At 41.3% G+C, this 144,179-nt stretch overlaps 4 protein-coding genes and 1 long non-coding RNA gene across 8 annotated transcripts; 3 read left to right on the top strand and 2 right to left on the bottom strand.

Annotated features, from left to right (window-relative positions):
• The first annotated feature begins 22,603 nt into the window (after positions 1-22,603).
• On the top strand, positions 22,604-96,455 carry cdk18 (cyclin dependent kinase 18). Of its 4 annotated transcripts, XM_085272939.1 has the most exons (17): positions 22,604-22,718; positions 22,805-22,956; positions 51,212-51,347; positions 67,284-67,420; positions 73,685-73,816; positions 73,911-73,967; positions 77,079-77,193; positions 78,143-78,237; positions 78,331-78,393; positions 80,229-80,352; positions 80,740-80,860; positions 81,544-81,641; positions 85,591-85,696; positions 86,133-86,175; positions 86,262-86,352; positions 89,545-89,622; positions 91,087-96,455. In XM_085272939.1, the coding sequence occupies exons 3-17, from the start codon at positions 51,230-51,232 to the stop codon at positions 91,119-91,121; spliced, it is 1,413 nt and encodes a 470-aa protein (XP_085129065.1). In that variant the 5' UTR covers positions 22,604-22,718; positions 22,805-22,956; positions 51,212-51,229; the 3' UTR covers positions 91,122-96,455. The 4 variants fall into 4 exon arrangements, with proteins under 4 accessions (XP_085129065.1, XP_085129066.1, XP_085129064.1 ...); XM_085272940.1 differs by having other exon boundaries at positions 22,609-22,952; XM_085272938.1 differs by having other exon boundaries at positions 22,609-22,956.
• Positions 49,582-51,577, bottom strand: LOC146573657 (uncharacterized). The gene is made up of 4 exons (XR_014892409.1): positions 51,487-51,577; positions 50,095-50,269; positions 49,874-50,019; positions 49,582-49,790 (listed from the first exon to the last, which is right to left on the bottom strand). It is a non-coding gene; the product is annotated as an uncharacterized LOC146573657 (long non-coding RNA).
• On the top strand, positions 56,113-66,044 carry LOC146573656 (uncharacterized). Its single transcript, XM_085275432.1, has 3 exons — positions 56,113-56,380; positions 56,546-58,493; positions 66,032-66,044. Exons 1-3 carry the CDS (start codon positions 56,113-56,115, stop codon positions 66,042-66,044), a joined length of 2,229 nt encoding a protein of 742 aa, XP_085131558.1.
• Positions 96,456-98,896: 2,441 nt separating the features above from the next.
• Positions 98,897-114,830, top strand: slc60a1a (solute carrier family 60 member 1a). The gene is made up of 10 exons (XM_085272935.1): positions 98,897-99,242; positions 103,223-103,421; positions 104,647-104,901; positions 108,166-108,289; positions 108,372-108,487; positions 109,058-109,231; positions 110,107-110,254; positions 111,665-111,735; positions 112,060-112,180; positions 112,512-114,830. The coding sequence occupies exons 1-10, from the start codon at positions 99,013-99,015 to the stop codon at positions 112,562-112,564; spliced, it is 1,491 nt and encodes a 496-aa protein (XP_085129061.1). The 5' UTR covers positions 98,897-99,012; the 3' UTR covers positions 112,565-114,830.
• A 21-nt stretch (positions 114,831-114,851) lies between these two features.
• On the bottom strand, positions 114,852-141,319 carry elk4 (ETS transcription factor ELK4). The gene is made up of 6 exons (XM_085272936.1): positions 141,121-141,319; positions 127,145-127,359; positions 122,214-122,987; positions 120,013-120,255; positions 118,384-118,503; positions 114,852-118,303 (listed from the first exon to the last, which is right to left on the bottom strand). Exons 2-6 carry the CDS (start codon positions 127,349-127,351, stop codon positions 118,205-118,207), a joined length of 1,443 nt encoding a protein of 480 aa, XP_085129062.1. The 5' UTR covers positions 127,352-127,359; positions 141,121-141,319; the 3' UTR covers positions 114,852-118,204.
• Positions 141,320-144,179: the final 2,860 nt, after the last annotated feature.

The raw sequence follows: 144,179 nt of genomic DNA, 5'->3' as shown, positions 1-144,179 counted from the left end.
AATAATGTATTTTGTAACTGCAGTACACATAATACACATTTTAAACAATTTTGTCCAGGTTCCTTGCCACCGGGGACTCCTTCAGGACCATCGCGTTCAGTTTTCGAGTCGGTGTGTCCACGGTGAGCCAGATCATCCCCCAGGTAGCGACGGCCATCTGGGACTGTCTAGTGGACGATTTCATGGCTGTGCCTTCAACTGAAGACTGGCGGTCCATCGCAGAGGGATTCCAGGAGCGCTGGAACTTCCCTCTCTGTTGTGGAGCTCTGGATGGGAAGCACGTCCAGACGAAGGCACCCCCCAACTCAGGATCCATGTTCCACAACTACAAGGGAACTTTCTCCATTGTTCTCCTTGCGGTTGTGGATGCAGAGCATCGCTTCCGTGTCATTGATGTTGGGGGGTACGGGAGGACCAGCGACGGTGGTATTCTGGCCAACTCCACCTTTGGTCAGGCTCTTCGGGCTGGGACTCTCCATCTGCCTCCTGACCAGCCTCTACCTGGTGGAGAACACCGTGGAGCCCAGCCCCATGTCTTTGTGGCTGATGAAGCGTTCCCGCTGCGGCGTGAGCTCATGAGACCTTTCCCTGGACGCCTCCTCCCTTTAGAGAAGAGGATCTTTAACTATCGCCTTTCCAGGGCCAGGATGATAGTGGAGAGTGCCTTCGGTATCCTCTCCTCACAGTGGAGGTTGTATCGGCGTGCCATGGAGCTCCGTCCTGAAATTGCGGAGAAGTGTGTGAAGGCAACGTGTGTTCTCCACAATTTTCTGCGCTGTGTGGACGAGAGAGGGGCACCTGCTGTGAGGGGTGTGGCACCTGCTGTGGTGGAGCCGTTGCAAGGCCTGGGTCGTGTAGCAGCAAACAACTCCTCCAGAGAGGCTGTCCTGGTGAGGGAGAAGTTCATGGCCCACTTCTCAGCAGAGGGAGCTGTGTCTTGGCAACCAAAGGAGTAGCCTGTTTGAAGTCTGAGTGACTTCCCCACAACGGCTCTTTTAAGAGCCACCCACAAACCTCTAAAGAGTGTTCCTGTCTTTTTAAAATTTTCTTAATAAATGGATCTCTACTCCAAAATAACCTAACCTCTCTTTATTCTCTTAAGTAACTTGTCTTCACTATGTTCCTATAACCATTGTGATGCAAAAGTTTGAGCAACCTTATTAATAGTCATTATTTTCCTGTATGAATCGGTTACAGTAAAAAATGTCAATTACATATATCATATAGGAGACACACACATTGATATACACTACATATTTATGTTATTTCTCTTTTTATGTGTTGCCAATATATGCACCTGCTTTATTTAGTGTAAAGTTATTGCACACTTTCTGTAAATCCAGTGAACTGCATTTCACTTCTCAAATATCACTGTGTGTGTCTCCTATATGATGTATTTAACTGACAATTTAAATTGTGACAAATAACGATTTGTACAGGACAATGATGGCTATTAACAAGGTTGCCCAAACTTTTGCATCCCACTGTATCAGTATATTTTGTCATTAGTATAATATGAAATAAATTCTACTTGTGTCAAGTCGGGTGCCAATATTTGCTGTGTAGTAGAACAGAGACATTTGTCATTATAAATGTTTATTTGATAAAATATATAAATTCAGTAATAAAAAGATTCAACATAAATATATGAAATTTAACTATTTACAGAGAGAAAGGAATAAAAAGGACCCAGCTTGGAGTGGAAGAGCCTCAGGGGAGAAGGAGGAGGAAAATAAGAGCATTGTTTCTGCCCTGCAGAGCTGCTGCCTCATCAGAAAACTACTGATCATTAGGGTCCAATGTTTCCAAATTTAGCACAGCTGTGCTGTTGTCAAAAACTAATTTATGAATTTGGAATTTCACGAATTCTCGTGTCTGAGGCGGCATGCTCTCCAGAGCAGGAACAAGGCCGAGGAGGAAATACTCTGTTGCAGACGGGCGTGGCTTCTTTAGGGACTCCAGGATAGCTAGCTCCACCGCCGATGGACCATCCTGGGACCCTTCCCTCGACCGCCTTCGAGCTCTCCTCCTCTGTGGGCCTGTAAAAAACAGAACAAAACACCACAAAGAAATGAGAAGGCTGCTACTAGATTGTCATTTTCAAAATTGAAAAAAACCAGGATATGAACAGATTGGTTGTAGATATTTAGTAAAGGTGATCACAAGGGAATACCTGTGGGTGCAGCAGCAGGAGCTGAGGGACCAGGGACTGGGGAGTCAGGAGAAGCAACAGGGGAGGACTCTGCTGCATGATAACTTGACTCTATCAAGACAAAAATAAATGTTAACAGGTTGAAGACAATAGTCATAGAGAATATTATATTATTATATACTTATTATTATATACAGTGGTCTCCCATTTATTGCAGCACATGAACAGTAGTCACAGTTCTCACAAGTTGATTCTCAAAGTGCAAACCTTTGTCGATTTTAAAACGTAAAAGTATTATGCCGCGCTTTTTCTCCGTCTGCGGCGCCACTTTTGTGCGCCTTTTTTGCTCCCGGTGCAGGTGTCTATTTCCGAATGAGGGTCATAGTTATGAGTGTTTTTGTGCTGTTTTTTTCTATTTGAAGTGATGGTTATCAAAACCAAACATGATAAGTTTGGCAAGCGCAGGAGACACGACACGGAGGAGATTTGTCATTTGGGCTGCAGAATGCAATGCGCATTGTTGAAAGCTGTACGGTGCAATAAAAAAAATCAGCGAAAAGGCGAGGCAGTGACGGATGAACAGCGGGACTACTTTATACTGTTTATTAATAAACAAAATATATTCCTGTATGACAACACGCATAAATTAACTGCCTACATTAATTAATTGTAAACATACCTTCTGACTGACACTCCCCTGCTGCCTCTTCGGGCTGTCCCTGGTCCTCGGGGGAGAAGTTCTCCACGGTCCGCACCATATTACCGCTGGTCTCCCGCGGGGTGAGGAAGGGGTCCAGAAACCCCATGACCGCGAAGAACTTCCATCTCCTCCCCGATCCTGCTGCAGACCCACTCCTCTTCTCCTTCTCTGACCTCTTCTCCTTATTATAGGTGTCCCTGAGGCTCTTCCACTTTCTCCTGCAGATGTCCTCTGAATAAATGCATTATCTGGTTAGCAGAAAGGTATTTGTACAACAGTGGGAAAATCGCGGGACAGTAGGCGCGCTTGCTAGCTTTTGCACGGCTTCATCGGGTCAGTCTGAAAATTAAAAAGAAGAAGGAATGAACTTACCAGGTTGCCCGATCTCCTCACTTATGTGTCTCCAAGCTAGGTCCTTTTTATTCCTGTCTCGGTAGAAATAGGAGCTGGCATCGTATAGCTCGGGGTGGTTAGCCACGGCGCTGATCAGCTTTTCCTCCATACTGAATGAAGAATGAAGGGCTTTGGCTGGATCTGCCCCTTTGACCTAGGTCAGAGCCACGTCACCAGGCTCCTGATTGGTTGTCGCGGCGCGATTTGACGCTGGAGTTCAGATTTTTCCAACTCGAGCGGTAGACGCGAAACGCGCGTATGCACAAAATGCAACACAAAAACTCACGCGCGTGGTTTTATTCGCGCGTCAAACGCGCCAGATGCGTTTTGGCGTTTTCGCGACGCAAATCTGCTTCCGAATTTTCGCGGGACCCGCAATCGCGCGTCATCGCGCCTTTCCATTGACTTTACATGTAAACCTGACGCTCTATTCGCGTCCATCGCGTTCGGTGTGAACACACCGTTAGTCTGCCTGCCCATAGATCCCGCTTATCAGTTCTTGCACACTCTTTACGATCAGCTGATTTCAGTTTGTGTGTCTGAGGAGAAAAATAGTGGAGCAGTCTCCAGCGTGGATATGGACATTAATTTTATTGTTATTACACAAAAGGATGAGAGCGTGATGCTAAACTGGAGACTGCTCCAGGACAGAAATAGCTCCATCATACTGTTAACCAACTTCAGCTCTTAGCAAGCACCTGCACAACATGCTAATGCGGATTGTAATCCATAGGCAGCAGCAACAGAACATAATGAAGATCAGTGGAGTCCATGTTTCTTCTGCTGATGATTCAGTCCTGTAAACCATGGGCAGCTGAGGAAAAACTGGCAGTAAATGATAACAATAACTAGGGCTGAACAATTAGTCATTTATTGTGATTAAAATCAAACTTTAGTTATATTCTTTGACCAAATATGTTTACTTTGATATATTTCAGCACGGTGGCACGGTGGTTAGCACTGTTGCCTCACAGCAAGAAGGTCTGGAGTTCAATTCCACCATCAGGCCGGGGTCTTTCTGTGTGGAGTTTGCATGTTCTCCCCGTGTTTGCGTGGGTTCTCTCCGGGTACTCCGGCTTCCTCCCACCGTCCAAAGACATGCAGCTTGTGGGGATAGGTTAATTAGATAATCCAAATTGCCACTAGGTGTGAATGTGAGTGTGAATGGTTGTCTGTCCCTATGTGTTAGCCCTGCGACAGACTGGCGACCTGTCCAGGGTGTACCCCGCCTTTCGCCCTATGACAGCTGGGATAGGCTCCAGCGACCCTGAAAAGGATAAGCGGAAACGAATGGATGGATGGATATTTCAACTCTAATCTAAAATACAATATATGTTAGAAAAATCTGAAACAATTTCAATAAATCATTCAGCCCTCAAAGGCATCAGGTATCACACATTACTCTCCATAAAAATGGATCAGTTTGGTCATCTGTCTGCAAAGCAACTTGCCCGTTTTTGCCATTTCAGTTTCTCTTCCTGCAGAGTCACTAAATCTGACTTTGCAGTACCACGTGGGGGCCATTTTCACAAGTGCAAATCCTGTGATGTAGCTGATCACTGCCTCCATGTATTCAGAGAGGTTGCATACATCTGGGAGGTCAGGAATCGAGTGATCTTCAGTGTCATTTACTTCCACAAAGTGCACTTCCATTCTGCAACAACATTTACAGCTGCAGATGTTGAATCGAGAATGTATGTGTTGTCTCGAAGTAAACAATTGTCTGTGCCTGTTTTAATTTGGTGCCTAACAAGTAAACGTTTGTAGGCTCCCCTGAACTGTCTGGCATTAGGATTGTCATTGTGCCCACCTCTTGCTCTTATGGCAGTGAAGAAGAGCTCCAAGTGGTCCTGACTCAGTTTGTAGGTCAGAAGATACCTGCATGGGTCCTCTCAACAAGTTTATTATAGATGTTAAGTGCACTTATGCTATTAGCAATGAAGCCATATATGGCAGTCTTCTTTTTTGTTGTTTGAAGTGGCACCATCTTGTCATAGTGCTTGACCTTCAACCCACAAAGCAAGGTTTCTGTATCCTCCAAGATTGTCTCAGCCCTGTGTTTAGTTGTTGGCTTAATTAGAGCTTTGTAACCTTTTCCAAGAGGATTACAGCTGTTGAGCACATCAAAAGCTGCATCTACAGTGTGCACCAACTCCACAGTTGCAGCACAACTCCTCCAACTTCACAGAAATCCATTGTATCCGCTGCACTTCTGCTGAAGAGCTGTGCTGCTAGGTGGACTTTCAGTTTTTGTTTTTTCAACTGTAAATGAGCCATGTCTTGGAGTTTATTAAGGGCTTCAAAGTACTTCCACTTAATCTTCCTCCCATCTTCTGTCTCAAATTCCATCGAAGATGCAAAGGCATTACGAAGAAGCTTTAGCATATGGCATGCATCCAGGATCACATGCACTTTTTGTGTGGGATTCCCTGGATGAAAGAAGTAGGGCTTCATGTTGTCGATATTTAATTCTGTGCCAAGTTCCCTTATCATGCCGAGGTTACTTGTAGGAGCATCACACGTAAGGTAGACAACTTTAACAATGACCTCATGAAGCCTGCTAAGGCTTTCCCGAATAACATTGGCCTTCTCTGATCCATCCATACCATCGATGAGGACGTATACAACGAGTCATGGGAATTTTCCATGACTCGTTGACAGCCACAACCATAAGGACCAAGGCCTGGGTGGCGAGTGTGTTGTCAATTTCACCAGTGCCTATATCTACATAGCCATGGAACTAGTCCTCTGCAAACTCAATCATCTTTTGGATGTACATTTCATCCATCATTAGAGCACACACTGTTTCCTTTCCCTGTTCTCTGTTTGCCTCCACATGATTTGTTAGTGCTCTAAAAGTTGCTACAGTAATCCAGGATCAGCTGAGACACTACTGTACCAAGTGTGAATGGTGTGACTGTGTGGCAACGCTTTATTAAAATTCTCCCGTACATACTCATATGCCTTTGGGCAGTAAAAAGGAAGTGTGGTGGCAAACTGTTTCAGCTCCTCAGAATATTTAGCTGACTTTTTCCCCTCTTGTATTTTATGCAAGATGTGTTTTAGAACTTCACTGATTGACTCAAGCAAAGATGCACACTGATTTGAGATCAAGAGCTTTTTCTTGAGTTCTTTGGTGACATTCTTTAAGGTACAAACTTTTGTCTTTAAACTCCTAGACTTTTGGCATTTCAGTCTCAGGTTTTTCCTGTACTTTATTTGCATCTCTTCTGAAGCCTGATTTTTACGCTTTAAAGACTTTGGAGACTCAATGTTGTAGCAGTGGTCTTCTTGAATACCGCTCGGTTTTGCTAATGTAGTTGTTAATAATGCGTAACTATGGTCCTGATGGTTAATATCCACTGTTACGGCAGTGTCATTTTCAATCAAGGTGCTGTAATTGGCAGCAGATGTCATGTTGTGGTTGAATTTTGCATGTATTTGACCAACATTACTGTTCCCTGACACCTTGCTTGATAAACCTGGGGAGCCACTTACCTCTGTGCCAGTACCTACCAAAATCTTACGTCTTGCTCCTCTCACAGTTGACTTCAGCTGAATACATGGAAAACTGAAAATAGTTGGAACTGCTGTGCTACTTAGGCAACAGATTTCCTAAAGCAGCACAAAATAAGAATGAGGAACTTTATATTTAATGTTATTTTTTATAATATTACATATTGTATAGTTATAGATTTTATTAACCTTTGAGTCCGCGATGATGATATTTTCTTCAAAATGAGCACTGCAAAGACGACATGATGGTGTGTGGTGCTGTAGCCTGTAGATTTATATTGTTAAATGGTAATTATGTGACAGTGCGTTTCATTTTACAGAGTAACATGAAAGTAACGTAACGAGTAGTATAACGACTGTCTTTCTCCTGGGAGTAATTAAGTAACAATACTGCACTACTTTTAAGAAAAACGTTCTCAATAATATGCGTAATAATGTTTTTACTTAACTTTTTTGAGTAATGACCCCAACACTGATCACAACTTTGATGCTGATCACACCTCCAATATGCACAAAACATTTGATCACCCAGCATGAAATTAATTTGCATGAATGTAATGTCTTTGACATGCTGCTTAGAGATGATGGTGACTCTCAAGTTGGAGCCAGTGAGAATTGATAAGGAATCGAATTGATAAGTGATATATGAAGTCAGAATTGCTAAATTCTTATCTATTTCAATTCCTGGTGGGGAGACATGCCTTTATCACAGTGCCCCACTAGTCCGGTACCATAACCAGCCAGACCCATTAATAGCAGTTTTCCATTTAATGATCTGTGAACTTTGCTTGATAAAACTTGTAGTTAAGGCTAGCCTGAGTGACCCTAGCAATCCCTTATGTTATTTTGCAAGAGATCAAGGGTGCTGGGGGGGGGATTCCCATGATACTTTTCCTTCTTTACTCACCTCTTTTCCCTCTGTTTTATATGCTATTCTGCATTTAATCATTAGTTGTTATTACTCTTGCTCTCCTCCACGGCATCTTATGTCTTGCCTCTCTGCCCTCAATACTAACCTGTCGGCTGATGGCCGTCCCTCCCTGAGCCTTGTTCTGCTGGAGGTTTCTTCCTGTTAAAAGGGAGTTTTTCCTTCTCCCTGTCAACAAGTGTTTGCTCATAACGGTTGTCTGATTGTTGGGATTTTCTCTGTATTATTGTAGGATCTTTATCTTTAGATATAAAACTCAGTAAGGAATTGAATTGGTGAATTGCTAAGATTTTTCTTTAGTTGTCAAGAAAAGGAACGTATGAAATATCTCCATAGTTCCCTTGAAATCCATAACGCAACATAAGAGAGTGACAAGCATTGCTTGTCTTTTCAAAACACAAATCTATTAAAACGTTTCAAAGAGCATTCTGTTCGTGCACATTTTCCTGTGTTAGAGGCCTGACTTCAGTTCAGGAGATGTGGCTTGAGCTAAGGAGGAATAGGATGATATTTTATTGAGATGTGGGTCAGCACGGCAGCTTCCGCAAACCAGCACTTCTATGTTGTTTAATGGATAAATTGTCAGTTTATGAGACTGCATCGGTTTGTTGAGAGATGCAGTTACACACTAGTCAATATATGTATTTGTGAGTACAACATTATTTTTTTTATTAAATAACCTAAAAAAATAATCGATTGTACGTTTTAACTAAGTTCAGTACAACCGATAATTAAGGAGTATTGTTTGTTTCATATATTATGAATACACATGTGCTGGCTATCACCACAAAGGAAAAACTTCTGTAATAAACTCAATGTGCTCACAAACCCTAATTACATAAGTTACACTGAGGAAGAAAACTTCTGTCCTGCCTGACTGCCCTAGTCCTTTTTGCCTCGCTCGCTCTCTCCCTGGTTAACTAGTGTACCAGGACCCATCAGCTTGTCTTTTTGCCTGTCCGTCTGTCAAGCTTTCCACTTGGTTTCCCACCAAGATGTGTTTTTTCCACCTCATGGAGCAGACATAAAAAAGAAAATATTTTCTATTTCCCTTATTTTTTTCCCCCAATATAGCAGTTTGTTTTTGTTTTTTTTACCCGAGTGAGTAAAATACAAAAGTACATGATATTCAGTTGGAAAAAAAATATCTTTGCTCTACAGCATGAATGCTCTACAGTTGAATTCTTGCTTCTGTTAATCCATCTGTTATTCTCTTTTTGTTCATTGTCAGTCTGTTCTGAATTCACAGGAGCAGACAGTGCTGCAGTCAAACAGCTCCACTTGTTCTTTGTCATCTGCTCGTTATTAGTTTAATGGAAGTGTTAAATCAAAACAATGTACAACAATAAATCCAAATCACAGTGGGCTTCTTATAACTATGTATTCATTGCTGTTTGTTCATTCTCCCTTTGTAGCCAACTGTCTGAGGTCCAACCCTCAGCATTCATTTTCCTTTCATCTGTGTCTGAAAAGGCTGGACTGCATAATTCATTATGAAAACCGACCTCATTATATACATGCCTCTAATTTACAATCATTTAAAATAAAAAACACATTTATGACTTTTAAAATTCCTAGTAAGTGGGTTTCAACCATCTATAAATGTTCCTGCTTAATTCTTCAGTGGAATACAAAATGCATAGATGCATTACACTTTGATTCTAATAAGAGCAAGAAAAACAAGTTGTTCATTTTTGGGGGGGTTTCTATTACATTGAAGGCTTAAAAAACAACATTTACAAACTGTAGAATTGCCAATTTACAGATCTAGAATGTATAAGGGAACAATTCAATTGTTTTGGAATGAGTTTTAAATGTTGGAACATTTTCCAGTCGTTTAAGTTAAAGTTTTGGTCTGTACTAACTACTGACAGAAATACTTGGGCCATTTATTCACAAAGCTTGATATTAATGCTATTCTAAAAAATCTCAATCCTAAAAAAAACAATTAACGAAAGTTATAGAAGTGGGATATTTTCTAAGATCGTCCCAGTAACAATAAAAGTTGCTCACGAAACGTGTACTGTCTACAAATCATGTGACAGCAATGTGCACCCTTGTAGTGGAAAGACTCTCTGTTCCATATTATGATGACTTAAAATATTAAATACTCTATGCAGTTTTTATTCTGCTAACCTTGAGTTTAGATCAACTACACACTTTTGTTAATTCTATTTAGTTGTGATCATTTCTGCACTTTTCTTACCTTAGTGAGTGATTTCATCCTGTGATATGGTATTTATCTTACTGACCTATTTTAGCTATTTTATTGTAGGTGGTGGGGGGTTTGGTGTCTGTGTCATGGGCCTGGGTCTGTGACCCGGTGTTTTTGAATTACTAATAGTCTTTGACTTCATTGTTATTTATAGTTTCTAGTCTCTTGGGTTCTGTCTCTGTGCCTCGTGTCACGTCATCTTTTCATGTCTTCCCCAGTTCCAGTGTCAAGTCCACGTCTCAGTCTGTGTCTCATGTTTCCTGTTTTATTTTGCTAGTTCCTTGTCTGGTGTGTAGCGTGTTCAGTTTTGCTTCCCTCCCAGCCTTGTGTGTGATTACTCCCACCTGTGCTCTCCTCCTGTGTCTCATTCCCTCGCACACTGGATGGGAAGCTGTGTGATAGCAGGCTGAACAAAACACATGTTCTTTTGTGGGGTAATCAGGTTGTTAGTTTTTAACTGTTGCAAATCGGTAACGCCTGCCTTGAGAGGGTTAAACAGGATGTGATGGTTTAAATGGCGTTCAGGACCTTTGCTCCTGGTATTATGTGCAATTGTTGCCTCCGGCATTAAGTGTATTCTTCTCTAACTCAGGTGAGGTGAATGATGCGCCTCCTTTTGGTGACAGCAAATTTATAAAGGTTTGCCATGAAACTCCCGTGCTTATGTTCATTTGTTGTCTCAAAAACCCATCCCACAGATGCTACGAATTTGATTTTACTGTGAATAGAAGGTTTTTCTGGAAGGACATTATTGCCTCCTCACCTTCTACCTGAGCCAAATGAATTGGCATTGATATAGATAAGAGCCTGCTGCTGAAAATACCCCTGCTATAATTATCGGAGGTGCTGCAACTGTTTAGAGAGAATAGAGATCTCAGCAGGTTTAAGAGACAGGAGGAGGTGTATTTATCCTTCTGCTGAGAAGAGAGGTACACTGCAGCGTCTCATCGCTCATTGCACTGTTCAGCCTGAAAGGGAAACTCCCCCATCTGTTTCCCTGCAGGGAAAATGTTATTTGGCTGACTGAGACAGCTTCCACGATTATAGCCACTGATGGTGGGTAACGTGTGTCTGTCCATGTGCGTACTGTCTCTTCAGTTATTTGGAGATGATTGTGTAATGGGTTGCAGTTGAAAATAGGAAAACTGTACATGAAGTGCTACACTAACAGAAAAAGGAACAAGGAAAACAGGTTCTTTACTTTGAATTATTGAAAGTTTACCTTACAGCTGAGTTCCTGGGATTAACATATGGATCTATATGATTCACATAATATAGATTTATATGTAGAAAACCTATATGTTTGGAGCAGCCTGAGTATGGCCTGGGTATGTGGCTCATTTTTACGTATGAGGTATTTGATCCCCACACAAAAGCTTGGTCATTGTCAGCAATGAGTCAAACTTATTTCTGGTAGGGTATTGGACTTCACCAAGGCTTCCTTTTGTCAGCTATTGTGTCTTCAATGATGTGCATGCTGTACTGATGCTGATGAGAAAGCTGAGCGTAAATATGAAACTGAAATTTGAGGACTTCTTTAATCCCACTGAGATGTCGTCTGTAGAGGAAGCAAAGTCTGGAGCAAGGCGACTAAAAATAAACGTATCCATGACCGCTTTGGATGGGGGGGTTTTCGTAGTGGGAAAAAGGTATCGTGAGAATATGTTACTTAATCACATCATCAAAATGTTTTTTGCTGGGTTGACTGACAGTACCCTGTGAGTTTAAATTTTTATGATTATTGAAGCATGTTTGTGTGCTTAACATGATGAATTTTGTTCGTTGGCTCACTGGAAACTCTTGTCAATGCTGTTTTTGTTTTCTGTTTCCAGGTGCCTTCACAGTTACCACGGCCAACTTCTGTAGCATGACCTTCCATCCTCAAGCTTCCATAGAAGCCAGTAGACTCAGCAGAAATTACACTGTCCAGAAGCACCTTCTACACACACTTAAGTAGTTTTATCATTACATAATATTAGATGGGTCATTATGGAAAGCTGACATAAATCGATTTTCACACAAATAGGTTGTTTTGTGAAATTTTAATTCCCTTTTGCAAAGGGGTCAAACAACAATACAGAGCACAACAGCACTCTGTGTGGCTTTTCAGAAAGAATAATAAGAAAAACCAAATCATTTATAGAAACAAGTTATCTCCCTGCTATGGTCACAGCATACAATACGGACATTCCATGCAAAACAAATGGCATTCATAGTCGACTGTATCTTGTATTCAAAGATTATATAAATGATGCTTTGGAACCTCCTGTTCAGCCAGGTCATCTTAACACACACAACGAGTGAATCTTTACATTTTCTATCATTTTTTCATCGTCACACATCATGTTTACAAAATGGCGCAATCAATAAACTTCGAAACATCTAACCACTAACCACTGGGCTCATAAAAACATCAGCAGAGGAGAAAGAGTTAAAATGAGAAACACGAATAATGCTGGAATAATAAGACAGAATTCCTTAATCTGTGGCTCAGTTGCTACTCTTCCACATTTAAAGGAGGCAGGTAAGCTGGTTTGGGCATATGACCAGGATGTCTCCTCGAGATTACATCTCTCAGTTAGCCTCGGCTGGCATGGAGACGGTGGCTGGGAAAAGAGAGGTCTCGGCTTCATTCCTTAGAAAATGGATGGATTTTTTTAATCCTAAATGTGACATTTTTTTTTAATGACGTTTTAATTAAGAATTTAATGAAGGTTTCTTATTCTAATTCCACTTTCCATTTATTTGGGTATTTATTAATGCATTAATAGTTCATTTAGAAATATTTACTTATAATTTGGCTTTTTATAGTAAATTTAAATGATTAAATATAGAATTACGTCATCAATGTCTCTCAAATGATTCAGTAAAGGACTAGATGTTACAATCCCTGATAATGCATTGCTTCAAATGGAGAAAGTCTTGAGGGGTTATTAGGAAAGGCAGTCCAGAGACTTTACCAGCGGGACACATCTATGTGTGCCTCAACTTCACAGGGTGTTTCGGTCTTGTATCCCAGGCTAATCTGCCCTATTTTCCCTTCCTTGGTTAGGGTTTAGGAATTAGAGATCTGATCTAGATTATCATATTAAAATTTTGGGACACATCGTCAGTAGTGGACCTTGGATTCATCGGGTGTTTCAGCCATTATTACTAGACACTCTCATCCAAGGAGGCCTTCCATGGTTGATCAGGCCCCGGAGTGTGTCACTGGTTTATGTTAAATTGTTATTTCTACTGCTTTCTTCTGTTTAGTTTTCTACAATAGTAATACTTACCTCTTTAATATTTATGGAGCCTCACTTCTTCAAAGGGACAGAAAAGGTGATAGAGAGCAGTAAGACAAAAGAGACAAGATAGGAGAGAGGACACACCTCCCCACTGCCTCCCAGAAAAGGGAAGAAGAGCAGAACATTTTACTTTTCTTTATTTCTCTTTCATTTAGTTTCACTACCATGAAGTTGACTGCACAGTCCCCAGGAGGCCCTGAGACAGCTGTATCAGTCAACCAGCAAAATTTCTAGTGTTTTCTACCCTTTTGACACCCTCCACTAAGGCAGGCCCACCACAGGTTAATCAATCCTGGGCGTGTGTCTCACGGTTAGCTGACTGCCTTAGCTGCCCAAGTGTTGTCAGTCCTCTTTAGCCACAGCCAGTGACTGGTCCTCTCAGCAGTGTTAGCTAGTTCTCTTATAGCTTGATGTTGCGCCTGTCTTCTGATCCCAATCTCTCTAAGCAGTTTTCAGAATCAGAATACTTTATTGATCCCTGGGGGAAATTATTTTTTGTTACAGTGCTCCATTTTAAACCAACATTAAGACAAGACAGACAATACGCTAACTAAGAATAGTACAATAATAGTACAACAGTTTTGCTGTTGTACTGGCAACAAAGCCCCTGTACCCCACTTCCACCGGGCGCACCTTGATCTTTCAGCCTCTGTCCTCTGCCTCAGCTGCCAAGTTGGCATACCGCAGCTTCTTACGCTCAACTGCTTCCTCAATTGCATCCTCCCACAGCACCGTCAGCTCAAAGACGTAAACAAGTTTTCGGGAGTTGGACCAAAGGACTATATATTATAACTATATTATTATATTTTTATAACTATATAACTCAACCATAACTCAGATTGCTTTATTTTGATGTGCTTGACTCTCCTGATCCTCCACAGTAAGCATTTTCGTTTTGCATTTAAAGAATTTCCCAGAGGACATATTTTGTCCAAATGCTTCATTTTGCAATACATGCTAATTAGTTGGGTCTGTTGCAAAGAGAAAACAGATTGTGCTAGCACATTTTGTTGTGATTTTGTAAGCAGATTTTCCAAACATCCGCATTTCCACAGCTATACAAGAGTGTGGTCTCTATCATCAATATTTCCCTTTGAAAATTTAGTTTGTCTTCAGAAAAACCGTATAGATGAATGTTTGTTATCTCTATGTCTGTAACTGTGCATTCAGCCAGGCTTGAATGAAAGGATAGAAACAGAAAGCGAGATCTCTGTGTTTGCTCATCAAATATGAAACAGCCTCCTTGGTGGCAGCAGCTCCCCAGGATAGATTTTAATTTCTGTAATGCTGTGTGCTCGTACACCATCTCCCTGTGTGTGTTAATGAGTGAGTAGGAAAGAAAGAGAAACTTGCCTGCTGCCGAAGGACGAGGGCAAGCGTGTGTTTCCATCTGTTTTTACACGTGTATTTGTCTTTATGGCAGTTCAGATGAATTAAAACCAACATTATGTAATTTTTAATTTCGTGGGAATAATATAATGAATGTTTTCTACCTTATTCTTCATCATTATTCTGCAAAATGAAACACTCGCCTGCATTGATTCGTTTTTTGTCACTGCAGAGGACAAACGTGAGTGTCATGATTACATCAGACTTCAGCGTCATTATCAGCTTCACTTTTTTTTCTTTTTTTTCCTCTTAATATAAGTTAATAAACCTTGATGTTTTGAGAAGGGCTGCATGCTGCGTCGTGTTAATCATTTGATTCAAAAGTGGATTTTTCAGATTTCCCTTGTGGGTGTGTGTGCGATAATGCAGAATGACCGATTATAAACAATGTCCACCAAATGGACTGGACTATATATAGATATACTAGATATATACTCCCAACTGGTGCATCTGTGTCCAGTAAAGGTCCCTAGGCTAGACTTCAATGCCAATCAAGCCTACCTCAGACATGAGCAAGAGACAGAAAAATGAAGCGATACCAGCTCAGACATCACCCGGATTAACAAGGTCCACGTCAGGTATTGAGGAACCAGGACACACTGAAAAGTGGGCAACTGGAACAAGAAGGCATAAGTGGGCAAGAGATGAAAATTGAGTGCTGTTGGAATGCTACTACGCAAGTAACCTCAGTGGAAGGTGTTATATGAATAGAATGAGAGACTTATGAAATCTCCGATACCCAGCATCCAGATTGATGGCGAAACAATGGTTGCTCAGTGTTCCAAAATTGGGAAGAAGGAACTGCTATCACGGCTAGAGACTGACGAGGTACAACACAAATGCTATGGCAAGGGGGAGCCAGGACAACGGGTCAGGGGATTATGTGAGGACAGCCTGGAAGGCTTCTGGAGAAACCTGTAGCAGAGGAGGGACTGGTTCCATTCAACTACCAGCCGATATCCTGCCTCAGTACCACAGGCATCAGAAGAATCAGAAAGGGTTTTATTGCCAAATGTTGAGCAGGTTTACAACATTAGGAAATTGCTGCGGTACTTAGTGCAAACATACTGTCAGACAATGCTTAAATAAACATAAAAATAAAAAATTAAGTGCTAAGTAGATAGATATATGCATGAGTGCAGGTGGTAATCAGTGCAAACATGGAATGATGCAGTGAACACAGTGTAGGGTCATGTGTTAGTGGTGGGAACAGTCACATGGTTATTGTTCATGTGTCCAACAGCAGAGGGGAAGAAACTGTTCTTATGGCGAGAGGTTCTGGTGCGAATGGACCGGAGCCTCCTGCCTGAGGGGAGCAGGTCAAACAGACTGTGTCCAGGGTGAGAAGGGTCAGCTGAGATCCGAGCTGCACGCCCCAGTGTCCTGGAGGTGTACAGGTCCTGCAGAGATGGGAGTCTGCAGCCAATCACCTTCTCAGCAGAGCGCACAACACGCTGCAGTCTCTGTTTGTCCCTGATAGTGGCTCCAGCGTACCACACGGTGATGGAGGAGGTGAGGATGGACTCAATGATTGCAGTGTAGAATTGCATCATCGTCCGTTTCGGCAGGTTGAATTTCTTCAGCTGCCTCAGGAAGTACATCCTCTGGCTAAGATGAATAACCACATGGCTCAATGCATGAGCGGGGCACAGAAAGGAAATGGCAAGAAAACCAGAGGAGCGAAACACCAGCTACTGGTAGACAGAGCAGTCGCCTGAGACTGCAAGACCAGGCCGACCAACCTGTGCACTGCCTGGATTGATTACAAGAAGGCCTATGAGTCAGTGCCCCACAACTGGATCCTAGAATGCCTATAATTGTACAAGATCAACTGGACCTTAAGAGTCTTCATCAGGAATTCAATGGGGATGTGGCATACAACACTAGAGGCCAACTTAAAGGCCGCAGCACAAGTCAATATCAAGTGCAGGATCTACCAAGCAGATGCTCTGTCCCCAATGATGATCTGCATAGGCCTCAACCTCCTCAGTCAGCTCATTGACAAGACAAGACGGATACAAACTAAGAGCAGAGCAATCGTCAGCCACCTCCTCTACATGGATGACATCAAGCTGTTTGCCAAGAGTGAACAAGACATTGATTCACTGATCCACACTACCAGAATATACAGCAATGACATTGGAATGTCATTCGGATTAGAGAAGTGTAGTCAGATACTAAAGTGAGGCCTACTAGTTTAATTTCATTTAATCGGTTTTATTTGAAAAGGGATGATCTACAATATAAACAGAAATCTTGCCATTTGATGAATTATACCAGAGTTAGCTTAAAGCTAATTGGCATGTGCAGTCCCTTGGCAGGTTACATGCAAAGATCACAAAAATGTCACTGTGAGACAAATGAGGACACACACACAGCATTGCACATTGCTATGTGCTTTATTGTGTATACGATTAGGCACTTTCTTTCTGAGCAGCTTTCCAGCTGCTACACCGCTCTCCCCTCCAGTGCCGGCAACATCCTTTAAAGGGGAGACACATTCGATGATGGAGGTCAGGTGTGTGAGTCAGCCTCCCCTGACACCACACCCTGAACACACTGCTCCACACCTCCCCTGCAGCTGAGCCACAAGCCACACCCCGCCGAAGTTATTCACACAACAAAAAATGAACTAGTGCAAACATCCGTCAAATAGATCAAAACCATAAAATTATTGGACAAATAAGAAATGAAGTCTGTGTCCTCATCATAGATTTTTTTCTGTTTCTCATTTTTTCTGTCCAAATTGTAAAACAATAAGAAATAAACAAAAAAAAAATCTACATTATATGAATTTAAAGTGCACAATACATAAATATGTGACTGGGCATCAGTGTATTATTGCAATAAAGACAGATTAAACAAAGAGAACAAACAGTGAAAACTCAGTGCAAGGCAGCAGCAAAGAACTCTAAAGGGATTTATTTTAATTCTGTAACAGGGTAATTAATCTGCTGCGGAGAGTTCAGTAGTTCATTGTTTTTTTCTTTTCCACCCTCAGGATTCATTCCAGAAAAACGCAGCTGAACTTTCACCTCTAACATCTTTTTCACCATGTGCTACAAAGTTCTTTTAAAAGACTCTCCAGCTGGTCCCGCAACATCTGACAAGCCTCCTTTTGGAAAGTCTGACCTTACTCAATATAGTTTGTACATGTGCAAGGCTCTGAGGCTGTCAGCATGTGAATACCCATCACTGACGCAGACAGTCCTCATCATGCTTGACCTCAGCTGCACTTCTTTACCAATGGGAGCCGCTCAAAATATACTAGCATAATGTGGCAATACTTTACCTCAAATTACTCTAATCCAAGATACTGGAGATATACATTTAAAATCAACAGGTAATTACATCAATGGTGATAATAATTCCCTTTTTACAACCTACTAATTGTGTTTAAAGATGTAACAAGACGTGTTTAAACTGGTTTACTGCCAAGATTGCAGCTTTGCAATAAACCAGTAAACTGTAGAGTCTGGACTATGGAGAGTCGCAAAATATGACCTTACAGTCACTCAGAGACTTTTTCTTCATCAGCTTGCTGTCTTGCAGAGAATATGAGAGATTTTGAGCTAGGTATGTCATTTCCACCTTTATTTGTCAAGTTTTGCATCAAGGTAAATAGGGACCAACAGAAGCAATCTTTGCATTAACATTAGAATTCAAGTCTGTTAAATGTACATCAAAGCAGTGGTAGATGTACACTTAAACACAAAAAGTACTCAAACTAACAAACTCTAAAAATGAAATCTAAAAAAGCATTAACAGCACAATATTTCCATGAAGTGTTAAAAAAGGAGTTGGTGAACAATCAAAGGGGATTAGGTAACTCAATTGCTGGAATCTGAAGGGTACAGTGGTCCCTCGCTATAACGCGGTTCACCTTTCGCGGCCTCGCTGTTTCGCAGATTTTTTTGGGTGCAATTTTGCATGCCTTTTATTTCGTACAGCGCATTGTGTTCTGTGTCCTGATTGGCTGTAGACCATTGTCAATCAATCTTGTGCTATGTCTCCTGTGCAGTACAGAATGCATTCAGATTGTCAAATTTACGTAAATCTTCAATCGCTAGCTGTGTGACTCTGAAGTGCTGTACTGTATGTTTGTAAGTTTTCTCCCCAACAAACAAAACAATGTCAACGAAACCGCGGGTGCCTTTGGTTTCATTCTATGATACTGGACTTATTTTTCTACGAAGGTTTGAAATTTGAGAGCATTTAAACAAGAGAGAAAAGTGTGAAAATGTTCGTGCCTGTCTGAGAAAAGTGCATAAATTGTATAGTGAGGGGTTTTACAGCCTTAAGACATCTATAATAATTGTAAAAAAATATCGTGGGTTATTTTTGGAACGTAACTGACGCGATAAACAAGGGACCACTGTACAAGATAAGAGGTGACTAATGCAAAAGTTCTACATAAACTTGAATGGACTGACTTCTTTGTGAAATATTAGTTTCATTACCTGTGTAGTTATCCAATTGAGTCCTTAAATATTCACTGTGGCAAAAATGATCTTAATCATCCTAAAATGTCACTGTCTGAAACTGTGTATAAAAGATGGATGTGAGCACCATGACGCCACCCAGTGGTTAGCGAGGGTTCATGATGAGCAAGTGGTTACTTGGATACATACTCATGAGCCAACAACGTCTCAGCAGTGATGTAGATCTGTTTTATCCTCCTTTTCGGAATGTGTTTTTCCTTACTTTTTTGTTAAGCCACTTAAATCTGACCTGTGAAACATTCAGGAGGAAGAACCTGAGAGATGAATCTACTGTTCAATGAAGCGTCATCAAAAATGGCCTAATTAAAATGTAGCAGTTTTTTCCCATCTTTTAAACACAGTCTATGATCAGACAGCATGGAAAGAAACAACTCTTCTGTACGTAAACTCATTGTTGCGTAAAACCCTCAATAACTACTCCTGCACAACAGGTTATATTTTAATGTTACTGCTCTCATTAATCACCACGGTGTTAAACACACAACACAGTGACCAGCCACAGCTGCTCTTTACATAACACTATCTATCTGAAATGTCTACAAATGGAATGTGATAGCAGTCGAGTCACCACTGCCAGAATGACTTCAATGTTGCCTAGAGGGGAAGGGGCGTTACTAAATTTGTACATTCACAACAGAGAATGAGAGATCAGAAGAAAAAAGAGGAGAAGAATCGTAGGGTTAGGGTTAGATCCCCACTGGGGAAAGGGTTGTCTTCTGAATCACTGTGATAGTGTCAAACTGAATTAAAATCAGTGTAGCCACAGTTGGATTATGAATGAATATTTGTTTGATTTAGCCTGAGTAATATAACTTCTGTATAGAAAGGATGGGCGTGGTTGTGTGGCTTTTAATTGTATTATTTCTAATGGCCAGCAGGGAGCGACTCCTCTGTTTGCAAAATGTTCTGCTTCCTTTATCTTTGACTGCAGTAAACACTTTCTCGATGAGTTTCTGGGGTCATTTAATAGTTTCTTCTATTCGCAGTCTTTGATTAAGTTTTATAACATGGACCAGACCAGACCAGACCATGTGTCATGGTCTTCAAGTCCTCCTAAGCTGCCTCACTCTTTTCTATCTTTTCTCTTCTCTTTATTGCACGATCTCTCGTTCTCCCTGTCTATCTGAATGTTGGTGTCAGTGTGTGTGCTAGCCACACGCTGTGTTTCAGGGGTGGGTCCTACTCTGGTTTCCCACCCTCAGAATCTGCGCACCTGGAACTAACAAATTCACCTGTTGGTTATTACCTGAGTCTTCTACTTAATAGGAAGGAAGACCTTCAGCTGATGCCTGATCATTTTTTGGGACCAAGTTAGTGATGGTGCCTCCTTACCTGCCTGTTGCTTTAATTTTGCTCTGTGACTTTGTCTAACCTTCTGTTCTCCTCTGTGCAGAAAACCTGGAAGTGGAAACTGAGTGAGTTACCAAGAGAGAGATTCCTGAGAGAGGTTTATTCTGTGCATGTGTTTGTGGGAGCCCAGGCTAAGCTAACCTTGAATCTTTAATTACTGTAAATAAACATGCTGAACTCTTCTCCCGAGTCCAACCTGCACCTCTAGTCAAGAAAACATAGTATGATAATGTCTCAGTAGCTCTTCCATGGTAGCTGGAGCCTGGCTATGTAGAGCTTTGTGAATTGATGATAGAATTTTAAAGTGGATGCTGAATTTCACTGGAAGCCAGTAAAGTGAAGAAAGAATGTGAGTGTTGTGCGCCTGCCTTCTAGCTCTTGTTAGCAGCCTACCTGCTGCATTCTCAACCAAGTGAAGTCAGGCTAAGGAAGACAGAGATGCACGTAACGCAATAGTTACAATAATCACAGCAGGAGAGAATCCAAGTGCACACTGAAAGTTCCAAATTATTGAATGACAGTAAATGTTTAATTTTTGCAATACTTCTGCAAGACTGGATAAACTTAGATTCAAACTTCAGATCGATTCAATTCAATTTTATTTGTACAGCGCCAAATCACAACAACAGTCATCTCAAGGCATTTTATATTGTAAGGTAGACCCTACAATAATACATAAAAACCCAACAATCATATGACCCCCTATGAGCAAGCACTTTGGCGACAGTGGGAAGGAAAAACAGGAAAAACAGGAAAAAACCTCCAGCAGAACCAGGCTCGGGGAGGGGCGCGACCGGTTGGGGAGAGAGAAGAAAGACAGGATAAAAGACATCATGGTCAAAGATGATACCGTGGTTTTGCTTTAAAGGGGGCCGATATAATGACCGGCCTCCTTAGAGAAGCTGTCAGGGTCAAACACAAGAACCCGAGTTATCCCAGGGTTGAGATGGAGGAAATATGGGGACATCCAATTCTTAATAGAAATGGAGAGGCTTTTGAGGTTGTTTTGAGGCTGCTGGGCTTAACAGAAAAATTTAAAATAATTATGATGAAACCCATTTGAGAACATCACTGTGCCAGTGATGCGAAAACAGTTCTATAATCCATTAATAAGAAAAAGGTTGCTGAAAAACTGCAATGGAAAATTCACCTTTGTCTAAGTGCATAAAAATATTAGTAATTTTCAGTAAAGTGGACTCAATGAGCGATGGCAGTTTGAAATAAACGGCAGTTTGGAAGTAGGCCTGTAATTCTAAAAGGACAGAACTCTAGGAAGAAGTTGTTTTAAGCAGAGGAAGACATGAGCTCTTTGACCCCTAAACTGGGCGAGTGGCTCCAGCAGATCCCAGGAACAACATCTGAGATCTCTGTCCAGAAGAGCGCAGTCTCAGGCCTCTGGTAGAGGACCTGAGATTGAGGCAAAGACTGTTGCTAGGTGAAATTAGAACTCTTTGGGCCCTAGCTAATTGCTTAATTTGCCCATAGTTTGCATGGAAGATGCTGACTTGTTTGCCACGCTCGCTAATTAACCACTAAGCAGCATTTAAAAAATGAAGACATGAGGCAAACAAAAAAGTAAAATCTGTGCCCTGCACACATAACTTTTTATGCTCATCAGCCATTCTGTGAGATCTTGTGTGTTATTACCAATTATTATAGAAATGTTCGATTACAGGTGAGCATTTAGAGGAACATCCTGAAACTTTCCTCCAAGGGAACAAGTAGACCCAAAGCAAAACTTCCCCACAGCATGACAGATTGACAAACTCCCCTCACTGTGGCGGTCAGTGTTTCATTTTGTTCCTTAAAGAGTTGGAGTCACGCACACAGACACTTTATGTGCAGTACATAGAAACAAGGATACTGTGCATGTTCAGATTTACACACAAATATGCACTGTTATATGCATTCTTTCACACACAGAAACACACACACATGCTTTCATAGATGTCGCCACGCTAGTGTGTGCGCCCTGTCAACACCACAGGCTGGCTCTGGGGGAGGAGGGGGAGGGCTGAGAGGCAGAGGCTCGTGTTTTCCCGAGTGGTAATTGGCAGTCGCCATACCAACGAGGGAGGGCCAAAGTCAGAGATTGGTGGGGGAGGAGTTGCAGGCTGATTAAAAAGCCCTCCTCAGCAGCAGTTTCTCCTCTCCTGAGCTGTCTCCACTGTATTTCTGTGTCTTTATTTAGTCCTTCCTGTTATCTGGCCAGTGAAGCGACGCTTTGCGTGGAGGACGGAAGGGAGGGTGGAAGGGTGAGCTGTCAGAAGGACTGGTGGACAGGTTGGTCAGTTTCTTTACCCTGCCAAGTCATCTGTCCATCACTGTGGCAGAGCTGCCTACATCCTGTGGATTTATCTCTGTTTAAGACTGTGAGTGACACCTGGGAAGGCGAGAAGAAACCTGAGAGACAGGAGGCAGGAGGCTGCTCAAATCCCCTCCTCACCTCGCCTCTCACTCCCTCCATCTATCCATCCATCCATCCTCTGTGTGTGTGTAGATGACCTCTGCTCTTCTGTAAGTAAGTAGCTCTGCTGCAGCAACATCCACTCACAATGTTTATTAAAGGCGAACAGACTTCATAGCACCGATCAGGGGTTCAGGGAAAGCATACTTACATTTCTTTTCTTTTTTCTTTAGAAATCCTCCTTATCTCACTGAATATCTCATTCAGTAGCTGTAATTTGCCACATAAGTTGCCAGTTTCGGTTTGACGCTTTGTCTGGTGCAAATACAAGGTCAGACTTAGAGACTGTTTACACATAATAAAAGCTGCTATTACATAACATGCTCTAAGTACAACAGGTACTGATATGAGGAAGCATTTTTCTTAAAGTTGTACGTCTGCACAATAACTGTAGCTGCTACAAAAATAACATCTGAAATCCCTGCCTACTCCCACCTCTCCCCTCAAGGTCTCTTCTCTGTGATCAGCTTCATGCATTAGTACTCACATGTAACCTGACACAGTGATAGCTGTGATGTAATAAGGACCCCTCACCCCAATTTACAGAGATCCATCTACAAACACTGTACACACTGCACTGTTTGCCCATAAGGGCCTGCAGGTGTAATTGTGCGTCTGATGTGTGTGTATGTGTGTGCAGACCAGCTTCTCTTTTCCACTTCATTGTCACACGTTGTTGAATCATGCAGAGTTAAGTCTGCAGCGTTGCTGCTATGGCATCACGAAAATAACTGACTGTAACATTTTAGTGAGAAGTTTTACATCTGCTTAAGTGTTGCATACTGAGCACGCTAAGAATGTGAAGTCATTATTAAATAGTTTAAAGTCTTCGCAGGCATCAAATAGCTTCGACTTTAATTCAGTTTCATTTTTCTGCAACTGCATTTAGTGACATACAGTTGGCAAATGTTTAGTTTGGCAATAACTGATCTCCCCTTATTCTGGACAGCAACTATAAGCTGGCCTGGCATGTTTGACAGGCTTTGATTATATCAAAATAGCAAAGTAGTGTCTGCAGGACTTAAAGTTACTCCAACGTTACCATTAGCTTGCTGCCTACTGTGGTACCTTAGTGCTGTGTGGATATTAGCTGCCATTATGGGTAACCTTAAAAAGCCACTCAGGACCAAAATATACTGAACACAGAGCTGCAAGCAAGTGTGAAAACACAACCAAAAGTGAATCTTTGAACTTGTTGCTAAGCCATCCAGGTCATTATAATCCTAAGTGGTTGAGTTAAAGGCAACGGGACTCCTTTTTAGGTGCATGAAGATATTTCATCTCTTTGAGACATTTTGGTTACACAACTTGCCTCATTCCCCCATTTACACAAACACTTTTTCCTCTTGCCAAAATATATTTGGCATGCAGACTGGAGCAACCAGGGATGGAACCACCAACCTTCTGATTAGCAGATGACCTTAGCTTTTGAGCAAGAGGTAGCCAGGGGTGCTTAATAAAGTGAGTGGTGAACATAAATATGTAGCCATAGACAATGTTCCCTCCAAGCTGCGTGCGTGCGCAATTGCGCACTGCTGGCACGGTCTCTGCGCACAGAAAATCTGTGTTGCGCACAAAAAAAAAATCCGCACAAAAAAAAAAAAAATCCAACCTGAATTGAAATGAAAATTAAAACTTTAACAATTCTGTTTTGCAGTGTTAGTCAGTAAGTGACTGGCTGCTCCAGTATGGGATCAGAACGATGCCACCTTATCCCATAGTCCTGCCAATAATGCGATTCACATTCGTATATACGCAGCTAATCAACGTCGTTGACAGGCTATGACAGCGTCCTTATGTGCCGACACCGGTGTTTTAGCTAGCAAAGCGGCGTGGCTGATGTGGAGTGAAGCCACGTTAATGACAACGTGTACAACCATTGGAGATGTGAGCAGGACAGACGGAACAATTGACAGAAAAAGTGTGGACTTTATACCAGTTTTTAAATTGTGTTGATTGGCCACGTAAAACCAGAGTTATGATAAAAATATCTGCAATGTTTGTTTTTCTTCCTGAATATTGTCGTTGTTTATATTTACTGCGGGAAGAAACGGTAAAAACTGCGTTTTATAAGGAAAACGCTCGAAAGCACTCCGCCTGTGAGCAAAAACCAAACCAAAAAACTCCACCCTTTCCTATTGGTGGAAAAATGTACTATGTGGACCAATCAAAAAATGATATGGCAACATGGCATTTAGTTGTTTAGGAAGGGGGGAAGTTTTAGGAGTGACGGCGGTGTTTTGAGATGTGAGAGATTTGCGATGTTTAGCACAAATCTTGTGTAGTTAGTGTGTAGTTAGTGTGTAGTGTAGTCAATAGTTTTGTTGTGTGTGTCAGAACAATGAGGCGACTGCTGAGTGTTACAGGTGTTACAGCAGTGATACATCTGCTGTTGTCAGGCCTGCAGGTATCAGGCTGTTGTTCTCCTTCATCTCATAGTGGACAGAAATTATTTTTTGGCACAAATAATCTGTGTAGCATCAAATTTGATGCAGAACAGCTGATTGTTCTGTAAATAGTTTGAAATGTTTATTTAAAAACGCCTTGGCTGCATTTAAAAAATAGCTGCAAGAAACTTTGTTGTTTGCATAACTCAGTTACTTTTTTAAAGAAGTAACTAAATAATTAATTGCCCAACATTGGTCATTATATTCTGTATTTTGTAGACAGAGTTACAGGACTCTCTCCCAGACCACAGACTCAGACTCATAATACAAGTCAGAGCAAATAATAATAATAATAATAATAAAGTTGTGTTTTCAAAATTGGAGTTCAAGTTATTTTTACTTCCAATAGTGTTAACATACTATACACGTCATGAACAAGATTTTTTAACATTTTCATTGTAAGTGGGCTAAAGCAGTTAATTAAAAGTAGTCTAACAGAAATGTAAATGCTGTAATTTGATGATTTTAATAAACATGTAACTTGGATGGATTCGATGCTGGCGTGACCACAGTGCACACGTCTGCTGTTGCTCACAGTGGTCCACGGGATTGTTCAGCGAGTTTGTGTGTTCGCTCAGACACATGAAAAATTAGAGGGAACATTGGCCATAGACACATTGTAGCTTTTTGCAGGGTTCTTTAGTGTAAAATAGATTATCAGATTACAATTTGAATGTTAACTGGCTATCTGGCTAGCTAGTAGTTCTAAAACTCCCATTAGCAGTTTCCAGCTTACCTGGCAAACATGCTTATTTTTGTATTTGTTAACTGCATATGTGTCAAGCAAAAATGAATTGCAAGAGTAGCAGCAGTGGCTCAGAGGGGTCTGAACGGGATGTGAAGGCTCACCTGTCTGCATGCAAGACAGCAGCTTGGATGTGAATAAAGTGACGTTGCATAAACAGTCACTTTCTTTCTAGTTTTCACGTGTTTAACACTGAATTTGTCCCATCGCTCCAGGATTAATCCAACAGACCAAACACAAGATTTGCTCCTGCTTTTTTGTATTCTGTTAGTCTTTGTCAGCCTCATGACAGCTTCCCGTTTCAGATGACATTATCACATGCGTCACGTGGTTGTGGGTTTTTTTAAAGTAACACTTTGCCACACAGAGAGGTTTGTATAATTTGGAAATCATCATCATGTGTGCAGCTGAGGCACAATAGTAATATTTACATAAGCAGCTTATTATTGAGTTCCTAATTACAGAGCTCTAGGCCCACTCAGCCATGATAATGTGAAGATAGACCTTATCGTATTCAACAATAGCCATGGCACCAGCTCTGAGATGAACAAACACACGCAAACATTTGGTCAAACACACCAAATGGAAGATGGCTTGCCTGTCACACAGCACCAGGCCTCTCTCGCAACTAATGTGATGAAACATTAAAAGATTAAATGCTCCAGCAAGCCAGAATCTTTTGTGCAAATATTTCCACCGTGTCCGTCACCTGAGACTCCATTTGTCTTTACTGTGTCTGCATTATTACAAAGGCTGTATTTCATTCGTGTAACCTGTTTAAACAGGACGTGGCACTTCACCACTTTGTTTCTTTGTTTTCCATGAGACGTACAAAAAGTTATGTTTACTCGCTGTTCTCATAAATCATTTGTCAGTCTTTAATAGTACATTTGTAATCATAAACTAGCAGAACTGCCTGACATCCTTACCACAAATGTGCATCATATTGCAAGTGGCTTCGCATGAATGCTGGGCTGCTGGTGGGACCTTTAAATACAATCTTCTATAAATCATGTTCACATTTTATAAAGTGTTATAATGTTCCAATATGTGGACAAACTGAAAGCTGTCAGTAAATTGCATGTAGCAGTCAACTGAATTCTGTTTTCTTATTATGCATAATCCAAGCTATGGTGGCCTCAGCTGGCTGACTAAAGCATACTTGTCCTACAGCAATCAAAAACATTAAATTAAATTAACTCATAGCTTTCATGAGAAATTAGGTGAAAAATGGATATGTCTTCATATTTTGCACTGTCACTGTGCAGAGCCATATGTTACTGGTTAAAAGGGCTGAACTAGTGCTGCACGATTATTGCCAAAATGATTATCTTAATTATTTTTTATTAATATTAAGATGATAAACATTTGTCAAGATTATGCAATGGGTTCAGTGACAAAAACGTTTTTATTCCACATAACACTGGTTTCACATCCATGTTTGGGTGTCATTCATGGTAATGTATACATTGTTGCATCACATAAAACTGATGACACTGATTCACCTAAATTCAGTTTTATCTTTTAGAAGAAAAGTGTAAAAATATAATTAGAAGAACTGCATCAAAAACAGGGAATTGTTTTCACTTTTAGATTCTGTTCCATTCCTGTTGGTCGCATTGGAAAGCTGGCCCTCTCTGAGCCTGGTCCTTCCAGAGGTTACTTCCTGTTAAAAAGGAGCTTTTCCTTCCCACAGTCGCCAAATGCAGAGTGTCATCTGATGGTTGGAGCGTTCTCTATATTATTGTTGGCCCTTTGCCTTTCAGTAAAAGCTGCCTCGACGCAAATGTTGTTGTGAAATGGCACCACATTGAATTATTTTAAACATCTATGTAGGCAAACAAGGTATGTCTTCACCTGACCTACGTGCATCTATTAGAAGCTCAATGTAAAGTCTTTCACTCTGTTGACTGTGCCCGCATTATGGATGTGACTAAAACCCATATCAAAGCACTCAACAGCTGTATGACTGCTGTACGTTGACCATTTTCCTGAAGCGTGTTCCTCACTGTGTTTAATGGACAGATGTCTTTGGCCAAAACAAATCTGACTGCTTGGTGATTTCATTGTGTCTTAGTGAGCTGGATGGATTGTAAAACCAGCTGCACAGGCTCATCTTTATATAAGCCTGAGCTGATGTTGTAACATTCACATTAGTTACCTTACATTGTTTTTCTTTGCTTTCATGCAGTAATTATACTGCAGCCTGTGGTGGCTTTCCAGGCAGCTGAATAAATCAGTTGTGTTGCTCTAGACCGCTCTGCATATGATTTGTTCTTGATCACTTGTGCTCAGTCCAAATTATTTCCAAACAACAGATGATGATCCTCTTCGAGGGACAAACTCTTCACCGTCTGCCGTTTGATTTTTGTTTAACATAGTGTTACTCTTCCAGACTAGTACAGGAAACTTCAAGGTGCACAATACACGATGATTGGTTTTGTTTTGTTCTATTGGTGAAGCAGCCATTTTCAATACTGCTTAGGTGGTAGAGTGCACGGTCAAGTCAATCAGGTCGGTGAATCAAACCCTGGCTTTTATAGTCCATGTGTCAAAGTAACCTTAGGCAAGATACTGGACCCCCAAGTTGCCCCTGATGCATCTATCAGTGTGTGTGTGTGTGTGTGTGTGTGTGTGTGTGTGTGAGAGAGAGAGAGTGTGGATGTTAGATAAAAGCACTGCATGACTGCATTTGTGAGCATTATAACACACAGTTAATATATGAAATGGTCAAATTTCACAAGCATTCGCAGACAGTCAGATTCTGTCATGTGCACAGGCAGTAACCACGTACTGCAGCATGTGCAGCTCTGGCTGCTGCTGCTGCTGCCAAGGTCACACTAATTTTTTCTTTTTAAAGCCCTAAAGGACGTAAAGTGTTGCTGGGCATTCTTACCTCACTCACACCCATCACGCTTCAAATGGTTGTCACAGGTGTGTGGGCAGCGCTTTCGCAGCCTAGCAGTCCAGCTCATTTAAATGATCCATCCTATCTCAGGCAGCCAGTGCTTTTTAAAGAATAATTGTTGTTTTCAGGAATTTTGGACAAAAGCAATTGTTGTGACAGGCTCCTTCTCGAGGGGGGGGGGGTTCGGTGATGGCATGGGAAAACGGACATCCAGGATCTGCTTCCTTCTCTGTTCAGGAGGATAAACACTTTAAACTGTGAGCTCAGTTTTGTATTTGAACACTCTGGATAATTGCAGGGCTTTTTCTCAGAAGTTGCTACAGTGCTGCAGCTGCGTTGGCTTATTAGGTGCCCGCTCACACACAGACATGTAGAAGACACCTCTGTGGTGTAAAGTAAGCTGTGAGTCACCAAGCTGCTCCTGTCAGAAACCTGACCAGAAGCTAAAACCTGAGGGAAGAGTCTCAAAAACACCAGAATAATCACACACACCAGGTGATGTGAGGCGGTCTGACAGGTGTGAATGTCTGAAACACGATTCCTGTTTCTGCCTTTAAAATGTGTTAATTTCACAACCAAAGTTTGTTTTTCTGCTTATACAAACTGAAAGAAACAGAAGATCCATAAAGCTAAAAATCACATCCAGCAGCTCTAATCTGAAAGTTAATATCTCTCATGCTTTCAGTCACAACAAATGTCCATTAGGCTGAGCTGAGCTTGTTTGAGCATGATAGCCTTTCAGTGACGCTGCTCCTTTATTCTTTATAGTCTGGGATTAGTTTTTCTTCTTTGTTCTTATACCCTTTGTTTTTCTGTTTGGCAGCTAAATTATTTGGAGAGACATTTTATTTATGCTGCACTTTGCATCACATGATACCACATTTCAGTCTGAATCCTGAGTCAATGTGAAATCTCCATATCTTTAAGTTAACAGCAAACCTGAGCTAGCAGGATGGTTTATGTTGGATCTATGTCTTTATTGTTGTTCGTGGTGGAGTGCAGACACTCGTTCCCTGTTCTTTGTAAGGCAGAGGTGGGACCAAGTCATTGTTTTGCAAGTCTCAAGTAAGTCTCAAGTCTTTATCCTCAAGTCTCAAGTCAAGTCTCAAGTAATGTCAGGCAAGTCAGAGTCGAGTCTCAAGTCACTGGTGTAAAAGTCCGAGTCAAGTCACAAGTCTGAAACTTTGAATTTCAAGTCCTTTCGAGTCTTTAAAAAAAACAAACGAAAAAATAATGTTGCAGTTATGCTAAATGTAAATATTAGACCATGTAATTTTAAAATCTGTGTTTTTCTCAACACATGACAAAATAGTGAACTTAGAAAATATACACAAATTGTGAAATTGCACCTCTTTAAAATGCAGCTCAATTAAACCTAGCTCCAAGAATAATTTTCACGGACAGTTCTGAGATAAGCTGCATGTTATTCTTGGATGCGGTTGTAGGACCAGCTTTAAAATCGCATGACAAAAATATCATACACATTAAAAAAAACTGTATCACCAACGTAGCCTGGACAACATTTGCTAGTTAGATGAAGTCAGCTATCTCATCTTAGCATATTTATATGCATATTTATAATTATACGGTTCTTGGAGTGAGTGCATACACTCATGAAGTTTAGTAACTTCCGGTCACTGCAACAAGCCCAGGTACAGTTTACCGATGGATGGGTACAGGACCTTGAAATGCACCGTGTAGAACGAAAGACCATCGTACGTATCATAAGTTTACCAGTCTCACAAATCGTCGTCAGTAGTGGAAATAATTTCTGGTAGCATCACAGAAATGTAGCAGTGACAACAATATTGTATGCTGTAATCGTACTGGGCAATTAGTGATACAAAAAACCTGTTTTATCCTGTGAATAAAAGTATATGTTTTTGTCAATGTACCATAATAACAGAAGCGAAACGCAATATTGTGTCAGGACAATTCACTATTTATGCACAATAAACAAAGGAGCATAGCGCGACAATTTCTGTTCAGCGCCAGACTTGCTTGTAACCTATATCACCAATTATGTTAAGAAAATGACGCATTAACTACAACAGCAGACTGACCTTTGTGTAAATGCTTGGAGCAGACTAACCTGTGAGCTGGAGTGTTCTGGGACGTTATATTTGATCTTTGAATGGCTGCAATCCAGGCCATCCGTCGCGTCTTTATTACTTCGGAAACATGGCTCGAACAATTTCTCTTCAACGACGTAATCCGATAACAACCGATCTCTTTACCCGTCAGCTTCCCGTGGCTGTCATGCGACCGGCTATTGCAGTTAATAATACAACAGCTTCTTGACATTTTTGTGTTTCTTTTTATCGCTGTGTGACTGGTTTTAATTGAAAGCCTGCGTGCGCTAGTACCGCTTGCCACGAGTTCCCAGAATCCTTTGCGGTTCTACCCGTGAATGACGTCACATTTTCAATCTCTATATAATATGCATGTTAAATTTTATATTTGGGGTAAAATATCAAGTCTTTTCAAGTAAACCGGTTCAAGTCCAATTCAAGTCCCAAGTCATTGGTGTAAAAGTCCAAGTCAAGTCACAAGTCTTAGAACATTTTTTCAAGTCAAGTCTAAAGTCATAAAATTAATGACTCGAGTCTGACTCGAGTCCAAGTCATGTGACTCGAGTCCACACCTCTGTTGTAAGGATATTAACTTAACATGTTGCGTGCCCTGTTAGCCGCTATACAGGTGTAGACAGTCTAAATAGATGCAGCAAAAAGGAAATCCCTTCATTCATTTTAGGTTGCTGATGCTAAATTTTTACCCTCATTTGTAGAGGAATGAATGAATGCATAAGTACCTTAACAATGCGGCAGACTCACACTCACTACAAACAGTTGCTGAGAAACGCAGCCACACTGCTAAGTAGCTCCCCCGAAGATCCTGGTGAGCTGCAGGTGTGTGAGATCATCCTCGTCAGGTGTGGCCAGCCTCCCAATGGGACACACCCGGGACACAGGGTTGACAGGCCTGGCGGTTACTGTAAACCGGTCCTCCGGAACACGCACACACCCACACACAAACACCTATACACACAAACCCGGAAACGAGGGACACAAGCACCACGGACCAGCAAATATACACAATTCCACAAGCTACTCAAGAACCCTGGGTCCACAGACCCAGGGTCCTTGACAGTACCACCAAGTTTGTCTTTTTAATCGAACTGTGTGACAAATGTTGTCACCTGTGGTAAGGCCTCAGTTTTGGTGACTGGTATTTTTTTTAGTCCGTTACATAATCATAATCAGGAGTTTTCTGTGGGGTGGCTGTAGCTACTAATCAGAAAGGACCACAAACACAGTTGGACAGTCCAAGTGATACTTGAATTAAGCCTTGAAGCAAGTGGCTACAGCTCCTTGTTTCCACATAAGTCAGAGTAGTCATGCCCCTCACTGTAAGTCTCACCAATATTTCTTACTCAGTTGTATATAGCATTTGTATTTCTATTTTATTCTATTGTATATATTATTCTATTCTATTTTATTCTATTGTATATAGTATTTTATTTTATTGCATTCCAGTGTTTTCTAATTTCTGCTACATAACTTTGCACTTTTGCTGTAACAAGACATATTTCCCACCTGTGGGACTAATAAAGGTACGGAGCCCAGCAGGGGAAATGGGAGAAAAAAAAATTAAGACGGACTTTTGCGAGATCTCGCAAAACTATCTCGGGATCTCGCAAAACTTTTGCGAGATCTCGCAAAACAAACTCGGGATCTCGCAAAACAAACTCGGGATCTCGCAAAACTTTTGCGAGATCTCGCAAAGGTTTTAGCCGACCTCCCGTTAGCTCGGAGCTAACGGGAGGTCGAGACCTACTACAGCCGGGAGGAACACCACTTTCCCGGCACATCGTGCCTCAACCTCCCGGTCGGCTTTGAGCCAGCATCCGAAGAATGCGGCTAAAAGTTTTGCGACATCTCGCAAAACTTTTGCGAGATCCCGAGTTAGTTTTGCGAGATCTCGCAAAAGTCCGTCTTAATTTTTTTTTTCTCCCATGTCCCCTGCGGGGCTCCGTATAAAGGTCATCTTATCTTATCTTATTATATTTATTATTAACTATTATAAAGTTTTACAAACTTTCCCCACTATAGAGTTATTATGAAAGGGGAAACTAGCCAAAGAGGCCAAAGCAATTCATGTGCTCGGTTGTTAAGGTTTTCCAAGCACATTCATCTGTTAGGAAGTCAGATGCAGGTTCTGGGAATGTCCATCAGCTGACTGCCTAGAGAAGAATTAATTTTAAAATAAATACTAAAGCTCTTACAAACACATTTGCTGTTTTATTAAAACTTCTGACTGATTAAAAAATAAGCAAAACTCTAAATGAATTAGAGGATATGATAAACAAGGAAACAGAACAACCTCTATGACATTTAACACGTGCAGCACAAACCATGTCGGCCTGGGTTACAATAGGCCAGTCTGACCTGTTTGACCTCAGTACTTTTGCTATTCACTCATGAATACAGTGGGGCTACTGTTGACACGGGGACATGGGGTGACATGTAACAGAAAACAGCAGAGTACAAAGAGATTTATTGTTTCTGTCACACGTCTTGTCAGTTTTATCTCATTTATTAGCATTTATCTTCATCATCGAAGATGTGAACTGAGAATTTAAGAGCGATGGGAGATGAACAAAGTGATGGAAATGTGTAGCAGAGAACAGAAGGCTGCGACTGTAGTCTAGTCAGCCTTGATTGAAAAAACAAGAATAGATGGGATGGAAGCAAACAAAATGCCATCTTTATTAAGGCTTCAGCCTGGAGACAAAGAGGCGGCGAGAATGTGACATCATATTTCTAATTACAAGTATTGTGTAATATGTCACACAAATGTTAAGCACAACAATGCTTGATTTTTCATCATTGATAAAAGGGGGACACCGACTCATAAACAAGCCTGTGTCAAGTCATTCAGGCTCGACTTTGCTTAACACAACACTGCACAGAGACGTCTGGCAGAATTGATTATCACTGTGGGACATGGAGGCAGGGGGAATGTCTGGGTTGCTACCTCTTAAGCTAATCCCACTTGTTCCTGACACAACTTAAGTCAAGTCCCTATCAAGTGTGCTTTAACTCTAAACTCTTCTTAAAACTGTGCTGAAGCCTGTGAAAAGTAAAGAGTAAGCATTCACGGTGCTGCTTTGTCCACAGTAACTTCAGATTTAGTTAAATATGTTAAAGGACATGTTAGACTGCTGAGAGCTCTTCTTTAAGTTTGGTTTGAAGTTTCTGAGATGTACGATTGTTATTTGTATTGTTATGTCAGCCAGCTACAGGAAGCTCACACTGTCATGGACTAAACACAGAAAGCTCAGGCCTCAAGGTCTAATTTTTAAAAAGGCACAAAAGTTACAGCTTGCTTTTAAAGCTCAAATTATAAATGTTTTTAAAGCATCAGATAACAAATGACTACATGTAATCGCACTTCTGGTGGTGACAACATTAACCGTGTTACAATCCCTCAGCTTTGCTCTACTCCAAAGAGCTTTTAGCAGCTTTAGCAAATTGCTTTGGTTCCTCTTGGTTATTCTATCTTCTATATTCTGGATGGGTCAAGTTCAAGACTTGACCTGTTTTAACATTTAAATGACCAGTATTTAGCATTTAGTCTTCTTGTGGTGAGAAGTTGAAGACTGAAATCAGTGCGTACCCTTCTATCACACCTTAACTTTAGTCCACACCGGACAGAAGAGACTAGCAGCAACATGGAGACCAGCGATCATGAATTGCCAAAGAAATTCGGCAACTTGCAGCAAAAACGGGTGAAATAACTGCTATAGACTCTTTCCACTAGTGCCTGCTTGGGTCAGCTCAGCATGACTCGACTTGGTTTTTAGGCTTTTTGATTAGGTGGTAGTACCTGCCCTTTAGTTCCTACTTCGCAGGGTTTCAAGCAATTGGCTGGTCAGTGGCGTCACAGGATGAATCATGAGTCTTCTTCTAAAATCAAAACCGCCATTTCTCAGAGCAGCAGGTATATCATCACCTCGACGTCCCCCATTGTGTTGTTTGTGTTGCATATAAATGACATCAAAGGACTTTCAGGCACGTTGCTATAGCAACCCTACGCACATTAGGTGCTACTTGATTGTAATGGAACCAAGTTGAGTTGATTGATGGGTGGGTGGGGGGTACCTAGTGGATCATAGCACGGTTTTTGTGCTCTCAAAGAACTCAGTGGGACTGTGCACAGGAAGAATTCATTCATAGGGTGATGGCGTTGGTTCCAGGGTGGATGAAATTTACTCTGTATTAGAGAATTACCAGGTTTCAACTCCAACTAGCTTTTGATGACTGTTCTGGGCTACAGTAGAAAGAAGACAGCTCACGTACATCTAAATAAAGTGCTCATTTGATTAATTTTAATAATATTCATATAAGGAGTTCATTGCCATTGTGATCGTTCTATATTCAGGGTTTATTTATGTAATGTCTTAGATTATATAACACTTTGCTCATACAGAGACGTGTATTTGATTATATATGTGTATTGTTGCAGTATGGCTGGATAATGGCAGCTAAAACTTGATTGGCTGCATTACAGACTGTACAGCAGCTATTTCATAGTGATTGTCTTTCACCACTCTGTGAGCAGCACTGTCACTCCCATTCATCTTCTTTTAGGGAAAATGCGCGTGCATTTGTGCACGTGTGATGGTGGGTGTTGTGCAAGCAAAGGGGTTTTTTTCAGTCTATATGAAGCAGTGGAGCACACAGTAATTTAACCCCAGGCTCAAGGTCAGTTAAGAGCGCATGAGCCATCAAACGAATACACAGAAGACACTGACAGACATGTTCACGTGCTGAACTCTACTCCCTCTGTTTCTCACACACGTTGAACATAAAGCAGAGAAAAGCATGTATGACGATGATTTTCACACATGAACAACATGCGAGAACATGGCATGAACTACATAGAAAATAAAAAAGTGGTGTGTGATAACAAGACCAACCTTGTGCACATATGCAGTACAACAAACTGTTTACCTTTCCGCCACATGTGCTGTTGGTGTGCAGCTGGAGACGTTCTTGCAGGAGGAGTCATGATACTCAAAGAATCCTGAACAGAAATCTGTGGGAGACTTCAAAAAATGGTGGTTACCTCTGCCCCTCGAGAGCTAATTAGCAGCTGAAATATATTAGCTGTTCCACTGACATCGGTGCATGGCAGAGATTTAGATTTGTGGTAGACTCTCTTATTCGTTACCAAAGTAAAGATTTACATAAGGGTACTTTTTATTTTTTTTGTCTTAGTATCTATGATGTAATGTGAGCCTTTGATCACACAGTGAGTTATTAATACAGCTTTAATATTGTGAAACTTTGAGAATTAAAGTGATTTATTTCTAAAGGAAAAAGTCTTTCAAACCTTTTTTGTAGATCCTAGTGTGGATCAGATCACAGCTTGTGCTGTCAGAAACAAGAAACGGCCATGCCAGGTTTCACTGGACAAACACAGCAGTCAGATGATGCAGCAGTCTGAGTGATAGCAGGCTTATGGCCTGCTCTGACGCTACGCCAGAGCTGCTTTTTACCAGCCTCTCAGGGTCATTCATTCACTCACTTTCAACAAACTGAATGGAGAGATAAAAATATATGTTTGCCCAAGGCTCTATATCTGAATGAGTGCACATGTGAACTGTGGTTTGAGTCACAGTGGTATATAGTCATGCCTGTCCTGTTAAATGTGTCATATTTTCTGAGGTCTGTGCTTACTGACCATGAAGCCCATCTAAACAACCCATCAGCTGGCCCCATTCTAAACAAGCGCACACAAGGGGAGTTGTGTACGCCACGGTTCACTGGGCCATGGGTATATGGCTTTTTGCTGAATCAAACACAACATCCACTGAACTACTCCAGTAGATCTGATTCTAACCCAAAAGTGCAATATTTTGTTAGCACTCAGCAGCTGAGCCAAGTTACTTGATGCATTTATAAGTACGTAACTAACAGGGCTACTGTCAGCTTTTGCGATGATCTAAACCACAATAGTGAAAAGCAGATTGTTATTTCCACCCACAGTACTTTATATTTAGCTAAGCCTGCACTGGACCTCCCCGTCCTTTCATGTGCATACGTGGAAAGCCAGAGGCAGGGAGAGCAGCAGCAAGACCCCCCAGCACAGAAAAGGACAGGCATCAGTGACAAGTGTCTTCTATCTGTTTGGTTGTGGTGATAGTGTAACTAACCCTCTGCAGTCCAATTCACCATAAGTGCCAACCCCTAATCATATATTTTGGCAAAACAAAGGGGGGTGGCATACATCAATATTTTTCAAATTTTGTTTCCCCCAATTATTTAGTTTATCAGTTAGAAGAGTAACCATTTTGGCGGTACTGGTGACATTACTTTAACTTGTTTTGGAATGTTGCAACTCTTCCAGTCTCCTCTAACTGTAATGACTTAATCAGAGGTCGGCTGGGACATATTCCCAGGTCACTCTGTGCATGTAAGTCATCACACTGCTTATTTTGCAATCACAATATAAAATTCTCTGTATCCATGGCCAAATCATCATAATAATTTACTCTAATGTTATCCTAATACCTAGAGATATTTTGAAGAATAAACAATATTCCATCCTGTTAATAAAATAACATTAATGTACTAATGCCCAATTCATTTTTAATTGCCAAATAAATACTGGTGTAGAGAGTAGAGCCATATGTGTCCAAGCGCTTTCTGATTGGCTGTTATTCGCATAATATGTTTGTTAACAACATGATATCAAAATGTAATTTTCAAAGTTTTCAAAGCTGTGGTTTGCCTGGATGTAGAAGGTCAGGCAAAATAATTAAACTAGATTTTTTTTAAACAGACACTGAGTCATAGTAAGCTCAAACTGCCCAATGATTTTAATCTGAAGCTTAATAAGCAAAAGGATAAAAAAAACAAACAAACCCAAACATAAACACACATTGACTAAAAACTGATCATTAGTGATTGTTTACATTGACTTGGTTCCAGACTCACAGGTTTCACAGCTGCATCTCTTCTTTATTCTCTTCCTCTCTACTTTGCTTTCTTTCCTTTTTCCTGATTGATGTGTCTAACATTGAATCCCTGTGTCCATTTACGTGTGTAATTAGCCATTAGAGAGCATGCAGTCTGTGGCTGAGACTCTGGCACCTGGCACATAAACTGTTTGCTGATCAAGTGGAATCGCAGTAAGGTGGCTCATGGTGTTGTGGGATTCCTAATGCTAACAGAAATGTATTTTAATATAACTCAAATCCATAAAAACATCTAAAAAGAGAAAAACACATTATTTATGCATGAAAAGAAATTCTGAATTTTCAGAGCTGAAAACTAATTGATAATAACACTAAGACAACACACATGAATATGTATAGCAGGGTCCACCAGGAAATATCCAGTGTCCCCTGGAATAGTGACCAGTCTGCCTCTGACAGTTACAATCATTTAGTATTTTAATTTCTTTTACATATGTATCATTCTGTTAACCAGCTAAATCTAAATTATTCACAGTAAAAACAGCATGTTTTAAAGAAAAGCTGGTGGTGCAGCAGGTGCAGTGGCTCTATAAGCTCTATGGGTTAGGGCTTTGTCTACGTTCACACATAAGCAGACTATAATCAGCTAGACTTCCTTATGGAAGAACATGATGTTCATACAGGTTTCCATCCATTCCCTTCTGCTTATCCTTTTATACCTTCATTTTTTTTCTTGATTCTGTTCTCTTACCTATCATCCAATGTTTTAGTCAAGATCCTGTTTTTAATGTTGTGCTATAGAATATCATCTTAAGTTCATCGTATGTATTTACAGTGACAATGTTTATTTTTTAAACTACCAGATCTCTGGTAGTTTATTCAGGGTGAAGATTTGGATTTTGTTGTGCTGAACGAGCACAACTCGGGTGTGCCAGATGTTTCATTAAAAAATACAATAAAAAATAGAATCTAGTAGCCTAACCTTAACTGTTGTTAGTGTTTAGAGGTTAAAAATAAAGTCACTGGCATGTTTCTGTCTGCAGTGGAACCGAGGGTGCAATGCTGATTTACAACATTTCTGATAGAACAAATTAAGGTTACGTGAGTGACGTGTGTGAAAGAAGCCCTCATCCAGATGCATGAGAAGTGGGAGGGTTGATGGAGGAAGACAAAGAGAGATCAAAGAGGAGAGTGGGTGCTGTAGCAACGTGAAGTGTCCAGGCAGGATCACAGTGAGGGGAAAACTGAGATATGCTGGCACCTTGCTTTGAGCAGATGCACTTATGAGATCAAGCGTGTGTGTGTGTGTGTGTGTCTGTGTCTGTGTGTCTGTGTCTGTGTGTGTTAGTGTGTGGTCAGACAGTATCACACAACTACAACCACAAAGACCAGCTTCCTCCCTTTGATGGAGTAACTCTGAGTGTGATGCCAGATTCTGCTGATTGGATGCAACCATCCAGGACCTAAATCTGCACTCTTCTCCAAACAGAGGAGTCTGTTGTCTGGAAGATAAATACAACACACCGCTGGTCTCACAGAAAAACACACAAACACTGTCCACTGCAATCAGGAACTTTCTCCGTCACGACCTATGCAATTACGTTGTTCAAGAGGGCAAATGAGGGAGCAAAGAGAATAGAAGCTTTCAATCAGATGTTTTTCAAAGTCCTGTGTGGAAAATGAAACTTTTGATTTTCTTTTGGAGAGCAAAGGGGCAAGATCAACTGATATTATCTTTGTGTGGACACTGCAAACAGAAAACATGTGGCTGATTGGCACTCTGTGTGAATAGAGTTGGAGGGGAACTACAGATGAACAGATCTGTGGTTAAAATCTGAGGTTTCAGAAACTATTTCCACTTTGCTCTCTGTCTAAACTTTGGAAATTAAGTCATTTCACATATGCATAATACTGTACATGGGGTTTCAATTGTGCTGGCCTAAAGTTGCCATTAGATCTTAATGAAATTTAGACAAATTAATTTGGAGAAATCACTGAAGAGCAATAAAGTTTACAAATGTCATTTTAATACTCTGGGCAGTGTTGAATCTGCAGGGTTCTGGATTCACACTTCTTGGTCATCTGGGGCCTTTCTGTGTGGGGTTTGCATGTTTTCCCTGTATTTTTGTGGTTTTTGTGAGTGTCAGTGTGTGGTTGTCTGTCTCTCTGACCTGCACACGCTATGTGTACATTAGCTCGGAGTGCCCAGCATATTAAGTGCTGTGTCAAACCAAGTAGTGTTAAGTGGATTTTAAAGTCCTCCAACCCTAATGCATACTTACTAACCTCACTCCGTGAAGGAGCAGCACCTGGTTTGTTTCTGCTATGGAGGAAACAATCACTTCCAAAACTTAGTTTTTATTATTTCAGTGGAAAAGGAATGTTTTTAATGGAAACTTTGTACATGACTTTCTACATCTGTACATTTAACCCTCAATATTGAATTTTTCCCTCTATAGCATGAAGTGAATGAAGTAATGCCAAAACACATGTCAGAGAATTAGTTTGAAGGGTTAGAAGCTTCTGAAACTAAGCTTGATTAGTGTGTTGCTGAAATGCAACTCTAACCCCAGTTCTAAGTAGTTCACTGGCTGATCTGGTGGATTTGAACCCTTTGGGTCTAAGTCATAATCCTGCCCCTGTGATGGACTGGCAAACTATCCAGGCTGTACCTTGCCCTATGGCCCAGGTGTCAAACTCGAGTCCTCGAGGGCCGGTGTCCTGAAACTTTTCCGTGTGTCCCTGCTGCAACACACCTGAATACGGTCATTAGCGAGACTCTATAGAACCGGACTGAATGCTGAGGTGACAATTCAGCCACTTCATTCATGTAACAGCAGCTCATGAGTGAATGAACATGGTGCAATGAGGTGCAATTTAGAACTACATTTTCACTTAAATTTACTTAGATTTACTTGAGTAGGGTTAGAGTCCCCACCTCAGCATGCAGTCAAGTTCTATAGTCTTGCTAATGACCTACTAATTTTATTCAGGTGTGTTGCAGCAGGGACACCGTCCCTCGAGGACTGGAGTTTGACAGCTGTGCTGTACGGCATCTGGTTGTCTCGACACACTGAAATAATCTGCAAAGACTGGTATATAAAAACAATATTTACTTAGGGTTTAAGGCCCAGTGTCGGGGGCAGAGTTAGGGGTTAGGAGGTTTATCTAAAAATAAAAACTGGAAACTATTTTCTTCAATGATGCTGATAAAGATTTAAAAAAAAACCACCTCCTCAATCTCCTTAGAAAGAATAGCTCAGCCAGTAGGCCAGTGCTGATGTAACACGAGGAAGTGTTTGTATTGCTGTTTTTTTTTTTGCTTTGTTTTAGATCAATTTCCTTGACTTCAGTTTTAGACCACAGACTGAGCTACAATGTTCCTTTGTGTATCTCAGCTCCTGGTAAAGTGCATCGGCGGTACTCCTTGTCTGTGCAGCAGGCTTCCATACCCTGCTGATACACTGGGGAATTCAGCCTTCACACAGGCAGCCCCACAAATCCTCATGGAGAAAAACATTTGCCACAACTGCAAACAAAGCAACACTTCAGTCAGCCTGCTGGTATTGATTTCTGTCTTCTCAGTAAGCCTCTTTCCGCCTCCATTCTCAACTCGTTAATCTGCTTTCTATCTGATGGCTTTTACTATTCCAGCTTCCCAAATTTAGAACTATTGTGCATTCCAACAATTCACAATAAATGCCTCAGTCGTCAGGGTTCATTGTTTATTCTAGTCTCTGGGCTTATGGGATTATTATTGGCATATTATGGACATTGCTTTAAATAACTGCAGCAAAGATATTTACTGGTAGTGAGAACAACTGCAATTTTGCTGATACATTTAACTTAATCTAATGCATATATAAAATGTGAAATGTCAGCTGCTCATTTGACTTGATACTATCAGGTCTTTAAAAAAAGGTGATCTTTAGTTCTTGTAGCTCTGCTATGACAGTGCTGTTGTGATTTATGCCTCCGAGAGTGAGATTCCCTCCACAACGAGGCTTCACGTGAGCTGAATTTGATTTCTAAAGGCTTCCCCTTTTAGAAAATGAGAAATCCTCTCTTTCTCTGCACTGATCTGGGGATTATTTGCTTCCACCATCTTCTTGTGAGCGGCTTCCTCTCCTCTCATTCACTGTTCAATTTATGGCTGCCACCTACACGTCTTTGGTTCTGAGAATGCATTCATTATCTTCCCCCAACCCCCCGGTCTGTATTCATTTTTCACACCTTTAAATGATTTTTTTAGCAGATTAAAGCACCAAACTAGTTATGCACTGTCATCTGTAGAGCTGAAAAATAACTAAATACATACACATATACACAGTATGTGGTAACTGTTCCCTGGTTGTTGAAATGACAATCAGCTGAACACAAGCTTACTGGCAGGGCTGAGGATACTGTCTCATAACTATTGCTGTCTGGCCAAAGCCATCAAAGGAATCTTAAATAATCAAACCAAAACAGTTAAAGCAAACTTTAATAAATCAGTTTTTGATTTTCTCCAGTCTCCTTTTGTATGAAGATCCAGATTCCTGTTACTAAAATGAGAATCAGACCTCAGCCATTGCACTTATAAATCTGCTTATATTTCCTGTTTAAAAGAAGAAAAAACTATTGGCTTCTATATTGCAGTGTCAGACTTTTAAATCACCAAATATCCGTCACATTCTTAATAGCCCTGTGTGCTTTGGGTTATCATGAGTACGCTACAAAACTTTTATGTATGTATCAAAATTTGTTTGACAGTTACATTGATACTTTCAGCATGAATTAAACTTCTTCCACTTAACTTTAAGTTTTAAGAGATTATGGATATCTGCCACATACACAAAATCTAATATTAGATTAATGCTATTAATGTTGAAATTAGTCTCATATCAAACTTTTCCATTTAATAATATTTAATCAGCTACAAAAACCAAGATTATGAACGAGTGTGTGCACACCTGTTTCTAATGATGTTTCTCTGAGTCATCACAAGGCTAACATTATTCATGCTAATCTCATTACTCTGCAGTCCCACTGTTATCAAAAGTATCAGTTCCAATATTGACTAAGCAGCCTGTGTTGTCTTACCTTGAAGCTGGATTTTAAAGGTTATTCACCACCTTCAGTGTTTCCCCTGGATTGACCAGTTTGGAAGGGGGAGGTGGTTTGTAGTGGCGACATCACCGAGTCCAGCAATGACACGCTTCCCTCAGAGACCATTTAGAACTCAGAAGGTGCACAGACTTTGTCATACTGACTGCTCCGGTGCCTGCCTGCTTTAGAATTCCTTGGAATGTTGTGGAAAATTCTGGAAATGACCATTGTCGTACTACTGTCTTTACCTTTACTGGGAAAGGATCGAGAAAATAACTGAAATTAAAATTAAAAATGTTGTTTTTAGCTCTGTGTGCATATTTGTGAATAATTCATCTAAATTCACTTACAGGAAATTTGTGTATGAATCATTTCTGTGAGTGAAAATTTCAAAATTTTAACTCCACATACAAGTCTAGATTTTTCTCCTCAAGGTTTTGGGGCCAGCTTTGTGTTAACATGTTGGAAATGCTAAGAGTGATTTGATGTCCGTTTGCAGCAGTGAGCTGTTGTGTAGGATCGGGCACAGTCTGTACTTTACCATCATGTTCTTGTCCTTTTCAGAAAAGACCTCCTTTCTGAAAGCTGCAGAAGTTTTAACTGAAAGTGCTCTCACGTTAGAGGGATCTGAATGCAGTTTGTACACTGCCTCCTGATTGTCAGCTATTGAAAGACACTGTATGGGCATGCTTTAATTTAAACCTAAAATGTTACCCACCTTAACCAGAGACTAACTAAAAATATTCAATCTTACCAAAGAGTGAAATCTGCTCAACAATGTCATTAATAGCAAAATGCTAAACATAAGATATCATGACTCAAAATATCAGATTTTCTAGTTTTTTGGAAGAATAAAACAAGATAACATAAAATAAATCTTCCCAGACAGAGTGCTGCTGGAGTGTGTCATGACTTTTAGATTGCTGCTATTTTCTGTGTGCGTCTTTGTTGTTTTTGCTTTGAGTCTTTCTTTCTCTGCCACCTTGTCTTTCCTGTTCCTTTGTTCTGTCTCTTCCTGTGTCTCCAGCCTTGGTGTTTTCACTGTATATGGCAAATAGACTGGTCTTTACATAGCACTTTTCTAGCTGTTATGACCACGAGCCACATTTATAAAACATTATTTTCAAATACTTTTTCTGTTTTGCCCACACTGGAAATTAAAAGCTCAGTATCTTGAACCATCCAACCTCCAGTTTGCAGATGAACAGTTCTCCCTCCACAAACACATCCCCGTGCTTTTTCTAGTCTTTTTGCTTTTCCTGGAATTGCATATGTTTGTGGTCCTGCGTCAGACCTTTGTTCATTATACCTCCCTCCTGATCTATATCTAATGTCAGGGTAAAGGGAGATGAGTAGTTTGATTAGGTTTCTCAATCATGCTTTTATCTATTAAAAAACTTTAGTGATTGTTAAGGAGGGAAAATTCTGGGTAACAGATTCATATCAGGAGTTTGACATTTTCTGCAGTTACAAAAGACCTTTGTGAAATAGGCTCACTAATCATGAATACCTAAAATGTTCGCTTCCTGGAAAATTAAACAATTTCCCACTGATTACATGTGAATTGTGCTGCTTGGCACCAAAATAACTCCTGATATTCATCCTGCATTTTTGGTGCAGATGTTTAGTGAGGTAAAGGTGCAGCTGCTGTATTTCCCAGAGAGAGAGAAAAATATTTGATCATTTTATGATGGAGAAAGATGTCATGAATGCAGGAATTATTTTTGAATGTAAGGACTGCTCCATGACATTTGATAAACTGGACATTTAAAGCCTACATGTGATGTCCTTTGTTAGAGTTTAACAGAGCCAGATGATTTGGTGCTGATATGTTTTTTCTTTCTTTTTTCTTTTTAAAATATCTTCCAAAACAAATTGTAAAAAAAAAACAAGAAGTATACTAACTTGAGAATGAAAATATTAAGCAGTTTCATGTTAATCAAATCAAGCTGAATTTAAGCTGTTGTCGATCTGCAGAACTCATTGAGCTTTATACTGGGTTTATATTGTCTAGAGGTTGAAAATCAATCATCGCAGATGCAACAACATCTGTGTATATCTTGTTAAATTCTTTTGGCTAAATCCATAAAGAGCAGTGAATCTCAGATAAGAGATCACAACTTCTCATCCCAGTCTATACACATAAATCTTAGCCTATTTTTAAGGGACTCAACTGGACTTCACTTTTTCTGTTAAGGTGAGGAGGTAAAGACAACCATCTACAATGTAAGAAACGGCAAATTTCAACCTCCAGGAGTACACGGACACTGTACTCTCGTACATCAGGAACTGTGTTGACAATGTCACCGTCAACAAAAGGGTCAGGGTGTTTCCAAATCAAAAACCCTGGATGAATAGCGAAGTGCAATCCCTCCTAAAAAGCCGCAACACTGCCTTCAAGTCAGGGGACAGGGCTGCGTATAGGGCGGCCAGGGCAGACCTGAGTAGAGGCATCAGGAAAGCTAAGGCTGCCTATAGGAGGAGGATTGAAGATCACTTTGCTGATAACGACCCCAGAAAAATGTGGCAGGGGATCAATCACATTACCAACTACAGAAGCAATAACCAGGCAACATCTAGGACTGATGCCTCACTGGCTGAGGATCTAAACCGTTTCTTCCCCCGCTTTGAGACGACCAAGCCCTCAGCTGCCACACCACTTCCACCCGCCCCCAGCACTGGCACACTAACACTTAGGGAGCACCAAGTGAGGTGTGTTCTAAGGTCAGTGAATCCCAGGAAGGCGGCAGGTCCTGATGGAATACATGGAAAGGTTCTCAGAGCATGTGCTGACGAACTGACCGGAGTCTTCACTAAAATCTTCAACCTTTCCTTGTCATCAAACACCGTCCCGCCCTGCCTCAAAACCTCCACCATCATCCCCATCGCCAAGAAGACAGCTGTGGCCAGCCCAAACGACTACAGGCCTGTTGCACTTACGCCTGTAGTGATGAAGTGCTTTGAGAGACTGGTCTGTCAGCACATCAGGGCCGGTCTGCCTCCCACTCTGGACCCCCACCAATTTCCCTACAGGAAAAATCGTTCCACCGAGGACGCTATCACCATAGCGCTCCACACTGCGCTGAGTCACCTGGAGCACCGAGGAAGCTATGTGAGAATGCTCTTTCTGGACTTCAGCTCAGCATTCAATCATATCATCCCGGAGATCCTGGTCCAGAAACTGTCTCACCTGGGACTCTCCACCCCCATCTGCCTCTGGATCAAGGACTTCCTGACAAATAGACCACAGTCTGTCAGACTCGGCCCCCACCGGTCCAGCACCATCACACTCAGCACCGGGTCTCCACAAGGATGTGTTTTGAGTCCCCTCCTGTTTACGCTCTACACATCCGACTGCTCCCCTACCCATCTCTCAAACACCATCATAAAGTTCGCGGATGACACCACAGTGGTTGGACTCATCTCAAGGGGGGATGAGTCGGACTACAGAGATGAGGTCAACAGACTGACTGAGTGGTGTTCAGTTAACAACCTCCAACTGAACACCACGAAAACTAAAGAACTTATCTTGGACTTCAGGCAGGGCAGAGCAGACCCGGCCCCACTTTACATTCACGGGAGCTGTGTGGAGAGGGTACACTCCATGAGGTTTCTGGGCGTGCAGATATCTGATGACCTCTCCTGGACTGCAAATACTACAGCGGTGGTTAAAAAGGCCCAGCAGCGTCTCCACTTTCTGAGAGTGCTCAGGAGGAACAACCTGGAGGAAAGGCTGCTGGTGACATTTTACAGAGCCACCATAGAGAGCATCCTAACGTACGGCATAACAACATGGTATGCAGGGTGCTCAGCTGCAGACAGGAAAGTACTGCAGAGGGTCATCAACACAGCCCAGAAGATCACTGGCTGCTCTCTGCCCAGCCTGGAGGTCACTGCAAACTCTCGGTACCTCAGCAGAGCTGGCAATATCATCAAGGACCACTCTCACCCCAGCAACCAACTGTTTGAACTATTACCGTCAGGCCGACGGTACAGGTCACATAAAACCAGGACAAACAGATTCAGGGATAGCTTCTTTCCCAGAGCTATCACCGTAGTAAATAAGCACAAAAACAATTGAACCTATTCCATACCGTCACTGTCATTATATTATGCTGCTATTCATACTGTCATTATATTAATGCTGCTATCCTGTATATATTGTACATACTATTGTTTGAGTACTTACGATTGTTTTTTTTGTACTTTTTATATTTTACATTTATATTTATTATTGAAACTTGCACCAAGGGAGTGGCACTCCAATTTCGTTGTACTCTGTACAATGACAATAAAGGCTATTCTATTCTAAATACAGCTGGATGTTTTAATTCCCTGTTTCCTGCTTTTCTTCTACTAAATAGATGTTCAAATTGAGCACATTCAGAAGAATTTGAATTTAACTTGAAATAAAGTTTGTACTCCCCTGTACAAAGTGATTTATTTTGTTATATATTAATATATGTTGTACAGTTTCCTCCAACAATGTGCTTTTTACAACCTGCACTTTTTCAATGCAAGTTAATCTTCTACTTCAACTTTTTCCAGAGTTTGTCAAAATGTTTGTACGTTGCCACTGCAAAAGTCACCAGATGCAGATGAAGTGGCGATGACTCCATCGCAAAACCTTCAAATGAAGGATTTTGAGTGCAGTAGGCTTTCCTTTTACTTTTGTTCTGCACCTTTTCCCTGGATGTGTTGTTGGGCCCGGGTATAACGGTTATGTCTATACACTAACACTACTCTGTAAATAAAAGTGATTACAGGATTGTATTGTAGAGCAATACAATACTGTGCACTGAGAAATGATGCTAAAAACATGTACAGCAGGCTATATTGTGCCAGGGATGGATCCTGACCACATCATTGTGCTAACCATCTGAGGCAAAACTAAGTTTTTGGGAATATTTTTCTTTTCTTTTAGATAGTGTGATCGTTTAATATGTTCCTTAATTACCAGAGACTTGGAGAGCAATTGAATAAAAGCAAAAAGGGACATATTCTGATTCACTAAGGGGGACAGAGCTGTCAAAGATGATGACATAAACCTCGGGGGTTAAGACTCAGGAGTGAGAACAGGTTGCACTGTACATTAAAATCCGTATATTCAAATATTTGGTAGTGGGCTGGAAGATTGCACCTGCTACTGGCAGAGTTCTTAAAAATAGAGAATACTGTTATGGGCTCAAAATGTGGTCATAAATATTTTGTACTTGTAAATCGGTTTTGTACTTGTAAAAAAGATTTGTATGTGTAAAAAAGATTTGTGTGTGTGTAAAAAAGATTTGTGTGTGGACTTAGCCAAAAACCCCTGCAAGTTACAACTAAGAATTTTGACCCTATTTTTCTTCCTTTCATCTGATTGGTCGATGTCATGTCAATCACAAATGTAACAATCCAATCAGAGAACAGATGGGTTTGGCTGTCGGAGGGGCGCTTTTTTGAACTGCAGGTCCTTGAAGGGTAATCTCTATATAAATATCCGATAGCAGCTAGGTCCCCTAACTTTCAGTAGCTGTTGAAAGGAAAAAGTTGTGGTATGTCAGTGGTTAGAAATACCATTATTACTTTAGGATTAGTGTAACACAAAGTCAGGGCTGACCCAGGACCATTGCTGTGAGTCACAGTGCGCAGCATAAAAGTCCTTTCACATCGGACTCAGGATGTGCTGCTAATGCTAATTGCTAACTAAAAGCAAAGGATCCAGAATTTGTTGCTGGCTGCTGGGCTCTGTGGGTTTTTGCAGCAGCTCTACCTGTACTAGATGCACCTGCTCCTTGTCGTTTTTATCTCTGACTTTATGTGAACTACAAGAGTTTGTGGGTTCTCTTGCTAGTTCTTCAAATGTTCAATAAAAACATGTATGCTAGTTCATAACGAAGAAAGCTTTGTAATGAAGACTGTCATTTCCAAAACACTGCCCCCCCCGCGTCCGCAGCGCTGTTGAAAAGGCTGTGGAAGTCCCTGTATTAAACACGTAGTCCTGTGACACAAAAATCACCAAACTCGGACGACCACAGACTGTTTTCCTTCGTGGTGATGAAGGAAAACGCTGGGTTGGCATGTAAAAGGGCATTTATTCCCTTCAAAGACCTGCAGTTCAAAAAAAGCGCCCCTCCGACAGCCAAACCCATCTGTTCTCTGGTTGGATTGTTACATTTGTGATTGACATGACATTGACCAATCAGATGAAAGGAAGAAAAATAGGGTCAAAATTCGTAGTTGTAACTTGCAGGGTTTTTTTGGCTAAGTCCACACACAAATCTTTTTTACACACACACACACAAATCTTTTTTACACACACACAAATCTTTTTTACACACACACAAATCTTTTTTACACACACACAAATCTTTTTTACGCACGCACAAATCTTTTTTACACATACAAATCTTTTTTACAAGTACAAAACCGATTTACAAGTACAAAATATTTATGACCACATTTTGAGCCCATATACTGTCTCCTAACCCTCTTAAGACTTCTGCATCACCAACAACCTCAAACCTGGCTCCAAACCCTAACCTTGACCCTTTTCTGTCATGGGCCGTGGTGCGCAGGCACGAAAAGATCCAGGCGCAGACTCCGCGCTAACAGAAAAAACACTTTATTGTAACAACGAAAGGCGACCCGGGGAAACTAGGGAGCAAAACAAGAAACTAAAAACCCGGGGAAACAATGACACGAGGAAGCCGGGATCGGGACGGTGGGAGGCTGCAATAGAAAGGGGAGATGATTACTAGGGAGCCGGGAAGTGGGGAAAACACATCTGGACTGAGTTAGAGTAGGGGGCTTACGATAGAACGGGACCGTGGGAGCTCGGGAGGGAAGTGTGGCAGTCCGTGGGGGCAGGAAGTCCGTGGGAATGGCGAATGGGCCAGGTGAGCACCGCGAGATCCAGTTGAGCCGGAGGACAGGCAGGTAGCAGACGCCAAGTAGAAACCTGGACAAAAGTAGGCAGGTTAAACACAGTTCCAATCCAGAAGAGAATGCACGCTTTTCGTGGAAGTCTGGTTACCACTGTGGGGGTGACTAACGGACTGGCGTGGAGCATCCGTCAGCGCCGGGTTAAGCAGATCTCCGTGTAGTCACCGTGATGGAGAGCAGGTGTGCTGGTGATGGCCCAGCCCGGGGGTGTGGCTACCCGAGCATCACGCATTCCACAGACACAGGACCACGGACCATGACATTTTCTAGGAAAATGTAAATAGTTTTTGAAATGTTTCAGTTATATATTCACACACGGTTAACGTAATCACAGATGACAACTTCCTTTACATTATCCCTTACATTATATATGCCTTACAGGGATATATAATGGACAAGCACAGTATTTTACTTGGTGCATTCATACATTTTTTCACATTTTCTTGACTGGGCTAGGCGGCCGTCTGACCTGCACTGTGTACAGACGCACGTTCTCTTAGTACCTACGAAGATTTCTCTGAGATAGCAATACTCTTATGAGCGAAGGCTCAGTACTGGTTGTATTTGAACCCACCACACACATCTCTTAGCTTTTTGCAGTAATGAGCAAAAACACATATACACATATGCTATATGTGGAAATCTTAGATAGTAAAGAAATGGTGGCTACCCTACGATACCAGTCTGTGCAACACACAGACCACAGGAAAGGAGGAGGATCAAAAAAACAAGACCAACAAAGTAAAAACTAACTGCTAGGGCAGGATTTGGCTGTGTAACCTACTGAGAGAGGGAGTATATTGATCAGCTGCTTTCCCGCTGCTTTCTGCCTCATTATCAGACAACACACATGACTTTATTTGGTCAAGCTGCACATGAAGATCAGAGCTGTACAACATGCCCTGCAGCCTGTGCCATGTAGACGGTGTACCAAGGAGGATTAACACTTAGTTACTTGTATTGATGCTGTCCTCTTTACATCGATCATTCTCTTTGCCTGGATGGAGGTATGTGTTTACTGCCAATTTTTAGTTAGCAAGGTCATGCAAAAGCCCCCTAACACAAAAAGAACAAAGGAAAAAATCTCACCCAGTGCACTCATTCTAAATAGTTTGCATTCAAAATGACTGACTACCGAGTGTAGTGTGCATGGCTTTATTACACCTTGAAAGTTTTTGTGAAATCTCTCTCTGCTTGTCTTCTCCTAGAGTCAACTACTCAGCATCATGAACAAGATGAAGAACTTTAAGAGACGTTTCTCTTTGTCGGTTCCTCGGACTGAGACGATTGAAGAAAATGAGTTCACTGAGCAGATCAACCAGCTCAACATACGGCACACTCAGGGTAAGAACACCTTTCCCCCTCAAATCACCAGCATTGTCTGAGATTACTACAATTATCTGTTCAATTTTGAAATTTCACAGATTATGAAAACCATTGCGGTTGCAAACATTTTAACAGCAAATAACTCTTCAAAACTCACTACGATGGTCGATTTGTCGTAACATCCACTGCTAAGCCACATAGTGTCATATGATGTGGAATTGAGCACCCAAAGGACGAGTTGTGGGACAGAGTTCATAAAGAAAAAGACAAACATTTATTCAGGTGTACCAGAGAAGTCCAAATGGGAACTGATAAGCAAAGTCCGTAAGTCCAAACCAAGAGAGGAAGGACTGATAATCAACAGAGAACTGAGGGGAGACCGAGGGTATAAATATACAGTAGGCAATCAGGGAGAGTGACGAAACACAGATGCAAATAACCAATAATTAAGAAAAAGACAAGGGAAGTAAACTTAAATATACAAACATCATTTAGTTGCTTCACTAAACAACTTTCTATGCATTGTTTTGATTTAACAGCCAATTCAAAGATGTCCACTCTCGTCAACAACCTTTGGCACCAAAACAACAAACAAAAATCCACACGTCAACAACTAGGTGCTGAATGCAGTGGAGCATTTAGCATCTGCAGCTAGAGAGAAGACCAGAGCAGAGTTGGTGGAATTGATCACTTTACTGTTAGAACAGGTAGCTGGTGGAACATTTAGGAGCTTGAAAAGCTAGATATTTCTGCCGTTCTAGATTTAAAGAAAAAATAGTGCATATCTGACTTAAGGTTGTAAGGTGAGCACGAGCTTTAAATGGAAGATGTTGTTCTTTAACTGTTGAATGTTTGATTTCTCAGAGTATTCAGAGGCCGAACGAGCTTTTAAAAACAATAAAGCACTGGGTAATTAAAAGCATTCAAATCCATTCACATTCCCAACCCATGAGCTCTTCTACCTCTTTGCATCTTTGGTCTCCATGTGAGCATGAATGGCTTGTGTCTAATAATAGAGCACAAACTGCAACACCGCTCTGGGTTTTAATACAAAAGCCTTCCTTCCTTCCGTGTCTGTAGCAGACCCTCACAGATTAACTGGGGGTTTTCCGGCTATGACTGGTACCACCACCAAGTTGGAGCCAGAGGATCAGCAGGCTTCAAAGGGGAATAAGGGTTATAGTGGGATAAATTGGGGTAGATAATACCAGGAAGCTGAATACACTCACAAGTAGATCCTTGAGTGCCTGTGCTTGATTATGTAAACCACGTCTGATACTGAGAGATGGAATAACAGTGCAGAGTCTATAAAATGCATCTGATTTAAACTTTCATCACAATTTCCAACCATTTGTTCCCGGGTTCAATTCAATTTTATTTGCACAGCACCTACTGCTACGGTGCTATTTTGACGATTCAGTATTATTATGACGTGTTATTATAAGATACCTTAGGCGTCCGTGTGTACTACCACATAAGTAATCAAAATGAGGCATCTAAAGTGCTTGCTTCCTATGAAAATATTACATTTGAATGAGGATGTTATTCAGCTGTCTAACGGAGTAGCAGCTGGCTATGTAGTCTTACCCCCCCAGAGTCCATCAGTCTGCATTACTGTCTGCTACTGAAGGTCAGGAGAGAGGTAAGCAGACAAACCCAGCTACCTCCTGATATTTACAGTCCACTCGTAGCTCTTACTGATCATTTCTCTTTTTTGTTTTGCTCTGTTCCATCTGAAGCATGTAGGATTTTATCATGTCCCATAGTGTAGCAGACTTGAATAAAAAACATCTCGGATATAAGCATCACATGGAAAAATCATGTGATGCCTTAACATTTTATTGTTGCTGTATGCCATCTTCATAATTTGTGTGGTGATGGAAAAAGTTTGGTCGGCATCAGCAAACATGGTTTTTGGGGTTTTTTAAATTCAACCCAGAATTGTTTCTCGTGCAGCAAAATAAGTAGACTACCATACTACGTCAAAGGTTTGGACACACCTTCACATTTTTCTTCTGTTTCTTCTTTATTTTCATTACTATTTACATTGTAGATTCTCACTGAAGTGAAACTATGAATGAAAAGATACAGAATTATGTAGTAAACAAAGTGTGAAATAACTCAAAACATGTTTTAGATTTTAGATTCTTTAAAACAGCCACCCTTAGCTTTGATTCCTGCTTTGGACACTCTCGGGATTCTCTCGATGAACTTCATGAGGTCGTCACCTGAAATGGTTTCCAACAGTCTTGAAGGAGTTCCCAGAGATGCTGAGCACTTGTTGGTCCTTTAGCCTTCACTCTGTGGTCCATCTCATCCCAAACCATCTTGATTGGAGGTCAGCCTCCATATGTCAGGTGACTGTGGAGGACAGGCCATCTGGTGCAGCACTCCATCGCTCTCCTTCTTAGTCTTCCATTCAGTGTGCCTTCAGTTTTGAATAAATCCCCAACAGTGTCAGCAGCAAAGCACTCCACACCATCACACCTCCTCCACCATGCTTCTGGGATCCATGCATGTGGAGACCATCCGTTCACCTATTCTGCGTCGCACAAAGACACAGTGGGTGGAAACAAAGATCTCAACTTTGGACTCATTCAATTCAATTCAATTCAATTTTATTTATATAGCGCCAAATCACAACATAAGTCGCCTCAAGGCGCTTCATAGATACAGAGAAAAACCCAACAATCATATGACCCCCTATGAGCAAGCACTTTGACAAGAGTGGGAAGGAAAAACTCCCTTTTAACAGGAAGAAACCTCCGGCAGAACCAGGCTCAGGGAGGGGCAGCCATCTGCTGCGACCGGTTGGGGTGAGAGAAGGAAGACAGGATAAAAGACATGCTGTGGAAGAGAGACAGAGGTTAATAACAGATATGATTCAATGCAGAGAGGTCTGTTAATACATAGTGAGTGAGAAAGGTGACTGGAAAGGAAAAACTCAATGCATCATGGGAATCCCCCGGCAGCCTATGTCTATTGCAGCATAACTAAGGGAGGATTCAGGGTCACCTGATCCAGCCCTAACTATATGCTTTAGCAAAAAGGAAAGTTTTAAGCCTAATCTTGAAAGTAGAGATAGTGTCTGTCTCCAGAATCCAAACTGGAAGCTGGTTCCACAGAAGAGGGGCCTGAAAACTGAAGGCTCTGCCTCCCATTCTACTTTTAAATACTCTAGGAACAACAAGTAGGCCTGCAGAGCGAGAGCGAAGTGCTCTAATAGGGTGATATGGTACTACAAGCTCATTAAGATAAGATGGGACCTGATTATTTAAGACCTTGTATGTGAGGAGCAGGATTTTGAATTCAATTCTGGATTTAACAGGAAGCCAATGAAGGGAAGCCAAAACAGGAGAAATCTGCTCTCTCTTTCTAGTCCCTGTCAGGACTCTTGCTGCAGCATTTTGGATTAGCTGAAGGCTTTTCAGTGAGTTTTTTGGACATCCTGATAATAATGAATTACAGTAGTCCAGCCTGGAAGTAATAAATGCATGAACTAGTTTTTCAGCGTCACTCTGAGACAGGATATTTCTAACTTTAGAGATGTTGCGCAAATGGAAGAACGCAGTCTTACATATTTGTTTAATATGTGCATTGAAGGACATGTCCTGGTCAAAAATGACTCCAAGGTTCCTCACAGTGTTACTGGAGGCCAAGGTAGTGCCATCCAGAGTAAGAATCTGCTTAGATACCATATTTCTAAGCTTTCCAGGGCCGAGTACAATAACCTCAGTTTTATCTGAATTAAGAAGCAGAAAGTTAGCGGCCATCCAGGTCTTTATGTCTTTAAGACATTCCTGCAGTTTAACTAATTGGTGTGTGTTATCTGGCTTCATGGACAGATAGAGCTGGGTGTCATCTGCATAGCAGTGAAAATGTATGCTATGTCTTCTAATGATGCTGCCTAAGGGAAGCATGTATATTGTAAACAGAATTGGTCCTAGCACTGAACCCTGTGGAACTCCATAATTAACCTCAGTGTGTGAAGAAGACTCTCCATTTACATGAACAAATTGGAGTCTATTAGATAGATATGATACAAACCACTGCAGTGCAGTACCTGTAACACCTACAGCATGTTCTAATCGCTCTAATAGGATATTATGGTCGACAGTATCGAATGCTGCACTAAGGTCTAGCAGGACAAGCTGTCATGGTCCTGGGCCATGTTGGCCCAGTGTTCTTAGTTTTCTTGTATTTTTGTATTCAGTTCCCTGTTTAGGTTCTGTTTCCTGAGTTGCCCTATTATGTGGTTCCCTGTGTGCTTTCCCTTTGTGACTCTCACCCCCCCGTGTGCCCCTCTATGTATTCATGAGCCCTTGTCCCCTTTCGTGTTTTATTCCATGTTTTCCCCAGCCTGTTATGTCTGTGTTCTCCCCGTGCTCTCTCCTCTTGTCTGAACCTCTGTACTTCCTGTTTTACTTTGACAGTCTCTCGTCAGTATGCGTCATGTTGTGTTCACTCCTGCCCTGTCTCGTTATGATTATCTGTGTCAGCTGTGTTCCCCGTGTGCTCCCACTTCCCTCGTTAACCCTCTGTGTATTTCTGTCTGCGTCTCCCTCTGTTCAGTGTGACGTCGTCCCTCTTGCTGTGTGGATCTCCCTGTGTGTCTCTCTGTGAGTTCTTAGTTTATGGTTTCCCAGTTTGGTTTAGTTTATATGTCTGTTCTGCCAGCGAATAAAGCTGAATTTTGAGTTCATCCCCGTGTCTGTGAGTTTTGCGTTTGGGTCCTCCTCCTGCCTGCCACACAGCGCTCCGTGACAGTACGACGTCACCAGATATGGACCCAGCAGCACTCAACCCACCAGAAGAACTGCGTCTGGACATTATCTACTCCGTGGAAAAACTCCTGCATCTGTGGCTCGAACATGAGGGAAAGGAATTTCGCCGCGCCGTGGAAACCAAACTACAGCGTTTAATCTCTGGTCTTCCCTGGCTACTCAGTGCGCTCCACCCACTCGAACAGGACTTAATCCGCAACGAGCTCCACCTTCATCCCCCAGCTGCTACTACCCACCTGCCTGAAGGGCCGGATGCGGAGCCGCTCGGCCCGTCAGAGCCATCATCAAAAAAGAAACGGCATTCACGCCGCCGACGCGCCACCCCACAGCCGGACATTCAGCCTTCTAATTCACCTCTTGTGCTACCAGAAGCTCAGTCGGCTCCCTCGCAGCCCGTCCCAGCTCAGCCAGCTCCCTCGCAGCCCGTCCCAGCTCAGCCAGCTCCCTCGCAGCCCGTCCCAGCTCAGCCAGCTCCCTCGCAGCCCGTCCCAGCTCAGCCAGCTCCCTCGCAGCCCGTCCCAGCTCCGTTAGCTCCCTCGCAGCCCTTCACAGCTCCGTTAGCTCCCTCGCAGCCCTTCACAGCTCCGTTAGCTCCCTCGCAGCCCTTCACAGCTCCGTTAGCTCCCTCGCAGTCCTTCACAGCTCCGTTAGCTCCCTCGCAGTCCTTCACAGCTCCGTTAGCTCCCTCGCAGCCACCCTCAGTTCAGTCTCCTGTGTCCCCGTTAGCTCAGCCATTAACTCCACCACAAGCTCCATTTTCACCTCTACCATCGCTTCAGTCATCAGTTCGGTCTGCCACTCAGTCGCCCTTAGCTCCATCATCCACACTACCACCTGTTTCTCTTCCACCACAACCGTCACTACACCCAGCCACTCAGGCTGCTACTCAGTCAGTCATTCAACCCATAGCCCTGCCGTTGCCATACCCTGTAGCTGAGCCACTAGCCGTCCGACCCACAGCCACTTCAGCCACTCCTTCACCCGTTACACCTCCACTACAACCATCAGTGCAGTCTCCAGTGTCCCCAGTGCAGTCTCCGGTGTCCCCAGTGCAGTCTCCGGTGTCCCCAGTGCAGTCTCCGGTGTCCCCAGTGCAGTCTCCGGTGTCCCCAGTGCAGCCTCCTTTAGCACTGTCACCCACTCAACCACCAGCACCACAACCGTCACTACCTCTAGTTCAGTCCCCTGTGCAGTCATTTACTTCTCCACCGTTAGCAGCTCAGGTCCCCGTGTGTCCAGCAGCTCAGGTCCCCGTGTGTCCAGCAGCTCAGGTCCCCGTGTGTCCAGCAGCTCAGCTCGCACCTGAACCTTTGGCCCAGTTCCCCGTAGCAGTGCGGTTTTCTAGCCAGCTTAACATTGAGCCCGGGGTCCCAATCCTCTCTGGCTCTACTTCAGCTCCTGCTGGAAGCTCGGATGAGCTCATCCAGGACTCCGCGGCTCCCACGCCGCCATCTACCTCGTCCGCTGGGGGTTCCAGTGAGCCCGGCCAGCACCTCCCTGTCTCCGCTGGAGGGTCCGAGAGGCCCGTTCAGCCTCCTGTCTCCGCTGGAGGGTCCGAGAGGCCCGTTCAGCCTCCTGTCTCCGCTGGAGGGTCCGAGAGGCCCGTTCAGCCTCCTGTCTCCGCTGGAGGGTCCGAGGGGCCCGTTCAGCCTCCTGTCTCCGCTGGAGGGTCCGAGGGGCCCGTTCAGCCTCCTGTCTCCGCTGGAGGGTCCGAGGGGCCCGTTCAGCCTCCTGTCTCCGCTGGAGGGTCCGAGGGGCCCGTTCAGCCTCCTGTCTCCGCTGGAGGGTCCGAGAGGCCCGTTCAGCCTCCTGTCTCCGCTGGAGGGTCCGAGGGGCCCGTTCAGCCTCCTGTCTCTGCTGGAGGGTCCGAGGGGCCCGTTCAGCCTCCTGTCTCCGCTGGAGGGTCCGAGGGGCCCGTTCAGCCTCCTGTCTCCGCTGGAGGGTCCGAGGGGCCCGTTCAGCCTCACGCCGCATCAGCTGGAGGGCCCGAGGAGCCTGTCCAGCCGCCATCTGCGACCGCCTCGTCATCGCCTGGCCCGGCCTCAGCCTCTGCAACCTCGCCTGGCCCGGCCTCCGAGCCTTCGTCTGCTGCAGCCTCTTCAGAGCCTTCGTCTGCCGCAGCCTCCTCTTCAGAGCCTTCGTCTGCCGCAGCCTCCTCTTCAGAGCCTTCGTCTGCCGCAGCCTCCTCTTCAGAGCCTTCGTCTGCCGCAGCCTCCTCTTCAGAGCCTTCGTCTGCCGCAGCCTCCTCTTCAGAGCCTTCGTCTGCCGCAGCCTCCTCTTCAGAGCCTTCGTCTGCCGCAGCCTCCTCTTCAGAGCCTTCGTCTGCCGCAGCCTCCTCTTCAGAGCCTTCGTCTGCCGCAGCCTCCTCTTCAGAGCCTTCGTCTGCCGCAGCCTCCTCTTCAGAGCCTTCGTCTGGTCCAGCCTCCTCATCAGCTGCCTCGTCTGGTCCAGCCTCCTCATCAGCTGCCTCGTCTGGTCCAGCCTCCTCATCAGCTGCCTCGTCTGGCCCTGCGCCCACCAGGCCATGGCCAGCACGCCTGAGACTGGAGGGCCGCCGCTGCCTTCCGCGCGGTCGGCCTCCTGAACTGCTCCGTCGTCTCCTTCGCCGCCGCCGCTGCCTTCCGCGCGGTCGGCCTCCTGAACTGCTCCGTCGTCTCCTTCGCCGCCGCCGTTGCCTTGCGCACGGCCGGCCTCCTGAACTGTTTCCGCGTCGCCGCCGTTGCCTTGCGCACGGCCGGCCTCCTGAACTATTTCCGCGTCGCCGCCGTTGCCTTGCGCACGGTCGGCCCCCTGAACTGCTCTGTGTTTGGGTTATTTTCTTGGGCTCCGGTGTTTGCTGTGCTCTTTTGTTTTCTGTTCCGGGCCCTCCGTCCTGGGCCCCCGCCGCCCGCCCTGGGTTGTTTTCTGTTTGGTTTTGTTTCTCTGTGTTTGGGCTGTCTGGAGCCAGCCCTTGAGGGGGGGGGTACTGTCATGGTCCTGGGCCATGTTGGCCCAGTGTTCTTAGTTTTCTTGTATTTTTGTATTCAGTTCCCTGTTTAGGTTCTGTTTCCTGAGTTGCCCTATTATGTGGTTCCCTGTGTGCTTTCCCTTTGTGACTCTCACCCCCCCCGTGTGCCCCTCTATGTATTCATGAGCCCTTGTCCCCTTTCGTGTTTTATTCCATGTTTTCCCCAGCCTGTTATGTCTGTGTTCTCCCCGTGCTCTCTCCTCTTGTCTGAACCTCTGTACTTCCTGTTTTACTTTGACAGTCTCTCGTCAGTATGCGTCATGTTGTGTTCACTCCTGCCCTGTCTCGTTATGATTATCTGTGTCAGCTGTGTTCCCCGTGTGCTCCCACTTCCCTCGTTAACCCTCTGTGTATTTCTGTCTGCGTCTCCCTCTGTTCAGTGTGACGTCGTCCCTCTTGCTGTGTGGATCTCCCTGTGTGTCTCTCTGTGAGTTCTTAGTTTATGGTTTCCCAGTTTGGTTTAGTTTATATGTCTGTTCTGCCAGCGAATAAAGCTGAATTTTGAGTTCATCCCCGTGTCTGTGAGTTTTGCGTTTGGGTCCTCCTCCTGCCTGCCACACAGCGCTCCGTGACACAAGCACAGAGATGAGTCCACTGTCAGAGGCCATAAGAAGATCATTTGTAACCTTCACTAAAGCTGTTTCTGTGCTGTGATGAGCTCTGAAACCTGACTGAAACTCTTCAAATAAACCATTCCTCTGCAGATGATCTGTTAGCTGTTTGACAACTACTCTTTCAAGGATTTTTGATATGAAAGGAAGGTTGGAGATTGGCCTATAATTAGCTAAGACTGCTGGGTCTAGAGATGGCTTTTTGAGTAAAGGTTTAACTACAGCTAGCTTGAAGGCCTGTGGTACATAGCCGATCATTAGAGATAGGTTGATCATATTTAAGATCGAAGAATTAATTAATGGCAGGACTTCTTTGAGCAGTTTTGTAGGAATGGGGTCTAAAAGACACGTTGATGGCTTGGAGGAAGTAATTATTGAAGTTAACTCAGCAAGATCAATTAGAGAAAAAGAGTCTAACATCAATGGTACTAAGAGTAGCTGTAGATAATATTACATCTGTGGGATGATTACTGGTAATTTTTTCTCTAATGATAAAAATTTTATTTGTGAAGGAAGAAGTTCATGAAGTCATTACTAGTTAACGTTAAAGGGATTGTTGGCTCAACAGAGCTCTGACTTTTTGTCAGCCTGGCTACAGTGCTGAAGAGAAACCTGGGGTTGTTCTTATTTTCTTCAATCAGTGATGAATAGTAAGATGTTCTGGCTTTGCGGAGGGCTTTCTTATAAAGCAGCAAACTATTTCTCCAGGCTAAATGATGATCCTCTAAATTTGTGACACGCCATTTCCTCTCCAGATTACGAGTCATCTGCTTTAGGGTACGTGTTTGAGAATTATACCACGGAGTCAGGTACTTCTGATTAGAGACCTTAGTTTTCACAGGAGCTACAGTATCCAGAGTCGTACGTAGTGAGGAGGTGAAATTATTAACAAGATAATCGACCTCTGTTGGGGTAGCGTTCAGATAGCTGCTCTGCTCTATGTTGGTACGGGGCATTGAAGATGATAACAGTGGATGGATTAATTCAATTCAATTCAATTCAATTTTATTTATATAGCGCCAAATCACAACAAAAGTCGCCTCAAGGCGCTTCATATTATTATATTCTTAAACTTAGTTACAGCGCTTTCAGAAAGACATCTACTGTGATAAAGTCTACTCTCCACCGCTGTGTAATCAATTATTGTAAATGTTATCAGGAAATGATCAGACAGGACAGGGTTTTCAGAAAACACTGTTAAATGTTCAGTTTCTATGCCATATGTTAAAACAAGATCTAGAGTGTGATTAAAGTGGTGGGTGGGTTCTTTTACATTTTGAGAGAAACCAATTGAGTCTAATAACAGATTAAATGCCATGTTGAGGCTGTCATTTTTAGCATCTACATGGATGTTAAAATCACCCACAATAATTATTTTATCTGAGCTCAGAACTAAATTAGATATAAAGTCTGAGAAATCAGACAGAAACTCTGTGTAAGGCCCAGGTGGACGATAGATGATAACAAGTAAGACTGGTTTCTGAGTTTCACAGCTGGGGTGGACAATGTTAAGCATCAGGCTTTCAAATGAATTAAAAGTCTGTCTTGGTCTTTCATTAATTAATAGGCTGGTGTGAAAAATTGCTGCCACACCGCCCCCTCGGCCTGTGCTTCGAGGTTTCTGATAGTTAGAATGACTCGGGGGTGTTGATTCATTTAAACTAACATAATAATCCTGCTGCAACCAGGTTTCTGTAAGGCAGAGTAAATCAATTTGTTGATCAATTATTAAGTCATGTACTAACAGAGACTTGGAGGAGAGAGACCTAATATTTAATAATCCACATTTCACTGTTTTACTCTTTGGTTCAGATGTGGATACTGTATTGTTCTTTCTTTGTAATTGTTTATGTTTAAGTTGTTTGTTGCTGGTTTTTAGTTTGTTTTTTGTCTGTTTGGGAGCTGACACAGTCTCTGTGGAGATGGGTTTTTGGGGGGGTAGCAGGAGGAGAGAAGCTGCAGAGAGGCGTGTAAGACTGCAACTCTGCTTCCTGGTCCCAACTCTGGATAGTCATATTTTGGGGGGTTTAATAAATTTGTCTATATTTCTAGAAATGAGAGCTGCTCCATCCAAAGTGGGATGGATGCCGTCTCTCCTAACAAGACCAGGTTTCCTCCAGAAGGTTTGCCAATTATCTATGAAGCCCACATCGTTTCTGGGACACCACTCAGACAGCCAGCAATTTAAGGAGAACATGCGGCTAAACATGTCACTCCTGGTCTGATTGGGGAGGGGACCAGAGAAAACTACAGAGTCCGACATTGTTTTGGCAAAGTTGCACACCGATTCAATATTGATTTTAGTGACCTCCGATCGGCGTAACCGGGTGTCATTACTGCCGACGTGAATTATGATCTTACTGAATTTACGTTTACCCTTAGCCAGCAGTTTTAAATTTCCTTCAATGTCGCCTGCTCTGGCCCCTGGAAGACAATTGACTATGGTTGCCGGTGTCTCTAGCTTCACATGTCTGAGAACAGAATCACCAATTACCAGAGTTTGACCCCCGGCGGGTGTGTCACCGAGTGGGGAAAAACGGTTAGACACATGAACGGGTTGGTGGTGTACCTGGGGCTTCTGTTTAGGACTATGCTTCCTCCTCACCGTGACCCAGCCGCCCTCTTTCCCCAGCTGCTTGGGGTCTGCCGGGGAACAGCTAGCGGGGCCTACGCTATCTTCGGCTGCACCAGCTACAGGGGGCTGGCTAGCTATGGGTGAATGAAGGGTGCGAAGCTGAGTCTCCAATTCAGTAATCCTGGCCTCCAGAGCTGCAAATATGCTACATTTGTTACAGATATCATTACTGCTAAAGGGGGCCGAGGAGTAACTAAACATCTGACACAATGAGCAAGAAAGTGCAGGAGGGACAGGTGAAGTAGCCATGGTGCTAACGAGTCGGCTACGAGCTAAGCTAAGCTAGCGAAACAGTACAGAGACAGTGAGTGAATACTTTGGCTATAACTTACAGTGGGGCAAAAAAGTATTTAGTCAGCCACCGATTGTGCAAGTTCCCCCACTTAAAATGATGACAGAGGTCAGTAATTTGCACCAGAGGTACACTTCAACTGTGAGAGACAGAATGTGAAAAAAAAAATCCATGAATCCACATGGTAGGATTTGTAAAGAATTTATTCGTAAATTAGGGTGGAAAATAAGTATTTGGTCACCTCAAACAAGGAAAATCTCTGGCTCTCACAGACCTGTAACGTCTTCTGTAAGAAGCTTTTCTGTCCCCCACTCGTTACCTGTATGAATGGCACCTGTTTGAACTCATCATCTGTATAAAAGACACCTGTCCACAGCCTCAAACAGTCAGACTCCAAACTCCGCCATGGCCAAGACCAAAGAGCTTTCGAAGGACACCAGGAAAAGTATTGTAGACCTGCACCAGACTGGGAAGAGTGAATCTACAATAGGCAAGCAGCTTGGTGTGAAAAAATCAACTGTGGGAGCAATCATCAGAAAATGGAAGACATACAAGACCACTGATAATCTCCCTCGATCTGGGGCTCCACGCAAGATCTCATCCCGTGGGGTCAAAATGATCATGAGAACGGTGAGCAAAGATCCCAGAACCACACGGGGGGACCTGGTGAATGACCTGCAGAGAGCTGGGACCAAAGTAACAAAGGTCACCATCAGTAACACACTACAACGGCAGGGAATCAAATCCAGCAGTGCCAGACGTGTTCCGCTGCTGAAGCCAGTGCATGTCCAGGCCCGTCTGAAGTTTGCCAGAGAGCACATGGATGATACAGCAGAGGATTGGGAGAATGTCATGTGGTCAGATGAAACCAAAGTAGAACTTTTTGGTATAAACTCAACTCGTCGTGTTTGGAGGAAGAAGAATACTGAGTTGCATCCCAAGAACACCATACCTACTGTGAAGCATGGGGGTGGAAACATCATGCTATGGGGCTGTTTTTCTGCCAAGGGGACAGGACGACTGATCCGTGTTAAGGACAGAATGAATGGGGCCATGTATCGTGAGATTTTGAGCCAAAACCTCCTTCCATCAGTGAGAACTTTGAAGATGAAACGAGGCTGGGTCTTCCAACATGACAATGATCCAAAACACACCGCCCGGGCAACAAAGGAGTGGCTCCGTAAGAAGCATTTGAAAGTCCTGGAGTGGCCTAGCCAGTCTCCAGACCTCAACCCCATAGAAAATCTGTGGCGGGAGTTGAAAGTCCGTGTTGCTCGGCGACAGCCCCAAAACATCACTGCTCTCGAGAAGATCTGCATGGAGGAATGGGCCAAAATACCAGCTACTGTGTGTGCAAACCTGGTAAAGACCTATAGTAAACGTTTGACCTCTGTTATTGCCAACAAAGGTTATGTTACAAAGTATTGAGTTGTATTTTTGTTATTGACCAAATACTTATTTTCCACCCTGATTTATGAATAAATTCTTTACAAATCCTACCATGTGGATTCATGGATTTTTTTTTTTTTCACATTCTGTCTCTCACAGTTGAAGTGTACCTCTGGTGCAAATTACTGACCTCTGTCATCATTTTAGGTGGGGGAACTTGCACAATCGATGGCTGACTAAATACTTTTTTGCCCCACTGTAGGTAGTGAGTACACAGAAAGTGTGCTTCGGATGAAGCACGTGAAGATTATACTATGAAAAAGAATGTATTTAAAAGTTGTTAATTAAATTGCTAAGCAAATAAGCTACTCAGAAACACCACTGTGTTTGAGCAGGAACAGGAAGTGATACTCTACCTCAGAGCGAGCAAACACCAAGTGACAGCGCCACACACATGCATTCTTCAGACCAAAGCACAGATTTCCACTGGTCTAATGCCCACTCCTTGTGTTTCTTGGCCCAAACAAATCTCTTCTCCTTGTTGCTTTTCCTTAGTAGTGGTTTCTTAGCAGCTATTTGACTATAAAGGCCTGATTCACAGTCTCCTTTTGAACAGTTGATGTAGAGATGTGTCTGCTACTGGAACTCGGTGTGGCATTTTTCTGGGCTCTAACCTGAGCTGCTGTTAACTTGTGTTAACTTTTTGAGGCTGGTGACTTGGATGAATTTATCCTCAGCAGCAGAGCTGACTCTTGGTCTTCCTTTCCTGGGGCGGTCCTCATGTGACCCCGTTTCCTTGTAGCACTTGGGGACGCATTCAAAGTTTTAGAAAATTTCCAGACTGACCTGGCAGTAATGACGGACTGTCATTTCTCTTTATTCATTTCTCTGATTGGTTCTTTCCATAATATAAATTGTAACAGTTGACAATGCACACCTGTGAAGGGAGAACCATTTCAGGTGACTACATCATGAAGCTCATCGAGAGAAGGCCAACGGTTTGGAGCACTGTCAACGAAGCAAAGGGTGGCTACTTTCAGGAATCTAAAATATAATACATATTTAGAGTTATTGATCATTTTTTTCTTTGCCACATATATCTTGCTTCATATATTTGATGACTGTATCTATAAAGAAAACCCATTAAATGAAAAGGTGTGTCCAAACTTTTGACTGGCAGTGTATAAGTGGTCAAATAATTCATGCAAACATGAGCTGGCGTGTCTATTTTTAAAATACAATCAATTACATGAATAACTGAATGATTTTACAGACGTGTGGCAACAGGACTGAAAACACCTGATGAAAAATTACTTATACATATAGACCTATACTACAGCGCTGTAATAGTGAAACACAATAGTGCAGGACAGTGTAGTATATGTTGCATAATATATGTTGTTTTGGTAAATTGTCTCTATCATTGTAGTAATACGATGGTACTTTGTCATAAAGATGTCAATAAAGGCTCAACTTATAAGATCCCACTATCCATACTATAATAGTTTTAATGTAGTGTATCCTGTCAAATCATTGGTTTCTATTACATGTTTTTTTTTAAAAAAAACATTGCAGCATCAAACAGAGACGATTACAATCCCTGATCACGGAGTACAATCAGCTCATCAGCGTAACCTATAGATTCATGCACACATGAACAAAAACACACACTTTCAGTGCTGTTTTCTGTCATTATAAAATTATTATATTACATTGCAGGAATATTTTTTTGTTTGCATGAAACTACGTGAGAGTGATTTTGTTTTAATGGATAATTTAAAGCCGCTTTGCTGAATATGCTTTTGTATAAGTGTGATATTTAAATGTCAAGTGTTTTCCCTTAAGGAGCTATACCAGATTAGAAATTCATCTCAGTCAATTGTCTGTGCAGACGACGTGCAACACTGATGAAAAGCAAATAATCTAACATGTCCAAGTCAGTACTGAAGGTATTTCTTTCCCCGCTCATTTGTTCCTATTTCAGCCTCTCACTATGAGCACAGTTTGAGATGGAAATGCTACAAAAACATCATGCTGCGTACCATATTGGATTGTCCTTTTTCTAACAAGATTTCTAGCAGGCATCCATCCATATTTCACAGCAATGTGACACTTTGTTAGCGCGTGTTCATATCAGTGTCACCTTCACCGACCCTAATTAGCATCAAGAGATCAAAGGAGTGCTGTAGCTGTGATATTCAAATGACCAGCAAACAGGTTGTCATTTCATCCCCCCGGCCCATTTAGACAGTCACTGAATACAACGCATAGCATGGCTTGTTAAAAGCCTCTCTGCGGTGCTGTTAAAACGTTGCATCAAACCCAACCAGGCATGCTCAAATCTGAGCACCTGCCTCTAGTTTTGCGTTATCTTTTTATATGTGTATGCATATATGAATGAGCTGGGTGTGTGTAGGCAGGTTGAGAAAGGCCATAGTTACACAGTAAATGTTTAGCATGTATGCATATAAATGTGAGTGTGTGCTGTGCGGAAGCTAGGAAGAAACCTACTGTCTGAGACCTCCTCCTTAACACGAGACCTGCTTCCCTTGTTAAGCAGTATCTCCATGGAAACAGGGGCGCTTTGTATTTTAATGCACATACACATGCCTGGAGGCTGCAGATGAGATGAAGCTTATGGACAGTGAGGAGCTACTACCCCTGTGCTGGCACAGCTGTCAGTCAAATCAGGTCAACATTCAAACTTTAAGTCTCATCAAAATGGTTGTAAAAAATAAAGTCACACACACAAATGGAAGACGAAATATCCATAAAATCGAATACTCTTTTGTTCCATCCTGTAAACATGCCGTTTAGTTGGGCATTTTAAAAAAACGTCCTTATTTCATTTAAAGTTTAAATGCTTATGCATTTAAAGTACATAAGCAGAGTTTTAAACATAAAAGGAGAAGGCAGTTTTCTTGGGAAAAACACAGATTTGTGCACACATGGATATCAGGGTCAGATGTACAGCTTTGAAGTGGGACTTAATTACATGGGTTGGGGATGGATGTTTTCCCTTGATATTGAAAGTCAGCTGTAGTTGTGTGATTAAAGGACCACGACTGCAGAGAAACCCAAACTGAATTACTGCTTAAACTCAATGAATGCCGACGCTTTACAGGAGCTAAGGTGCCAGTCGCTGACTGTTCTGTCAACGTATCCCACTGAGATCTCAAGCTGTTCTCAGAGTTTTCGGTGGCCCACCACCGTTGATTATATTTCCCCTCTGTCAGGCCTGACTCCAGACAGACTGGGTCCTCCATCTCATGATGTCAGCCCAGTGAGCCCTGAACCAACCACTCCAGGAGCTCAGTCTCCATCCCACCTCCACTACCACAGCAAGGCCCAGCACAGACGCTTCTCCATGGAGGTAAGTAAAAACTCAAATTGCAGTATTACAGTACAGTAAATAAACCAGTGCAGTGGAATTATAAGACGTGCGTGTGTGCGTGTGTGTGTGTGTGTGTGTGTGCGCGCGCCACATCAATCTCCTGCATGTTTGTATTATCTGTTGTTTTCTCCTTACTACACTGATACAAATCATTGTACCATTTGCCTATATGTGTCACAGCATGCAAAAACCATGCTACAGTCCAAAATTGAATTTTTAATTTTTTTTAATGAATCATAAAACTTCAAAGCCTGTGGATTAACATGCAAAAACAGATTGGTTTAATTTTCTATGAATTTGTTGCTTAAACGTGTTACACTGTGTCTGTTCTGTGAATTATTGTGGTTTAGCAATGATGCATAAATAGTAGTCTATAAATCATCACTTACAGCATGTTTGTAAATGATTAAACGTCCAATAAAAACTCGACCAGGGTTACAAGAAACTGTTAATCAATCATAAACCACACAGTGTTTGGACATTAGCTGGAAAAATGTGCTGCCACGTGACTGTAGAGTGGACAACCAGATGATCTGGCAGAGACAATATATACATTGAGTCACAGAAGACAGGAAGAAGAGGAAGTCATAGAAAAGGAGATGAGAGCAGGGCAGACAATCACAACAGAAGGAGACAAAAACAGAAAGTAAAATTATCAAAGGTCCAAAACACAGCAACATGAAGATGAGATGTGAAGACTGACACTAAAAAAGATGTCAGACAAAGAGACAGAAAGGACGAAGGCACTGAAGGAGAGACAAGACGGAAGGAGATGAAAGGGAAGCACTAATAACAATGCAGTCAAAGCAGGGACCATGGAGTGAATCACATTAATTCCATCAGGAAGTTTTACTGAAAGGTGAAACTATAAAGATTAAAACTGATAACTTCGTCATCAGAAGGACCCAGCAGAGGTAGTTTGGGTATCTGACAACAACCAGGAGGAAGCCCCAGGGAAGACCCATTACAAGCTGGAGAGATCGTATCTGTCGACACTATGAGCTGGTTAAGGTGGCCGGGATGTTGGAAGTCTGGGCTTCTCTGCTCAGACTGTTGCCTCCACGAACTTAACCCAGACAAGGGACGAATGGAAACTGATCGCTAGAATAACAAAGAAACTCATGTGAACTGAAATCCATCATGTCTAGAAAAAGAAATCTGGATGATAACAGAATGGCAAATGTTCCTTCTTATGTGCAGAGGTAATGAATTGTTCTGAAGGATTTTACAGCTTCTTTTAAAACCTTCATCTGTCATTTGAGAACTGAACAAAAGAAACTGAGAAAACTCTTAATACTTAGAGTATTTGAGGATATCTAAGTGTTGTAGAGCAGCGGTCTCCAACCTTTTTTGCGCCACGGACCAGTTTATGCGGACATTATTTTCACGGGCCGGCCTTTAAGGTGTCGCGGATAAATACAACAAAATAAAACTAGTACTGGTACCGAAAAAAATAAGATTTATTCATAACACACGTGAAAAACCCAGGAAAACCGAGGTAACGATAAAAACGATAACAAAATAACGCTGAAAACGAATTAAAAACCCTGAAAACCATACATTTCACACCTGAGCCTCAACTCTCGTGGCCCGGTACCAAACGACTCACGGACCAGTACCGGTCCGAGGCCCAGGGGTTGGGGACCGCTGTTGTAGAGTATTCAGTGTCACTGAAATACCTGGTTTAAAGAATCTCAAAGGAAGACGACATTTTGATGGCAGTGAATTATTCATGCAACGATTTGATTTTGATGTAAAATCAATACTTTGCTGTGTGTATGAGTTCTTTCGTGAAAAGCATTTTCAGAGGTGAGGCGCTAAAACATGTCGTGTCACAGCACTACAGAAAAACTGTAATATAATAGATGGTAGGGTTTGGATTCCTGTAATGCCTTCCATCTCACACGCTGCTTTCACACTAATTTGTGTTTTGCCAACTGACTGAAAGGAAACTGTCTAGGTTGGAGTGCATATTAAAAACATGAAACATCAGCCAGACGCAGATATCACCAGTTACACGAGGAGATGTCCTCCTCCCCACGAGTTATTTCTCCATTTCCACCTCCGTGGGCTCAGTGAGATGAGTCAGAAGCTTTTAACCCTGCGCGCTGCAGCAGACATTTTTATTGAAAATGTGAGAGTTCACAGTTCTACCTTTGCAGAAAAAGTCCCCGTGGAGCAAAAGTCGTTCACGCCACACAGCACAGACAGTCGAGCGAAGCCACGAGAGAAATGAGTGCTCAGTGAGAAGACAGAAATAGGTTGCAGCCTGCGAGCTTACACAGACTTGGACAGCTTTTGTGTGCAGCTCTTTCTAATAAAAGGCTTTAAATACTGTAACTAATTAATGTGCTTTAATAAGAGATCGTTTCATGGATTCGGCACTCCTCTGCTCACCTTCAGTCTGAGCAGAGTTGCAGTAAATCCAAATAGCCCCTGTGTGGGTGCTGTCTTATCAAGTAACACTTTTTGACCACACACTCTTTAATTACACGTCATGTTGCAGTTACTAAAAACGACTGAGTAAATTGCTCAAGGGCAGTCATTAATGACTGTTTAATAGCAGCGCAGTTACTTCACTTTATGCTTTCATTAAAGTGTCATTTCTTTCATTTTAACATGCAAAAGAGCAAAATGGAATTTAACCTATAATAAATGCGCACTGCCTTATTTAAGTGTGTATGTAGGACATATTAAATCTGATATGTATTTTAACCCCCCGCTCCCCAACGTCTCACTTAAGCTCCTCCCTGAGCCTGGAGGGAGGAGCTTATACGGGGGTTGTTTGATTGTTAGGGTTTCTTTCTAATGTTTAGGTTTTTACCGTACAGTAAAGTGCTTTAAGATGACTGTTGTGAATTGGTGCTTTATACAACACTGACTTGAATTGAATTGAAATCATCCTGTAGTAACTATATAACTATTTCAAATTCAAATTCAAATTTTATTTGTCACACACACACACAACCATACACAGTATGACATGGGGGTGAAATGCATGTAGCTGTACAATGCCCGACCATTACATGACAGAAGAAAAGTTTTACAATATTTACAATTTACAGTTTACTACAAAATTTACAAATTAACTTAGAAATTTACAGTAAAAAATGTGCAAATAGCAGAAAAGATTATAAAGATAAGGATTATAAATTATAGGAATTATAGGATTATAGGAAATGTGTGGTGGTGCGTGTGGTGACGTGTGTGAGAGTCCAGTCTTATAGTGACGTGTTTGGGAGAGTCCAGTCCTACACCTGGTTCAGGGCCCGAATAGCCTGGGGGAAGAAGCTCCTCCTCATTCTTTCTGTTTTGGCCTTAAGGGAGCGGAAGCGCTTCCCAGACCTCAACAGTGAGAAGAGTCCATTGTTGGGATGGGAGAGGTCCATCATAATCTTCCTAGCTTTGGACTTTCACCGCTTGGTGTAGATGGACAGCAGGTCAGGGAGCTCTGATTGAATGATGCGTTCGGCTGAGCGCACCACTCTTTGCAGATCTCGTCTGTCCTGCTTGGTGCTGTTCCCAAACCAGGTGCAGATGTTTGCCGTCAGGACGCTCTCGATGGTGCAGGAGTAAAAGTTCTTGAGCACCTTCAGTGGCAGATGGAGGTCTCTAAGTCTTCTGAGGAAGAAGAGACGCTGACGGGCTTTCTTAACCAGGGAGTTGATGTGGCAGGACCATGACAGGTCCTGAGTGATGTGGACACCCAGGTATCGGAAACTGTCCACTCTCTCAACTGGCGTGCCACTGATGATGAGGGGTTTGTAATTCCTCGCCTGCTTTGTAGTGAAGTCCACGATCAGCTCCTTAGTCTTGCTGATGTTTAGGAGGAGGTTATTCTCCTGGCACCAGGTCTCCAGGTTCCTAATCTCCTCCAGGTAGGCCGTCTCGATGTTGTCGGAGATCAGGCCCACAACAGCAGTGTCGTCAGCAAACTTGACAATGGAGGTGGTGTCTGATGTGGCTACACAGTCATAAGTGTACAGTGAGTACAGCAGGGGGCTTAAAACACAGCCCTGAGGCACTCCAGTGCTGAGTGAGATGGAGGGGGAGACTTGTTTTCCCACCCTCACTGATTGGGGTCTGTCTGTGAGGAAGTTGAGGATCCACTGACACAGTGATGAGCTGAGTCCTAGATCCGTCAACTTGGTGAAAAGCTTAGATTGAATTATTGTGTTGAATGCTGAACTGTAGTCCACGAACAGCATCCTAACATAATTCCCTCTGCCAGTGTCCAGGTGACTCAGGGATGTGTGGAGCAGGTGAGATATGGCATCGTCTGTGGAACGATTAGTCCGGTAAGCAAACTGAAGTGAGTCGATGGTGGCAGGAAGTGAAGAAGTGATGTGATCTCTCATCAGTCTTTCAAAACACTTCATCACAATTGAAGTCAGTGCTACTGGACGGTAGTCATTGTGGCAAGCGGGCTGTTGTTTCTTTGGAACAATAATGGACTGTTTGAAGCACGTGGGAACCACAGCTTGGGCCAGGGAGAGGTTGAAGATCTCTGTGAACACCGGTGCTAGCTGGTCAGCGCAGGCTCTAAGGACCCGGCCAGGGATTGCATCTTGTCCTGCTGCCTTCCTGGTGTTCACCCTCCTGAAGGTGTTCCTCACGGCATGCTCTGTGATGATGAATGCATTGTCTTCACTGGTGCACTCCGAGCGCGCGCAGCCGTTTGTTGTTTTAATTGCTGCGGCGTCGAAGCGAGCATAAAATGTGTTCAGCTCATCAGCCAGTGAAGCATCGGCATTCATCATTGAAGAAGCTGGTCGTTTGTGGATGATCTGATATCCTCGTGTTGGTGTTGTTCCCAGACCATCATGAAAATGTTGTTCCAGGTTCAACATTGCAAGTGACCAATCACATTGTTGTGACGTTATTCCTTTGCACGCCAAGCCATTCGTGCATTTATGAAATTCCAATGTTGCAAGGACAATATCAATTCTGCTTACTGTTTATTAAAGGGTTAGGGTAAGGGTCAGGGTCCGTTGATCGGCGGACAGAGGCGGTTTCACGCAGCTTTAGTACAGTTTTTTGTTTTACGCCAGTTTTTCCCGAAGTCGCAAAAGTATGACGTCACAACATTCTGATTGGTCACTTGCAATGTTGATCCTGGAACAACATTTAGTATGATGATCTGGGAACAACACCAACACGAGGATATCAGATCAACCGGTCGTTTATAGTCCGTTTATAGTCCGACTAGAGTCACACTGTCGTAGCTGTGACTCTAGTTTTTCCCCATAGCTCCGCTTTGCCTATTTGTGGGGAGATTTCCATCTTTTACTAGATCTTTGAGGTTTTGGCTGCAAGTAATTAATTTCTGTTTAATATGAATTTCTATGAATGTAGACAACTACATGCCAAGTAACTAGACTCAATCCCTGTATTATCACAAACACATTGCCAGTTTGATCCCATTCTGTCACAGAATGATAGCAGACTGATTGTCTTATTGCTGCTTCATCACAGTCCTGATGCTCTAAAGACACTCGGAAGGTGGCAACTGACTGGAGAGTCATCGCAGATCTGGTCCCCATCTTTGAAGCAGCCATTTGAAAGGCAACAAGACTGCATGTTCTTTGCACACGGTCAAAATAATTGTGGTAGTGCCGCAGTTTCCAACCACTATTTTTACCCAGTCTGACTTTGGCATGATTTAATAAGGTTGTGTGATGTCGGTTGTGTAGCATTGTGTGGACTTTGTATTTTGAAGGCAGACATGACTAACAAGTGAATTGGACTGAGTGAAAATAAACAGACAAAAAGTGTTAAGCAATGACGTAATTTAAAAATAATAATAGTTATAAATGGTAAAAGAATTAACAGTATTAATGACAATGGCTCAAAAAGTACAGATTCTCCGCAGCCTTCGGGAACAGTAAAGCCATTATTGTGGATTACAGATGACAGCTGAGGTGTGTGGAGACCAAGAGAAGGCCTAAAGGATATTCACTCCAAGAAATATCCAGCCTACTTATTGAGGTCAGGTCAGTTCTCTTGTTAGATGGACCCGTGTGTTGAGGATGAGACTGCTGGTGGAGCACCAAGCTGACAGGGTTAGCAGTTCCTCCCTGTATGCAGTCTCCTCATTGCTGGCGATTAAACCGATGACTGTTGTGTCAACTGCAAATTGTATGATGGTGTTGTTGCATGAACGGTTTTTGTGCCAGGATCAGTCCCTCGAAGCACTTGGAAATGAGAACGTACAGTTTTTATGAATCACTTTTATTCTTGCAGGACGTTAGTAAGCGCATGTCCCTGCCAATGGACATCCGCCTGCCTCCAGAGTTTCTGAAGAAGTTGCAGATGGAGAATGAAAACTCACCGCTCTGCAAACCTCTCAGTCGCATGTCTCGACGCGCCTCACTGGTTAGTGATGTGTCTGTTTTTGCCATGTTTGTCTGCCTTTTTAATAGAACTTTCTCATTTTAGTGACTTTATTGGCTTTTCTTCTTGCTCCTAGTCTGACATAGGATTTGGGAAACTGGAAACATACGTTAAGCTTGGCAAACTGGGTGAGGTAAGTTGTAACAGTAACAGTTTTCATGTTTCATTAAGAACATACACATAGGTTAAACACTCAGTTTTGCTTATAAAGGCTTTGAAACGAGTGAAATGACGTGGACACATCTGCATAGCAGCCATAATAAGAGCTGGGTGAATTCTCTAAACACCTGAAATGGCATCATTGCTTCCTGTATTACCTCTTTTATCAGAGGGCAACCCTTTGTGAAAGGAAAGGAGATAGTGCCGTCCAATATTTCATAGTGACACACTACAAAAACAAACCATCAACAGAAGGTTATCATGTAAGCTGCTGCTCCGTTTCTTATCTTACAGGTTACAATGTGATGTTAATACACGTTTTGTACTCTGTACAATTTGTTAAACCCACCGGTGAACTTTAAACACTTTGCCGTCGTGTTACGTAGTTGTTGTTTCAAGTAATTTGGAATTTGTATAGTGCTTTTCAACCTTACTGACCAATCAGAAAGGTTATGCCACGTTCATGCACTTCTGTCCACTCCACTTTATCTACCTCCCATCCATGACCAGTGTGGAATCACCAGTTAACCTAATATGCATGTCTCCGAGTAGGGGTCAGAGTACTCACGGTTGGTCAAGTTACTTGAATATAGTAATTAGTTCCTAATTACTGATCACTTCTCAAAGAAAGTAATCCCGTTACTTTACTGATTACTTATTTTCAAAAGTAATTATTTACTTTGTTACTTTGTTACTTTTTAAAAGCACGATACACAACCTGAATATGTAATAAAGCAACAGACCTTTTTTCTGTATAATCCATCATATGAAACTGAATCAAATGAAAAAAAGTATCTTTTTAAAACTTGTTTTATTACTTTTCATCTTTTAACGTTATGCACATTGCATCAAGCAAAAATTCATTGCGTTAAATGCAGTTATATGCAACACTGTTTGACTTGAAGAAATCTGTTTAACATTGAAACCTATTTTCTGCATATTCCTGCATATAAAATTAAATAATTTTAAACGCTAATGTTTTTGTCACTTTTTACGGACTAAAACTCAAAGTGATATGAGTACTTCCACACTTTAAACGCTGCATGGTCGTGTTCTCTCCTGCACTCCATATTATCCATTGTTGATCTGCACATGTCTGTTACCATGGATGTCGCATGCTCGTACGTCATTGTCATGAGACACTCACAAACAAAATCACGGTTTAGTAACGCAGCGTGCTTACGGGAAAGTAACTGTATTTAATTACCTTTTTGCAATAGTAATCCCTTACTTTTTTCAAGTAATGAGTAAAGTAACTGGATTATAGAGAGACCATGCAGGAAAGGCCCCAGTCAACCAGGAAATGTAAATCAGGAAGTTTCTTGCCATGATTTTGAGCTGTATTAAAATGATGAAGTGGAGTTTGTAGTCTTCATCATTTTGGACATAGTTGTATTTTAATTAGTTTGCCAAGTTCGCAGAATGATTTCAATAGGTTTTCATATTTTTAAAGTCTCATTTTTATTTTCATTTTAGTTAACTACGTTTTTAGTTTAAGTTAACTGTAAAAACCTCGCTCCAAGCACTCTGCTTTTTTCCATTTCACATGGTGTTAATTTGCCTCTCGTCCATTTCTAGAAACACAAGAATCTGAACTGACGTGTTTTTGCAAAGCTTGAATATTCTAACACAGATTACTCTCTATTCAGTTTTGCCTGGAGTGACGTAATCTCAGTTAACCTAACATAGTGTCATGACACTTCATGTTTCCTGTGAATGCACACTAGACTTTACAGAGGTTGGGAATTAATCTTGTAATGAAGTGATTTTTGCTACTGGTTTGTCCACGTTGACACAGCCATTCATAAAACACAGAAACAATGCACAGGGCAAAGTATAAAAGATGTGAGTTTTGTAGTCCATCTCTGGGACATGATATCAACTCAGCAGACTGACATCAGCAACATACTGCTGTCACATTATCACGTGTCAGAGCAGTCAGATACACAGTGGTTCTGTTCTCCTCAGTCACTATAACTGCTGCTTTGCAAGAAATAGATTTTCACCCACATCATAGTCCAGTGAGATATGAGTGTACACAACAAGTCCACAGATAAACGTCTCCAGAGGATAACGTTGTCTGTGATCAGCCATGCTCATCGTATCAAAATGAGTACCACATGCAGTATGTGCCTTCTTTGCTTATATACCAAGCCAAACTAGTGTACCCATGTGTCCAGATTTCTGGCATGGCTTCATGACAAATTGCTAAGTGGATTACATTTCATGGACTTGCCTAAGATGAAGAGGGCTCATGGGCTGAAAGCACCTAAATACCATGCTATTCATGTGAGAACATTTATTGCCTTAAGGGCTGAGGAATGTTTAGTGGCAGAAGCAGCCTGCATCAATCTGAGTCACAAGGCTCAGCAGCTGATAACAGGGGTGGCAGGAGATCAAGAAGAGCTGCTTTTATTGTCAATTATAGTGATAGGAGGTCCACAAAAGCATGGTTAGCTTTACACATAACCAGCAGTGGAAGGTTATTCTAGATGACAAATCATCAAACTTTAATAATCAGATCCTAAAACAATATTTACATATATATATATATATTTAATTATTGAATGTGACAAAGGCTGTTCGAGATGTGAAGTTGATGCTTTCACACACGATATGTGAAATCTTAATTCAGTTTGTAAAAGAACGGAAAAGTTTTATTGGGAATCTTTTAACAAATGATATTATTATAACATTATAACCTATTGTGACATCAAATTGTTCCTTTAAAAGAAAAATTGTTATTGTTGTTATGGATTTTCATAAACTATAGACTTCATTGTTTCATCCTGCTATGGATGGTTCCACTGCGCTTCCCAGTATTCCCGTTATGACTCCATTAGCATGCAGATGTTTGAACCACTTCAGCTCTTTCCTTTTGATGGAATACCAATAAGAGCCAAGGATACAGCTAACGATTGAAAATATATTAAAGGGTTATTTGTGCATAAGTGATGTGGATGTGTGTGTGGATGGTGCCACACCCATAGTCTCTATGTGAACATGTACTTTTTATTAGTATATTTTGTTGTAGTACAGCAACATCAGAATATCAGTAAGCTCTTCGGGGTGTTTCTCTGTGCAGGGGACATACGCTACAGTCTTTAAAGGGCGGAGCAAACTCACTGAGAACCTGGTTGCACTGAAGGAGATCCGGCTGGAGCACGATGAGGGGGCACCTTGCACTGCTATCAGAGAAGGTATGTGCACACACACACACACACACACACACACACACACACACACACACACACACACACACACTTTACAGTCCAGTGCTGCTGTGTTTGTGTAGCACTTCTACTTGCAGTTTTGGTAATCACACCGAACAGGTAGGTCTAATAATAACACCGTGTCCTTTCATTCACCTGCAGCATTAGTAACAGAGCAACTTGAATTAATACTACAGAACTGTTGATACAGTTCAATATATCAGGTCGATGTTGCTAAAGAATTTGCTTATGTATGATCCTTTTTAGAAGCTGAATTATCTTAAATGGTCATTTAAATGTTCCTCATGTGAGTCATGTCACGGTCTCAGGATTTTACAGTGTTATGGAATTTTGATCATCATTAATTTTTTATTTTTGTTCTTATTCTAGTCTAGTTGTTCTAGTTATTTTATTCTGTCTCTTAGGCTGAGATGTGGAAAGATCTTGCAGACCCAAATGCAAGACGCAGAAGATGCAAAATCAAACTCAAAACAGACATTAAGTGCAAATTTAATCTGAACAATTTACAATGTCCAAAGAATCCAAAGGGAATGCAAGCCAAAGAAAATAAGTAAAAGGGAACTCATTAAATAGTAACAGTGAGTGAAACTTAAATGAACATAATATATCAGAAACTCAAAACACAAAATCTTTGTGTGGAAACAGTGAAGTAGGAGTATAAAGTAGCATGAAAAAAAATCAGTACATGCATGTGTGTTAAATTTGATGAGAAGGATCAAAGAGCTCTCTTTTTGTTGTACAGTGGCTATGCAAACTTTAAAGCAACACACAGCTGCTAGCTTTAGACCACAGACTGTATATAAAGGTGGACAAATAAGTGAAGCCAGAGCATTTAGTTTCACACCTCGGGTGTAGTGTTGTCAGGTTTTGTTGAATAAAATAGCTCACTTCATGTCTCCTTCCCTTGCCCAACCAGTGTCTCTGCTAAAGAACCTGAAGCACGCTAACATTGTCACCCTGCATGACATCATCCACACCGACCGCTGCCTTACTCTGGTGTTTGAGTATCTTGTGAGTATATCACTTCATCTTTATTAGGTTTTCTGAAGATGTTGATCTCAAATACCAAAAAGCAAAATGGATCAATTTGACTGTGTGTTTCAGGACAGTGATCTTAAACAGTACTTGGACAACTGTGGGAACCTCATGAGCATGCATAATGTCAAGGTGAGTCATATGCATGAATCATCATCTACATACTGCACATTGTAGAGAGTTGCACTAAGTAAGTTTCCTGAAAAATGCATTCAACATTTCTTTAACAAAGGTCGGGAGGTCACCGAACCTCACCAAACCAAATTACAATCAGGGGGAACCAACAAAAAATTCTGCCACTGTGGAGCCACCTGCTACAGTGACCCACGTGAATAAGAGAGCAGCCAAAACGAACTATTTGTTTGCAAATGTGAAAACCTTTGGGCAGATCTACGGTCTGTATCAGGACAAAACTGTTTAGTTTTTTGATACTAAGAGTTGCTCTCCATATTCATAACTAGGTCCAGTGTAAATTGTGCAGTGGAAAGCTGGCCTTACTGCATATGTATTTATGGGAGCTTCCCTTTAAGCTTGAAAAACTTTGGAAGGAGAGTATTTAAATGATTGACAGAAATGTGCTTTGTCCATCTTGTATGATGTATGTTTTGATTTAGTTAAACGTAAACAGTTTTTTAATTTTATTTTAGAGTTACTATACGAGTTTCCTTAAACATTGATCAATTTTTTTCTGCTTATTTGGGCCCTAGTCACGGCAGCAGCCTAAGTTGACCACCCTCTCCCCAGCCACCTCCTCTAGTGTGTCCATGGAAAAACCAAAGCATTCCCAGCCCAGCTGAGAGATATATTCCCTCCAGCATGACAACTACGTTGTTTAAGGACTCTGATAATAGATGATAGTTATGCAATACACTGAACATAGAAAACATATCAAATGTTTAAATTAAGGGAATGTACCATTTTAAGATGTAAATAAGGTCTGTACTTGCCTCTCAGAATTAATGCTGCCTTTCCAGATCCATTCCCACACTCTCAGAAATGCAGAGTGCAGATGCGCATCCATGTTTTCTAAAAAGAACTTCAAATTTCGATTCATCTGACTACAGGACAGTTTGACACTTCACCACAGTCCAGTTTAACCTCTGGGTGGTCTTGGGTCGATTTGTGCCATTTTTCATTGTTCGTATACACGCCATTTGCACTGTGTTGAATGGAATATAGCGAAAGTCTGCAAAAAAAAGTTTGGTCACATTTACTGTTAAAATTTCAGTATGACTTCCGGAAATTAGCTTCAGTGGCTAAGCTACAGACAAACTTACACTATTGGTCTTAGTGGTCGATTTGTGCCCCATTGAAACCCATTATAAACGCTATTTTTCACTGCAGATTAATTACGGTTAAAGGGATCGTGATCGTTCCACCTTCAGTCTTTGTGGGGAGCTTGCCAGCAGCTGGCCGCCTGGAGGGCTTTTTATGCTCCTGCAAAAAAAAAAAAAAAGTGGATCGAAATACATGTTGGTGCTAACCCTAACCCTAACCCTTAAAACAACGAAACTATAATTAAAACTTTGTATGAATATTTCAGGGAGAAGTAGTTTTAAAAGACTGGCTAATTTAAAGTGGAAAGAAATATTAATATATAATCTTTTTATAGCACTTTTTATGGCGTGGTCGATTTGTGGCTCTAAGACCAATAGTGTATGCATTTTTCTAGGACCTCCCAGAGGTTAAATTAGCATAACGGAGAGAAGAGGCTGTTTCTAGATGCTGTGCACATGTTCACAGACCTTTGACCTTGCTTTGTGAACGGCACGGTGAACTGTGTTCACAGAGGGTGATTTGTGGAAGCGTCCCTTAGTGTCATTTTTATTAAAGATTGTTTTGTTTTTATCTTTTCTTTTGTTTTAAATCTTAACTATTACACAACTACTGCAACTCTTTTTCTCCTCAGATTGGTCCTGTATTGTTGTTCTGGTAATTACATCCTCCTTTCATGTTTCTGTCTGCAGATCTTCATGTTCCAGCTGCTGCGTGGTCTGTCCTATTGTCACAAGAGAAAAATCCTCCACAGAGACCTAAAGCCTCAGAACCTGCTTATCAATGATAAGGGCGAATTGAAATTAGCTGATTTTGGTAGGAAGGAGAACAATAACAAACACACAACAACATGCACACATTAACAAGTGAACTTTTGTGAAGGAAACGACACGTTTCTGGGCATGATCACTCCCCAGTTCTATTTTACTGCCACTCAAGAGATCGCCTGTCCTAATTACTTTAGCACCTTTACTTCCTGTATCCTAGCAACTGTGCCCCTCACTCTGAGTTTTCACAGTTTTCTGCTGGAAATGGGAATTAAATCCACCAGTACTTTCTGACTGCATTTCAAAAGTTTTAAATAAACACGGGTAATGTGCAGATAGTGGAAGCTTCTCTTTACCTGCTCACAGTGTGTAGATGATGGACTTATGATATTTCACTGTGCTGTTACTGAGGTCCTGTGACTTGTGTAATGTCCAGGTCTGGCCAGGGCCAAGTCCGTCCCCACTAAGACCTATTCCAATGAGGTGGTAACGCTTTGGTATCGACCTCCTGACGTGCTGCTAGGCTCTACAGAATATTCCACACCCATCGACATGTGGTAAGCAGGGGACAATAGACGTTTCTGTTGAAGGGCCGTCCTTACATTTTTCCACATCAGTCATGGTGCACACTGACCTGCTTGGCTGGAAACTAAATGCTTGAAACACAGCTAGAAGTGTACTTTAAACCACTGAGCTGGTCAGGAAAGGAATTGGTGCCGACCCTGGTTACAGTAAAATCCTGTTACTTGGTGAAACACTCAAATATTCTCGAGGGCCATCCAGGATTTCCATGACTCAGTTCTGTCTATTAAAATGTCACAGGTTGTTAGCAGTGAGGTGAGTCACTAGTCATACAAAGGGGGCGTGCATTCACTTTCCTTACGTGTTTTTGCACACGGTTTGCTGTGGTGAGAACACCCCCACAGCTCTGCTAAATCAGAAATATAAATGTGGCTCTCTAGCAACACAGCAGCCTTTTATGAGCACATAGAGCTACATACACTCTCATCAGACTGCAGGATGCCTCTTCACCACGCCATCCTGTGTGGAACAAAAGGCTGGACTGTGCCCACTCACTGCATACTAGTTTGCACTTACAATTAACAGTCTTTGAAGTGTGTGTGTGTGTGTGTGTGTGTGTGTGTGTGTGTGTGTGTGTTGAACTCAACCTCACTCAGAATTTTTATACCTAACAGCTCGTCCTCCTCTGTGCCTCCTTATCTCCGCCTCCTTCTCACAGGGGCGTAGGCTGCATCCTGTATGAGATGGCAACAGGTCGTCCTATGTTTCCTGGTGCCACTGTGAAGGAAGAGCTACATCTAATTTTTAGGCTCATGGGTAAGAAAAACATTATTCAAATGTAAAGGCCATACTAAAGTATATTACAGCAGCGAGAGACAATAAGTAAAGCTTTAAATCGTCTTTATCCTCGACCAAGTTTAAAAGTCTTAGAGGACTTGGCCACTACATTTAATATTTCATTTCTATTCCAAATATTGAATATTCAGAGTTTGATGCAGCTCATGTTTGTTCTACATTCAGCATATTCTGCTCTGAATTGTTATTCTGAAGCATTTTTATGGAGAGAAATTTGCCTCAAAAGGGTTCCAAATGCGTACGGTATGATCCACCAAGGGCGTAATTTCCAGGGGGGTTGGGGGGGTTATGACCCCCCCAATAATCAGACCCAGGCAATCCCCCCCCCCACCCAATAAAATTATGGATTATCTTGCATAAATAGGCTGTTGATTTTCTTTACTCGTTTCAGTTATTACCAGCAAAATAGTTGCATATTTAATCATCTGGGAATTTACCCAGTGTGATTCAGTCCACACAAATGTGAAGCAACTGGCCACACATGAAACTATTTTACATCCAAACCTGAATAAATAGTCATTATTTATGCACAATTTACACACAAGTTCAGTTTCATGAATTGGATAAATTTCTCTTTCAAAGAGCTTTTTAAAGCTTTGTCTAAGACTACGTCTAACCTCTCTCCCGCTCACAAAACTTTGCATGCTTGTGCACCAATCGCCTGATATTTACAGGTCGCATCACGTGCCGACGTGGGGTTTTGAGGCCACAAATTCCACAAAACCACCCAGATCCACAAATACAAAATCATCCGATTCGTAAAGTTGAACTTAATAAATAAATTGACTTCCTTATGCATATACAAACTGCTGCGTCTTTATACAGTACTGTGCAAAGGTTTCAGGCAGGTGAGAAAAAATGCTGTAAAGAAGGAATTCTTTCACAAATCGAAGTGTTAATCATTTATTTTCATCAATCAAAAAAATGCAGTGAATGAACAAAAGAGACATCTAAATCCAATCAGGATTTGGTGTGACCTCCCTTTGCCTTCTTCTAGGTGCACTTGCACAGTTTTTGAAGGAACTCTGGTGGTAGGTTATTCCAAACATCTTGGAGAACTAAGCACAGATCTTCTGTGGATGTAAGCTTCCTCACATCCTTCTGTCTCTTCGTGTAATCTCAGACACACTCGATGATTGTTGCCGTACCATCACTTCCAGTACTTCCAGTTCTTCTTTACACTGAAGATAGTTCTTAATGACTTTGCTGTGCGTTTGCGGTCGTCGTCCTGCTGCAGAATACATTTGGGGCCAATAAACAATCATTTATATTTCTGAAAGCATTCTTTGTTTACACCATTTTTTCACACCTGCCTAAAACTTTTGCACAGTACTGTGTGTGCCATACACAAAGCTGCCAACCAACATTTTATAAGGCCGGGTACAAGCACATCTCCCAAGAGTAAGTTAGTATAGACCTGAATATCATTTGTGCATGTTGTTATTTTAAAAACATTTATTTAATCCTTGAGATCATGAGCTCATTTTTAGGAGAGGCCTTTGTACAAAGCACATGTAACAATATGGACAGGCACACTTATGTAATACAAAGATACATGTTCACACATAAATGTAACCTTTTAAAATGCTCTAATGAAATAATAAAATGCAGCTCCATGCTTTTTTCTAGTTTATCGTGTTCATAGGCAGCAAAGGTTTCCATCCACTTTGTTTCAAGTTCAACGTAACTGAGAAGAAGAGCTGATGTTAACATGAGTGCAGAAAAGAACCACCTGTGAAAACACACAAAAACCCCACCAAAGGCAGTGTTGGGCAAGTTACTTAATTATAGTTACTAGTTACTTCTTCAAAAAAGTAACTGAGTTAGTAACTGTGTTACAATATTCTAAAAGTAATTAATTACTTGAAAAGTAACTATTGCATTACTTAAAAAAAAATGTTTAACCCTCTGGGCTCCAGGGTATAATTGGCCATTTTAACCACTTTTGATGTTTCCTCCACATTTCACCTTTAAAAACTATTTATTTGCTTGTTTGGTATCATTGTTTTCAGCACAACCTCACGTGTCTGAATTTACAGTTATGTTTTCATTTTGACTGTATTACCACAATTGATCTAAAATCAGACAAAAAACATAAAATCAGAGTAGAAAGAGTTAGATTTTTACTGTAACAACCACAAACATGTTTATTGACTCATATTTCATAACTTTAAATGCAAATATAAATTGTCAATTTTAAAATCCTATTTGTGCCACTCCAAATATTTCTGTCCACTATAAAGGAGAACATCACAGCCTGATACCTGCAGGCCTGACAGCAGCAGGTGTGTCACTCCTGTTTCTACCTGGAGACAGCAGTCGCCTCATTGTTCTGACACACAACACAAAACTATCCACAACACTCACACACTAACTACACAAGACAACACATTAACTACAAACTACAAACATGCTAAACGTCACAAATCCCTCACATCTCAAAACTCACTCTTTCTCTCTCTTTTTCTGCTCTCTCTCTCGCCGTCACTCCTAAAACTTCCCATTTTTTGGTTTTTTTTGCTCATAAGCAGAGAGTGCTCGCTGTGCTGTCATTAGACAGTAAATGTGACGAAACTATTGAGGAAAAAACACACGTGTATATTATTTATCATGACTCTGGTTTTACGTGGACTATCAACACAATTTATAAACTGGTATATATCACATTGTTGCTTTGTCTTTAAGTGGTCATGTGATTGGCTTACCACGACTTCCTCAGTCAAACAGCAGCACTCATGTAATTGTTTTGCCCCCTGAGCTCCATGTGTTGTGCAGTGATCATGATTACCATCCGCGGGAGCGCGCAGCTGCTTAAAGCTGTAATGCCCAGATTACTTACAGCTGCTTCCGTGCAGCTGATATAAGATGCGGTAAGATGAACACAGCTTCAACCGTCTGTTTGTTGAAAAATAGTAACGGACCGCATTTTCTTATTAGTAACTGTAACGGCGTTGTAATGATAGGAATAGTAATTAGTAGGAATAGTAATTAGTTAGATTACTCGTTACTTAAAAAAGTAACGCCGTTACTTGTAACACCGTTATTCCCATCAAAGGTAATCGAGAAAAAAATGTAAAAATTGAATAATAACTTTCAAATTTACATTTTCTCAAATTTACTCTCCTGAAGTCTCACAGAGAAGACAATTCTTTCCATAATAATGATTCCATAAGTAACATTCAATCCTCAAAGACCTGGGGAGACACAAATAAACATGACGCCACAGGGCAAAGTAAAACTAAACACATTAAACAAGAAAACACTAAACTCTTCAAAATAAAACAGGAACCATGGAGAGACGTAGACATGACAACACAAGCCTGACAATTAGAACATGGAACACGCTGAGAGACGGACACACAGGCATAACTGAAAAGTAAAAACACTGAGGACAAGACAGACTACAAAGAGGACAACAAAAGACTTCAGGAGTTATAGATGAAACAAAAACTAGAATGAAACTCAATTAAATTCTAACTAATAATAACAACCAAAGAACTAAACATATTTCTAATATAACACGAGGAATCAAAAATGCAAAATAAACTCAAAACGCTCGGTCACAGACCCAGCGCCTGACAATTTCTTTGAGCAAGCCATCATTAGCAATAATATTTAGCCTTGTTTCCAGAGATTGTTGATCCATTTGTTAGTTCCTGCAAATTTTTAATAATTTTTTTTCTTGCCCAACTGTGCTTGAACCCCAAAAGTGTGCCCTTTAATTCCCTTCCATCTTCTACTGTAGTTTGCATTGCACCATTATTTTATTGGTGTCTATTCAGTAACGATTCAGTGAGCTTAATGCTTGTCTTGCTCCTGATTTAGATATAGATCAGCTCAACATTTGTATGAAAATGTTAGGTGGCAGTGTCCTCTGATCAAGTATTTCTTTTGTTTCTTTGCCCAACAGGCACTCCGGCAGAGGAGACCTGGCCTGGTATCAGCAGTAATGAGGAATTTATGTCCTACCTCTTTCCTCAGTACAGACCTCAAGCTCTCATCAACCATGTGCCCCGGTAAAACTCACAATCTTCTCTTCACTGCCTATTCACTGGCACAAAAAACAAGCTAACATTTGCTGATTAGCATCACATGCAGAATAATTGCTGATGCTGGTATCAGTTTGCTTGCTTGTTTTTTGTTGTTGTTTTTTAAAGGATGCAAAACATTTTTGAAGAAAGTAACTAGTTTTTGAGCCATCACATTGATAATGGTAACTTTATTTGTCCCCAATATGCTCATGTTGTTGTCATGTTTCAGGTCTTACATAGTTAACTGAACTCAAAGTTAATTATGTCAATTCTAAACACAAAATACAATACAGTATAAAAATGTTATTCATTGTTTACAGTAGTAATATGTATTTAAAGGCACAATTAGTGTCCTTTACAGAAACTATTTCTTGCAGCTAAACTCATTATACAGTCTGAACTGTTGCTTTGTGTCCCTAAGGTTGGACCCAGAAGGGATTGACCTGCTGTCTGCTCTGTTGCTGGTAACGCACCACACATCCACACTCCTGGTTATGAGGACCTAAATATTCAGACTCACCGATGAGCTGTTTTTATCTCATGATTGCAGTATGACACCCGGAGCAGACTCTCCTCTGAAACCGCTCTACGTCACCCCTACTTCCTGAGTTTGGGAGACAACATTCATAATTTGGCAGACAGTAAGACACACACACACACACACACACACACACACACACACACACACACACACACACACACACACACACACACACAGAGTATATCAATATCTAACAAAGCATGAATGCTGATGGTGCTTTGTACTAAGTTAAAGTACTAAACTCAATATTTGTTCTAATTACTGTAGGCAGGAATGTTTTTACTCTGTGTGTGGATAGTATTTTCCTGCTGCTGTATTATCACTCTTCAGAAACAAATGTCTTTTCCTGCATGTCAGTTTGTCTTTTCATAGCAGCGTATGACCAGTGTGTAGCTAATTTAGTTAATTATGACCCTGTTCCAATTGGGGGGACAGCCGTAGATGAACCTCTCCACAGCCTGCTCTTCAACATTGTTGAAGCAGTGTGGGGTCATCTTGACAGAGAACAGATTTGTATATATTTGGACCAACTTTGTCTTATAGCATAGTGATTAACATTTCCTTGTCAAGCAAAAGGTCAGTAGTTCAGTTCCAGCCAGAGACAGAAATCCCCTTTGGGGTCGAATCAGAATCAGAAGTATCCAGTATGAAACTCCTCCAAATGAAGCATGTGAAGCTGCCCGCACTGGCAACCCCTTTGTGACAAGGGAGGACCTAAAAATAAATTCTCCTGTTACTCAAGAGGATAAGTGACTTTGCCCTTTGCTGGGCTGAGAGAGGTGCCAGCTGCAGCCTGAAACCTTCACAGGGGCGTGGGTTTCTGGCTGGGCTTTAATTTCTTCTGGTCTTCTGTAGAGATTATTGCCACTGTAACGGTGTGCCACCAGATATGCATGTACCATCGCTGGGATCTGAACCTGAAAGTGCAGGTAGTATATGAAGAAGGTGAACTCCTTCCTTAAACACAAGAAGAGTGCAGGTTCACAGCTTTGTCATACCATCTCACAATGATGTCGTCCTGCTTTTCTCTGATGTCGTCCTACTTTTCTCTGATGTCTAAAGAGCCTCTTCCCTTTTTCTTCAAATCTTTCTCATCCATTGTGTTGCAGTCTTTTACTCTGCTCATTCAAACTTTTCATGTTATGTTTTGGATTCCTCTTTTTTTCGAGTGTTCCACGTGTAAAAGGGAAGAAAGTAGTTTTCTGCAAAAACCTTGTGATTTTATTTTTCCTGCTGGAAGAGCTGAGGCCATTTTTACACAGCATCTCCAGATTTACAGGGAGTGCAGAATTATTAGGCAAGTTGTATTTTTGAGGAATAATTTTATTATTGAACAGCAACCATGTTCTCAATGAACCCAAAAAACTCATTAATATCAAAGCTGAATGTTTTTGGAAGTAGTTTTTAGTTTGTTTTTAGTTTTAGCTATTTTAGGGGGATATCTGTGTGTGCAGGTGACTATTACTGTGCATAATTATTAGGCAACTTAACAAAAAACAAATATATACCCATTTCAATTATTTATTTTTACCAGTGAAACCAATATAACATCTCCACATTCACAAATATACATTTCTGACATTCAAAAACAAAACAAAAAAACAAATCAGCGACCAATATAGCCACCTTTCTTTGCAAGGACACTCAAAAGCCTGCCATCCATGGATTCTGTCAGTGTTTTGATCTGTTCACCATCAACATTGCGTGCAGCAGCAACCACAGTGTGTCTTGTTCAGTGGCAGTCGTCTTTCAGCCTTTCTTACCTTGGCCATGTCTCTGAGTATTGCACACCTTGTGCTTTTGGGCACTCCAGTGATGTTGCAGCTCTGAAATATGGCCAAACTGGTGGCAAGTGGCATCTTGGCAGCTGCACGCTTGACTTTTCTCAGTTCATGGGCAGTTATTTTGCGCCTTGGTTTTTCCACACGCTTCTTGCGACCCTGTTGACTATTTTGAATGAAACGCTTGATTGTTCGATGATCATGCTTCAGAAGCTTTGCAGTTTTGAGACTGCTGCATCCCTCTGCAAGATATCTCACTATTTTTGACTTTTCTGAGCCTGTCAAGTCCTTCTTTTGACCCATTTTGCCAAAGGAAAGAACGTTGCCTAATAATTATGCACACCTGATATAGGGTGTTGATGTCATTAGACCACACCCCTTCTCATTACAGAGATGCACATCACCTAATATGCTTAATTGGTAGTAGGCTTTCCAGCCTATACAGCTTGGAGTAAGACAACATGCACGAAGAGGATGATGTGGACAAAATACTCATTTGCCTAATAATTCTGCACTCCCTGTATTTGTTCTGGATTTTCTGCCCCTTGTAACAACAAATCAATGTAAAAAAAACACAAATACTTTGTCCTGTACGTCTCCGCATCTTGAAAATCCATTGTTGAAGCTTTGCTGGCATGTTAAATGTTTTTTAAGTGAATCAGCATCAGGACTTTCAGGAATCTGTCTCAACACATCACTTCACAAACAGCAAAGCGCTTTGCCTTCATCTCCCAACAGACTCGTACACTGGGCAGCTGTACTTATCCCATATGCATGTACATACCCAGAATTTGCTCAGTTTCCTTAGGAATTTTGTTTAATGACTTTCTTCTTTCCACACACTACACATGTTTATTTGTTCTGTTGTTGTTGTTTCTTATAGCATTTCGTATTCACAGAATTTACAAGATGCATGTATGGTGCTCAGACAAGTCTGTCGTCTGAGTCGTCCTCAACACATTCCACAAATTCAACATCTCAAAGTCAGGATGTTTTTCTTTTTCCACTGATACTCTTTCCTTTTGCACTTTGCCTCTTGCTGAGTGCTTCGAGGTCAGTTGGTATGTGATCTGGACAGTTTAGGTGTGACATGTGACAAATAATGGATGAAAATGGGACGCCGTCCCACATGTGTGACCAAGCTGGTGATCAGCATGAGGAGGTTGCAGCCTGTGTCAGCTGTGTATGGTTCCTCCACATGCTACTGAAGGCCTTTATTGTTAAATGAATACATTAAATTGTCAATACAGTAAACACCAACAAACAGCACTCAACAGCAGAATAACTGTTTGGTACTGACAGAGAAGCTTTAGCAAGGTTTTCATGGGAGCAGCCCACATTCAGTGCTCTACTCACTCCTTACAAATGTGGCACCATTTCAAGGGCAACAAAGTCTCTCCAGTTGTTTACGATTTATTGTGAAGAACTATTACTATAGAGCAAAGGAATAACTGACCAAACAAAAGTGTCCTTACTTGCTTTGCTACGTTTGTTCTCCACCTGCGTTACAGCTGCTTCAGTGTTTTCTCTCAGAGAGGTGCAGCTCCAGAAGGACCCAGGACACCGCAGCTCAGTATTCCAGCCTTTAGGTAAGGGATCTGACCTCAGTGCAAAATCTGGCCACTTGTTGTTCACATAAGTAACATTTATAACATTCAGTCTTTGTGTTTTCTTCATATTGGTCACAAGAGAAAAATTTCCTTCATTGTTAATTTATCTGATTCTAAAAAAACAACTTTGTTCTTGAAATGCTGAGGTGTCTGCACATGTACTTTGTCAATTAGCAAAGCACTCTGAGAGGCCAGCGTGCCTTGTTTGTTTATTCTAATGCAGTAAAATTGCCACTCCAAAAACTCTCAGGGGAACTGAAAGACAAGTAAAAGTAATAAAGCCCTCTCTACTTTTTCATTTCCTTTTCTTTTATTGGAAAGTAGGCTCAGCTATTGTGAGATTTCTACTACTCTTTAATCAAACTAATTAATGTTAGGTTGAGAGATTCCTTTGAGGAAAAAAACATGAGTCATTCTTTCTTTTAAAAATTGCTTTAATTTGTTTGAATTAGTCAATAGGGCTGTTCGATATAACGATATATGTCGGATGACAATATAAAAACATCTATCATTTCATTTTACGTTATCTGTCTGTGAAGGTTCTCAGTCATCCAGGTCATCGTAGTCAAAGGAGCTTGCAAAGAAAAGCGTCTGGACTTCTTTAAGTTGTCCCTTTTGTCCCTCTGTGGGGGGTTACTCCCACTAGGTTTATATCTGGGACTCTCCACCATTTGACCTTAGAACTGAAGAAGCTTCTCGGATGAGAGGTGAAACGTCTTCAAGCAACTTAAAGAAGTCCAGACGCTTTTCTTTGCAAGCTCCTTTGATTTTACGCTATCGTTTGTTTCGTGGTGTCGAAACTGTTTACGGCAATATTTTTTCATTATTTTGATGGTCACTGTAGTGGCTAAATTAATTCCTTAAAGTTCTCTCTTTCTCTTATATTTAATATAACCACACTACAGACGGACAAGCGCCTGTTTTTATGCGTTGTCGTTAGCAACAACAATGGTTACACCATCGCGAGTCCGCTTGTATGTTCCACATAGACCTTTCACAATAAAGCTCAAGATCCTGTTGAGACTTTTCAAAATAAACTGAATCACGTGAAAGAGCAGATTATTTACGGATGAGAAGCAAAAAAGAGCCGCCAGGTGCTAAAAAATAAACCTTAGACTCAAACCTTAGAACAGGCTTTTTCCCCGCAGCACGCCGTGTAATAAATACTCACAAAGAAAACTGCGGCCGTTACAACTTATGTCTAAAAATGTATCGTTTCATGCATCGGTTAAAACACTCGACTCCAGCTACATGACGCGCAGCTGGAAACACTTCACGCAAGTCGAGCTGCCCGAGATTCACAGAATTTACAGAAAATGTTACATTTTTGTGATTTATATCGTTATCGGGACGATAGAATTCTTATATCGGGATATGAGATTTTGGTCATATTGCACAGCCCTATTAGTCAATGCCAACTACAAGTGTCAACTTCAATTACAGGTCGAGGAAAGAACCGAAGACAAAGCATCTTCTAGAGGTCGTGGAGAGGATGAAGAGAGAAGACGGCGAGGAACTGCCTTTTCAGATCACAACACCAAGGCCATCGCAGCTCAGCACATTCACAGCATGTTCACCTGCACGGACAAACACGCACTCATTTCCATGGCAGCTGACCGTGGAGGCACACAGAGTTTCTGGAGACAAACTTGTATTGCACTTGAAATACCTTCTCTATTCATACATATTTGCACACATTTGCACAATCAGCTACACTGAACATGCTGCCATGATGTAACTGGACACACGAGAGATTCATCCTCCCGACACGCACATGCATTTCAGCCTAAGAAGAAACGGAGCACTAAATGAAACGCTCTGCTATGCTATACTTACACAGGCCTGCTTTACATAGTGTTCAGAGCACACCCAGGGTTCTAGCCATTCAAAGTAGCTGCTATCACAACTGGAACAATGGATACAGTTGCAGGTGTGCGTGTCTTTGCCCTAACAGAAATGCAAGTATTGCATTATGTGTTGAGTTTGTTCCAGGTCAGTTGGTTTCTAAATTATTTTCTGGTTTTATCTTACAAAACTTATGGTCTAACACTGATATGTAGCTTAAAGACACAGTTTGGCAACCAAGGACCCTTATGAATCCTAATTCTTCTCTCAGCTCAACAGTGATTCACCAGGGATTTGTAGTTTGAGGACAGGGTTAAAACTTATACACCACCACTACCCACAGAAAAGGCTGACCAGAAACCAAAGAGAATAGTCACATTTTTTTCTGTTACTTGGATTATCGATTTTGTGATGTAATTTGTTTAAACATTGTGTAAATATATAGTTAATATTTTATTGTCACACAAGATGTTCATATCATGTTTTTAAGCCCCTTTGCTTTGCTAATCTGAAATTTAAAAAACTGTAATGTTAGATAAAACTCTGGGTGCTGCTAGGCACTTGCTCAATAACGGAATCGTATGCATTTGCAAAGTGTTTTGGCGAACTGATGAGGCAAAAACATTATGTGGCTGACAGAAAAACACTCAGTAAGGCTTCATGGTCATTCATTACTTTGCATAATGTGACAAGCTATGCATAATGTGCATTCACTAGTGACGGTTAGCTATCCCAGCTAGCTAAAAACTTATTCCAAATCCCACTGACATTTGAAATTATGCTAATAGCTAAAAGTTTATTCTGGAAGGGCATCTTTTAAAATGGCACGTTATAGGCACACAGATATTAAATTAGATATTTGAAGACTGATATAATATTATTGCTCAATAATCAGTCTGTTTAACAGTGCAGGGTTGCATGGAAGTTTTAGCATGTAGTGGTCAAACCATGTTCAGTTTCTGTGTTTACTGTGTGTTGCAGAAGGCGTTGATGCTCTCTTGGCTTTGTAATGAATATATACTTGTAGGTGCTGCTTTCAGTCTTGTGAGGTGCTTCTCTGCACCTGCTCACCTGACCAAGGATTCAGCACGGCACTAATCTGAAATGCAGTCGCAATTTACTTACACTTTGACAGCACAGTAAATGGGTTTAAATGGTGTGAGTTGCATTTGACGGTGGATTTTTACCGCTCAAGTTTATGAAAAGCACCTGTAGAATTGGAAAGTTAACTTTAAGTGTTATATTATCGAAGTATTAGGGTTGCTAACAACAACTTAAGATATTTTGTTATTAAAATATTCTTATAGGGAAACCCACAGATCCAAAATCATTTTAAAATTCACTCATGGTCATTTTTAATTGAGTATGAGCCTCTGTCCCATAGTTACAACTGGAGGTTCAGCTCTTCATGAACAATATGGCAACCGTGTTGACACAATGGTCCAATGAACCAAGCATTGCAGCATCTACATGTATATACCTTATCTCAACTGTTGTTATTGAACAGAATGGAATCGGATGTATTGTGATATTACCTCCGACTTTCTTAGGCCCCAGTGTGGCAGCTATGGGTTACTGTTATCATATAACAGTCTTGAAGTTGTAGGCACAGCGTCACACTGCTCATTTGCAGTACCTCTGCCGTCACGTAACAACCACTGAAGCTACCATAAAATCTGACTCCGTTGTGAATATAAACCTGGAAACTGGATAGACTCGCCTCGCTACAGTGCCCGTGTCTCCTCGTTGTGGGGGTAACATTCCTTACAGTGTTAACAGCTGACTTTCACACCAGTTTGTTGAAGTTGCCTTAGTAAACTGTGCATGATATTTTAGCTTGTGAAGAAATTATATTTGCTTCAGTGTATCCAATGTGCTAGGAGGCATTTATTTTGTGTATGTAAATAACTCACTATGGGTGTATGTATTTTTGTAGTTTCCTATTTGCACAAGCCGGAAGTGTCCTCTGAAGCCTGTTCCCCTCCCTTTGTGTCTTTCCTTACACGGTTCCAAAGTATGACCCCATATTTTACCAAACCCCCCATTCCTAAACCAGTGAATGGAGAAAATATGCCCTGTAGGTACTTTCTAGTATCAGTTTAATAGGGGTCACCACTACCCTAAATAATTTGCACAGCCTGTTGTTAGAGAGCAGCTTTTCACAGTAGATTCACTAAACAAAAGCACATACAGTGAGAAGTACACTCATCTGTTAATAGACAGGTGAGAATTTCACAACTGTGTTTTTAATAGTTCCCATGTGATCATTTGAGCCAAGAGCTTATGTGTATGTCCTGTTCAATGAATATTATCTGGAGACAAAAGTGATAATGGCTTTTGGATATTGATACTCTCCTCTGTCCTTAATTTGCTCTAACATCTTGCCTGTCCTCTTCCTTCTTGTTCAGTGCTGCTGAGGTATCCTCATTAACACCTCTGAGGTGTTGAGGCAACTGAGGTATTATTAATAGTTTTAGATACACCGTTTGGTGCCCTTGGACACATCATCAGTGATGTAACCTGAGGTCATGGGGGGTTTCGGGTCTCTCCATTGAAAAAGAAGATAGGCATTATTTTGTGACACGTTCAAAGTCTAAGTATGTGATCTGTAGTAAAAAGGTCCATAAAATAGGTGAAAATCTCAAAGACCACTGTACTGGGACCACTGGTCACCTCTGAGCTAAAGCGGTACTGAGTAAGCACTGGTTTTGAAACTTTCAGGGTGGTGCTTACACCGCTGAACCTTGCAGATATATTAGTTTGTTTTGTCTGTAGTTACCAGCCCGGCTGCCTTTGTAAGAATTCAGCTCTGTATGTATGAGAGAGACATGAAAAAGTCCCTCCTTCCTGTTTTTTTTAATCCTTTTGCATATCTGTCACACTTACAGGTTTCAGATCACCAAACAAGTTTTAATATTAAAATATTAATATAATATTTTAATATTAGACAAAGACTGATCCAAACCCAATGTAAGGTTTATGTCACAGCTTGCTAACAGTATCAATAATTACAGTTGTTTCTTTAATGCTTAATCCACCAGTTTGTGCAACATATTTAATCAAAATCATATTTTCAATACTACAGTGTAGTAATTGTCATTATCTATGAACTTTCAAATTTACTATTATACATAAATCCAAAAAAATAAAATAAAAAGCACATCATTATTATTTTTGTATTAAGATAAATAAACTAAATTGTTATAATTTTTTGCTGATATTCAAGTACAAAATTAGTTTTGGTGGTTGAATGCTACACCTGATTGATGTCTGATTAAAGTCCAGTGTCGGCTCAAATTTGAGTATAAAACCATGAATTCAGTAATAAATAACAATCACATTTTTAGTTTTAAACGTGTTTTTAACAGATATCTAAAATATCTGTTTTCTAGTTTTTATGAAAGGTGGTCTAAAAAATTGGTAAGCGCTCTCCATACAGTAAATAGATACAGGAAGGCAACCCAGCAGCCTTTGTAAGGCTTTTGGTTGGGAGACCAGTCATTGCATTTTGAGCAGAATGGCTCTAAATCACTGCTGTGTATTCCAGACAACCCATGTGGTCGTGCTTTAAACTTGCATTCTTTCCTAAGGCCAGCTGTGAGCAAGTCCTCTAGTTGCAAAAAGAAGTCCAGTAGAAGTCTGTTGTTTAAGCCTGTGATCTCAGTAAACACTGTCCCCATCAGCCTATGCTAGTTCATGTTCTAAATGATGGTCCCTGCTAAAGTGAAAAGGAAGAGCAAAGCTGGGAATGCTGTAAGGCTGTGACTGATGTGTTGCTATTGTATAAGCTTCACGCATTACAATAACCTGAGGATTATGATGGACTGTGAAGTGGATGGGCTACTATGTCACTGGCATTCTGGTGTACATGTGAGTCTAGTTTTAATATAATTTTAATGCAGAGTAACTGATGTCACACCATGTGGTATAGGTTGCTAATGGTGGATGGCTGTGTGCTGTTTTATTGATGTCAAGGACAGTTTGAGGTCATCCTGGCTGCTAAAAAAGACCAACCCTTGATTTTTATGTTGCAGTATTGGGTATTGCTGCACATCTAATGTGAACAGTCTCACAGGCTGCAGTAGTTTTAACATGCCAAATGAGGCGTTGAGTGGGGATGGCAATTCCAAGAGGCTGTAAAAGCCTTTTTGGGTGAGTGTAGATATGTCCTAATGAAATCTACTGCCACTCCAGTTGTATTTTACTTAGCTTGAATAGATAAGTCAATCCACAGATTTACTGGCTATGTGTGCTCTCTATCCAAGTGCAAACAAACAAATGTCACTTTAAAGTGCTCATAGAGGACAGCAGTAGAGAAGCAGAGAGCTGGGTCCAAGTGTCCTTAAGTCAAGCAGGTGCTTGCTGAGCACCGTCAATGGGGTTACGCTTGTATATGAGTGAAGAGACAGACGCCATTCAAATTTTTTTCTACCTCTACAAGTGGGTGAATAGAATAATGGTACAACCATCCCAACCTCTGTTCACCTGTCAGCGTGTTAGAGCAAAGATAGACACCGAGGAGAGGAATTCAGGGCCCACCTGCAGGGACTTCAGATGGATGTATCGCTGTAGACGTTACACTTCCAACCTTCCCCTCCTCCTCCCTCAATGGCAGAAGTATTACTGTGTGTTTAGTTGTGGTAAATGAAGCTATTTTAAATATTGTAATAAAGAAAAAATAAATAATATATGTATTTTAACAGATGTTCTCATTTTTCTCAGTGAGTTTTATGATGTTAAAAAAAAGCGGAGCTCTTAAAATAAAAATAAAGAAAAAAACTGTAGATGACGTCTAAATGTTTTATAAACGATGAGTTTAGATTTTGTATAAGATGTGATATTTTGTGGGATTTGTCTACACTGTTATACAACGAGAAATTGAATGTACTGTGACCGCCATAGGCATAAAACTGATTGAATAATTGCTCACTTAATGAATCAATAAACTGCCGAAATTGTGGAGAAAACTGGTTCCAGTCTTTTTGTGTACGTTTACCATAATGCTGCTCTTGGTGGACACGATACCAAGGAGAAGAAGTAGTAACTCAGATGAACACAAGGTGGTGCTACTGGACAACTACAGGCTGTTTTTGCTGGATGAATGAAGAGAATACAAGGACAGTGACAGCTCCAGTAATTTCAGTTAACAACAATTAAACTCAGTTGTTATTATCAGTTAAGGTAAATATTGGAGGACCAGAGAACTGACTGTGACAGATAAACAGGTCCAGAGAGTGTCAGTGTCACAGGTATAATGAGTTTGTAGACCTGTAAACTGCGGCAGGAATTCAAAGAGTTGATTTAAAAGAAACAAAGACCAGACAGATGTTGTGCAGAGACGCAGGATGTGGCCACAATCCAAGTCATTCCAGAGTGTCAGTGAAACATAGAAGTCATATGACGCTCTGGATATGTTTGCAGCTTCTGTAACTGGCACAGATGGTGGCAGCAGAGAGACGCATGCAGAAGTGTGCAGACAGAAAGTAATTCCTTAATTCTCACTTTTATCCCACAGCCAGACGATGATCTGAAAACACCCACCAACCACAGTTTTTATTCCAGTATAAAACAGGAAGTGTTAGAATGGTTAAATCAGTCAGGGGTGTTGTAACAACAATAAAGAAACGCCCCGGGAAGAAAGCTTTTCTAAAGCAGATGTTTAGTTCTGTCAGTAGTCACAGATTTAATGGCATCATTGTATCGACAGCCTGTGCGATAGAGTTGTTTCACTTTTGTTTGCCATGAGATTCATCTGTTAGCAGAGTCAAGATCATCATTACTGTTTGTATGAAATAACAATTTATATGCATTTACATGTATAGAGTTATGAAGATCTCTGCTCCTTTTTGTCCTCCATGCAGTACAAACCAGTCCTGCAATTCAATTCAACTTTATCTATATATCACCAATTCACACCAACAGAGACATTATATTGTAAGGTAAAAGCCTAAAATGATAGAGATAATCAGATAACTCCCTATGAGCAATTACTTGGCAACAGTGGGAAGGAAAAACTCTCTTTTAGCAGGAAGAAGCCTCAGGCAGAAGCTTCTTCCTGCTCAGCGAGGGGAAAGCAGAGAGAGACTGAAGAGAGCGGGGAGAATGAATGTGTTTCTTAATGTAGAAACATCCGACTGTGCCCTGTATGCCATGGAAAGCATCGTAAATGAGCTATTATTTAAGGAGTTTAACAGTTTACCTTTCAGCGTCCACAAGGTCAGTGGCAACCCTTGAAGAATCAGGGTTAGGGTTTAGGGGAGGTTAATATCCCCTCTTTTTACAAAATCTTCACCCGTTTGAAAAATGGTAAACCTTCGAGGCCAAAATGAACGTATGATGCTTCATTTGAAAGACACATCTTTTATAGTTACACCCTCCCACTCACAAACCCTAAAGCTAACCCTGAACATGTTACTGCTACGCATGTCTCTCAGTAAAGGAAACAATGCATTTCCACCGGAAACTGAGGGAACTGTTTCACTCTGGGGACCTATGGCTCAGATTTTTTGTTGGAAGAAATATGAGTGTAAGAAGTCCACATATAATAATAAATAAACAAAAATATTATAATTATATTTCACCAATTACTGTTCTCCTTCAGATTTTCCAAAGTCATCCAGCGGGCCAGATTGGAGTCTTTGCGGACTGTTTGACACCACAGCACTAGAGAAAGCTCTACCTTAACCTTTTAAGTCATATTTGACATTATGTAGTCTGTGTAGGACTACAGAAGAGAAGGAAGATACAACTAAACAGTTGAGACAAGATATTGGACGACCTGCACAACTCTGAAATTGATCATACATCGGATATCGTATCTGTGTTGTAGAGGCGAGAACACGCCGCAGCAGCTGTAACTTACTTTAATAAAAAATAACTATGTTAAACCTGTAATTAGTTCTTAATTTGTAGGTGAAATATTTGAGATGACATATTAAAATAAAATTATTTAATAGTTATTGCAAAATATATATTTCAAAAGAGCTCACGGTGACTTTCACACTGAGGAAGGTTCCTGCTGAAGGTCAACACTGACTCTGACATAGTTTTCCTGACAGTAAAAAAGCATCTGGGCTCAAATGGATTAACTATGATTTGTTTCTTCTTCCAGTTCTATACGCCATTTAATGTCATCATCTGCATCATGTATGGGTTGTTTTTGAGGAATGTTGCTTTGAATCCTACAGGCATGCCTGCACAGCCTCCTGTAACGACAGTCACGTGAGAATTCCGTCGACCCTCCAGGAAGAACCACAACAACTTTTAGACGTTTCTGTCCTCACAGAAAACGGATCAGATCTGTGATTATCATGAGGGCGGTGCTTTCGACAGCCAATCAACGTGATTTTCACTACAAGCTTGCTGGCACAGCAGTGGAGGACGCCTCGGCTGAGTGCTCGCACTCTGTTTACTTTGTCGGCTGGCAGTGTGTTCAGTTCAGTGTGAAGGGGCCGGCTCTGTAGATATGAGCAGCTGGCAGCTGTGAGGCCTCTCAGGACTTCCGTCTGCTCAGACGTGTTAACGATGCTGCTGGACGAGCGGATCTGGTTGCTGTTTAAGCGCCACTGGCCACAGACTCTCACCTACTGGAGCGTGTTCTTCAGCTTCGGCCTGTGCATCGCCTTCCTGGGACCCACTATCCTGGACCTGAGGTGTCAGACCCAGTCGACCCTGCAGCAGATCACCTGGGTGTTTGTCTCTCAGCAGTTCTTTCTGCTGGTGGGCAGCAGCGTGGGAGGACTGTTTAAGAAAACGTGAGTCTGGTTAGTGAACACAGGGTGTTTTCACGAGGTCTAGCTTCACATGTAAAACACCTCACCGCTCACTGTGTTTCATCCAGTGCGTCCTCTGCCAGTCATCGATGCTTTGACTTGTGTTTGTTATCAAAGCTCAGCTGTGAAAGCTGTGAATCCTCTCTCACTCTGCATGTGTGATGGGTTAGACACAAGCCCACTGGGACGGTTTCTAACAGGGTCCATGTGAACCCACACCCAAGGAGTGTGTAGGATAACATAGTTTACATGTCAGTGATGAACTTTATAATAAACAAAGGATCATATACTTCACCTTTACAGGTCCCAGCTGTGCGGCAAAGGGAGTTACTATGAACTGTTTTCAATCTGTTCCACACATTTCCTAAAAGAACCTGGTTTGTACTAAAAGCATGATATGAATAAACTGCTGGCTGCAAAGCTGAAGCCACTGACGTCAGTGGTTATAGGAGAGGCTACTCTCTCAGGTGGGTCTGTTATCAGGGTTTCTGTGACTACAAGCACAACTGCCTGCAGGAGCCTTTCTAGATACCAAAACCACAATTGTTAAACTAGTTAATATGTCTTATTAGCCTTCTGTTACATGTTGAAAATACACTTATTCACAAGGGGGTGCCACAGTGGGTGGCGTGGCATGTTTGGATCTTCAGCTTGTTAAGTTTTAGGGAGCCACTTAACCATGAAAGCAGCTAAAAAAAAAGTTAAAACTTTTTAAATAAGGAAAAGAGGACGAGTTTACCTGTTAAGTTTAAGTCAGTTATGTCACTTATGTCCTCTAATTCACCTGCGTCTTCTAATTACAGGACTTACCTGCAGTGATATCAGCGTTCTTGTTCTGGCAGAATAACTGGTTCTCACATTTGAGCAGGACAGTGGTTTAGTTTCACAGAGTACAGAGCCAAATACAGTAACTAACCCTGTGGGTAACAAAGACGTGCCTTTGCTGATATCTCTGCTACCTTTAAAGCTTGCTTTTTGGCCCTAAAACAGAATAAAGTTACATTGTAAATAAACACATTCAAACGAGAGTTCAGGTTTATGAATGCACAGATAAAATAACTGAGCAGATGAATTATTACACCAAATGGGATTTTTTTTTTTTTTCTTTTTTTCTTTTTAGTGACTGAAGTTGAGAGTTTGCAAAATATTGTGGTCTTGATGGACGGCTCAGTATGAAATGTTTTGTTCCTGATTAACAATAGTGTTGAAATAATTTTGCAGCTAGACTTTCACCTGTGACAGTTGGACTGAATATTGTATTTGACTGGCAGATCTGTGGCATGCAAATGACAGAGTTTTGGTTCACATCTCTGTTTGAAATTTCCAGCCACTGAGCAGGAATGACAGATTGTGTGAAATGGAAATCTACATGTGTTGGGACACAATGAACATATAGTATGATGCCAAACACATTCACTCGTCTGTGACATCCCATTCTTAATCCATAGAGCTTAATATGATGTCGGCCGCTGTTTGCAGCTATAACAGCTTCACCAAGGTTTAGTTTTTGCGGGAATTTCTGACCATTTTTCCAGAATCACACTTGTGGGGCCAGACACTGATTCTCTAACTCATCCCAAACGTGTTCTGTCAGGTTGATTTGAGGCCAGTTAAGTTCTTCCACATCAAACTAACTCGTCCGTGTCTTTATGGACCTTGCTTTGTGCAGTGGTGCACAGTCATGTTTGAACAGGGAGGAGCCATCTCCAAACCGTTCCCACAAACTTGGGAGTATATAATTGTCCAAAAATTGTCCAAAATGTCTTGGTATGCTGAAGCATTAGGAGTTCCTTTCACTGAATGTTGGGTTTTTTGGTTAATGGGAAAAAGCCTTTGGAACCTTGGAACGTTCCCATGGAAGCCCAGTCTCTTTCTTATTGTTAAATCATCAAAACTGACCTTAACTGAGACAAGTGAGACTTTTGAGACATCCTGGCTGAGTTGTTCTTGATGTTTCTTTGTGCAATGATGTGTTGCTTTTAGAGATCTTTCAGCTTACTTCACTTAATACATGCATACATTTTCTACTTCAGTGAGCAGGTCTGGCAGTACTCAGGATTGTGTGGCTGTTGAACCAGAGATTAGCTTTCCAAAAAATGTAGTTAATCACAGTTAATTTATGATTGAATAAGGAGGGAACTATTAATATAAAATAATATTTACTAAAATAAATCATCATTTAAAAAACTGATTTTCTATTTACTTGGGTTATTTTTAAGATAATTAAATTTGTTTCGTGATCTGAAACGTGTGAGGAAAAAGAGGAAAAACAGAAACTAGGAAGTGGGTAAATACTTTTTCACAGCGCAGTTTCAGCCTGGTACCTATCATACGGGCATGTGGAATTCTCTAAATACTGAGGAAAGGTGCTTTTTTTTCTTCACTCCTTTACCAAAGACACGCTGGACCATCCATTACGAACAGAGAGGACATAATGCTGCCGCATTCATACAAACAAACAACATAATTAATAAGTGACTTTGGTCATTATGTACATTGCTGTGTTCTCCCCTGTTACTGTTACTTGCCAATATGCTGTTAGGTGTTGAACTTTCATCAGTTTGAAGTGTATAGTTCACTTATAGATTTAACAAACTTGAAGCACTTTACAAAAGCTTTGGTGCTATAGTTAATGACCTACAGTACTGTATGTTTAAATAATCCATAAGAATTTTGGCACATTGCAAAAAGCAGTTGGAAAAATAGGCACGCATAAGGTCAAATTGTTATGCCTAAATGACTGGGTCAGAGCATCTCCAAAACTGTAACTCTTGTGGGGTTTTCCCAGTCTCTATGAAAGGGAGTCCACGGAAGGAACAGTGGTGAACCAGAGACTGAGTCATGGTTGGCCAAGTCTCAGTGATGCATGTTAGTGGTTGGCCTATGTGGTCAGATACAAGAGAAGCGCTGACCCCTGTCCACTGCCGAATGCTTACATAACCCTAACCCAGGCACCAGGATGCACTGTAGAAAGAAGTCAAGCCGCTAGAAAGGTAATGTCAATGTTCTGCTGGGAAACCTTGGGTCCTGCCATCCATGTGGAGTTTACTTGTACCACCTAGCTAAGCATTGTCGAGGACCACGCCCACCACGATTCATGGGTGTATTCATGGGGTTTTCCCTGATGGCTGTGGCCTCTTTCAGCAGAATAATGCACCCTGCCACAAAGACAAAATGATTCAGGAACAGTGAGTTTGAAATGTTCAGCTGTGATCCAGCTTCAGCTTCTGAAAACGGGCCTGTTTGGCATGTGGCTAAAGCAAAGTCAAGTGGCTGTTAAGAGGTTAAACAGCCAACCATGTTTCTTGGACATTTGTTTTTTTAACCATTATCTTTTAGTGCACCTACACTGTTTTTTCATTATCACTGTTGAGAAAGCTCCTTTATCTTTATCGTGTCTGCTGCTCACCTTGCACACCTGCGTAGGTGAATTCATTTCCCAAAAGCTAATCCTGGATGTGTTTGTGTGCACTTTGGAAGCCTTAAACAGTACATTTATATCATTTAAAGTGGAAGCCTTTACAAACTCAGCAGGTGTGATTCATTATTTTTGCTGCTGGCTTTTCACCCTCCGGTGGTTTTTGTGAATGTCCCTGTAGCTAACAGAGGATTATCTGGGACAAGCTGAAAGAGAAGAAGGGGAATGTAAGGTGAAGATAAGATGTAGGTTTGCTGAATGTGTGTGTGTGTGTGTGTGTGTGTGTGTGTGTGTGTGTGTGTGTGTGTGTGTGTGTTTGGGGGGGGTGGCTGTGATAATTTTGGCTAGGTAAATAAGTTTTAAGCGACAGACCATCAAGGTGACTTTACTGCAGCAGTAAGTAGGTGTGAATGTAGGCGGAGGATTATTGTTGGTATTTTCCTTTAGTTTTAGGTTAGTAGAGCATAGGAAGTTTATTTATTCAAACAAAACTCTATCATGTGTACACAGGATGTGTATTCTATCCTCTTTTTTTTTTTTTTAGCCTTAAGTCCTCGCTCTTAGCCCTCTTCATCTGCACCCTCATCATCTCGCTGGTGTTTGCCGTCATACCACTATGTCACCACGTCATACTGCTGTCCATCGCCATGGCGCTGGCTGGCAAAGCCATGGGCGTGATCGACACCATCGCCAACCTGCAGCTAGTGAAGCTGTACCAGAAGGACTCTGCCATCTTCCTGCAGGTCACTAAGATGTTGATGTGTCTGTGTGTTTGTGTCGGTGCAGTTAAAAAGCTGCTGTCGGTCAATTTGGGGAAAAAAAAAAGAAAATCACTCTTTGACATAGCCTTGTTGAAAAAAGTAAGGGGAGTAACTGAGAATAATGGTGCCTTAATGAGCATTTTTATTTAGTCAAACAGTCACATGGTTTTGTGTCTGGATTTTCATGGATTTTATAGGTTACTCATTTGTTTACTGTTTGGATTCCTTTCATTGGGCTCATTAGGAGGCCAAACTAGGTTAAAAGGAGAGTGAATGTGTGACTTACATTCATCGTGCCAACAGAAACCAGGCGCCTGCACAGTCAGGTGAAAATCCTGTTTGCTTGTCATTGCAAATGACCCCTTATCACGCTGCCCTTGACACACCACACTAAGCCTGCACGATTATGGCAAGAATGATTATCACAATTATTTTGTTCAGTCTTGAAATTACTTTTATTTGTAGTGATTATTAACAGTCTTTAGAGACAAAGTGTCTTTTTATTGCACTGTCATTTAAATTGAATACTGCTTTCACATCTCAACGTCTGTATAAATCTTAGCACAAATATAACATCTCTTCATTATTGAGCTGAGCATCTCTTAGAAGAAAAGTAGAAAATACATGTAAGAAAAACAGAACACACCAAAATGTAGCACAAAATTAATTCAGAAGGACACTTTCACTTCATTTCACCTTTACGTTGTGCTACAGTATGCTAATAAATTAGTCTTTGCAGACAAATAATATAAAGTCTGTAATTCCGTCCTGTCTCTGATGCCGTGTATTTGTTCAGACTATTCCAAGAAACTTCAAGCTGTGTGGTTCAGGGAACAGCTGTGATAATTGGTCAGCGGCTGATTTGGTCAATAGAGCATGCTTTTTAAATATCGCTTGATCGTGCTCATATGATTGTTGGAAACCAAAATTGTGATTGAGTTTAAAATTGTATTAATTGTACAGATCTGGCTGATAGAATAGAATTCAACTTTATTGTGATTGCACATGCACAGGTACAGGGCAACGAAATGCAGTTTAGTACAATGCCAGCTAAAATAAATGAATAAGTACATGCAGGGCTGGAGGAGGGTGCAATATTTTAAAAAGTAAAAACAAAACTTTTTTTTAATCTTGAAAGTTCTGACTCCTAGACTGCTAGATCCTCTTAATTTGAATAACGGAGGCTGCTGTTCGTGTCTCTTGCTAGGCCTTGCATTTCTTCACAGGCCTTGGGGCACTGGTCAGTCCCCTGGTGGCCGATCCCTTCCTGGCTGAGGACAGCTGTGTGCTGGGAGCTAACTTGACCACCAACTCATCCTCTCCCAGGAACCTACAGCATCTCCGCAGCACCCTCGCTGGCCATGGAGCAGCACTGCACACCATCTCTCACTTTCGTCTGTATACTGACGGGGTTGTCGTCACCAGGGTGTCGTATGCTTTCTGGATCATGGCTCTTATCAATGTGAGTTCAATGTGATGATCCTTGATTTCTTAATTTTTGTATATTTTTCACACTTAAATGTTTCAGATTATCAAACCAATGTAAATATTAGGCAATGATAACCCGAGAAAATACAACAGAGTTTTTAAGTGATGATTAAATACATTTTTTGGAAAGAAGGTCAATTTCTCTTACAGTAACCAGGCTTAATTACTTCTAGACCCACTGAATCAAAAAAATCCCCCTCTGGACTGATGAGATAAAAGCTGAACTTTCTGGAAGCTTTGAGTCCCTAAAACTAACACAGCATTTCATAAAAAGAACATCATACCAGCAGTCAAACATGGTGCTGGTCTAGGCCTGCTTTGCTGCTTCAGAACATGGATGACTTGCTGTAATTGGTGGAACCATGAATTCTGCCCTTCGTTTGCGAGGTGCGCCTGCTGCTTAACGGCACAGAGAGGAGAGGGCGGGGCGGCGAGGGAGTCTCTGACCGGCTGGAGCGGCATCTAATAACCAACTCGCAAAATAAAACAAAATAAAAACAAACCAACAAACACGAAAACACCAGACATTATAATACAGACTTATAATTTGCACCGATGTTTTTTCGAAATTCTGTAAACGAAAAGTGAGCGCGAGAGCCCTCGGTGCGCCTGCTCGCTGCTGAAGTCAAAGTAAACTTTATTGTCATCTCCGCTACAGTCCAGTATATAGAGAGACGAGACGGCGAGGCTCCAGTTACAGCAGTGCAAGTAAACAATGTATATAAGAAGAGTAAGAAAATAAATATACACTTTAGGATTAAGGATAAAGGGATCAATAACAATTTAAAATTTGATGATTTGGGGGGGGGGGGGGGGGGCGCCAGAGGGAGTGTTCGCCCAGGGCGCCAAACAGGCTAGGACCGCCACTGCCTGAAATGATTTTCCAACAGTCTTGAAGGAGTTCCCAGAGATGCTGAGCACTTGTTGGCCTGTTTGCCTTCACTCTGTGGTCCATCTCATCCCAAACCATCTCAATTGGGTTTAGGTCAGGTGACTGTGGAGGCCAGGCCATCTGGTCTGATCTGGGGTCATTGTCCTGTTGAAAAATAAATGATGGTCCAACTAAATGCAAACTGGATAGAATGGCATGTCGCTGCAGGATGCTGTGGTAGCCATGCTGGTTCAGTGTGCCTTCAGTTTTGAATAAATCCCCAACAGTGTCACCAGTGAAGCACCCCACACCATCACACCTCCTCCACCATGCTTCACGGTGGGATCCATGCACGTGGAGACCATCTGTTCACCTTTTCTGCGTCGCACAAAGACACGGCAGGTGGAACCAAAGATCTCAAATTTGGACTCATCAGACCAAAGCACAGATTTCCACTGGTGGTGTCCACTCTTTGTTTCTTGGCCCAAACAAATCTCTTCTGCTTGTTGCTTTTCCTTAGTAGTGGTTTCTTAGCAGCTATTTGACCATAAAGGTCTGATTCACAGTCTCCTCTGAACTTTTTGAGGCTGGTGACTTGGATGAATTTATCCTCAGCAGCAGAGCTGACTCTTGGTCTTCCTTTCCTGGGGCGGTCCTCATGTGAGCCAGTTTCCTCGTAGCACTTGATGGTTTTTGCGACTGCACTTGGGGACGCATTCAGTTTTAGAACATTTCCAGACTGACCTGACAGTAATAATAATAATGGATTGGATTTATATAGCGCTTTTCAAGGCACCCAAAGCGCTTTACAATGCCACTATTCATTCACTCTCGCATTCACACACTGGTGGAGGCAGCTACGGTTGTAGCCACAGCTGCCCTGGGGCAGACTGACAGAAGCGAGGCTGCCATATCGCGCCATCGGCCCCTCTGGCCAACACCAGTAGGCGGTAGGTAAAGTGTCTTGCCCAAGGACACAACGACCAGGACAGAGAGCCCGGGGATCGAACCGGCGACCTTCCGGTTACAGATACGCTTCCCAACCCCCTGAGCCACGGTCGCCCCTTGAGCCACGGTAGCTGATTGGTTCTTGCCATAATATGAATTCTAAGGTCGGGGGGGGGGGGGTCCCATTTCACTGCAGGGCAACCTGCATGTGACGAATAAAGCTTTGATTGATTGATAACAGTTGTCAAATAGAGCTGTCAGCTGTGTACCAACCTGACTTCTAGATAATAGAACTGATGCTCCCAACCCCATTAAGAAAGCTTGAAATTCCAGAAATGAACCGTGACAAGGCACACCTGTCGTGATAACCATTTCAGGTGACTATATCATGATGTCACTGAGAGAAGGCCAACGGTTTGGAGCACTGTCAACAAAGCAATCTTCAACAATCTTAAACCATAATACATAGTGTTACTGATCAGTTTTTTTCTTTGCTAGATAATTCCATGTATCTTGCTTCATATATTTGATGTCTTCATTTTGTATCACAATGTAGAAAGTAGTAAAAGTAAAGAATAACCATTAAATGAGAAGGCGTGTCCAGACTTTTGACCGCTAGTGTACATGTGATGAATATGCAAAAAAAAAGTCATGAAGGGGCACATACTTTCCCATGGTACAGGACATGATGTGAATAATGCAAACACATAGTTACATAATACATGATCTTAAAAGTTAATCTAAGCTGTCTGTTGTGTGTTGTGAATAGGATCCTCTTATGAATAGAACACTGGTCAGGTGTGGTTCTGAATGAACAAAGAGCCCCTGTTTGACATGTTTGCCTCATTGTTAGTAGAGTAGTCAAACATGCTACTAGAACAGTGTAAGAAATATAATCAGCTTTCTCTTAAACACTGAATTTGTGTGTAAGTTTGTACCTAAGTTAAATGTTTAGCTTGGTCGAGTAATTAGCTCGGGGTGCTGGCGGCGAAGAAACAAAACAATCTGCACGGATTTTTAGCGTAGTTTTCTTCCCCATAATGAAATCACTGATGTATCCCATGACTAGATTTCCCGAGTAGTGCTGAACAATTTCACATGAAAATGGCTCAAATGGAAGTTAATGATATAATGACATTTCCAGATAGCACTGCTGCTCCTCAGAGTTGCCTAAACCTCTTGTTTACAGTTTATCTGGGTTAGAAGTAACAGAAGTTCAGATGAAGTAAACAGACTTCCCCATCACTGCGTGCAGCATTTTCAGAGTGTGCTGGATCAGTTTCAAGCTGACGACAAGAAAAGAAGATTGTATGTTTGTGAGAACCTCTTCTCACAAACATACAAACAGGAAGTGTTATCTCTTCATTTGGTGAACAACGTTCTCATTGTGTGTCTGTGTGTTTGTGTGTGTTTTGACAGCTCCCTGTCCCAGCGGCAGTGCTCGCATTGATGTCCCATGAGCGATTGCTGCCTTGCTCCAGAAGCAGTCCACGTCTGCTTGATGCAGACTCCAACAGGAGCCCCACGGGGGACACGGACCAAGGTAGTGCACACGTGTTTGTGTGTCTGTGTGACAACTTTGCTGAGATGAAAGTGCAGACCTCTGAGTGTGACTGTCTCCCCAGGACATGGGAGTGTTTTTAGCTGCTGTAACCCTGCCAAACTCCGGGATCGCTCTGCTACTTTCTTCATCATCCACGCTCTAGGAGGAGCTATCCTCTTTATCACAGATGGGATTATAGTAAGGCTTCCAGCTAACACCACACACAATTACACATGAACCCAAGTAAAATGGGAACAATCCAAGAATAACCTTTTACACACAAAACAGGATCGTGATATGTGAGAGCTTCAGTGCTTTTGGCTTTGCTGTATTAAAACATCATCTAATCGACTAAGACTCTGCTTAGGAGCAACACAGAGCAGTACATCGATGTGCCGTCACCGTTAAAATAGAAAGTTTGCACTTGTGACATCATGACTGTTTATTACACTGTGTTATATATTATATTGCACCCGTGTTATATTTATAGAAGCAATATCCTGGGAAGGGATATTGCTTCTATAAATGTGGTAAGAAATCATACAAAAAGAGCACCTTTACACGTCATTATTAGAGTGACCGGCTGAAGGCTGTCTGTGAATCCAGTGTAAACAGGCAATATAAAGCTTTAAGAACAAGGCTCAGATATTATGGTGCCTTATTTGATCTGATTATATGTTACCAATGAGAACAGGGAAAAAAGTGAGCGACAAAGTTTGTTCCTGGGCCTGATCTAACTGACCTCCGGCCGGGTTTCTTGTCCTGCAGGGCTCTTATGCTGGCTTCGTCTACACCTACGCCGTCTCCCCTCCTCTGCTGATGGGCCATAAGATGGCAGGCTGTCTGGACAGCATATTCTGGGCCGCGATCACCGTGGGAAGACTGGCTTCAATGTACTTGTCCTACAGATACACGGCACCCAAGCTGCTCACCGTCAGTCTGGTATGGACACGTGTCTGAAGGACAAACCTGCATGAACAGAGATATCACAGGGCAGGAAAAGCAGAAGTGACCATCAGGGGTCAGGCTTTATTCCTCTTAAAGCTATAAGACGTTTGTCTTACGACAGTTCAAACCAAATATTTGAACAGGGTGGGAATGCAGCCACCGAGAAGAGGATTGTTGTCTGAGTGGGTACACACAGTGTGTCTGAGCTAACCTGGTTCAGTCTCACTTTACCACATCAGTCTCATTCATTCCACTCAGTTTCGGCATTGTAGTGTCTCTGTGGACAAGCAGTCCATTACAAACGTATAAATGCCGTCCTGCTTGCTCTCATAAGTAAGGATTGTTATTATCAGTTTTCTGCAGTGTTAGCCTGAACATAAAGTTTGCCTTTCTCATGCAAACAGTGTTACTGGTGTTTTTTTTGTCTTTATTAATTTTGTTAAACAACAACAAAATTGTATGAAATGCAAAAAAACAAATTTTCTACAGTTTCCTGGAGCCCGATGTGATTTTAAATGATCGTGTTTACAGGTTTTAACCTGTAATGGTTTCTAGTTTTGTTCGTCACAACAGGCTCTCTGTTATGTGTTGAATATCTCAGCTGGTCAAGTGTTAGACTGAAGCCGACTTTGGTTCTTTGCTGGGTTTTGGCAGCACTTAGTTCCCTTTTAACCTTTAGCAGGACTTTCCAGTGTTAGTCTAAGCTTTCAAATCCAGTCATCTGTTATTTCCACTTTACAACAGTATGTGTACATTTCCATCAACGTCTGTGCATCACCTCTCTGTTGTTCTTTCTGTTTATGTATATTTTATATTTAGTGTGTGTGTGTGCATGTGTGTGTGTGTGTGTGTGGGTGTGTGTTTCTCAGGTGGGAGTCATACTGGTTCAGTGCCTGCTGTTAATCTTCTACACCAGCTCTGTGTTTCTGTTCTTTGGCACCTGTGTGTTGGGCCTGTGCATCAGCAGTGTGTTCCCCTCTGTGTTAGCCTTCACAGAGGACATATTAGAATACAAAGGTACACACGCATCGTCAGTGCCTCACAGGAGTACAGCCATCAAACAGTCATTGTTAATATTAGGCTAAGATAACCCGACGATTTCATTTATTAAAGGGAAAAGGCTTCCCAACCCTACCTGGCCCGGTATAAAAAAGTAACCTCCCCAACAGAGAGTGGCTTATGAAATTAAATTCAGTTTGTTTTGCCATAGTCTGGCCTGATTACTGCCAGACCTGTTGAATCAAAAAATAGAATCTGACCAAGTGAAGTTCTCATAGAGCAACACTTCATGCCAAAATGTAAAGAATCTCAAGAAGAGAAACAAAATCAGTCTAGAAAGGTCTTTTCTATGACTTTGAGAGAGCTAATTTCCAAAAATGGATATAATGTTGAACAGTGGTGAACCTTCACAGGAGGAAAAAATAACTCCTATCAAAATAAGAGCGCACTCGTGGCTTATTCAGGTCACAAAGGAACGCAGACAAACACGTAAAGAACAGTTAAGGTCAGCGTTCATACAGTTTGCTCACTGAAGTATTTTCATTTGTAATATTTCTGTCTTTGTTAGGATTTGTAGAAAAAGAAAACAACGGTCAGAAAGAGGACAAATACTTTTTCACTGCACCAGCGTGCATACTGCATTTGCTGCATAAGTAACCTTATATATTGTAAACCAGTAGGAAATGAGTAAAATCATTCCTGATGACACTCAGTTACAGAAAAGTTAACAGTGAAAGTGTAAAACAGAATAACTTGTTTGCAAAACATATAAATACAATATTGGATGAAGAGCAGATCAAACTGTGGGCATGGAAATATGTGCTCACTTTGAATTTCATGCCACAAAGGCAGCAGAAGGAGAGATTTATAATACATGAAATTAAAACTATCACATAAAAATGTAGCATTTTTACATGTAAAAATAAAATATTGATGTTCTGTTTATAATTCGCATCATAAATAACTGTGTTTCTACAGTTCTGTTGAGGGTTTTTCCCCACATTCCTGCACTTGAGTGTAATAATTTCCCCCAAAACAGACAAAGATTGTTTAAATATACATGTTTGTCTTCAAGTATGATTTATTATTAGTTCTTAATGATCAGATCTTACTGATTAATTTATACTTTCATTAGTTTTTACAATTTTTATGTCATCCAGTTTTTATTATAATATTCAAATTAATTAAAATTTCTCGATATATTTTACATCAAGTGTTTAATATAAACAGAAACCCTGCTCTCCATGTAACACACACATATGATCATAATCTAACACATTTGTTCATTTGTTTGATTATTAATTATTATAACTTAATAATAAGCATTGATTTTTTTTTGTTAATTAATTGCCTCATGTACACTTTTACAGCGTGCAACTTTTGTCCCATAGCTGTAGATTATTCCTGTGTGCTTATTGTGTGTTACAGGCTGTGCCACAACAGTGCTGGTAACGAGTGCCAGCACGGGGGAGATGCTGCTTCAGCTGCTTGTTGGATCGGTAAGAAAGGATTCGAGACTCTTCTGTCTTCCTGAACATTTTTATAAAGCATTCGCTTTCACAAAATGCTTTTACATTCAGTGTTTTATATGAATTTCTCGTTTCTTTCTGAAACATTTAAATAAGTGTAATATAATAGTGCATGTCCCCTCACTGGGGAACAGGCTTTCAGGTCACTACTGAGCATTTGTGCAGTGACTGTAGCCTGCTGTGTCTGCATGAATTAGGCTAAAGTGCCTCAATAACGTTGCTTAGTGGCTTCCCAGGGTTGACCACTGAGATCTTTGCGATTTGGAACTCAATGTGTGTTTATGTGTCCTGCAGGTGATCCACAGTCAGGGCAGCTACTCCTTCCTGCTGTGCGGTACAGTAGCATCCTTTATCGGCTTCTGCCTGTTCCTGCTGCTCCTCTATATCCAGAATATCCACAGAAGCCAGCACACAGGTAAATACATGCAGAAAGACTAAATGATTTGCCAAAACACTGGTGATGCAAAAGGCAGCCTCATGTGGCCATTAGAGGAACTGCAATTTTGGCACTTGTGCTTCAGTCACATTTTCTGCCCTGGAGGTTGCTGCCTGGACTTGTTTGGACTAATTCTGACGTTTCATTCTGGTTCTATCTGCGCTCACAGGTAGCAAACCAACAATCAAACCTCCTTTTTCATAGATTTTTTTCACCTTGACAATATCGCATCCGATGTGACGTGTCAGCCTGTGGATGTCTTTTTTTTTTCTCCTGTTTTCCTTTAGTAACCAACTCTTTTACCTCTCAGATTTGTCTCAATGCACAGACATGAAAGAGAAGCCAAAGACCGGAGACTCGTGACACACTGGAACCCAGAGAACAGAGGATACAGCAAAGGGAGAAATACTTCAGGAGAAGCTGACACTTCTTCCCCCGGGGTGGAGGGTTCACAATCACACTCCTGCGTCATGGAAATCACATGCTGAATAATTATTTGCACCCTACTTTCACAGCCTGATGATCAACAAACGGCTCAATGGATGATTAGAGTGTACACAATCATCTCTTTGAGCACATTAAACTGTGCGTTGATTAAATACGACCTCTTCAGTATGAATGTGAATGGACTCTTATAATAGGACTCGTTCGGTGGTGGAAAATAAAGATAAGATGCAGTCGGTTAGAGATCTTTTATTATTGGTTTCTCCTACTGCAATTCTTCTTATATCAACTCTTCCTCACACATCAATACGCAATACAGTCAATCCTGTGTGTGCATGTAAAGTGAGTCACTAATGGAGATTATCAGTCATCAAAAGTGGTTTTGGATGGGGCCAGACTGCAGGCCTTTCTCTGAAGTGTTTCACTTTTGAACTGGTAGATGTTACGAGCAAAGAGTTTCAATTCACTTTCACTTATATAGAACCAAATCACAACAACAGTCACCTCAAGCACTTCATAAGGTAAAGATCCTACAATAAAATAGATGGTAATCAAGTTCTTATATAGTGCTTTGCTATTCTACCTGAACAATCCAAGCACTTTATACATCATGTCTCATTCACCTAAGTGCTTTTCTTCCCTATGCTTAAGTACTTATAAGTAGTATATCCAACATTTACACACTGATGGATGCAAGCTTCTGTTTAGTAGATGACCTCTTGAGCTACAGCCACACCAGACAACAAGCAAAGTGTCAGATACCAAAAGATCTTATCTTTCAATTCAAGTGTCTTATATAGACTATATGTTATGCATATTCGACTTAACGGTTCTTTTATTCTAAAGTTTAAATTTGGTTTTGCCATATGTCATTTGAAAGGGTACTAAGTGGTGCTGTAAAGACGATTCCCACGTCTGGTAGGCCTTCAAAAGAATCCTGAGGGAGGCTGGGGAGCTCAAGTGTACCATGTTCAACATACCATTTATATTAAAATGGTTACCTGTGGTAAAACGACTCAGTATCCCAACACCTTCCATAGTTACACCTCTTTCATAGCGTGCGGCTCATAAAAATCGGTAATCCATTATCTCAGATTATTAGAATATTTTCCAAGGTCAAGCAGAAAAGTATTTACAGAAATATCTGAAAAGTATGCTCATTTAAATACTGACTGTATTGATGGAGTTCATTAGCTTGTGGGACTGCTGAGGTGTTATTAAAGCCTAGGTTGCTTTGATAGCGGTCTTCAGCTCATCTGTAGTTTGAGGTTGGGTGGTTCTTGTCTTTTTTTTCAACATGTGGAGTTCATGTGTGAGCAAGTTGGCTGGCCAGTGGGAATATGGCCAGAAAACCATTTGGTAAAGTTCTTCTGAAAAGCTAAAGTCCATCTCCATATAGCTTGTCAACAGATTAAAGCATGAAGTGTTCTGAAATGACATGGCAAAGTTTGGCTTTTGACTTTATAATAGTGGACCGACCACCACAAATACCAGCAAAGGACATGGTGCAAGAGTCATCACAGGCTTTACACTAGACTTCAAACACCTTGGACTTACTGCCTCTCCACTCTTCCTCCAGGATTTTCAAATGAAGTACAAAATTTGCTTTAATCTGAAAAGAGGACCGGATCACAGAACAAAAGTCCAGTTTGTTGTGTCCTTAGCACAGCTCAGAAGCTTCTCACACTTCATTCAGGAGCGACCTGAGGTGGCTGTAGCTCAGGAGACAGCGCAGGTCATCTGTTAATTAGAAGGTTGGTGGTTTGATCCCTGGCTGTTTCAGTCTGCATGCCAAAACACCTTTGGGCACATTAAATTCTTAATATTTGAGAGTTTATTAAGGTTCATTCTTAAAGTCTTTCAAGAGTTTTCAGTCAAGACGCTTTCACTGTTTGAACTGGACAGATCAATGTGGTAACTTAAGCACATAACCTAGTCTGGAACAACTTGTATTCAAAAGTGGTGATGTAGACAATGTAGCAATGTTTTCAAGCTTGATGCTGATGCTGCTGGACTACAGCACTACTGGAATTACAACAGAGAATCGATGTATTTAGAGGCTATTCCTGATCATTTACAGTCAATAAAATTAAATTCACTTTTTCTGAGTCTGAATACGTTTAGAAAGTGAAATTCATTTAAAAGTGAAACTGATTTGTGTGAGTGTATGCGCGTGTTTGTTTCCTGGCGGACATTAAAGAAGCAGTCAGTTAGAGATCTTTTATTATTGGTCTCACCTAACTCTTTTGATATAAACACTTCCTCGCACATCAATACGCCACTTAAGACAAGCAGCTTGTAAACATTTGAAAAAAGCATCAAACAGTTGGAGAACTGGACAATACAAAGCAAGAAGGGGCTCAATTTGTCCAAAACAAGATTTTACATTTGAAGGAAAAGTCAAGGGGGGAAAAAATAAAATAAAATCAGAATACAAAAACAAATATGTCGATGAATAAAAGGCCAAGAGGAAATTTTAAATGGAGTTGAGGTTGAGGTCACATTCCAGCTATTTCATAGTTTTTTTTCATTAAAGTTACTGCAAAAATATGCAATATAGCTTACCAATTCTATTGGGTATAAAGTCATACAAATAAATATTAAGTGGCAGTGCCTGATTACAAATTATTGTAAATTTATTTGATACACGGTAAAAGATTAAACTCTTGTTTGCCATATAAAATACCAAGTGCATAATTGTTTCCTCCCTTTGGGAAAATAGACATTTCTCAGTAAGCAAACAACATTTCAAAGAGCAACTCTGAGGCATAGAAAAGTGACAGAATCCAATACTACAGGAACCCCGAAGATTTAAGTGCAAACGTTTCATCACAACATCTGCATTTACAATATCAGCACTATTATCAAAACACATAACATAGAAAATGCAGATTTAGATTTATCCCATAAGGCTTTGATTCCCTACAAAACAAAACAAAAATGGCCAACATCGCCACGCGGCCGTCGTTGCCACCTCCTAAATCCACAAGAGGAAACACATGCACAGAGAGAACATTAAATCAGAAAACCCAACATAGGAGACATCTAACTACTTGGCCATTACAAAAATAGAAATTAATCTTAAAATTCTATTTGTGTTACAGGAAAATAAAGAAGATTACACACAAACAAAAGCTTAAACAGGTCTTCTATATATATTCATATACTTTCTGAGTAGAACATTGAGAAGCAGGCTGGAAACAGACATGGCTGCCAACTTTAATATACTGCCTGATTACATTTTACATGCTGTGCATGTTGCTGTCCGTATGTACAGTAAAGCATCCAGAAGGTCACTGCGGCACATTTGAGCTGCAGTGTGCTTGTGCACAAAACATCCCTGGTGAAGTTTTACTCCAAACTTCCGGGGTTTGGTCTAAGATATGGCATAAAAGCGAAGAGGAGAGCTGTGGTATACTGTTCCATCGCTTTACCTCCATCCAGTATCGGGAGAGACGTGGGCGCGGCTGTGGTAAGGCACCATATATCACTCTGATGGACAGTGGGGTCAGTTAGTTGAGCAGAAATGAGCAGTAAGTTCCCCCACTCCCCAACATCCATCCCTGGGGTGCAAAGTCTGGTAAACACACAAAATTCAGTGTGTTTTATCCAAGTATTGTGTAAACATGTCATGTACAATTTGCATGTTTAGCATAGAAAGGTGGGATTTACCACCTTTGGGATTTCAGTCTGTCACTCAGACGTATGGCTTTAAAATCAGTGGCAAAGAAGGTGCAAACCTCTCATGGCTGATCAGCGAATAGAGGGTCCTAAGGGGGAAGGAGCTTTTCTGCAGATGAGCCACAACATGATGGCTGCTCTCATGAAGAGAGAATAATCTGGGGTGTGTTTAAAGGTACTGTGAGCGAACTGCGAACTAGTAAATCTCGGAGAAACAAGCAGATAGCTCTTACAATGGCCAGCGACAACACATATGGAACACCAAGGCTGGCGTGTGGGGTAGTAACCAACAAACCACCTTCAACTGTCTGATATAATCCCCAACACAGCAGGTGTGCACTGTGGCACATGAAGGTTCATTAGCATATGATGAGAGGTGACCATAAATGCTTTGGCTCGTCACTGCATGTTCAGATGACTAACAGCCAGTGCTGGGAACCAACAACAGCACTGACACGCCAAGCAACACGTCAGATATCAGTGAGGCTGTAAAAGATGCTGGGAATGTTTCCTGGGAGAAGAATCCTTCTGGTTTCAGCTCCCACCAAAGATCAACTAATACATCAGCTCAAAGATATTACGTCTTTAAAAACACCAGCTCAGCTGACAGAATAACCCAGTATATATGATGTCTGCCATTTTTACTGCATGTTAAACAAATTGTACAGAGAAGATGGACACAGTCTCCACGACATTGCCAATTGGTTTTGGTTTAAACATTTTGAAGCCTCAGTGTTAGGAAACAAGAGGCTGTAAACATACATTTTAATGCTGTACTGGAGACTTCTCCACATCACCTGTCTTTTGCATAACTACATCAGATAATGATAAACTGGTGTTGGCACAGGTGAGCTTTCATCCATACTGAACTAATGTTATGCATATTAATCACTGAGCTTTAGCGGCTTCTGCTGGAGTGGCAGTAGAGTGGCTGCTATGCTATTTTCTCTCGGCTTTTCTCTTACATGGTTTGTTTGAGACACTTATGGTAAGAGCCGTTAACATGATGCCTGAATTACAAATGAAGGATTTGTCGTTGCTTGGAGAAAGAGTTATGGCTTCGCTTTCTTTCATTCCCACGTGAAAGCTTTACCAACCGGAGGCAGACCAGCTCATGCTGGATTTCAGACCTATTCTACTAGAGACGCACAATTCACTAGAGCTGATACACCGAGGCAAGGTTCATGGTTCAGCTTGGATTATGGCCACATGTTACGATAAGACAGAGCAGCTGAGGCTAGGCTTAACATTTAAATTTGTGTTGAGACCTGGCTGAAAGATAGAGGAGCTGCAGGTAAACATGCAGGTTGAAATAAATCCTTTAAACTAGAGGAAAAGTTAAGGACTGAGCACAAAACCAAACAGAATCACCGTGAGCAGGCCCGGTGTCGTGTTTGGCAAGAACACTTTAGCACGAGAAAAGAAGGTCTGAGTCTATAAAAGGAAAGATTCAGCTGCTCCGTGTGTCCAGGTATGAAGACTGCAGCTGCTGAGGGTTCAGTCCACGTGCACATCTGCTTCCATAAAAAAGGGGTTTCAAAAAACAACTTTCTTTCAACTTTTGTGACACAAGGAGCCCCAAAAAAGCCAGACTCTGTTTAAGTGTGTTGATATTATTAAGATAATAGTGAAGATGAAAATAAACGAGCACAGCAAAGCAGTCACACAGCAGGCCTGCCGACACTTCTCCACACACCTGAGCGTAGTGTGAATCCTGTGGCAGAGAACTTCAAAGCACCAGAGTGATGTGAAATAAACACTCAGCTCATCGTCCTGGATGTGGGTGGAGAAGGTGGAGTAGGAGCGGGAGAAGAGTAGGTGTCTGGCTTTCTGGGTCCAAATGTGTTGGTACTGAGGGGAGAAGGAGACGGGCTACTCCTATGTTTTCTGAGGGTCCGGTGAAATGGGGCCAGGTGTGTTGGTCCCGTCCATGCTGTGCACTGGGATCTGGAACTGGGGGGTGACGACTGACGGAAACTGAAAGAGATTATCAAGGGGTGAGTTAGATGCACCGATAGATACAGAAAGACTGACTGAGAGCAGAGAGCGGCACTGACTTGGAACAGGTGGCCTCCCTGGCGTCGCGTGGCTGGGCTGAGTGGAGCGACCGGACTGAGCGTGCTCCAGAAGTGGATGTTGGAGAGAAGCGGGCTTGGAGTCAGCAGAAGCGTTGGAGTCTAAGGAGGACAAAACAAGGCCCACACTTAAACTAGACTGAGATTAATGTGCATAAATGATAAAGATGTTTTTATAGCAGATTTTTTTAAATAAATAAATACACATTGGGTGTCAGTTTGGCTCAGTGAGAGAGCAGCGGCCTGCTGCATGTCTTCCCTCTCCATCTTCACTGTTTCACTATCCAAATATGCAAAAACACAGAGTCATGACTTTCTAGTCATTGTGCTGCACAGAGGTGTCACGTTGCATTTTTGGAGTTTATTTCTAGTCTAACTGTTAGGATCACGATGCTTTTGTTCGACTCCAGTGTTGCCCATTAGCAGCAGCAGCATGTATTTCTCGGAGGAACCCTGAGAATGCAATTACAACGCACTAATAGACCTTATCAAGGTCCGGGAAGTAGGATGCTTAGGATGCTGCAGGATACCCAAGGGGATCATAGAGAATCTGCACATCCACAGCTACTTGAATGAATAAATATGCATGTGATATATGATCTGATATGGCACGGAGAGAGAATCACAAACCAAAGGAACAACTACCACCGAGTTAGTGCCAAAGCACTTTCACTTGGTTTTCTTTTTTGTTTATTGTCTGGCAGTTTTTGCAATCAGAATTGTGATCTGAATCCTTTGTGGTGCCAAACACACTTTGCTTTTGCAAGAACAGCTCTAGAGAATCTCTACAGGCTCGTCTTGCTCACATGACTCTTTTAACATTACTCATTTCTATTTGTGTTATTTCAGTTATTACACTATATGTGGCATATAATGACGATGTCTAAGGCAGGACACACACTGACACATTCAAAGACAATACACAGAATAATAAATACCAAGTGACCAAATTGAGACAAACAAGTCCCAGGCTGTGTGACGTAGGAGACTTTTTCCCCAGTGGCAAAACGTCTTTACCCAACAACACAGACATTATGTTAGACATCAGAAAAAAGAACAATAGTTTCCTGAAAACATAAAGAGACATTCAAACAGAAGCAAACTGCTTTTACATGACACCTTGGAAATTACTCTTTCATTGTTATTAAAAGTGATCGAGACCTCTCACACATTGCTTTAGTTGAAAAGATCCCCATTCAGTCTAAAAATATCTGGATAGGATTTTGATCTAGTTTTATAGAAAGACAGGAAATAACAGGATGGATCACCATGCATTAAAAATAAACTACAGCTAAAACCTCTGATGCCACCAGTGCAGCTCTGACTCCATCACAGGCTGCGAACAGAGAAAACATGAACTCAGTCTGAGCTGGATCTCATGATCAGACCTGGCTGGCCTGCTGGGGGACAAATAGTGAATCAACAACACAATTACATCTAACAGACTGTGACATTTTATACAGCAGCGCACGCAGGCATGTGATCTGTAAATAGCATGACCAGGAAGACTCAAACACACAACAAAGCAAGGGAGCATCAGTTAATCCTGAAGCACTGCTGCCCCCTGCTGGACATGATCACTACCTGTTTGAGCCGTTTCTGTGAACTCACCTGAAGCATTGCTGGTGTGAGCGAGGCAGTAGGCAGTGAGGGGCTGCAGAGATTCATGGGGGAGAAGTCAGAGGCAGTGACGAGCAGAGCTGGTGGGCTGAGGTGCAGGATTTTGGGGGGCTTGCGTGCCTTTCCTGAGCTCTGGGTGCTGACTGTGGTGCTGCTGCTCACTGAGGAGGAACTGGTTTCAGTGTCCAACATGCTGGTCTCATCTCCAGACAGGACAACGCTGCTCTCCATCTGCTGCTCAAAGACAGGTTCTCTGTTTTTTCTCTGACATATTCAAACTACAACACAACCCCGCCAAAGAGAACTAGAACAGGAGTCCATAGTGACTTTAGTGGGCATGCTCATTCCATTTAACTTTATTTATAAAATATCTAGTTTAAATTGGTGTTTATTGTTTTCAATTAGTTCTACTTTTCATTATATGGAGGGGTATTTGTCAGGTGTACCACGTCAAAAAGATATATTCTAACAGACAAGTCAAAGTTTTAGCTGAGTTCTACTTAACTATAATAACCTTGGTAAAGGTGCATCGAGTGTAGCGCTGAGAGGAGATTAAAGTCAGACTTTGACAGGACTGTAAAATTTATGGAGTAATCCAGTCAGTTGTTTTATCACCAGTATTTAAGGCATCACAAAAAAGCAGCTGCAGAATTCTAAAATGCACTTTGACGTTCTTTTTATTACTATCAATATAAAAACACACATAATAAACTAAATCAAATATCCTGTATTATTAAAAAAGTTCTACCATTTTTAAAGAAAATGAACTGCTTGAAAACTCAAAATATGTATGATATCCAGTACTGTGTAAAACTCCAGACTTTGTGTGGTTTTCTGTAATCTTGAACAAGAGTTCTCCAGACTTTCTGAAGGCCTGTCAAAGATTTTTCTGCAGACATTGGCTGCCTTTTCCCCAAGTCCTTTTTTTGGTTTTGTTTCTTTAGTCGCTTAACACTGACCTATGAATCATTCAAGCAAAAAAGAAAGGCACATAAATAAACAGTGTTGTATATACATGTAACAGAAAACTTGGCAATCCTATTTCTTTTTGCACTTTTTGCAAGGTGACTCAGAAAGAGCTATTAGCTGCAAACTTGGCATATCAAAAAGAAGGGGCAAAAAAATTACTTATAGCAGATGAACAGTATCTAAAGGTGATGTTCTGGGAAGGAAAGGCTGGCAAAACTGCCAACAGTGAGCATGCAAAGTCTGTTAAACACAGCAGAGGTCGTGTCCCTCTGTAGCATGTACATGGTTTGGTTATGAAAAGTCTGCCATGGACCAGAAAACTGTACTATGCAAATTATACAGGAAACCGGTTCCCACCTCAGACTGAAACCCGGCAAACCTCTACCACCTATGCAAGAATCACGTGAAAGAGTATGGAGACAGTTTATGGATGAGAAGTAAAAAAGAGCCGTCAGGTGCTCAAAATAAACCTTAGACTCAAACGTTAGAACAGGCTTTTCCCCGCAGCACGCCGTGTAATAAATACAAAGAAAACGGCGGCCGTTACAACTATAATAATAATAATAATGGATTGGATTTATATAGCGCTTTTCAAGGCACCCAAAACTATGTCTAAAAATGTATCGTTTCATGCATCAGTTAAAACACTCGACTCCAGCTACATGACGCGCAGCTGAGAACACTTCACGCAGGTCGAGCTGCCCGAGATTCACAGAATTTACAGAAAATGTTACATTTCTGTGATTTATAGCGTTGTCGGGACGATATATCGGGATATGAGATTTTGGTCATATCGCACAGCCCTACTATCAGTCAGTGACCCACCCAGAGCCAGCACTGAAGCAGCGTGGGATCATTTTAACAGAAACAGAACAAAATGTAGTCAACATCCAAACAATGGCTTTCAATGTCCTTCAAGAAGTCTGGAGAACTTTTCCTAAAGACTACTTAAAGTACCACTGACGAATAAAGGTGGTCATACCAAATATGGAGTTTCAAGCTCTTTAAAATTGTACAATCTCATGTGTACTGTATTTCCACGTCTGTTTGCACATGTTTCAATAAATCGTTGCACCTCCAAGAAAAATTTTAATAATTTCAGTTTTAATTATAACTAAAATTGAGGCATGATTCAAGGCTCTTGCACAGTACTGTACTATGATGATGTGTGATTGTTCCACTGAGCAGAGTGACTGTCTCTCTGCGTTTGAATGTATACTTGCCTTCTCCTGTGCCTGAGAATTTGTGGGCTCCGGTGCCTGAGCGTCTGTGGGCTGAGAAGATCCAGACTCAATGTCGCTGTCAATCACCAGCTCCTGGGAAGAGTCTGGCACTAGATTGGGCGAGGGGCTGGTTGAGGTCAGATCTGGGAGGCTGAACGTTGGTTCTGATGGGCGGATGTTATCGAATGAGTAAATGGTCTGTGGTGGCAGGGAGGAGTGTGTGCTGATGTCTTCAGCCCTGCGGGGAGGAGTTTGAAGAGAATCCAAGGGGCTGGGCATGAGGCCGGGCTCTATAGCAACCTGAGGAGGCAGTGCTGGTGCTGGTTTTTGAGGGGTGTTTCCGAACTTGATGACCGAGGGCAAAGCAGTGGGTTGCTGCGTTTGAGGCAGCGTCTCCTGGCCCTGTGAAGCGGCAGTGACAGCCCTCTTCTCAGCCATCTTCTCTGCTGGATTCTCTATTTTGATGGACTTGAAGAGCTGCCGCCCATTTTGCAGCGAGTTGAGCGTGAAGGACGTGTACATGCCAGAGTGAATGTAGTCATTGCGGTTCGACTGCTTGGTGCTGGAGGCCAGAGATGCTGCGCTAACTCCCACCCTGGCTCTGTCGCCAGACTCGGCCTCCTGCACAATGTCGTCTGCCCTCTTCGATAGTGGAGTGGTACCCCCTGCGCCCGCATCCACGCCCTCTGCTCGAGCGACGTCTCCTTTGAGGATGTCAGGATAGGACACGAAGCGATAGACAAACTTCTGACCGTTCACCTTCTTTATGATGTTCTACAAAACAGAAACACAGCGTGATAATTATGCACGCACACAGCTAGTGCAGTGTGAGACTGTGGTAGTATGTTTCTAAGAAAAAATATAGAGTCAAACCACAGAAAGGCTTTGTGCGTGGGACAGATCCGTCTTTCCTGTCTGTACGAATCTACTAACCACGAATGCTGCAGCCAAACATACCAGACCAGCCCTGCCCTGCACGCCCACAGGGTCAGCCTGAGACTCAGCCAAACCGCGAGCAGAGTGGGAGACAGACAGCTCTCTCCTTCTCTTCAACATGTCACAGAGCAGTAGGTTTGAAAGGCCCCTCCCCACACTCAAAAATGCATTTGACTCTTATTGTAGACAACCAAGTGTGGTACTTAAAGAGGAAGTGGGAATGATTCGGTGACATTACTACTGCTTTGAAGCCAATCATGGTGCCACATGTGTCACAGATTACTACTGAAAACTGTTTTTCTATACGTCTGTATATACTCTGGAATGGTTGCTCTTTGATGCAGCTGCCTGGAAGAAACGACCTCCGAGTCTCCAGCTGCTGCTTCAAAACACACAACAGCTGCACACCTGATTTCACACACATCAGAATGTGATCAAACTTACAGTACACGTTTTGGAATGTGAGTCTTTATGTAGTTAACATTCTGCCTCCCGGACAACATGCCGGGGAGCATTTTTAAATATTCAAATTTAAAATTCCCTTCTGCTTCATCTGACCTCAGGGGCTTTTTGAAATTCGAGAAATAGGACAAGAATAGAACAAGTGATTCATCATAGATTAACTGTGCTAATGTCATATACTCCAGCATTATCTTATTTTGAAAACAATCATCAGTATCTAGAAAACAAGGCCAGGAGACTGTGCTGCACATTTAGTGGGAAAACTATTGCTGATCTCTACTAGAGAAATCAGAGATGATCTGAACCTGTATGGCCCTCAGCCCAAGGTGCCATCTCTGAAGCTGAATGACGCTACCATGAGTAAACTGCAGGTCCTCTAAAGGTCACTTGAACCTGGCTGCAAAAGCAAAGTGATCACCACAGACTCCCAGTTTAAAAGCCTTAACTTGACATCGTGAAAAAGCATATTTACATCCCAGTTTAAAAATGGTTTTCCAACTAATGGCTATTTTACTCCTTCACAACAAATGCATGGTAGCTGAGGGGTTTTTGTTTTTACTTCTCCTGTTTGGATTTTACTGAGGTTTACAGTAAGGAGCATGTCAGCTTGGATTGACAGATGCGGTTATGGTTAGGCCTTAGCTCTGCTAATTGGAGTCAAAGAACTCGATCGCTTGACCACATTTGAGGGTTTGAGTATGTTAATGGCCTAATTTGATAAATAACATCCCGCTGGGAGACAAAACCCATTCAATAAGTCTGTGCTTCAATTTCAGTGAAATTCAGTCATTTTATTAGTCTGTTACTTACCGCTGTAGTTCTCTGCATTGTACAGTTTATAAATATGGTCAGCTTTGGCTCCAAAGTGCACGTTTCAAAATGAGGAGTCCAAAAACCATAGAGGGTATATAAATCTTTTCAGACTAAGGAAAAAAAATTGAGAAATTGTCACAACTGTGTGCTTTTGGCTCTTTACCCTCTGCCTCCGTTACCTTTGAAAGCTAAGTCTGTTTCACTAGTCACTCTTTGTGTTACTTAAGTGGTGTTACCAGTAGAGCTGGGCGATATAAGATTTTTTCATATCACGATATGTTTTTTTCATTTCAGGCGATAACGATATCTATCACGATATCAGCCAAATAACTATATTTGTAAGATTTAAATGTGCCGTTGCTCACAAGTAAAATGTGAAATAATCAGCAGCTTGTTTTTATTTAAATATTTATTTCCCATAATAAGTTCAACAGGGTAGATGTACTTAAGGAACATGAGACTTTTTCAGATAAATAAAGGCAAATATTGCAAACTACACAAAAGGCAGCCACTAAAGCGTTTAAGTTTCAAAATAGAACAAACGAAACAGACTAAATTGTCAATTCCACTTAGAAACAAAATATTAATTCTAAAAATAAATCTTAGTTTGTTTTACAGAAGAACAGACAAAACTGACTAACTTTTGTCAATATCAAATAAACTGAGAACTAAAAGGAAATTCTCAATCTCTCCTTGTTGTATAGCTTAGCTTTTCAAACAGTTTTAACAGTTACTTTAGTCTGACAAAAGCCGAATGACGAATTAGCGCTTCCAGTCAGAGACTGAGGCGACGTCCACACGTACACGGGTATTTTTGAAAACGGAGATTTTCCGTTTTCGTTTTAAAAAATAATCCCGTCCACACATAAAGGGAGAAATGAAGGAAAACGCTGCTATGAACATGCCAAAGCAGCAGGTGGCGCTAGATTCCTAACCGTGCAGAAATGTTGGCCAATCAGAAGTCTAGAAGCCTCGGTGGGAAAAAGTAAACAAAGCTGGGGCATAGAAGCAGAACCGAGTCCTATGTGTGGAGGGACAGTAACTGTGTGTATATGTGAGCATTTAAACACTGCAGAGAGTAGAATTAACAGTATTGTAGAAATTCATTTCACCGAAACAATAACGTGGCGCACAGTGTGACGTCAAAAAATGCGCACACCTTTGACGCTGCATTTTCTCCGTTTTTCTAGTCCACACGTAAATGCAAAAACTGAGTTTTCAAAAATCTTCGTTTTCAGTGACCAAAAACGCCGTTTACGTGTGGACAAAAGGTGCAAACGCATAGAAAAATCTGCGTTTTCAAAAATACCCGGGTACGTGTGGACGTAGCGCATGCACCAGTTCATTGTATTTCCAGACTTGCTTTCGGCACAATTTACAGTGCACGCTACTCTGTTTTTTGTCAGACTTGAAATAGCCGAAATACCTTCACACTACGGAACTTCTATGGCTCTTCCGTTCGACAATCTCTCCGGCATTGGAACCATCATCTGTTTTCTCTTCGGTCACGCTCGGTTGATTTTTCTAGTCGGCACACTCATTTCCTCCATTACCCGGGCGGTACGGTGGCTGGCTGCTTCCCAAACAAATACACATGTGCGACTTGGCACTTGTGCTGTACGTAACAAGTCACGTGACGTGACGCTGCGGCTGTGATTGGTTCAGCTCTGCGCTACGTAATTTGGATTGGCTGTTCTTTTTTTTTTTTTTTTTTAAGAGGACAAGAGCGGCGAGGTCTATCGCGATAGTTTAATTTTTCTATCGAGTAAAAGTTATATCGCGATACATATCGTTATCGTTCTATCGCCCAGCTCTAGTTACCAGTAACAGACCAGTCTCAGATTCAGATTATTACAGTTGCAATCACTGCAACTTTCTTGGCTGATTCTGATTTGTTGTAACTGCATCCCGCCGATACAGATCTTCTTTTTATACCCGATTTTCTTTCTAAAACCTATAATAAAATAAAAAACAACTTTTCTTCAATAAAAAGTTTTATTTTCACAATAACAGAAATGATTCAACTTTACAGTTTTCACAAGTTCTCACTTAAACAACTGAAAATAAACTGCTCTCCTGCTGTAAGAGGTACAAACTCTGAAAACAAGTGACCTGACATATTTTAGCTTACAACACAGAAGCAGGTGCAACAGTTTCGTACAGCAAAACAAATGGCAGTAACTCGTATCACGTTGCAGTATGTTTATAAACTCCTTCGATAAAGAGACTTTTACGCTACTCTCTTTTTCACCTGTCTCTATAATTCTCCTCATAACCACTTTGATCCTTTGCCTGTACTTAGCCTGCTAGCTTGTGACTGGCTATGAGTAGCTTTAGCCCTTTTGCCTCTGCTAGCTTCTTTAAAATAGCCATGTTCAGCTGGGTGAGGGGGATTTTTAAAACACCCAAATAATAATAAAACAAAACAAAACAAAAGAACAACTTTTCAAGGCAGTTAAGGCTCACAGCAGCTGGTAGCCCACCAACCACACAGTACCCACCCTATCAGCCACAGGAAAAAACATATCCTGACATCATCTGGCCTACATGAACACCAGCCTGCAATTGGTTGAATGTTTAAGAATACTGAAGAACAATGAATGGTTTATGTTCAGTCTTAATGAACTGAAAGTGTAATAACTGTTACTTGAAGAACAAAAAAACCCTGAGCTTTCAGCTGCGATGTATCTCACCTGATAGAAGACTATAGACGTGCTTACCTTGTCATAGTAGTATCTGAGTGCCCTGCTCAGTTTGTCATAGTTCATATTGGGCTTGTTCTTGCGGGCTCCCCACAGCCGGGCCACCTCCTCAGCCTGCAGCAGTTTGAACTCCCCTTCGTCATTGGTCCAGCAGATGAGCTGCTCATTGTTGGAATCCAACAGAAGCTGAAGCAGGAACTGCCACAGGGTGACGGAGTTGTCCATGTCTGTCACTGAAAAAAAAAACAAGGCAGGGACAAAAAAATAAATAAAAAAATGATGCTTTGGGTCAGTATTAAATCAAATACTGAGATCCCACAGACATGTGGCCCCAATTTATATTATATTACATCTTATAACTAAAGATTTACAGCTTTTACAGGACCAGGTGGAATATCTGCTACAAGCACTGTTCACCTGTGTGGTTCTGCCATTGTATTACTGTAGGGTCTACCTTACAATATAAAGCACCTTGAGGCGACTGTAGTTGTGATTTGGCGCTGTATAACTAAAATTGAACTGAATTGCTAGATAATAATGCAGCCACACACTCTGCTGAATAAACGGAAGACTTGTTTCTTTACCAGCTGGACTGAGTCAAAAATCTTCGATGGAAATTTCTAATACGCAGAGAACACAGTCACTTTGGTTCGTCTTCATATCTTGGTGAGCAGGAGCATTCTGAACGACTGCGGTTGTTTACGACCATGACACACTCATACTAAATGGAAAATCACTTGCTGAAGGGGCCCAGGATATGCACAGGTGTGTCATCTGCAGAGGTGTTTATGTATATATTGTATATGAGTTAATAGACCTCTCTGCATTGAATCATATCTGTTATTAACCTCTGTCTCTCTTCCACAGCATGTCTTTTGTCCTGTCTTCCTTCTCTCACCCCAGGACTCTTTAAAAGAACTTTTATGGGTTTGTTTTTTTATAAAGATGATCAAACTTCATGCCTTTCACTGTTTCTCTGTGTGTGATTTAAAAAAAGTGTCTGATATGTTGTTGCACTGCACCGTGTTGTGAATTGAATTGACAGCAGCTAAGCTTCGATCACTGACCAGAGAGGAAGAACTTGGTGCAGACCAGCGTTTGTTATTTTTAATGTACCATGCCTTTAATGTAGTGTTCAACATTGCGGGACTATGAAGCACTTGTGACATCCACAAGCAGCAACCCCCGACTGGGTAGCAGGCAGCTATTTCTACCCTGCTGCTAATGGCCCACGCTTTGCTAGACAGGGCTGTTTCCAAATTTTACAAAAGGCAATTACGACAAGCAAAACAATTTTCCGTATTATAAACTACAATAGAAACGGTCACTAACACAAATACTGGATTTACATTAAACAATTTAATAAAAAACTAAAAATAAAAAAAAAAATACCTAAAAGGATCTAAAATTAAAAAAAAAAAAGGATCCCACACACAATTCCATTCTTGGTCTTTCCCAGAAACTTGAGACTGTTTTCCATTCTCTGGGGATACAGTCGCCTGAACACCCTCAAAAAGTACAAAGAATAAAAACGGGTGAGTCCTAAGTATAATAAGTATAAGTGATAAGTGACTGCCTCCACTTCACACTAAAATTAGCACCCTTATTCATAACAGATTCAACACACATTTACCCACACAGTAATCAATTACATTTGATTTCATGTGGCTAAAATTGTCTCTTTATCTAACAGACTCATTCTGCCATACACCAAACAGCTGCTCGAGTGCCTGGAAGGCAAAGACAGAATCACACACACAAATCATGTAAATGTATAATAAGTAACAAGTTCTTCCAGGCGCATTTACACTTTGAAACTAAATACCAGTTATTCTGAACCAAAAATAACACACCTCGTTATCACAGGCACAACAGTAGTTACACTATAACAGAACAGTATGTCAAAGGTCACATTTAATTGGCACTGCTTTAAAGTGATGGATCCAAGTCAAAGGTGACTCGTTTTTGTTAGAAGTTAGAAGGCTGTTTTCTTGCCTCCTCTGCTCACATTTCTAGTGGGAGTGATTAAGACACGAGGGGAGGAGCTGAGGATGAGAATCATTGATGTGCAATTCTGGATAACTGTGACAGAACTCGGACAAAGATTGCTATAAGAATATTTACAGCTTGGTTAATTAATGCACATCTTTTCAAATGCTAGAAGATGCAATCACCACTCAAGAGTATGTTGAGAGAGGGCCGACAAAACCAAAATAAATGGTCACTAGGGATGGGTATCGTTTAGGTTTTATCCGATACCGGTGCCAAATCGGTACTTTTGAAACGGTGCCGGTGCTCAAACGGTGCTCAAACCGGTGCTTAAAGAATGGAGAACACAAAATTGGTCCAAAAACCTCTCATGTTCAGCTGTTTTTTTTGTAAAAAGATAACAATGTTAGCCTTTTCTGCAGCTATAGAGCATATATGGTATCACTCTTGGCTGGAAGCAGTGCTTAAACAATGGAAAAAACACAAACTTTGTCCAAAAACCTCTCATGTTTAGCCGTTTCCCTCTTTTTCTTTGGTCATTTTAGCCTTTTTGGCCAGGGTGAAGGGAGTATCTGCCATCAAACAAGAAGACAGCCGCATGTAGCTATGATGTTTGCTAGTTCACCTTACATGCATTAATGTAATAACGTGGTTAGCCTACTCAACGTAAATTAGCTACTCACGCAGAGAAGAACGGCTGCTGCTGCCATCATCATCCTCATCATTTCTGCTACACTGGCAGGGCTAGGGGCCAGGACTCTCCTCTTCGTGTTTTTGGGGGATGTTGCATAACAGGCAACCCACCCGCAGTAGATGTGCTCGGTGTGAGGTCTCGCAGCAAGCTATCAAATACGGCGCATTTCTCGGCTTTTAAAAAAAACGCTATGCGTCGCCAGGTGTTTCATCAGATTTGAGGTGTTACCTCCTTTGACAGTATCACAGTATCAGCTTAAAGCACTTGTTGCTGCTGAGTTTGCATATTTTGCTGTGAAGTACAGCCAGACTTTTAACCGCTTCGCCTTGGGCATTTTTAATCTGTAGCTCTGCTCTAACAGAACGTACGTACCTGGCCCCGCCTACTATCCTCGGAAACGTAAAATGATTGGCTAGAAGTGTATCACAGCTCAGGAAAAAAAAGCACCGTAATAAAGCACCGAAATGTGCGCTGCTTTTCGGTCTGGTTACTACCGTTTATGTCAGAACCGGTGCCATCATGGCACCGGACACCGGTACCCATCCCTAATGGTCACTGTTGGCTAGTTGAGCTAAGACTTGGAGCAAGTGGATTTTTTCTTAAAATGAAACAGAAGGAATGAGAAAAGATCTGGCACCCTTTCATTTTTGACCATTTTGACCAGTGTCCATTTATGAGGCAACAGTGATAGTTCTCTTCTTGTCTCATTTTCTTCTTACTGTCGTTATTTTTCATTGATTCCCTGTTTTGTTTTTTAATTGTGTATCTTTTTTTAAAGCTAAAAGACAAAGATGTTTGAGCATTTAAACAGCCAGAACAACTCAAGCTGCCAACTCATGCACTAAATTATATGTAGGAAAACATTCCACCTTAACAGTTGCCAGCTGCCTTGGAACAACAGTGAATTTGATCATTATTTTGTTACCAGAACATACATGGACTGTCTGATAAAGACGGTGAGTCAGAGGCCCTGGCACAGTCAAATGACTTTAAGAACTGTCTACTCAGTTACATCTAAGTGTTATATGTAGAACTGCCATCATAGGAACGGTGGTTACATCACTTCACAAATCAGCCACAAATAACTGCACTCCGGTTTTTAAGTAGACAGCAATTTTAAAGAAGGGTAAAGTCTGAGGTGGTCACCATCAGAAGTGTGCATCCCCCAAATAACACAATAACTGTAGCAATGACAGTGGTAGCAGCATTAATACGACTGCCACCCGTAAAAGTGTAACCATGCAGCCTTAACGATTTGACTCTGTCCAATCCTTACCGGCTGTGTGATGAAGCGATCAGTTTCACTATAGCCTCATACCGTGGCGTACAGTACTGTTCAAAAGCCTCAAGCCAGCTCTCATTTCTTTAGATTTGGCCTCCAAAAAGCCAGTAATCTTGAGCAATAGTTCTCCAGGATTTCTGAATGTCTTTCAAATTTTTACTTCACTCACTTGTTTTCAGTCCAGTCCTTCTACCTGACCATTTTCAGAGGAATGGGTTAGGATTTATTATTATGACTTATGAATCATTCAAGTACAAAAGGCACCTAACTCAAAGGATGAACCAGCGTAAGAGAATTTAGCAAAGAACCAATATATAATTCTATCTTCAGACACACAGAATTTGCCATCACTGACAAACACAAAATAGTACTGTTGCACCAATTAGTAAAAGTGTTATTAGCCAAAAACTGATAACTTATATGATCTTTTGGTGTGTAGCGTGTCCTTTTTAAGACATGCTTAAGGAAGAGAAACGGGGAGAAAAGAATGAAGTATGCCAAATGACACAGGAACTGGACTGAAAAGCAGCTGGACCTTTGAAGTGATGGATTCAAATCTTAGGTTTAAATCATCACCAAATACCCAGAGGTCATGAGACAGGTACAACAGTGTGTGTTTCCAGGCATCTGTACAACATGGTGGAGCCTCTGTCATGGTTTGGAACTGCATTTGGGGATCTTGTCAAAGATGAAGGAATAATGAACACAGAAAAGAGCAATCTGATTTTGTCATACCAAATATTGACTTTCAAGCTCAGTAGAATTGCACAAACTCCATTTTTGCCACATTTACATATTAGATATATGCAGGCCTGCTGAGGCCCATGTGTTTCTGACTGTCTTTGAGTCATGGTGGGAAAAAACACCAAGTGAATATGCTTATTATGCTAATTTAGCAGAAAAGAGTCCTGTTATTTGCAGATAAATCGCGGTTTCAACAACACTGCAAACAACTGAGTAACAATCAAAAGGCTGACTTTTGATAACACTTTGGTTTCCTGTATTGTTTTGTAATTTTCAGATCATGTCCTCGGTGTGATTTTCTTTCATACTTGTGATTGACTTTACTGATATGACAGTGCGCTCTGATTCCAGCCCACAAACACAGGCGGCACACCCACACAGGTGTCCTCACTATAACTAATTAGGACTATGTAGGAGTGTACAGAATGTTGTTGACTGCCATCTCTCTCCACATTGCAACTCACATATTTGTAAGCACCAACTTTTATTTTCTTTTTGTTCCATGCTTTGTGGTCTTGAAATCAAGAGCACAGGCAACTGGTACATCTTACTTCAAACCAGCCAAGACAGCCTAACTATAGTTCTTCCTGCTTGTTACCTCAGCTGGGTGCATCTCTCAAGGGTCACCTAATTATATGGTTTCAAAAAGAAAAATGAGAACTTCCTTTTCTCAGCAGGGAAAAGGCTTCTATGGAATTAGAAAAAAATCAGCTGAGTTCATGTTGTGAGTGACACTGCTGCAAGTCCTATAGTGAAGACAGGAGAGGAACAAATGTATACTGAGTGAGCGGATACTACACATAACCCTAAAAGTACACAAGAGTATAGCTGCCCTTTGTCTCCGGTGTTCCTTATCCTGCCAACTCTCTGGACTCGTGCAGTTTTTGGACATAAAAAAAAAAGAGTGGACAATCTCTTTCTATTTGGCTGGGGGCAGGTGACCGTTTCATTATAACAACATCCTACTTTTCATGTAACCTTTTTTCAACCTGTTTAGAATTATGAAAACAATAACCTGGAATCTCTGGTCCTTTCTCACACTTTAATGCTATGACAACAATTTTCGTGCAGTTGCTGTGCTGTGGAAAGCAACAGTCTAAAGCTAAATGCTTTCAATTTTTTCACTGCATATTAAGAGCAAAAGACCGTGCAAGTGTAGAGTAAATGTAGCTAAACAAATCTGAAATGGAGGGCGGAAAATGTATGTGATAAGCAAGCAAGCTGCTCTACAACTTGTATCTAATTGTAGCAAGATTTGTTAACAACAGAGCTGCACAACTAAGACCATCAGGCACATTAAATGTGGCCCTCCTGCTCCAAAACGTAGCCAATCTCCATAGACACCCATGTTAGAATGCACGGTTTTACAGCACATTTGCAGCCTGGGTCAGGCTAATCGCAGCATTTATCAAAGATAGGGCAATAGAATGATGAGCTTCCTTGTAACATGTTCAGTATATTTTGGTTTTCTGGTATTAGTTTACTGTTAAAAGAAAGGTTCAACAGTAATTTGCGATTGTCTGGTGACAAGCAAGGGGAATGGACAACTGTTTCCAATAGAATAAAAAAAATAGAATTATTAAATGCCTGCAGCCTTATCAATTATTTTAATCACCACTGGAATGCGTGCGACAGTTTCTCATTCCAAAACAATGACATCAAATTTAAGGCAGTGGAGCAACAAGCAAAAGCGCCTAATAGGGCTGGGCGATATGACCCAAAATTCATATCTCGATATTTTTTAGCTGGATGGCGATATAAGCTATATATCTCGATATATTTTTTTAAAGCCATAAAGTAAGAACAAAAAGAGAGTTCTTAGTCAAAGCTGTGTCCCAGATGTCACACAGGCACTTTTATTAACATAGAGCAGATGTACATAAAATTTACTCAAAAATAAATTATGAGCATTTATTAAATAATCATGCTCCATAAATAAAAGAAAACAATGTTGTTTTTGTGCATAACAAAAAGCTCACAATTGTGCAGTCAAAATGTAAACTAAAAGACGCTGAGCACAATAACAAAGACAGATTTCACAGCTGCTCTGTTCCCAACTTGTACTGCGTGACTGACAGCCTGGAGTTTGAAATCCGCTTCGCAACCACGTCTCTTAACAGGTGCCATTTATGGTCCTTATACACAGTAGGGTAATATTACGTTGAAGCACAGTACGTATCACTCCGCGAGGCTCAGCCGTAATGCTCCGACAATCCATCAAGCGGTGCAGCTCCGTAGCTTACCAAAGTCGTACTAAAACATTTTTGACAGATTGCTGAGCGCCGTGTTCCACATAAAATCGGTTTGCGGCCATCAAGCACAACCAGAATTCATACATAAGGCGCGCTGTCAACTTTTGAGAAAATGAAAGGATTTTAGTCCGTGCAGCACCTCTGGGCTGCATGGCGTTAGCGTGGTTAGCTCGTTAGCGTGGTTAGCTAGCTAACACGTTGACGCCGTCCAGCCCCACGCACGGGGCGATGCGCAGTAACTCGTTAACGGAGATTTGCCGTGTCCATCTTGTCTCTTCCTGCAGGTGAAGCGATGGGGGAGGAGGGGGAGTTGTGTTCAGTGAAGGAGAGGTGAGGCCGAGTCACGTTGCGTAAAGACGAAAGTGGACGAAAGAGAGGCAAACTTGCGGCTCCACAAGTATAATTATAACGTAACATAGACTATATCGATATAAAAGATATTGTCACATCTTATATCTCGTATAAAAATATATCGATATTTTTTAAAAACTCGATATATCGCCCAGCTCTAGCGCCTAACCCTAACAGGATCTTTTGCTTGTTGGTTTCCAACAGTAAGCTGGTATTAATCATGTAGTACTAATTATGGGTGGGCAATATACTGAATATACTTCATGCATATTTGCAAGTTTTTCCACGTACAATGGTTAAAATGGCTTTATTGTAATCATCACGTATAAATTGGAAATATTAAGCTGTCTGCAGTGTATCAGCTTTGGGGTTTTTTCTACCACATGCTGTGAATGCATCATTAATTCCCCCTCCGAACCAGGACATTTTCTACCTAGCACACTACGCTGAGCATGCGTGCTTATATACTACCAGATAGGGAAAAATATGGAGACTGCGGGAGTTTCAGACATGCGAGGGAATACTCGCTGTCGTTCGGATTTCATACGGAGTATGCCAAACAAAATGCAATCATTTGCAAAGCTTTCCATAAAACTATTGCTGCAAAAGGTAGCTGTACCACGAATTTATTCCACCAGCTGAAAAGTCATCCACTGCAAAATGAAGACTGTTTTAAACTCGGCATGTCAACGTCTCCCTACACGCCAAAGAAAATGTTAAATAAATCAGCTGTGATACTTGTGACTGTTCTTGGTCAGGTGTTTTTATAGTCACTCACTGTATAGATCTGTAATTTGAGGTCATCACATTTTTTATTTTACAATTTTTATATAAGCAAAAAGAACACCTTTTTAATTTCAATTGTTTTATTTTGTCTCCTGAATTCTACGGCACTATGTAGTTAAAAACAACATTAGTATACGGTGTATCATGATATAGCCAAAACTAGAGATGGCACGATACCACTTTTTTATGTCCGATACCGATACCGATATCATAAATTTGGATATCTGCCGATACCGATATGAATCCGATATAGTGTTTTTTAATCAACAAAACTGTTTTTTAAATATCTTGCTGCATTTTGTATAAGTTCATACTCAAGTTTAAAACAACAACTACACTAAAGCTATTCTGTTATACCTGTATGCAAAAAAAAATATTTCATAGTTCAGCAATACTGATCAATCTAATAAACTTAAACCTGCACCATCCTCCCTATTCTGGTATTTTAAAGAGTACTTAGCAGAAATATTAAGCAACCTAACTAATAGGGTTCCAACTCCCAGCAACAATAAAAATAAATAAATAAAAAATAGGGAACCACCCCTCACGCTCCACCTCATGATGCTTAATCGACGTAATCAACCTTAATTTGATGCAGTGTGAAAAAAAAATGCACAGAAATCAATTATTTTTCAAGAAATATTAAATAGATTCAACATCTTTCTTCAACAAAATTGCAGACTGCACAGATGGTACCTTCCCAAAGGAAAAAGTACTATAGCTTACTAGGGTATATATATTAGACTTAATAGTTACTATATACAGTAATTGACTTCTATTCATTTTACATCAAATTAAAACTTTGGGTGTCAGATAATTATTTATTAAAAGCTAGACATTTTAAATGAGAATAAGAAAGAAAAGTATGTCTTTGTGCCCCCTTTTCCCTGTTAATGCCCTATCGGCCCCCCTGGCTAAACTTTGCTAGATCCGCCCCTGCACAGTTACCAGCATCAGCTACGTAGAAAAAGATCCTGGAGTAGAAAGTAATATTAAATACATTCTAACAATAGCTGATCAAGCTTAAACGTGCTGCTGTTGTTCAGCCGCTGGTTTCCTCTTTCTGGTGCAAAGTGGGCCAAAAGCAAACTAGAGTCACGGACTCGCGACAGAAAAGCCAACGTGCTAACGTTCTGAGGTGAGTTACGGGGTGTTGCAAGTTTTGTGAGGTGCTTTCGTGATATTTAATGGATCGGATTACATTTTTTATTTTTCTCCGATATCCGATCCAGTAATTTAGGTCAGTATCGGACCGATACCGATACATAATATCGGATCGGTCCATCTCTAGCCAAAACATGTTGTGATTAGATTTTCCTCATATCGCCCAGCCCTAGTACTAATGGTATCAGTCTACAGCTCTATGCTGACTGTATGCCAGCGTTAATTTAATTATTTCATTCACAGAACACAATTGCTTTACTTTTCACAATTTACTCACCCTTCTTTGAAAATTAAGTCAATGCTAACCAGCTAGCTATGCACTGGTTGGTTAGGTTGCTATTGTGGTGGTCATCAACGTCTTTCAGTTGTCTTGAGTTCTTGAGTTTTCTCAAGACTGAATGCAATGCATGCGCTCTGTGAATGCAATGAATCAAATGCACAAACAGCACATAAATACAACATCTTTGTCTCCATCCATACTGGCTGTATTTTCCAAAAGGCACTGGATCGACTAGCTAAGCTGCAATGTTTTGGTTTTGACTGGGTTCCATTTTTGTACAGTTCATTGTCCAAATACTGTGCCACACACACTCTCCTACTGGCTTTAATGGTAGTATATCATAGAATTCCCAGCATTTTGAGTCAAGCCCCATCATTCAGCACCAGCACAGGTCCATATATGTGAGGAACTGAGAACCCTGTGCTTAACTTATTTCCAACAGCAATGCTGCCAAAACAACATTATAAATGTGAGTAAAGTTTCTTCTTAGCTGATACACTGATGGTACATAGCTGACACTTTTTCCGAACTCTATAAAGGCCAGTTTCGAGCCAGGGAAAACCCTGCTACCGAGAACTTGTGATGAGAGACTAGAGAGACTTAATCATTGTTGAATAGGAATAATTTTTAATACTTTGCTTAGAAGGTTTGTGTTTTGTTGACTAATATATCAATGCACACTGATATAAATGGAAGAAGGGCTGTTCTTTAAAAAAAATTTTAAAACAACAAAAAAAACTTATCTATTGACCATTTTCCCTCATTAGGACTAGGGCTGCCACAATTAGTAGACTAGTCACGATTACGTCGACTTTCAAGATCGTCGATGACTAATTTAATAGGCGACGAGTTGTTTAAAGCCTTTTAAGATCTTGAAAGACGCAGGAATAAGCAGTAGGATTTAAGAGTGCAATAACTGACTGAAACAGAAGATGGCAGCACGGAATGTACAAGGAGTCCAGCTGCCGTTAAACCCCAAAGAAGAAGAAGCAGTGCCTGGTATTGTAGCTGTATCCACATTTCGGTGGCCGCATTTGTAGGCCAATTACATTACAGCGACACGGCGAAGCCTGTCCAAATTTGAAGACTCCCCCAAACACGGCCGAAAAATGAGTCCTTCATTTCCCCAGATGTGAAGGATGGGTCGGGTGTATCCTTCGTGGCCCAACCTATCCCAGGATTCATAGTGCGGCCCAGCCAATTCCTGTTTCCAACAATGGCGGCAGCTACTTAGTTTTAATTAGAGCTGGGCGATAGAACGATAACGATATGTATCGCGATATAACTTTTACTCGATAGAGAAATTAAGCTATCGCGATAGACCTCGCCGCTCTTGTCCTCTTTAAAAAAAAAAAAAAAAAAAGGTCAGCCGATCCAAATTCAGTAGCGCAGAGCTGAACCAATCACAGCCGCAGCGTCACGTCGCGTAACTTGTTACGTACAGCACAAGTGCCAAGCCGCATGTGTGTTTGTTTGGGAAGCAGCCAGCGGGTAATGGAGCCAGCGCGTAATGGAGGAAATGAGTGTGCCGACTAGAAAAATCAACCGAGCGTGACCGAAGAGAAAACAGATGATGGTTCCAACGCCGGAGAGATTGTCGAACGGAAGAGCCATAGAAGTTCCGTAGTGTGAAGGTATTTCGGCTATTTCAAGTCTGATAAAAAACAGAGTAGCATGCACTGTAAATTGTGCCGAAAGCAAGTCTGGAAATACAATAAACTGGTGCATGCGTCACACTGTGCGCCACGTTATTGTTTCGGTGAAATGAATTTCTACAATACTGTTAATTCTACTCTCTGCAGTGTTTAAATGCTTACATATACACACAGTTACTGTCCCTCCACACATACGACTCGGTTCTGCTTCTATGCCCCAGCTTTGTTTACTTTTTCCCACCGAGGCTTCTAGACTTCTGATTGGCCAACATTTCTGCACGGTTAGGAATCTAGCGCCACCTGCTGCTTTGGCATGTTCATAGCAGCGTTTTCTTTCATTTCTCCCTTTATGTGTGGACGGGATTATTTTTTAAAACGAAAACGGAAAATCTCCGTTTTCAAAAATACCCGTGTACGTGTGGACGTCGCCTCAGTCTCTGACTGGAAGCGCTAATTCGTCATTCGGCTTTTGTCAGACTAAAGTAACTGTTAAAACTGTTTGAAAAGCTCAGCTATACAACAAGGAGAGATTGAGAATTTCCTTTTAGTTCTCAGTTTATTTGATATTGACAAAAGTTAGTCAGTTTTGTCTGTTCTTCTGTAAAACAAACTAAGATTTATTTTTAGAATTAATACTTTATTTCTAAGTGGAATTGACAGTTTAGTCTGTTTCATTTGTTCTATTTTGAAACTTAAACGCTTTAGCGGCTGCCTTTTGTGTAGTTTGCAATATTTGCCTTTATTTATCTGAAAAAGTCTCATGTTCCTTAAGTACATCTACCCTGTTGAACTTATTATGGGAAATAAATATTTAAATAAAAACAAGCTGCTGATTATTTCACATTTTACTTGTGAGCAACGGCACATTTAAATCTTACAAATATAGTTATTTGGCTTATATCGTGATATATATCGTTATCGCCTGAAATAAAAAAAACATATCGTGATATGAAAAAATCTCATATCGCCCAGCTCTAGTTTTAATATTACTCTTATTACTATTTCTGGGTCACAAAATAAACTTTTAGCATATTTTCAGGCGAGAATGTAGCTGTGTAAACTTCAAATATCTGCTTGGTTTATCAAGACATCACATATTTGCAAAAGTGCTCCGACGTTTTTGGAGACGTCTGTTACCCACCAGCTCAATAGCTCGTTTTTCAGTTCAAGGCTAACTAGAGCGGCCAGAACATCGAACTCTCAGCACATAATTTTCAAACCCCCCGCGGACTTTTGCTACTCATATATATAAGTCACTTAGATAACTTAAAAATGTTGTTGTTTGGCTTTTTTCAGTATTTTATTTGTTCCTCGGAAAATCGGTTTGGCTGAGATTAAAGTTATAGTTTTTACACAGCTGAATAAATGTCAAAAAGAACTGATTAAACAGAAGTGTGAGATGGTCGAGAATTTACTCCAGTGTCCTGTTATATTTTAGATAGCAAGGAGCTGAGTTTATTAAACTCCACTGAGACAATCTGCAAATTTCATCAAAAGTTTAATAAACTATCATCTTGTCTTTACTTTTAGTTAGGACATACCTTAAACACATCAAGCTGTAAGCTAATGATAGTTATATAAGAGCAGACACATGCTGGTGCAATAAGCCGTACGTTTTACATGATCTGATTAGTCGACTAATCGCAAAAATAATCGGTGACTAGTCAACAATCAAAATAATCGTTTGTGGCAGCCCTAATTAGGACATTAGTACATAGAATCGAATGTGTGTATGTGAGAAAGATTTTTTTACGCATTTATCAAATGAAAGTAATAAAAGCATTGATAAAAGCCACCCAACATCACCCCCGTCTATATTTTGGAGTGCTGTGTTCAGATGATATATATATATATATATATATATATATATATGCGCATGATAGCTTTATTTAAAAAGTCTAATGGATCATGCTTGGAGCCCAGTCTCAGTAATCTACAAGTGATGTAGTTTTGGAAAAGGTCGTGGCTGCCTTATTTTGTAAGAAGCTCGTTTTTTCCTCATGCTTACTCTTCAGTTTTAATAACATCTCCTATTGCAGGTTTTATGTACCTGTAAGTCACAGCTCCACTCCTCTTGCGCACAACAACTTATTACTGAGGTGATCGCTGCTGCTGCTGTGTGTTGCTGGCTTTTTCATCTGCGATTCTTGTTATTTTGTCCAAGTAACAGGTTCAATATGACTTATGCTCTCGTCAGTATCTGTCAACATGTGTGCATATAAGCTTCTTATGGGCCAGGGAATAATAAATCTGTCCTGACTCATCGAAACCTGCTGGGATGGAGACACCCAAACCCACACACTCACACTCACACAATCTGTCCCAAACTGTCGTGTTAAACCGGTGATATCAGGGCAAAAATAGGACAGTGTCAAAACTGGTGCCAGGGAAGAAGATTACCACTGAATGTTATGCAACTCCTGACATTAGCTGCAAATGTTATCTATGCAGATAACGTCAGCTAGGTCAAATCAGTCAAATGAGGTGTGTTATTCGTGTGGTGCGAACGCTAGGACCCGAGTTGCTGGTTTTCTCCCCTGTCACAGCAAAGCACCCACACAGTTCAAAATAAAAGACCACTTGTTGATAGGTAACGTTTGCTAGTTTCGTCACCGTCAACACAGGCTGGACGTCTTTTCCCCCTCGAGACTTGCAAGTCTCGAGCTATAGCTTCGAAGCTACGTTTAGCGCGAGCGCAAACATCCGCGTACACCAACAAATCAAAGCAGTCTGTTATTTTGCTAACTCTAAGTTAGCACTTAGCTAACCTGGCGTTAGCTTTGCCTGCTAACATTACCTCGCTCGCGGAGCCCGCTGAATTTCCGAGTCGTCGAGCCGCATCGAAATATTCCCCAAACATTTCCGGAGGGCTTTCTATGCGACCATAGCTCAGGAAACAAGTTTCAAACAGAACGTCAAGCAAATGCCTGAACATCAAACACATTAAACTGTATTTGGCTCCCACTGACGAGATATCCTCTGAACAGGAAATAATGTCGCGTTCAACGTTCCTCGTACACTTCCAGTTCAGTGAATTATCCGCCTTCAACTACTTCAGTGTGCTGGCGGCACTAGATTTTTTTTTTATTGGTAAAACCTGAACATCAAACGCATTCGAGTTACGAAACTAGTGTAAGAATAGTCGCTTTTCTTGCTGGATATGCGTTTAATGTTAGCAGTGTTATTATTAAATCGGCTTAAAAGTTATACCGTGCAATCTTCAGTGTTTGCACCTGCTTTTGGTTGCAAAAAATCCTGCTCTACCAAAAGCACGTTAATGCGTCATTAAACTCACGCTGAGCTCACTTCCTTTGTCGTTATTTGTTTATTGCAGGTGTGTCAAAGTCATTGTAGTTAATTTATATATTCTGTAGCTAAACAACAATAGTACTTTACTTGTGATTTAAACAACTTCAGCAGTGGAAATGACACGTTTCTACTCACAGTTCGCAGTACTACTGGTATCCCCACAGCAGAAATCGCAAGGCAATTACATGAAAAAAGGGATTGTGTCCACTCAGTTTTTACACATACTTGTAGCCTTCACCAGCTCGTATTGACCGTTGGTGTCACGTTATTGTTTTACCTAAAAGTTCCAAATAGCAGTGGGCTTCTTCTGTGTAGTATTGCTCTTACAGATAATAACATAAGTCCAAATCAAATTTGATAAGAAATGAAAACAAAAGTCTCGTAACATTGAGTCTGTAATACAGACTTTTTTCACACAGCGCCATGTAGGTTTGGATTTTTTCCTCTTAATAAACAGCTTCATGTAGAAGTGTTATCTTGTCTTATCTTTGTCTAATATTTACATTTGTTTGGTGATCTGAAACATTTATGTGTGACAGACATACAAAAAAAAAAAAGAAATCAGAAATCCAGACAGGAGCAAACACTTTTTCATATCACTGTATATTCCCTAGTTTCTTATGGAATTGTACTGCTTTACATTGTAGTTCCTTTAGCTAATGCACTGCCAAGTAATTAAATCTAATAGCAAAAAAAAGTGAGAATGTGGAAGCAGAGTCATACTGTTCACAACTGCAGACTTAACCCCTACGCAGTGTTCCCCTTATTACCTGCAGGGTACCAAAGTGGGTTTTTTCACTCTCTCTCTTACATACTTTCTGTTTAATACTTGGTCATTTGTTTGTTTTGTGCTACTACAAAATAAATAATCCCATTTGGGGACATTTAAGCTATTTGAGGCTCTAATCTTAATTTCAAGCTATTTTACAAAGATATAAGTTAAGGACTTTTCACTAAAATCTATATAAAAATATTATTTATTTCACAAGCTGAGAATAACTTCAAAGATTTAAAAACCCTGTGCCACTGGAATAATCTGCTTGAGTCTGTCACAACTGTAATTGCATTCAAATTCAAAATGAAAACTCTCAGAATAGTTACAATGTGTCTCTGATTTATGTTTGTGGGACTGTTTTAAAAAAACAAATAAATTCTTATTTGTGGAGTGGGTACTTTATCATCTGTTTAACACATATTGCGTAATAAAGTGTACCATTTAAATGGTCTCTTTATTCAAATGGAATTTCAATTAAAGACTACAATATAAGAGAGAGCGAGTACTTGGCAACAGTGGGGAGGAAGAACTTTACAGTGACATCCAGACACTGGTGTTGGGAAATTTTAATGGCCTATATTCCGTGGTCTATGAAATCTTCAGAGAGAGAGAGAGAGAGAGAGTGTGTGTCGTTATATATACAGAGATGCAAACAGGAACCAGGACAACAGCAGAAGGAGGGAGGCCCTAGATGGGGTGCCCAGTGCCAAAGAGTCCCAGAGGACCAGAGGCAACGGGAAGTCGACCCCGCTAGAGGCTGTTCACCCTGGTACGAGGGGGCAAATACTTTTTCGCAGCACTGCATGTATTTGACACATGGACTGGCTATTCACAGTCCATGTGTGCGGGCCTTCAACTGAGCCACATGCATATGATGTTAGGCAACAGAAAGAATGCTGATCAGCTGAAAAGTGGACATGAGCAGCAAAGGAAGTGACAGCAGAATTTACCAAGAAGAGGAAGTTGAAAAATAGATTATATAATAGAAAAGATTAAAAAAAAGAAGCACAAAACGTTGCTGCTGTGGGCAGTTTTTCCTGTTTTTAACACTCAAATAAATATCCATGGCAGTCTGAACATAAGTCCTGCTGATCTACTCCAGCCATCTCTTTAAGAGTGGTCTGAAAAAGAGAAATTATCCATTGAGGTCAGAAGAGAATGGCTTATTTTCAGCCGACAGGAAGTGAAATAAATCCTCATTACAACCAAGATATGCAAAACATCTCTGAACCCACGACATCTGCAATCTTGAAGAAGATAGGCCACAGTGAAGAACACCAGGCCACTGTCACTCCTGTCAGCTAAGATCTAGAAACTGAGACAGTAATTCATACGAACTCTCAATCAACATTAAATTGCAGCCAGGGCTAAAGAATCTTGATTTTGGCAGACACAACATAAAGTACTCAATTCATCCAGCCTTGTATCAACAATTCAGGCAGCTGGTGGTGTAATGATGTGCAGGATATTTTCATGACACACTCTGGGCCTCTTAGTACCAACTGAGCATCATTTAAGTACCACAGCCTACCTGAGTATTGTTGCTGGCCATCCATTTATGACCACAGTGTATCAATCTTTTGGTGGCTGCAGGGTGGATGCAGACATCATGTCACAAACCTTAGATTATCTTAAACTGGTTTCTTGAACATAACACTGAATTTAATGTACTCAAATAGCCCTTTGGGATGTGAGGACATGTGAGAATCACACATGTGAGCAATAGCACACGTGTGATTATTATGCACCAAAATCTCTGAGGAAAACTTTCA

Source organism: Mchenga conophoros, linkage group LG5 (genome assembly GCF_057382185.1).
Source record: "Mchenga conophoros isolate Kocher_MC1m ecotype Shallow Benthic linkage group LG5, M_conophoros_male_GT1.1, whole genome shotgun sequence".
In the NCBI taxonomy this organism is placed as follows: Eukaryota; Metazoa; Chordata; class Actinopteri; order Cichliformes; family Cichlidae; genus Mchenga; species Mchenga conophoros.
Note: the sequence above shows the minus strand (reverse complement) of the source record. Positions and strands in the feature narration are given on the sequence as shown.

Excerpts from the sequence above, each read along its gene's own strand:
- cdk18 (XM_085272937.1), top strand. Across the intron at positions 51,348-67,283 it reads CAACATACGGCACACTCAGG|GCCTGACTCCAGACAGACTG; the intron begins GTAAGAACACCT and ends CCCCTCTGTCAG. Across the intron at positions 78,394-80,228 it reads TGAGCATGCATAATGTCAAG|ATCTTCATGTTCCAGCTGCT; the intron begins GTGAGTCATATG and ends TTCTGTCTGCAG.
- LOC146573656 (XM_085275432.1), top strand. The coding sequence starts at position 56,113 with ATGGACCCAGCAGCACTCAACCCACCAGAAGAACTGCGTCTGGACATT. Across the intron at positions 56,381-56,545 it reads GCCGGATGCGGAGCCGCTCG|CTCAGCCAGCTCCCTCGCAG; the intron begins GCCCGTCAGAGC and ends AGCCCGTCCCAG.
- slc60a1a (XM_085272935.1), top strand. The coding sequence starts at position 99,013 with ATGCTGCTGGACGAGCGGATCTGGTTGCTGTTTAAGCGCCACTGGCCA. Across the intron at positions 108,488-109,057 it reads TTATCACAGATGGGATTATA|GGCTCTTATGCTGGCTTCGT; the intron begins GTAAGGCTTCCA and ends CTTGTCCTGCAG. Across the intron at positions 111,736-112,059 it reads TTCAGCTGCTTGTTGGATCG|GTGATCCACAGTCAGGGCAG; the intron begins GTAAGAAAGGAT and ends TGTGTCCTGCAG.
- elk4 (XM_085272936.1), bottom strand. The coding sequence starts at position 127,351 with ATGGACAACTCCGTCACCCTGTGGCAGTTCCTGCTTCAGCTTCTGTTG. Across the intron at positions 120,256-122,213 it reads ATTCTCAGGCACAGGAGAAG|CAGATGGAGAGCAGCGTTGT; the intron begins GCAAGTATACAT and ends GTCTTTGAGCAG. Across the intron at positions 118,304-118,383 it reads AGGGAGGCCACCTGTTCCAA|TTTCCGTCAGTCGTCACCCC; the intron begins GTCAGTGCCGCT and ends AATCTCTTTCAG.